The sequence below is a fragment of the Rhipicephalus sanguineus genome, chromosome 8 (assembly GCF_013339695.2).
Source record: "Rhipicephalus sanguineus isolate Rsan-2018 chromosome 8, BIME_Rsan_1.4, whole genome shotgun sequence".
NCBI classification, from domain to species: domain Eukaryota; kingdom Metazoa; phylum Arthropoda; class Arachnida; order Ixodida; family Ixodidae; genus Rhipicephalus; species Rhipicephalus sanguineus.
Genome location: NC_051183.1, coordinates 11,648,350 through 11,783,746, shown reverse-complemented (window position 1 = coordinate 11,783,746; position 135,397 = coordinate 11,648,350). Strand labels below are relative to the sequence as shown.

The following is a 135,397-nucleotide window of genomic DNA, read 5'->3' as shown; positions in this document are numbered from 1 at the left end:
TAGAGAGCCGAGCTCATGGAACGCACGGACACAGTCACGCCGTGGTGCAACGAACGCGTGGACATTTATTAACTACTTTTACATAAAGGCGAGCTTGCCAGCCGAATATAACAAATAACTGGTAACATAACAAATAATCCAATACAATGCCAATACAACCAGGGTGTCGGAACGAAATGTTTTTCGTTTCGGTTTTAGTTTCGTTCCACCGCAAAAAGTTCCGTTCCGTTTCTGTTCTGGAACGAAAAAAAAAAATGTTCGCTTAGGAGGAAAGATGATGTACCCAAAAAGTACAGCGACATCTTACAGCACTACAGGCTAGGCCGAAGAACTTATTCGCCAGCTCACCCCAGCCTAACTAGGGAAGAGGCAGTAACCCTCAGGAAGCTGCAAACAAACACTTACGTTCACGGTATATTACTTCACCGTATCTCACCGACTGAGCACTCGTACATCTGCAAGTACTGTGATGTCCCGGACACTCTATGCCATATGCTATGGGGATGCAAACAAAACCCTAGCACCGCTACACTGACCGAAGAGCAGTGGGAGGCCAAGTTATCGGACCCAGACCTGAAGAATCAGCGAAGCCTGGTTCAACGGGCACGAGAGATGGCGAAGGCCCGCGGCTAGCTGGAATAAGGAGGCCGCCCACCTTGGGCGCACAGCGCGCTCGCTCAAAATAAACGTTTATTCTCTCTCTCTCCGTAATGGTACGTAACGGTTTTTTTTTTTGTATGCAAAAGTTAAGGTAATCATAAGAACTATTGGATTTGTGAGGTAGTTACTTGCCAACACGTTTGTCAGAGGAGTGGAAGTAACTGTACCACGAATTACTACCAACTAGCACAAACCAGTATTAATTTCAAAGTCATAGTATTTATTTTCTCAAACGGCAAATATGAATTTTTTTAGTGGGCTCAATGCTCTGTGTCAAGGGAGTGAGGACGACCTCAGAAGCAGCACGTCATTGAGTGTACTCTCTTATGTGCGAAACCGCTGTTCTGATAAAAAAATGACACCATCTCCCGCTAAAGGGGACCATGAGGCGATGCGAAGCAGTGTTTCGGCATGTAGAGCCCGCGTTTCAGAGGTGGAGTGGTAAGGGGGAAAGGGGAGAGGGGAAAGGGAAGGGGAGAGGGGAAGGTGAGGGGAGAGGAGGAGTGGAGAGGGGTGGGAAAGGGAAATGAGAGGGGGAAGGGAAATGAGAGGGGAAAGGGAAGGGGGAAAGTGAAGGCGAGAGGTGATGTGGAGAGGGAAAGGGGAGAGAGGGAGTCGGGAGGGGAAGTGGAGAAGGTATGCGCATGCGCAGTAAGGGTGGTCACGCCGCACACACCACCACCGGATTGAACTCCGCTATGAGATGCTTCACATCTAAAAGATCGCTAGGCCTGCGCGGAACACCCAGCACAGTCACAGCGAAAGCTGGAAGAGTGGTGTTTGTAGAGCCCGTTGTAGAGTCTCTTGGGGCAACTAATACAAGTACACAAGCAAAGTACCCACTACGCCTTAAATCATCGTAATTTTTCTGAAGCAGCGAAGTTCCCACTATGCCATTTTTCGTAATTCTTCGGAGAATCGTGGTACCCGCTACAAATCTCAGGTAAGGCATTATGTGCACTTTGTGCTGTGGCTGATAATGATAAAGAATTATGGCTGAGCACATTGCAGCGGGTGGGAAGCAGTGTAGCGGAATGGGCGCCTCCATTCCATTCCAATTCCATTCCGGGGAACTAAAACTTGCCGTAGTGCCATTCCTTTCATTTCCCCGGAATGAAAAAAAAAAAAAAACTTATCCCATTCCCACTCCGGGAATGACCGGGCAGTTCAATTCCATTCCTGTAACTTCTCAACGTATAGGGAAGGCATCTTCATAGATTTATAGAGTTAAGAATGAACGCCTCATAAAGCTGATGACATCAGATGGATTAAGCACTGCAAAAGTATGCAAAACACTTTACCAATGTCGAGGGATAGTAGCTTGGTGACATATCTCGTGACGTACAACCACCTCACTAATACCCATAGGGGCAGTTCTCCGGCTACCTATAGTATTTGCATGGACACCATGTTTGAACGAATGGTGATATTAACATTGTTTAATCCTAAATGTGTTAATGCTAAAATGACGACATAGCGTATTTTAATGCTCACAAAAGTAGTACTCAATAAGACTAAGCAGTTTTGCCACGCGTCTGGAGCGGTCGTGAATATGGAGAAAACCAAGATTTGGTTAATGGGGAACAAGACCTTCTAGGTCTGCTCTGCTGGTATTAGTTGGAACAGTGCACCGCTTGGGCACCTTATGCATCGAATACGGAACACTGGGCCGCACTGCCTGTCAGCACTCACGCTTGTCAGGCGCGCCTCGCAAGCATGGATGGGGTGAGGAGAACTTTCTGTGTTCGCCTGTGCGCAGGTGTGCAATATCTTCCTTGTCGCAAAGGTTAATTACGTGTGTCAGGTACTAAACTGCACGTGAGATAAAGATCAGGCTGTGCATAGAGTATTCGCCACTTTCGTGTGGTCTGGTATCAATGGGAACGAACGCCTAGGAGTGTTAAATTAAATGCACATATATACTGCAAACAGTGTACGGGAGGACGACCGCCGCCGTAGCTCAGTGGTAGAGTATCGGACGCATTATTCGAAGGTCGCAGGTTCGGTCCCTGCCGGCGACAAGTTATCTTTCCGTCCATTTTACTTTCTTCACATCTATATTCTAATTACTACAAATAACATCCTCTACACTTTCATTGGCATTGTTTTCTGTTAGTTCTCAATAATATTGTGTCTAACAAAGAAAAACGAGCCCTTAAAAGTCATGTACTTTCCTTCATTCGTAGGGACGTTCTCGTTCTGGCAGACTTGATGCCTTCAGGTAGTATGCGAGGGATTATCAGCTGCCGGCTCGTAAAGAGATCACGTGCTACGTGGCGCCAACACGTAGTGCCCTTTTTATGCCCCCTGCCAACGATCACGCACTCGCGTCGGTCTTTGATAGATTTTCGCCGGTGAAAGAGCTTTATCAACATAAACATTTTTATGAATTACCAATACGCTCATGTCTCACTCGAGGATCACGGCATTAGTGCGAACCTTTCGGCAGCTAACAACCAGGCATAATTCAAGCCTCCATAATGAAACCATTCTTCGATGAAGTGTTGTTTCGAATGAACCAATGTTTACATGTTCGGTGAAGGCAAAATGACCTTCATCTTCATGAGATTTATCTACACATTTGAGGAGTGATAAAGAAAATATAACGCAGGAGCGTTATATTTTTGACGATGTTTTCTAACATTATCACGCGATAACCTTTGATGCATTGTAGTTACTCGTACTGCTAAATATACACTGAGGGCGCGAGTTGCCTTGTCCATTTGTTCCTTGACGTTTACTCAATGCTGAATTTGCATTATACTCGAGGTCGCGCCGTCACGGAGCCAGTATGCTCAAAGTTTGAGACAGCAATTAGTTTCATGGCTTCAACGAAATTTAATCAGCATCATTTTCTGAGCAGTACACTGGTGGATATTCTTTTCGGTTATGCATGCATTCAATTTTTTTTCTAGTTTGTCCTCGCTCTCTGCCTGGTTGAGCCCCTTCAAAGGAAAATGAACCCTCGATGGCAAGTCAAAAGAATTCGAGCACTTATATTGTCAATTCTTCACACGTTCGACGTAGCCAATTTCTGCAGCACGCTCCTTACAGAGCTGCAACAAACTGCCTACTATCTTTGAATGCAAGCGCACTGTGCTGAACACAAGTGTCGGCCTTGTTTACTTTATGTCTGTGTCAAGTTGTGTAGTAACTTTTATGGTATACTGCAGCCCTCAAATAACCCATTTGCTAGTTATCTGACTTTGCAGCTGTCCTGCAGCGCTTTCTATGAGCACGATGCACGCATTTTGGAATGTGTGCAGCGCGATAGCAGAATGCGCTTTGTAACTACGTGGCCCGCAGTTAAATACACTAGGTGAGCATCGCTGCGTTGCTCTTTATAGTCGATGAAAATATAATAAATAAAATAAAACCGAAGAAGAAAATAATTAAACCGTTCAGATTAATTCATTTATCACTTGCCCGTGCTTCTCAACGGGTTCAGTAAATTCACCTTGTGTCAAAATGTTTTTTTTTTTTTTAACAGATGGCCGAATTCTCCTGTTTTGCTCTGTCGGCCTTTCGGATGGCCCACTTCCAAACTGCAAATCTGTCTGCATGCCGGCGCACGGGAAAGTGACACCTTTTCCGCACATGTTCTGTACCCCGAGTTGCAGCGCCCGGCACAAAACACGGTCTTTGTGTATATCTTCTTTGTCTCCGTGTGTTTGCGCGAATACGTTAAGACGGTCGCCGAGTTTTCTTCCTTTTTTGTACACGCCATTCCTCTCAAGGAACACTTAACACAAGTAACTCGTAAAACCACGTGGAACGCCAACGAAGCCGACAAGCTTCCGTCGCAAGCGACAAACACTGCCGTCTCCCCCATGCTAGCAGGCAGCGCCTCCGACTGTTGCGCTATATCTCGACCTAGCGGAGGGATCGCGCAACGCGGTACCTTCGGGCAAGGGAAACACCACTCGCTTTTCACACCTCCCTATTCTAGCCACCCTACCCCTGGCACACAGATGTGCACGTTAGCGCCATACTAACTGTTCTTGAATTATTTCACTTTTTATTTACATCGCGTTTCGTCCTTCTCCTTCCCTTTTCAATGTTGCATAGCGTTTAGTATTTCTTTATTCAATGCTTTTCACTACAATTAACAGTGTGGTCAATCCCCATCGTGGGTTTGAGCCAGTTTCCCCAACGGAACAAGACGAAACAAAACCACGTGTCCCCCTACGTCCGGCCCCGACCCACCTAAAGGATGATGATAATAACAGACGAAAACCTTCTGTTTCCTCCCTGTGGAACATGTGTTTTGTTCCGTCTGTTTCCGTAGCCTTTCGACTTCGTTCGACTGGGACTAAACAAACCATAAACTAAACAAGATCAGGCAACCCGAATTCAAGCCCTGCTGTACAGCGAACTGCCATAAACCCGGGACTGGACGTGCATTCTGCGTCACCCTAATACGTCGATACGTCGCCATAGAGAAATTTTAAAAAAATGAGGCTATCTATAGCGTCATGTTTTATATGCTTCATGCGCAGTGTGTTCACTTCAACACAGGTTATAAGAGTGATGTGCGAATGGACGAGTTTGTGCTTTCTGCCAGCTGTCGTGGGGTCGGTTGCATCCGCGTTTGATTTGGCCGATGTCGAACGCCGGTTCGCTTTCTCGAGTGTGTTCATTTATTGACTGATGGACGTGTTGATGGGATGAAACGAATGGATGGTTGCATTAGCGAATTGATTGATCTCTACGTATATTTAAGCAACACAAGGACTTTGAGAAGCAAACACCACAGTGCAACCAGTGGCGGATCTAAGGGAGGGCGGTCGCCCCCCACAATGCCGTTGACAGAACCTCCTCTTCCACACCGATTTGAGCCGTCCGCGTCCTTCGTCAGATTGCATGTTTGAAGGATGACAGAATATACGAGTGGGTTCTCTGTTATCAAAAATTAACAGTACTGTAGATGTTATAGTGGAAGTCGCGTGATAACAGTAACTCCGTTGACAAACCTTTATGTATGTTCGGGCGTGTGTTTGTATGCGTGTGTGTGTATGCGCACGCAAAACGAAAAAAAAATCGGGGGAGGGAGACAATTACGTCAGTGATCCCGTATCACCTGTGTTTTCATGAAACGTTCGATAAGGCGGCACATGCCGCACTCTACGTAGTGCCGCGACCTCGATGCATCCGTGCAGCAGAACGCGGGTAAAACGTACGCGACAAAGAAGACCTGTTTCTGCTTAGCGAAAGCGAATGCAGATACGTCAGCTGCCGCTTAATTGCACACACTGACAAGGAGGAACCGCCTCTCACTCTCCATCGAACCACGTGGTGTCCCCGACGGGGGTCGCCACGCCGGAGGAGAGTCATTTAGACAACGGAGCTGCCTCGACTATCGTCAGTCGCACCGGTTACTTGGCAAACGGTCCTGTCGGCCCACTCCGCTGCCCTCGACACCGCCTCGCCGCCTCAGCCGCTTCGGAAAGGACGCAGTCAGCTGGACCGCATCCTATAGGATTTCACCGATCCCGACGCGACTGTCACGGCACAACAGGTGAGTGCAGATCAGTGCGATTTCCGCACACGTGACAACACCATGCACGAACTGTGGTTAAGGTGCCTATTTGGCAGTTCGTTCTTCCTAAGAACAATACAAGAATGAAACCGGCATTCAGACTATATCGTTAATATAACCAATAATGATTTTTTTCTGTTCCTTATGATAACGTCAACACCAATAACGTCGACATGAATGGAAATATCCTCCCGAAGTGATCGGCACTTGATAGGAATGCGTGTTTGGGGTAATATTTTCATATTGCTTATAATCACGCATAACTTGCGCGTCTATGTTCTTTTTGTACAACAAAATGTCACCCGCTACGGTGGTCTAGTGGTTATGGTGCTCGAGTGCTGACCCGAAGGTTGCGGGATCGAATCCCGGCCGCGGCGGCTGCATTTTCGATGGAGGCGGAAATGCTTGAGGTCCGTGTACTTAGGTGCACGTTAAAAAACACCAGGTGGTCGAAATTTGCGGAGCTCCCCTACAGCGTCCCTCATAATCACATAGGGGTTTTAAGACGTAAAACTCCAACAATCATTATTGAGAACCGTAGATCTTTAAGGAACTGTGAATGAATGAGGTACAGTGAAAACTGGTTAATTCGAACTCGGTTGATTCGAACTTACAGTTAATTCGAACTGAAGCCCTGGTACCGGGCTTCAGTATTTCTACGGGGGAAAACTCCCGATAATTCGAACGCGTTGGTATCCACAACGGTTAATTTGAACTGGGAGCCCCTGGTTTTCACTGTGTTGCAAAACCAAACCAAGTTTACTAGAGATGCCAAACAACGAAACAACAGCATTTCTCAGTAGATGAGAATTTGCACGCTGCGCTGGAGCTCTTGGGCAAGCTGTGAACGATGCTCATGGAGTAGCTACAGAAGAAATGCAAGCAAATGCAAATTACTGATTACTTTTAATTTTGACTGCGTTAACTCTGCCACGAAAATATACGTATTTAGGAGCATGAATAGCGTCATATATTTCGCACTAAGGCTCACGGCTCACATAAATGCATGACGGTGCTTGTTTCTGGCGTATGTCTGACTGGTCGACTAAATCTGTCCGCTGTTAGAGCTCCATGAACTTCATTTACGAAATCACCTGCTACAAACGCGCCTAGTGCACGATAACGAGTCCAGAGGTGGCTTCTTTGGGTTCTGCCAGCGCAGTGTGGTGCGATGTCCGTTCATTCTATAGTGCGCGCCCGTTAATTCGAACTCCGCTTAATTCGAACAATTTTAGAGTCCCCTTCGAGTTTGAATTAACGAGGTTTTGCTGTAGCGGTTACCGACGAAACAAATTCGTCTTGTTCACTTTCCCTTCTTGTTTTACAAGCGTGTCATTCATTGCCACCTATATACCGAGATGTGTGTGGCGTGCTGTCGACATCGAAAAAAGAAAGGAAACCGTGCACCATGCATGCATATCTTTGCATTTATACCTTACAAAAATCGGGCATGCTATTCAGTTGCGTGTCCACAAAAAGTCTATTGAACACAAAGAAAGCCAATAAAATATTCTTGAATAATTATGAAGACTTTTGTAAGGGATATGTGCAACGGCCCGTAACACTGAATAGCCGTAACAGTTGAAAGCCAAAAAATTCACCGACGATTACCATACTGCCTTATGCAAATTCTGAGCGCAGCTTCGTGTTGGGGCAACGCCAACTGTGTTTTAAGTTTTGGCTATTCGATATTGTAGCAATGTAACATTCGTTACATATAGCCACAGAAACTGTCAGCGCTCGAGCGCTATGCACACCACTCTGTGCATTGCAGGCGTCGCGAACCAAGCGAAACGCCTACATCCCCGTTACGACAAGCGAGACTGTCACATGCAGTGCACATGCCCGCCCTGCACGTACGAGCTCCGACCGAGGAAGAAAGCGAGGCCAGTGATATCGACAGACTCCGCGTTCGCTCTCTTTCGTGCTCGTTCGCTCTATCGGTTACGCCGACAACGCCAACGGCGACGCCGCTCAACGCAGGAACGGGTGCCTAGGAGCTGCGCTATAAAACGTAATGGACAGTACTAGGGATCAGGCGGGAGCAGGGTCCCGCATTGGTGGGAGTCAGATGGCCTAGCGCCCTTCCTCCTATACTTTGGCGCCTGTCACAAAAAAAAGAAAGAAAGAAAGAAAGAAAGAAAGAAAGAAAGAAAGAAAGAAAGAAAGAAAGAAAGAAAGAAAGAAAGAAAGAAAGAAAGAAAGAAAGAAAGAAAGAAAAAGGAAGAAAGAAACGGCTTCTTTACAAACTCACGTTTTTTTATCCGGTGAGACGCAGATTTCAAGTCGCAAATGTTGTTTCAGTTACAGTGGTGTACAGAGAACTATTGACAGGCGCAGCTGGTACGCATTGCAGTTAGGCACGAAAAGCCAACGTACGCTTCTTCCTGCAGGCGGTGCGCCATTCGCGCATGCAATTTAGAATGTGTTCTCTTCGTCGTAGTTTCAACTGAGGTAGATGAACTTCGATGTGCTGAATAACGTAGCGTTTTGGGCGTGCGGGCGTAACACTGATCTAACTTTTAGCCCACGATGTGACACAGAGTGACGTGGGCAATCTGTTGGCTATATAAGTGTGCTTCTTGGACTCGAAAAAGTCGCACGGTACCTTACGCATTTGCCTAAGACGACTCGAAAGCGAAAGCCATGGTCTTATTTTTCTCAGTCGATTGTATTGACACGCGATCGCCATTCATACCAGAGGCATTGTTATCTATTGGCTCGCAGTCAATGTCACGTATATGCACTGTCAAGAGATAGATTTGCGCGATGCCATTTAACCCATTTAAGTTATTGTGCGGCATGTAAAACCAACGTAGCTTATTGAGGTCGCCAACTTCGAAGGTACTGCATACACACAAGAGATTGCTCGTATGCACAATATTGCCTTCGATATTTTTTTTTTATTACAGACAGTACTAGTTCCAGATGTGATGCCATGCACGTGGGGAACCTTGGAGGTGTGGTCTTATTCTGTTCTCTCCATTACGTGCCCTGAAAATTCGCAAAGTTTTTATATAGACGGTTGCTTTACGTAGTAACCGATAACAGGAAGCACCCGCGAAGTGCACGCGCATGCATTTAGAATATCGCGAGCTGACAGAATCGACGAGGCATGTATACAGAAGCGCAGAGGAAAAAAAGAAACGACATTTATAACACGACCAAACTTCGTCCACGTATACAGTATACACTCACGGATTCAAACGAGACAAGTTTTTTTTTAGTATAACGATTGGTATTTGCAATTGCTCGAAGTAACCACGTCATGTCCCGACAAATGTGGTCTCTAAAGATAATGTTGGCGCGTTCGAGTCGAAATTACATCAATATGACCCGACGGTGGAGAGGAATGCCTTACTTAGCCCTAAATTGTCCTGTTTCAGTCCGTGAGTACAGTACATGGATATCGCCGGCTACCTGAGCAATTTATAATAATAATAATAATAATAATAATAATAATAATAATAATAATAATAATAATAATAATAATAATAATAATAATAATAATAATAATAATAATAATAATAATAATAATAATAGTTGGATTTTTACGTCCCAAAACCACGACATGATTTGGGGAACGCTTTAGTGGAGGGCTCCGGAAATTTCGACCACCTGGGGTTCTTTAACGCGGGTCTAAATCTAAGTACACGGGCCTCCAGCATATTGATGCCACCGTGGCCGGAATTCGATCCCGCGACATTGGGTCAGCAGTCAGGCACCATAACCACTACGACCATCGCGGCGGATACCTAAACTGCATACACAAAAACCAAAAGTAGTTTTTTTTTATCTAGTGCGTAATGTGCCAGTAAGAACAGTATGGAACGCGAATCTTACGGGATGGAGCAGCTGAATGAGCTGATGCTGCAGAGCCACGCTATCTGAACCCTTGATTAGATATCAAGTGGTGTCTGATCCCTTGACAGGGCTATACAAGAATTCGTTGGTGGCAGTGTTGCGTAGTTGCCACTACGGAATCGGAATGACTCCGGAATCATTCCATATTTTCGTGACCCCGGAATGGAATGGGAATGGAATTAAGCACCTTTTCCACGGTAAGGAATTGGCGTTTTTCCGAAAATAGTGCACGTTTTCGTCCCCTATGCGCTATTTTTCAAACTTCAAACATTAGTAAGTCAGAGCCTCGAATTTAACGATAAAGCAGTATTTTCAAAATGGCTTGGCTGATTATATACAAGCACCGTACCCCCGCACCCAAAAGTCTTCGGAACACGAAATTTCCGAGAAAGCTATATTCCCGTTTTGTGGGAGAACACAGCCTCCAAATAGATGTTCCAGCCTAAAGCAGTTCTTGCGACCTACGCAGCTACCTGCTGGTTTAGAAGCGCCGTGCACTAACAGAGCAGAAATTCGCATTTGCAGAGGAGCCCACGTTCCGTAAACTTTTGTGTATAAGCAACGCGCCTACCACAATTCTGTCCTTATATAGACTGTGCTGCTCCGAAGTTTGTCTCTACTCTTCGCGTAACCGCGGTTCTGTGCCGTTGATATCCGTCGTGCGGAACTACGGCGGCGGTATACCCCCCCCCCCCCTTTACGCCTTGCGATTTTTCCCCCCTTGTGGACCCAATAAAGTTGTTTCACTCACTCACTCGGCGGCGCCTCAAGTGCCTGCTGACTCCCTACCCTTCACTTCATTGTTTTTGCTTCTGTCACCGTTGGCGACTCGGACGCATATTCTTAAAAGCGCTTTTCTAAGTTGTGATGCGTATTGACGATGGCGCAATGCTTGTGTTCACTGCAAGCTTTCGTATACCAGCTTGACGCCGGCTCACCTCATACCCCCCCCCCCCTCCCCCTACCTTTTTGCAATACTGTGCCCCTGTCTAGGCGCTCCAGACGCATGGCAAAACTGCTTAATATTCTTGAACACTACTTTTGTCAGCATAAAAATATGCTATGTCGTCATTTTAGCATTCACACATTTAAACTTAAACAATGTTAATATCACCATTCGTTCAAACTTGCTGACCGTGCAAATGCTACAGAGTGGGAGAACTGCCCCTATGGGAATCGGTAGGACGGTTTTACTGCAGGAGATATGCCACCAAGCTACTATGCCTCGACCTTGGTAACGTGTTTTGCAACCTTTTCCAGTTCGTAATGCATCTGATGACATCAGCTTTACGTTCATTCTTAACTCGATAAAACTATCAAGGTCCCTTTTCTACATTGAGGAATTACAGGAATGGAATTGAGCTGCCCGGCCATTCCCGGAGTGGGAATGGGCCAAGTTTTTTTCATTCCGAGGAATTGAAAGAAATAGAATTGCGGTAAAATCTAATTCCCCGGCATGGAATAGGAATGGAGGCGCCCATTCCGCAACACTGGTTGGTTGGGGTAGTACATGTCTTGATATATACTAAGTATGTATACGCGCAGCGCAAAGAAACGATGGAAGACGCATGAACGACATGTACTGCCGTTTATTGAAAGCACGAAGCCACCTTTTATACGTGCGCGCATCTTACAACAACTGAAGACGCATCATGAGTGACCAAACAAAGACTGAATTTCTTTGTCAGTTATACACACTTGCAGAACTTGCTTGAAAAGCAAGTTCTGCAAGTTTATTATTCTCTCTTCTCTCAATTATTTCTACGTCTTTTTTATCTCTGTTTATTTCTATTTCTTTCTCTATACATTTCTTTGTTTCTCGCTCCTTCCATCTTTCTTTCTCTTTCCTTTTCTCTCTCTCTTTCTGTCTTTCACTTTCTTTCTATGCTATGCTTCGCTCTCTCCCCTCCTCCGTACCCTCACATCTCTCTGTCCCACCCGCTTGCTTTACCATATACTCTATAAAGTCTATGTTATGCCCTGCTAGCGTGCATGGAAGGCCGACGGGCTACAATGCTCGCCTTATTATCGTGGGTACGCGGGTTCGCATCCCGCCTCGTCAAGAAATTTTTTTTTCGCCAAGAGTTTCTCTCTTTGTCTTCCTTTCTATGTCTTTCTTTCTTTCTCTCTTTCTTTCTCTCTCTCTCTGTAGTCGTTCTCTCACCTGCCAGAGTTGCTGCAGGCCACGCCGGACAAGTCAGCTCACGCGTTCTGAGAGCTAAGCAGGAGATGACGAAGAGGAAGAAGAGAGGGCGTGCCCGTTCATAATGATGATCCTTTCTGTTCACCCGTTAGGATCAATGCTCGGCTCAAACAGCTACGCCATTATAACAGAAAGAAAAATAATAGAGGCCACTCACACTAGGAAATCTGGTGGCAACTGTGCAAGTACTCCAAGCAGGCCCGTATCCGGGGGGGGGGGGGGGGGGGGGGGGGGGGGCTAGGGGCCCAGGCTTTTTCGAAATTTTGATGAAATAGGTTTTTTCACCAAAAATAAGTAATGAAAATATGTGTTTTTCTCAAATAGTCAAGGTTTTCAGCAAGTGCCCCCCCTCCCCCCAAATCCCGAAAAAAATTCCTGGCTGCGGGCCTGACTCCAAGTGTGTAGGTTTCTGACAAAGAAATGCCGTTTTTGTTTGGGTCACTTATGATGCGTCTTCAGTTGTTGATAACATGCGCGCATGTATAAAAGGTGGCTTCGTGCTCTTCAATAAATGTAGTTGGAAGTCAGCGCCAGTCTATGTCGTTTATGTGCCTTCCCTTGTCTTCCTTTCTTTGCGCTGCACATAGTATATATCTTGACAGGGCTGCCAGTGGCGTAGCCGGAAAGATGGTTGAGGGGGGGGGGGGTGCGTTCAAACTTCCGCCTCCCCGACAATTTTCAGTTTTGCAGGTACATATATATATATATATATATATATATATATATATATATATATATATATATATATATATATATATATATATATAGGCACACATATAAAGGCTTGCGCGAACACACATAAAGGATGGTTAAACACAATCTGCCCCTTCCTCCCTCCCTTCCGGTAAACATGTCTGGCTATGTCCCCAGGGCTGCGAACTCTGGCGGGCACTGGCCTAACCAGTTGACCACCCTCCCCACCCGAAATTTTTCAATTTTGCAAGTGCATATATACACGCACAACATAAGCACGAACATGCAAATAGGGCTTTTGGACATCCCCCCTCCCCCACCCCGAAAAAAAAAATTCTGGCTATGCCATTGTTTGGCGGGGGTTCTGGGGCAGAGCGCACGTGATCTTTTATATGCGGAAATGCCAGAGATGGTGAGCACACCGGCGTGTAACCCCGGGGCCCCTTCCGGCCCTGAGTGCGCCCTCCCATCCCGGCTGTGCTCCTATAGCAGTGATTAATACATGCCACTTCTCGATACATTGGCTGCAAAGGGTTATGATTAGCAAGGCCGGGCGCAGCACACGGCCGTGAGCGAGGCCGTCGGGCGAGAGTCGACGACCTTCGGTTTGTGGACGTCTGAGACGGAGACGTCACAGACTGCACGGAATGCACGCGGGAGCTGATTTCATTCCGCGGGTGCATTTCGTCATGCCCTCTTGGCGACACGAATGTAGCGAGGCGGGATGAGAATTTCGCCCGTCCGCAGGCGATAGATCCCACGTGTGAGCAAGTTAACTGATTCGGTTGAGGTAATACCTCTGGTAACAACAAAGACAACGTATACGTAGGAATTAGGAGAAAGGCAGACGCTCCCTAATGCATTTGCCTAAGACTACTCGAAGGCGACAGCCATCTTCTTCTCTAAGTCCATTGAATTGACCCCCCCCCCCCCCCCGAAGGTTTCCTGCACCCAACGTGGTTTTGCACTGCCTCCGTGATCGGATGCATTGGAAGCTTTCTGCACTTCAAGTGGTTTTGGAATGCCTCCGGGATCGGCCCAATTTTGACCAAGCGAGGATGTCAAGTGATGACGCCACAAGTTTTGCCAACCAGTGAGGTCATGATGACGTCTAGGGTGACGTCATCACATTATGATTCTTGCGTCACTCGTGTTCACGCCGGCGGTCACTTTTGGCGTTTGATGAGGCATCTAAGGCGTTCGATCACCTTATATAATAACTATGTATTGTCGAAAGAGTCTGCTCAACAAAATTAATGAGCATAAGTACATGCATTCTCAAAAGGCATTAGTGAGCTATTCACTCATTCATTCATTACTGAAAGTGCCCATGAACTGCCCTAGGTTTTAGTAATCGTGCACTTTTGCTAGACAAGATAAAAAGAAAACGAAACAGGAAGCTCTAAAAAACAGTGATGTGCAATAGGAAGTTAATCAAAGACCGAAATCCGCTTATGCTTGTCCATTAACATTTCAGTGAGAGAGCTCTGTTGGAGACATAGAGGAGCACAAACTGTAACACAGCTAGGCCACAAACACGGGCACTGCTCGCGGTTTGTGCCACATCGTGCCCGTCTGTCTCACCGAGAGCGCCGTCGTTGAAAGCGAAATCGCGCATAAATGTGCTAGACATCAATTGTACGTGTTGCCTCCGCGTCATTCCATGTGTTTATTTATGTCCATGTTAGTGAATTATGTTTTGTCTTTCTCGTGAACGAATTTCTAGCAAGAAAACGTCATATGTTTAACACGCAAAACGTGACAGAGTCATTTTCCGCGCGCATCAAGGAACATTTTGTTATAGAGAATTGAGGGACACAACATGAGCCTTATTTTTAATTTAACTGACAAAATGATATTGTTAATTGCGTAGTTTAGATAATGAATTACTCATGTAACATTCTCGAAAAAGTGGAAAGGACAACGATAGAGACAGAGTGTAAAGAGCGCCGATTTCCAACTGTCGTGTATATACATTATATAAGGGTGGTCAAAGGTTCTCAGGCCGCTATCCCATATAATCCTATGGCAGCGCGGCCTCGGAACTTATGACCACCCTTGTATCTGGTATCGTCAGCGGAATGAACAGTTGGAAGTCAGCGCTGTCGTCACCCTGTCCATTTTTTCGCTCTGTTACATGAGTTGCAATGAACCAACTAGCTCAGCAAGTAACCACCTGATCTATCACTCTGATTGTTCGTAATGATAAAAAGGTTTGAGCTCCGTGATTTGTGTAAGCGAAGCAGCAGGCATGCTGGCCGGTGGCGTCTTCACAGTTTTCAGATCAGGCGATTGCGACAGTGGCGCAATCTTGCCGACTTGGTGGCCGGAGTGGCACTGACATTGAGGAAAGCCCGCGTGTCCGACGATAAAGTGGCATGCAGCGGTGTGCCTCGTGCGAGCTACCGAAAGAGCAAAAAAATGCCGGCGTCATCCGCGGATATCGCTTTCGGCGTGCCCCGCCAGGACATTACGCCACCACGCGCGCGCTCGCAGAAAAACTTTTCACTAGCGCCATGAGCTCGTGTATATCTCTGGGACGAACCCGAACCCGCGACGGCGCCCACACACGTACGTCGTCCCACCGCTTCCGTTTAAAGAGACTCATAATAACCAGCCAGAAAGATGTCGCAAGATACTGGTGGAAGTGGATATATAGGCTAGTGAATCACGATGAAAGAATGGAGCATTCATTTCGCCATTTGAATAGGATTTGTATTCGAAGTCACAAAAACCGGCAGCACAGTATATATAGGTTCCCATAATGCAACGCCGGGCCGACTCACGCTTCACGGTATTGACCAGGTGGGCGGGATGTGCAGTTTAAGCCCATGTTGTGTGCGCCCTTGGCAAGGTGCGGTGCGAAAACTACTCATAATTATGCGTGTCATACTAATTGGCACCCATATACCCGAATAATCAGTATTCTGGGAACAAAAGGAAACACGAGGAAGAGCTCCGCCACGGTGGTCTAGAGGTTATGGCGCTCGACTGCTAACCCGAAGGTCGCGGGATCGAATCCCGGCTGCGGCGGCTGCGTTTTCGACGGAGGCGAAAATGTTTGTTGAGGCCGTGTGCTTAGGTTTAGACCACCACTACGGCGTCTCTCATAATTATATCGTGGTTTTTGGACGTTAAACCCCAGATATTATTATTAACACGAGGAAGAAATACACTAGAGGAAAAGAGGAGGCTGCCTACCTGTATGGGAATGAATGTGAAAAACGAGACTATGCTTGTGTGTGTTTATAAGTTGTCTTCAGTACAGTAAGCATAAACTCTTCCCAATACGTGCACAAAACAGCCGCAGAAGCTATAGCCGAACGAACGTCATGACGAACATCGTGAATAATTCGCGTCCAAGGATGTACAATTTATTTACTCTCAGTTATTAGATTAGATTCGATTCGATTAGATTAGTTAGATTTCAGTTATTTACTCTCAGGCCGAATCATTACAGAGAGCAGCGGGATATGGAAACAAAAACACATTTTATGAGTAGGTTGCAAAAACTATAGGTTCTGGCGGATCACGTCCGCGGACAAAACGACGCATAGAACAATTTTCGGCACCCCTTCGCCACCGCCGATGCCTCACAAATGCTCGGCGGCGGCACTTCCCCGCCAATCATTGTGCCCCTTCGTCTCGTGACGTAGAGATCGCTCTAGAGCTGTTGTCATCAATTGCTCTTTGGACTCGCTATGGGGCCTACCTACGCGTGTCGTTCGCTCGGAGGAAGAACAACAAATTGAAGGAGCGCCAACGCGCACACAAGCGCGAATGGGCGCGAAAAGGACGTAAAGCCTCCGCTGGCTTGAAGGATTTTTTAATTCTTCGGACGATAGGAGGGGGAATATGGTTAGAGATTGCATGTTGTAAGCGCAAAATAACGAAAACTAACCCTTATGAAAATGAGTCTTGAGTGTCTAATGTCGACTAAGTGCGCTCCTAATGAGTCACTAGACAGACATTAGACATGCAAACCCTAATGTCGTTTAACATTAAGTGTGCATCAGAGAGTCAAATGACCATGTGCATTTTAATTTCTGGTGACTGAAGTGTTCAGACTTTCAGTTGCCGTTCCTAATGTCAAAACGCGCATCACAACAAAGAAGTTAAATAGCCTTAATTGCCACTGTTATATGAGTTTACCACAATTTAGACAAGTTCTTCCTTCAGAGACTACACGCAATAAACAATTTTCGTTGCAATGTACACAAATATCGTGTTTCAGTAGAATGCGTAAATATTTTACATATATCGCCCATGCACCGGCGATCGAAGAATTGCTGACGACCGCAGCAAGGTTTATTATATTGTAACGGGCTAAAAAGGACAACGAAGAAGACAAAAAAGACGACGTTGACAGACCCTGCAAGCTGGGCGCCATCTTGCCAGCCGCTGAGTTTATTCCCTGTATATATATTGTAAATATATTCTCCCCGTAACATCTTTGGTGGAGGTGCTGGGTATTAACTTCACGCAAGACGAAGCTTCGCAGCGGGCGCCTAGTTGCCTCTTCAATGGCGACGGAAGACAACAATGCCGACCCTTCAGCGGCTACTGTGCGTTCTCCAACCGGGCCGTCAACCCTCATCTTGGAGCCCCCGAGAGACCCAGGTACCTTTTCGGGCACCGATAGTGTTGACGTAGAAGACTGGCTAAAGACATACGAGCGTGTGGGCGTACGTATGCGATGGGACCCAACGCTCATGCTGGCCAATGTGATCTTTTACCTAACCGACACCGCGAAGGTCTGGTATGAAACGCACGAGGAAGAGCTGACCAGCTGGGAGTTATGCAAGCAAAAGCTTCGGGAGCTATTTGGCAGACCTCTGGGACGTCAGCGCTCCGCCCAAAAAAAGCTCGCGTCTCGCGTTCAGACATGCACCGAATCCTACCTTACGTACATTCAGGACGTGCTTGCTTTGTGCCGCAGGGTGGATTCGCAGATGTCGGAAGCCGATAAGGTTGCCCATGTCATCAAGGGTATAGCAGATGATGCCTTTCACCTGCTTGTATTCAAGAACTCGTCTACCGTACAAGACATCATTTCCGAATGCCGGCGCTTTGAGGAAGCTAAGAGCCGCCGTGTTCTCCACCAGTTTACACGCCTACCTAACACGGCTGCTACATCCACCTGTGAAGACCCCCGCCTGCCTTCTACGGAAAGTTCCAGTGATGTTGTCCGTATTGTCCGCCGAGAAATCGAAGCCGCTGCTCCGCTCACGTCACCAACCCTCAACTCCGACAACCATCACGCCACCGTCTCCCTCATCCAGTCCGTCGTACGTCAGGAACTGGCCAACGTCGGCCTGAACAACATCTGCTCAATTCATCGACCTGAATATGCTCCACCAACTCCACCTGTTGCTGTCACACCGAACCGACGTTTTTCCGCTCCCCCACGTTATCGTAACCCGGCGGAATGGCGCACACCAGACGACCGGCCAATATGTTTCAACTGCGGTCGTGTAGGCCATATTTCTCGTCACTGCCGTTCATGGTCTAACTCGACACCATGGCCTTACTTTCCGTCCCATCGCCTTCCTCCCGGTAATCCACGCTCATCGCCGCAAACACAGCCGCTCATGCCTGACACTTCTTTGCCCACTCGACTCAGCCGCTCACCTTCGCCGCAACGCCGTTTTTCCCGCTCGCCCCCATCTCGTCGATCGCCGTCCCCAAGCTCCTTACGGCGCTCACCTCCGGAAAACTGACGGGAGCAGCTCCTAGAGGTGATGCTGCAATCACGACCCGATGCCAAAATCCTCTACTGACCCTGCCCGCACATCGGAACCTTATCAGTGTAGACGTGGACGGTGTACCAGTTACGGCCCTTATTGACACTGGCGCGCACGTGTCTGTTATGAACGCTGACCTCAGAACACGCCTAAAAAAAGTCGTTACTCCTGCCCCAAGCCCTGCGGTCCGAACTGCCGATGGTGGAACAGCTGCCGTGATTGGCGTGTGTTCAGCTCGTGTGACCGTCGCCGGACACCACACATCGGTTATGTTTTACGTCCTAGAACATTGCCCTCACGACCTAATTTTGGGACTTGATTTCTTGTCGGAACACTCGGCCTTGATAGACTGTTCTGCCGGCGTTGTGCAACTCGCTCTACCTACTGCTGTTGACCCTCCCGGTTGCCCTCCAAGCCGGCTCTGTTCCGCAGACCACCTTCGCCTTCCTCCACGGACAGTTACTTACGTCGGCGTCTCACCTGTACCACCTGTACCCGACGGTGACTATATAGTGTCTCCAAATCTTGAAGTCCTGCTTTCGCAAAACGTTGCGTTTCCGCACACTCTCGTTACTATAACGGACAACGCCTCCTGTCTACCGCTCGTGAATTTTGGCCTATGTCCACAAGTTCTCCCTCGTGGCATTTCACTTGCGGAAATCATGCCGGCGGCCGACTGCCACATTTCAACTCTAAGTTACGACAGAGATTCGTGTGCAGAGAAACCTTCCCCTACTACTCCATCAGACCAAGGTGCCTTAACTCAGATGATTGCACCCGATTTACCTACCCAACATGCTGATGAACTGCGCGCTCTCCTTGCGTCCTTTTGGGACATCTTCGACCATGGCGACCGCCCTCTCGGACAAACGTCAGTTGTTAAACATCGGATTGACACAGGCGATGCGAGACCAATTCATCGGCGACCCTACCGCGTCTCCCATACTGAGCGACAAATCATCCAAAAAGAAGTCGACAAAATGCTTTCTCGGAATATCATCGAGCCTTCCAGCAGTCCATGGGCGTCCCCTGTTGTACTTGTTAAGAAGAAGGACAACAGTTGGCGATTTTGCGTTGATTATCGGCATTTGAACAAGATCACAAAGAAGGACGTCTATCCTCTGCCACGCATTGACGACGCCCTGGATTGCCTTCACGGTGCACAATATTTTCTTCAATCGACCTTCGCTCCGGGTACTGGCAAATTGCCGTTGACGAGATGGACCGTGAGAAGACGGCCTTTATCACTCCCGACGGCCTTTACCAGTTTAAAGTGATGCCGTTCGGTTTGTGCAATGCGCCCGCCACGTTTGAACGTATGATGGATGCCCTGTTGCATGGCTTCAAGTGGTCCATCTGCCTCTGCTACCTGGATGACGTAATCGTTTTTTCTCCATCCTTTGTGACGCACCTTGAAAGGCTATCGAAGATCTTATCTGTCTTCCGTAAGGCGGGCCTGCAGCTAAATTCGGCCAAGTGCCACTTCGGCCGTCGTGAAATTTCTGTGCTCGGGCATCTCGTTGATTCCTTCGGTGTTCGCCCTGATCAAGATAAAATACGGGCTGTGAAAGATTTTCCTGTGCCAACTTGTTCCAAAGACGTTCGCAGTTTCTTCGGCCTCTGTTCTTACTTCCGTCGTTTTCTCAAAAACTTTGCCGACGTCGCGCGCCCTCTCACTCAGCTCCTCAAGAAAGACGCTGCCTTCGTCTGGGGTCCTGAGCAAGCGGATGCGTTCTCCAATCTGGTACAACTGCTTACCTCTCCACCTATTCTCGCCCACTTTGACGTATCAGCTCCAACAGAAGTCCGTACCGATGCAAGTGGTCATGGCATCGGTGCAGTCCTGGCCCAGACACAACAAGGTCGGGAACGCGTTGTTGCCTATGCCAGCCGCCTTCTTTCTGCTGCTGAGCGCAAGTACTCCATTACTGAACGCGAATGTCTGGCGCTCGTTTGGGCAGTCGGAAAATTTCGCCCCTATTTGTACGGCCGGCCATTCACAGTCATCACTGATCACCATGCCTTGTGTTGGCTTTCGTCCCTGAAAGACCCTTCAGGCCGCCTTGGTCGTTGGGCTCTGCGCCTCCAAGAATTCGACTACTCAGTTGTCTACAAAACCGGCCGCTTGCACCAAGATGCCGACTGTTTGTCCCGATATCCTGTTGACCCCCCAGACAGTTCTACGGCCAACCTTTCTACCAACGTTTTCTCTCTGTCCGCTTTTCACGACATTGGAATCGAGCAACGGCGGGACACCTTCTTGCACGATATCATCCAAAGGCTAACATCCGCGACGCCCGACCCTTCCCTTAGAATGTTTGAGCTTCATGATGGTGTATTGTACCGTTGCAACATGCGTCCTGACTGCCCCGACAGACTACTCGTCGTTCCTCCTCACCTGCGTCAGACTGTTCTCGCCCAGCTTCACGATATGCCGACAGCCGGTCACCTCGGCGTTTCACGGACCTATGACAGAGTTCGCCGGCGCTTCTTCTGGCCTGGGCTGTACCGCGACGTCTCCCGTTATATTGCTGCCTGTGATCTTTGTCAAAGACGGAAAACACCTACTACCCATCCTGCCGGACGCCTTCAGCCGCTCGACATACCATCAGAGCCATTCTACCGTGTGGGTGTTGATCTCCTTGGCCCTTTTCCTACGTCCACTGCGGGCAATAGGTGGATTGCAGTAGCAACTGATTATGCAACCCGATACGCGATCACACGGGCTCTTCCAACTAGCTGTGCAACTGACGTTGCCGACTTTCTCCTCGAGGACGTCATCCTACACCACGGCGCCCCTCGGCAGCTCCTCACCGACCGAGGCAGCTACTTCCTTTCGAAAGTGGTTGATGACCTCCTACGCTCATGCGCCACCAAACACAAGCTTTCAACTGCTTATCATCCGCAAACCAACGGCCTAACCGAGCGCCTCAATCGAACTCTTACTGACATGCTATCCATGTATGTCTCCGCTGATCATCGCGACTGGGACACTACGTTACCGTTTGTCACCTTTGCCTATAATTCTTCTCGACACGATACCGCTGGGTTCTCTCCATTTTTCCTTTTGTTCGGCCGCGACCCTACGCTACCTTTCGACACACTCCTGCCGTCCAAACTGAGTTATACGTCGGAGTACGCTCGGGAGGCAATAACGAAGGCCCAAGAGGCGCGCGAAGTTGCTCGACGCCGACTAGCGGACTCGCAGGAAAACCAGAGGCGTGTATATGACGCCCACCATCGTGACGTCCACTACGCGCCCGGCAATCTGGTTCTGCTTTGGTCCCCCACGCGCCGCCTGGGACTTTCCGAGAAGTTACTCCCACGCTATTCAGGCCCTTACCGCATCTTACGCCAGGTGACCGACGTCACCTACGAAATCGCCCCTAGTGACCCCACCGTCGTTCACCCTCGCACTGACGTAGTTCATGTTACGCGGCTCAAGCCCTACCACTCGACTGCCTCCTGATGAGCACCGGGTCGGTGCTTCAGCCGCCGGGAAATAATGTAACGGGCTAAAAAGGACAACGAAGAAGACAAAAAAGACGACGTTGACAGACCCTGCAAGCTGGGCGCCATCTTGCCAGCCGCTGAGTTTATTCCCTGTATATATATTGTAAATATATTCTCCCCGTAACAATATTACCTGCCGTATATATAGAAGTAAGCATTTCCTTATTTTTAAAAAGCATGAGTCGATCGCATATGCACATGTGAACAGATATGATCAAGTGACACTGCGAACACTCGCTCAGGGGCCCGTGTTGCCCATTTGTCCAGTACAAATTAACGGAGGAGAGTGGGGATTACCCGCACGGCGTCGCGAAGGATTTTAGGGGGCGGAGAAGAATTGGGACTGTGGACAATTGGTGACGTGCAGAAAAAAAGTTCGTTATTGTTGTGATAAAAATTAGGGACTGTTCTTATGCATGGTTCGTATTCATGGTGCACTTACATATATGTCCAAAACAGAATGTTGTTACGCATCAGAATGACGGTGGCCAATATGTTTTTGAATGACATTAGAGCGTCAAATGATTGATATGTCAAAAGTCATTAGACTTTCTTTTTGAACTTGTCTCACATTTTTATAAGGGAAGTTACTGCGGCAACATACGACACGTCGGAACAGCTATCTCCCTCTTTCCCTCATGCGCTGGAAAGAGTTTTAGATAAGGGGACGCAAACCAGAGACAAGCGTTCCGCTTCCTAGTCCCAGTAAAACGCAACTGCAGACACAAGCCGCACTAGCGCGCCCCCTACAACTCTATACACTGACAGGCACTGCACGAGAGCGTCTGCTTACTTCTTCGCTCTCGTAGGCGACAGGGAGTGGGCAAGCCCTTATAATTTTCCACGACAACATCTCGCTCGATATTCATCTCGAGTCCCACCAGAAAGTAGCTCGTCCCTCCGTACAATCGCCCGGTATAATTGCCCGTCGATGCCCGAAGGCGCCCGCAAACGCTGCTACGTACGCGTCAAATTACCCACATCGCTGCCGTCACACCAGCCGTATAATGACTCCCATGTCAAATGATGTCGGACGCCAAGTGACTGCCCCACAAGGACCGCGGCGAAACTGCTTTTAATCGTTCATCCTCGACTATACCTCGACAGCGACACCGCGAGCAGACATCTTGAGTTCTCGTTCAACCACCTTCCGCTGCTCAGCGTTCATTTCGGCTCCTCGCATCACAAGGTCAGGTCACATGACTCACGGCGTCGTCTGTATAGTTGCCCGAGTTTGGCGCTTTTCTGACCTTGTGATGCTGCGGGGGAACTAAGGAAACGATGGAACATGTACTGACTGAATGCGGCGATATTCACCCAGGTATACGTGTGGGCACGAGTCTACATGAAGCCTTGGGTTTTAGGGACAACAATGGAAAGCTGAACACGTCCGCGATAGAAATAAGTAAGAGACGGTTAGAGTATTGGTGGCAGAAAAGTAGAGATAAAGTACAAAAATAAATAATTGGGGGAAAAAAAGGTGATTCTGCCTTGAGAGGCAGAGAGATGGACCGTGAATTTGTATTTTTGGTATGGTGGCATGGATTTGGTCGGTGTGGATGGGGCGTTGGGACAGCATGAGGCGGGGAAGTTTTTTTTTTTCTTGCTTTTTTTTTCTCCTTCGAGCCTGGTGGCAGACATGTCACCGCCCCGTTATGAAGGGGACGCTCATAGCATCCATCCATCCATCCGGGAGTACTCCTGTGTATCTGAGACCGCCCGCCTATAATTCAAGGCGGGCGAGGTACACGCTTTGTGGGATGTGTGAAAAGAATACTGGTGACATTGCTGCACCATGCCTCAGATGCCTCATCAAACGCGAAAAGTGACCGTCGATGTCGTCGTCGTCAACACGAGAGACGCAAAAATCATCATCATACCATATGGCTTCTCAGGTCGCCAAAGTTCGTGATGTCATAGTGACGTCACATAACCTGACGTCGCATGATGACGTCATCGCACGACATCGTCGCTTGGTCAAAGGTGGGCCGATCCCGGAGCCACTGCAAAACCATGCGAGGTACATAAATCTTCCAATGCCTCCGAAAGCGTTCGGGGGTGTTGATACAATCGATTGAGAAAAAAAATTACACCATCTCTCTCTAAAGGGGACCATGAGGCGATGCGAAGCAGCGTTTCGGCATGTCGAGCCCGCGTTTCAGAGGGGGAGTGGGAGCGGAGAGGAGGTGTGTGGAGAGGGTTTGCGCATGCGCAGTAAGGGTGGTCACGCCGCACATCATCACCACCACCACCGGATTGAACTCCGCCACAAGATGCTTCTCATCTAAAAGAAGACGGCTCCCTCTAGTCGTCTTATACACAAATGTAAGGGAGCGTGTGACATTTCTTTTTTTCGATCTAGTACAACATACAACTAACGACTTCCAAACGCAGTTCGATGTAGCGCCACGGAAAGGCACGCATACGAACGACATTCCGCAGCAACTTATTGCAGCTTGAGATAAATAAATCGGTTGATGACAACCTTGTCAGAAGAAATAAAACGTGAATTATCCCTTCGGGAACAAAGACTTTCTCTACTCGTCCTGTGAGAACCTGGCAAAGAACTAACGTATTCTTTATTCCCTGCGCCATAATGTCCAGATTGTGGAAAAATCCGGAAAGCATTGTTCATGTTCCTATTGATTGTTGTGAAGCAATAATTTTTTTGGGTGTTCTGTTGCGAACACAGGAAAGATAAAGACTTCGACGTTAGTTTTATCGCTTTCATGAACGCTGACGTGACAAAGGACAGAACTTTACCCTTTCAGACGCCACCTATGAAGAACTGTCTGTAAAGGTGTCAAATCGATAAAACGTTATTTCAAGGCACTCGATATTCTATTGCAACAAAAATAATGTCATAATACGCTAATTTATGAGTGTTATAGTAACTAATTCTAATTCAGTTGTAATTAAATATATTGTTATTTTGAAGTCATTCATACTCTGTTTTGCCATAAATATATGGAAGGAAATCTGAGGCTAGAAATACAGTGCAAATTCATTTTTGATTACATTCCTTTTGAGCAAAGAAAAATTATACTTTTCGCATGGCTCACAGGAAGCGGCACGTCGAACGACTCGTCGAACGTGCCTTCAGCAAATTGATCATATGTGTGTATTGTTATACACTGCAAAATGAAGTTAAACGAAGACAAATTTATTGTGCAGGAGGTTCAATTCGTTCAAATCTCAATATATCTTGCTCTTTATCAGCCCCTAGTCGATACAAATAGCAAAGAAAAGTGATGTACACAATTGTACACTGTGTACATAGCTTCTCACAGGGTCAATGGCCCGGAGAGCACGAATGATAATAGGAATGCCGAAGTCATCTATCAGGAACAAATTATTGAAATGCGTGGCATACGTGAACGCTCTAGCGACATTCTTGGCTGGTTTTGTATATTTCATTCGTGCTTGAAGTTACCGATTATTAACGGTTAATTTGTTAGTGAAAGTACGTTGCTTTTGTTGCCCTTTAATAAAAAAAGTGCCGCGGGACTGCCCCGACGGTTCTGTGGCTATACAGTGCACTGCTGCTGAGGTTGCGGGTTCGATTCATATCCGCGTATTTATGAGAGCAGAACTGCGTGTCTGTTATTTTACGACAGCTTTCGATGCTTGCTTTCGAGCCCTGTCACTGTAACGCAAGCGTTCCTTTGTACTTCTCTTCGCGATTGCACATAGCACCAACAAAAGCTTGATTTGGGCGAGTTGGTTCGTGCTCAGTATCGTGGGTGCACCGCAACAAAAAGAGAGAAAGGAAAGAGCGGTGTCCTTAAACCGAATTTTGTGAAGAAAATCCGGGCGAAGGAAGCGCGCCCGTGATTATGCACAACTGTTGACCGAGGGACGAAATCTCTCTATCAGATAGGCGAATTGTGATGGTGTGTCGATGCACCGATCCGCGGACTGCTTAAAGACGCCTGGATTCCCTTCAATAAATTCAGCTGACAGTCAGCGCTCTTTCCTGCATCACTTCTCCTTCCTATATGTGTTGCGCTGCGCCTTCGAAACGAATTATAGCACATGTCACTGTCCTTAACAAAGAGCGTTCACGCTGATACTCGCGTAGTTTCATCAGCATCTACAGCTGCACAACTGTGTTTTTTCAGGCATTTGCCGGCGAGTGATGTCGGCAGCTGTCACGCGAGCGGGAATAGATGGCTCTGAGGGGTCCACTTGTAACATGCACACGATGCTGACAATACGATTTCCGGTATCCTCTTCACATGTGCGTCCTCCATTCGAGGCTGTGACTCCAATTAGCTGAAATGAAAACAGCCGTGGATATCGATGTGAAGAAACGCCAGCTGCAGTTTCAGGCTCCCTATAAGTGTAAGCCGCGCTATAAAAGAATGTCATGCACCTGAATCCAAGTACGGAAATACTTTATATACATAAAATGAACATACGCCAGCCTAAAAAACCAAACATTTCTTTTACTGAACCAGCTGCCGGTGAATCGGCCTTCACTCTGATGAAGGCCGCTTCACCGGCCGCAGCGTTAGTAAACAGAATGTTTGACTTTTTAGACGTGTGTATACATGCACACACACACACACACACACACACACACACACACACAATATATATATATATATATATTTATATATATATATATATATATATATATATATATATATCGCAAGCGCCCCCCCCCCCTACGGTGAAGGATAATCCATCCGACCAGATTTGGAGGGGGGCGCTTGCTCGGTGCCGGACCGAAATATTCAAGATGGCGGCAGGAGAGCCGCTAAAAATGAAAAATGCCGATCCATGTTTCTAATGTAGTGCCTTATTTATTTACTGTTTTTATTCACCCTCCTAACTGCCAAACCACTGAAGCAGCGACCGGTTTGACCAATATATGACCGGCCACATGACAACGAAATTTCATAAAGAACATGAGATACGCACTCAGTGTACTCATTCATGTGGTTCTTTTTACACAAGCGATGCTCGTCATGAAAAAAAAAATGTGGCCTCAGGGGAGGAGCCGGGGCGATTGCTCGGCGTTTTACGGTATATATATATATATATATATATATATATATATATATATATATATATATATACATATATATATATATATATATATATATATATTCCGCAACTTCGGTTGCTGCAAGGTTATAAGTATTTTAAGAGTAGATGCGCCTTCATAAAAAACAACTTTATTGTCGACGTAGAGTGCACATACTATGACATACGAACAGCACGTGTTTCCTGAGGGAAAAAAAAGAGAAGTAAGAGTCCTGAGAAAACAGGAAAAACAGTCGCGAACACACCACGTGCACATATTTTGACATACAAAATATATATATATATATATATATATATATATATATATATATATATATATATATATATATATATATATATATATATATATATATATATGCCGACCGCGGCGGCTGCATTTTCGATGGAGGCGAAAAGTTTGAGACCCGTGTATTTAGGTTTAGGTACACGTTAAGGAACCCCGGGTGGTCCAAATTTTCGGAGCCGGCGTCTCTCATAGTCATATAGTGTTTGGGGACCTTAAACCCCTCATATTATAATTGTTGGGATTTTACTTTCAAACCCACCGCGATATTATGAGGGACGCTGTAGTGGAGTGCTCCGGAAATCTTGACCACCTGGTAATCATTAACGTGCACCTAAACTTAAGTACTTGGGCCTCTCGCATTTCGCCTCCATCGAAATGAGGCCGCCGCAGCCGGGGCTCGATCCCGCGACCTTCGGGTCAGCATTCGAGCGACTTCACCACTAGACCACCGCGGCGGGTTTGTCCTTGTTGTCGCTGCTGCTGCTGTTGGAACCACATGAAGGGCAACGGCAATCGAGCATACGAAAAATTAAGCTTTTTTCCTATTGGTAGTGCAGAACAAGTGAACATGTGCAGAACGACAAGATCCTTGCGATGAAAAAATCCGTAAACAGTGGGTGGGTTCTCGAGCCGACGTTTCGACAAGTGGACGTGTCTTCTTCAAGGCTGGAAGGCAAGTCCGCTTGTCGAAACGTCGGCTCGAGCACCCACCCCCTGTTTACGGATTTTTTCATCGCAAGCTTCCAACTTCCCCTTCCTGACGCTTTTTGAACATCCTTAGAACCACATGTGACTTTTTTGATGCCTTCAAGGCTCCATTGCTTTACAGTGGCAAGTGGTACGGTTCAACAATACAAGTGAAATTTATTACATAGCAATTTCCTGTGGCCAGCTGATGATATTTGAAAACATATATTGAGTAAAGTTCTTGGCTATACATGGGATTCCTGCCGCAATATTTTGGCATGTTATATGCGCACTGTAAGGTCACTGGGATGGTTGTTTTTGTTCTTGTGCACCGTCGCCTGCTCACTGACCATGTCACAGCCAAATCCGGTATTGTGTGCCAAAGGCCTGACTGGAGTGTTTCAGCAATAAGACCGGACCAATCCACGTCGAATAGCTTCATTAACACCGAATGGCTTCACTAAAAGAGCTTATTGCATCACGAATCAACTGCCGCAAACTTTTTTAAGAATCCGTCATGTACGAGCGAAGTCACGGGGATTTGCCGCACGCTTCAAGCGCTTTGTCTCTCCTTACGTACCAGTGATCACGCTGAAAGCTACGCGTTTGTCTCTCCTTACGTACCAGTGAGCACGCTGAAAGCTACGCGTTTGTCTCTCCTTACGTACCAGTGAGCACGCTGAAAGCTACGCGTTTGTCTCTCCTTACGTACCAGTGAGCACGCTGAAAGCTACGCGTTTGTCTCTCCTTACGTACCAGTGAGCACGCTGAAAGCTACGCGTTTGTCTCTCCTTACGTACCAGTGAGCACGCTGAAAGCTACGCGTTTGTCTCTCCTTACGTACCAGTGAGCACGCTGAAAGCTACGCGTTTGTCTCTCCTTACGTACCAGTGAGCACGCTGAAAGCTACGCGTTTGTCTCTCCTTACGTACCAGTGAGCACGCTGAAAGCTACGCACAAAGGGTGAGGATGACAAGGCGGCAATCCGTTCGTCAGCGCGCGTCATGACCTTGAGCACTTTCTTGTCATGTTTTTTTTTCTTCAGTACGCGCGGCTTCCTTTCAGTGTGATAACCAGCGAGCGCGTGGGCACGTGGGGGCATCCCGCGGCGGCCGCCGTAACTATGCAGCTCACGTTGCTCAAGTCAGCCAAGTGCGTTGAGCAAACATTGCTTCTCAGCGCAGTTTGATGCTCCCTGAGGCGCGCGTTTACACATCGCCCCGATTGACCTATGTAGACACTTCCACACGTGAGGGGGATGATGTGCACTTGGCAATGCATTGCCAAGATTGCGGGTGAATTTTCTAGGGCAAGAATTCTTTTCCGCTACCACGACCAATTGACACCTAAAATTTTCGAGGCCAACAAAATGCAGAAGGCAGGCCGCCGTAACTGCGCCAGTTAGCCATCAGTTGCCCTAAGGGCAGGCCCGTAGCCAGGAAGGGGGGGGGGGGGGGTAGGCACTCCCCCTCCCGGAATATTGGTGACGTAGGTGTTTTTACCAAAAATAATGAAAATAGGTGTTTTTCTCAAATAGTCGAGGTTTTCAGCAAGTGCCCCCCCCCCCCCCCCGCCCCCGAAAAAAATTCCTGGCTACGGGCTTGTCTACGGGATAAGGAAATTTATTTTTTAGACTTGCAATCGTCGACAGTCCAGTGTCGTGGACCTCAACACCGCTCATTACTTGTTTTCGTACACGAATAAAATTTGTATGTAGTTTTTTGAATCAATACTTATTATGCCTAAGGGCAGACTTTCGAAAAAAAAAAAAGATAAGTTTCCTTGTCTCTAACCAAGAGTGTCGTCATGAGTTCCTTTTGCAGTAAAGTAGAGAGTGGGGTGGGCGAGTTGGAACTGATGCATTCTTGAAAACTTTTCAGCGCGAACTGGACGGAGCACAAAGAAGAGAACACAAGACGAGCGCTGTCTAACAACTGAAGTTTATTGAAAGAAAAATCAAACACCAGAAAACCAACAACGCATGCGCGGAAATTACCTGTAGTCAAAAAACTCGTTAATCTTACGTAGCTCACACTCTAAAAGGCAGACGGACGGCTCAGATATGCAGTTTTCTTTTCTTTTTTTCTTTTTTTCTTTTTTTGCCTTGTAAGAGCATGCGCAGGTTATAGTATTTTAAGGTGGTCTTTCAATAAAAAAATTTTAGTTGAAAGTCATCACTCGTGTTGTGCCCACTTTTTCTTAGTGTCGTTCTTTTTCCGCTGTTTTGCTTATACCCGATATCAATCGTCACCAACTTGCCCAGTTTTCAATCCTATTGAGTATCGATCCTTGTACAGTCATAGATAAAAGTTTAAGGACCACGAGACACAAGAAAGCGCCGAGTATTCCTGCTGCTTCGGCAGGCAGCCTGGTATTCAGATTTGCGACCTGTTCTAAAACGCGCTAACAACACGTACTGTGCAGTCGACGGAATGCAGTCACAAATTGCTGAGGAATACTATAAAGTTTTCTCAGACCCAGTGGTCTCTAAACTTTTGACTCCGACTGTACCTCACGACCAAAGGCAAAGACAAACTAATTCTTATTTTCTTCACTAAAAACGAGATAAAAAGATAGTCGCCCACTAGAGTTAGCGAATACTCCTTTTCAATGCTCCTCATGTATAGCCGTGTGTGTGTGTGTGTACGTGTGCGTGTATACATACGCATGAAAAATTGAAAAATTTCGGGGGGTTTGAACCCCCGCCCCCTCTAACTGGCTACGCCAGTGCGTCACGGATTATTTATTTATTTTTATTTCAAATACCCTCAGGGTACAAATGTACATTGAAGAGGGGAGGGGCAAAGGTTAACACATAATAACTACTTGGTTATAGGTACAAAACAGAAATAGAACTATCACGATGACACTTTTAACAAATTTCGGTTACAGTAACAAAGGCAAAAGAAAAATTAAAACTATATTTATAGCTATTATAGCTAACTATAAATTATAGCTAAATAAAAATACTTTAGCGAAAGATGGGAACTTTAAAGGCTCCCGTTTCTTTGATATAACCTTAATGGAAGCCTTAGCTATTTAGCGAAGACGGTGTACGCCATTTTCTCCTCTTCCACCTTCCTAACAGATGCGCTAAAGCCCCCAAGGACCAAAAAGAAAAAAAAAATTATGTACCCCTTCCTTGTCGGAGCGCAACAGTTTTCACTCTTTCCTTTGCGCAGCCTGGACCGGGCTTCGATCCCTCGAGGCGGCTGCAGCGTTCACTGTTGCGACTTGTCCCCACCTGGTGAGCCCATGGGTCGCACGTCGATAGCGGGGCCCCCTTCGTCCGAGGGGGCCCGCGAGGCAGAGCGCGTCGTCTCCTCCTCGGCCACCAATGGCGGCGCCTCCATGAACGGTGGTGACAGGGATTCAGTTGCCATGGAGCCGCCGTGCGACGCGCAAGAGCGCCAGCTCGTCGCGTCCATCGCACGCGACTACCGATCCATGCTCGAGAAGCTGGGCGAGAACCCGGACCGCCAGGGCCTGCGCCGGACGCCCGAGAGAGCCGCTAAGGCCATGCTCGCCTTCACCTCCGGATATAGCCAGGACGTTAGAGGTGAGCAGTGCATCAAGCCCACCTCATACCCGGGCTTCGTTGATGAAGGCCGCAGCTGTTTTGCCGAATAGCCCTCACAGGCCCTACTTTCCCCTATATGCCCCATATATGCCCCTATATGTCCATATATGCCCCATATATGCCCCATATATGCCCCTGTACTTGGCGTCATTGTCTGTCGATTTCATTATGTTGCTCATATACGAACCGTCGACCTAAATGACGTGTCCCCACCTGCGCTACGCCTGGAATGACCACCTTCGAACTAGCGACATGCGAGACACGCAAGGGAGAGGAGGGGGGCGGGGCAGGTCGGATCGGATTGACAGTACATATCTGCCTACACAAGACTATTTTATACGTCACTGTAATATGTTCCGACATAAAACACCGTTAGCAATATCAACGCAAATAATTCGGCAACTCAAAAAACAGCCACTCACAAAACAGCTATGGCTTAGTTTCCACGCGTTACTGACTCAAAGCCTGGAAAGTACTCGGAACCGCTTGTTTCACTAAGTCATATTTGCGGAAGTCATATACGATTGTAGTGCTTGCAGCTAACACATCCTCAAACGGGGTTTCAATGTGCATGCTGAAGTCAAGGCGCGCGCTGCCGAACAATAATAATAAAGTGTGAAATGGGGGACGACATTTTCGAAGATTTTTGTATCTCTTGCGGGACAAGAGCCCTTAGTGCGGGACAGTCCTGCGAGTCGCGGGACGGGTGGTCCTACACCTCCTATGGCGGTCGCCCACAGTGGTCTGCACACACTTTCGCAATGAAGCAACAAGTGGTCATTACCTAAACGTCCTCGCTGCAACGAACCGACCTCTCTTCGAGGGCATAACTTCTTTACTAAAGGAGGCCCTTATGTGACTTTTTCTCGGAGTTTGGGCATCGGACTTAGCTTACTGTGGCGGCTGCTGCTTGCCCTGCCCAATAGTTGACTCACAAAGAACGGTAGTCGCATAAAGAATCGACTTAATATATCAGAATATATCTGTGTTCTCTGTATGCGCGGTTAGGCAATTAAATCGACTGAGCTCTACAGAACATTTTCTGAAACGAAAGCAACCCAGCCCACTCCCCCGTGGCTTACGCCCCTGGTGTGTGATGATATTCAAGGGCAAGGCATGCACGATATATACACGAAATTATGTGAAACACTTCATTTCCACGGCAATATTTGTTGGAAAGGAAACCAAGTGCCCGTCGCGTTCATTTCATCTTTTTTTCCAAGGCACGCGGTCTCTTCCGACGCGCCGTGTCCCATGCTCGCATATCATACCAGCTTGCTTCTTTATCGGCGTGAAAAAGGGCGCAGCAAGCAGGGTTGTTAAGCCTCTCCCCCTGCAGGGAACGGGCGACGCTTTATAACTCACTCTGGCTAATCAATCATCATCAACGAGCCGACCTCGGACGAGGATAATCTCTTCCGACTGCGAGATGGTTGGAGGTGCGTAAAGGCAAGCTGCAAAAAGGCGACGAGATAAGAAGGGCCCGACTGAGGGAGCCCTTAAATCATTATCTCTTGTTTTCTCCCAAATCTCTAAACGGTTCCAGGTGGTTGACTCGAAATTCCTTCCGCGTAAATGCTGCTTATCCACAAACCATATTTCGTAGAAGTGCGTTCGCCGTGTTCCGTTATACGTTCAGAAAGAAGAGCGACTTGCGAACCCCCCCCCCCTTTTTTTTAGCGTGGTACAGCTCTACTTTCCTCTAGGTACAAACCCAGAAAACGGCTCGTTGCGTGAATCTGACCTTCAAGTACAGTCAAGGTGACGCGAGTGCGTTTACTTCGTCCATTTCGTCTTTGCGGCGTCGCGTGAGTGAAAATTATATTCAAAAGAAAGCGAAGTGAGCGCGTGAGCTGCGTGCCTACTTCGTCCACGTTGTCCTTGCGCAATTCGCGTGAGCAGCACGCACGCAGTGGCGCCGTGAATTGCGGCGTTTAATCTGACAACGGGTGGAACGCGCAGGCAAAAATTATAACGATTTCCCATTTAATAGCGGCTGCCGATAGCAAGGAATGCCTGCTCGTCACATCAGTAAGTAATATTGCGCCGATCCTCATTACTTCGCATTCCTAATCATGCGCACCGCATTTAAACTTTGCAGCGGGATATCTCGGACCACGGACATGCCGGAATTCTTCCATATGGAACCGTGTAGAAACGCGACGGCCTCCAACTTTTCAGTATAAACATGCCCTGTTCTTGCAATCTAAAAAGTTCATTACTAAATCTTGATTAATTGGAGGCTGACTGCGATAATTAACCTCACTTTGTGTTTCCATCGATACATAACTTATTTGCAAAGGTTGTCTTCAAGCCCCTGCCAGTGCTGAATTTTATGAAAACCATAAAGTTTAATTTTGATCCCCCGGTTACACTGTTGACCGTCCGATAGGTCGTCTTATATGCTTATGTATTTTTCAGTAGGCCTCAAAAACTAAGAGGCCACCATTTAAAAGTTCTGTGTCATCTCTGCTTCGTTCTTACCTCACTTGTCCATTCCTCCAGGCACCAGTGCAGTGTATCAAACCGGATGTGCGTTCTCATTAACCTCCCCTTCCTTTTTTTATTTATTATTTTTTGTTCTGTTTTATTTGAACACAATGAATGTGTTTTAATGGGTCGTCCTACAGCTGAACTGCGGAGGCAATGCACCCGGAAAGAATATATCGAGATCAGGCTCTGTATAGTTCTTTCCAATGTGTTCCTTATTGGGCACATAAAATGCGCTCTCATTTTTTGTTCATAATGTCGCAAGCAGCCATTTAGCAAATGAGAGTGCAAATAGTGCAGTAGAAAAACATACTGTTTCTATATATCTATATATCTGATAGCGCGTGCTGCCATTGTGTGGAGCTTGCACCGATTTTTCGCAGCCCGCCCAAAAGAGCGTGCCAGATGAGCAACAGGTAGTAGGGACACCACCTGTTGCATCAGCTGACTATGTGACCGCATTGTTACAAAAGGTAATTCCGCGATGACGTTAGAACATGACAAACGATGTTGTAGTGTTTAGAGTAACAGAGAGCTGAGCTAGTTGGTAAGTATTCATTCTAAAAAGACAGGGCGTGCGAACACGGACACAAGAAAGAAGTCAGGACACCACAAACGCCGACTAACAACTGAAGAGACGCACAACGGCCGAATGTAGTATTTTTGGGGGCAAGACACATCTGCTTACAGTCGTGAGCAATATGAGAGCGGACACCGAATTCGAGTTGAATCGGCGATTACTTGTGATGTACCGATATGGCTGTGACGTATTGAACTGCAAGAGAACCTTTTCGCCTGAGCATTTAGAACGCTTTTGCGCTTGCCTGTTGCGTTCAGCAGCTGTGACCTCTCAAAGGTAATATCGGCGTCCCCTGCCATATGGCTGACAACTGTACATTATTTTTTTTTTGCTGTTTCGAGGTCGCCGGTTCGATCCCTGATGCGGCAGCCGCACGGGGGCGAGACGCGTGAACGTACGTGCACTTGCACTCAGTCTCAGGGACACGTCAAGGAAACCGATGTCGTCAAAATTAATCCCGAGCTACGGCGTGCCTCATAACCACATCGTGGTTTGGCCCTATAGGATTCACTGGCGTGAATCATGGGGGCCGCTTATGTTCAGGCTGGGAGAGAGACCCCTTGAAAGTTGACAAGAGTATGAAGTTGGGCATGTTGGTAATGCATAACTGATCACGTAGCGCAAAATTTGACACAGGACAAGAGAGGGGGACGAAGACGAGCGCTTACATCCAACAAGGTTTATTTCGAGGAGCGTACACATATATGCTCTCGCAATGCGAAAAACAAACACATCATTCAAGAAGCTCACAATTGTCATGCGCGAAAATCTTACATTCTCAGGAAAGACAATTCTTTTTGACAAAGCCCGAGAGAGGGAGTGCTGATGCAGTTCAGCCCTAATCTACAAATCCTCTCTGCCTCGATAATTTCCCTTGTCGTTTTATTTCTGTTTTTTCCTACGATAATGGTGTCATGAAAAAGCGGTTTGCAGCCACACGTGCTGCAGTGCAATGCCAGGAAACCATCGCGACCATTCTTGACATTACAAGCATTACAATCGGCTCCGGCATGCGTTAGCTACACTTGCCTAGCCGGAGCCGATTTCGCGTGGAGCGTCATGAGCCGTGCTGCGCATGCGCGAGGATCAGTGATGTCACACAGCTGGGTCACCGGAGCTGGCATCTCACGCGCTCTCCGACACCGCTGCGCGCGGCTCGCCGCTGCTGGTTAGAGTGCCTAAGGTCCCTGCATTTTTAGAGTGCACGCCTAAGGTCCCTGTAAGATAGAGGGACTTTAAGAGTGCCTAGATGCGCGTGCCCCCGCGCATCGAGGCACTAGAGCACGCGGGCATCAAGGCACCCTACTGCTGGTCTGCGGGAGAGTGGCGTCGTAGGCGCGGAAGACACGCTGGCGCCGGCGTGCGCGCAGACTCCGCCACCGCCGCTGCTGGTCTGCGCCGCATTCGAGACTCGAGAGGAGTGACGTCGTAGACACAGTGGTGCCGGCGCGCGCGCAGCTATTCGCCTTCGCTGTGCATTCGCCGTCTGACACTGCGCTGGGGCCGCTTGATAGCGCATCTGATTGGCGTTTGCAGGTGGGTAACGCCATGGAGAAGGAGAGCGCAAATGCTACTCGACGGCGCAGAAGAGCCGAGAAGCTTATCTCATCAGATCCCGAAGTAGTTGCCTGGCAAGTAGCGGTTCAGCGTACGAAGAATGAACAGAAGAAGGCTAATAATCCTAGACAATCTGGAAAGCTAAGAATAATCAGCTGAACCTTTGCTAACGCTACGTATATCCTGGCATAGTCAAGCTAAGCCACTGCAATTTTTTTTTTTTGCTCAGCGCCTAGTTTTAATTATGCACGACCGACTGGCCAGGCAACATGCATTATTGCAGAAACGAAGTACCAAAGTAAAATATACTTTTTGTTTCAAAAGGCTGCAGATGTTTATTATGCTAGGCTTTAAGATATAAAGTAAATAATGACCGATCATCCACCGTTATTATAACTACGAAGCATTTTTTAGCGAAACGAAGGCACTTTGGGCGTTTCTATCGGTATCTATCTATCTGTCCACTTACGTCTGGGTGCTCTCGTGATCGCCGCCTGAACTTCGTGTGCACCAAAATTCGTACAGGAGGTTAAGAGAGTTTGACGAATATATCTGTCGGGTAATGAATAAGGTGAAAATCCCGTCGCGTACGTCGTCAAACCATTTCCTCCAGACACGTGTGGCACATACCCGTATACCACGGGTCCCGGTATAAACGGGTATGCGCCACAGGTGATTGACAGTTTATATCTGCCCAGGAACGGCGAGAACAGACATTGGTAATTTTAATGTGAAAGCATTAAGAAAAACCGATATCGTCAGCGTTGACCAGACGAATGTACAAAATAAATAAAATCATGATCTGAGCAGGAATCGAATCCAAGCGCTTTGCGTGGCAGTCGGGTATCCTACCACAGAGCCAGGCCAGGAGTTGAAGCTGCTTTGGAAAGATCTTATGCAGGCCTAATGTCCGTGCAACGTCAATTGCGGTTGCAGTGCTGGCTATGTAATTTTATAACAAAGCAATAAACGTTACATATTTACTCCTATCATACAGGCGTCATGTCAGAGTTGACACCGCTTTTATAGCAGTCTAATAAACGTTACATTTGTGTCCTTATGACTCAGCAAGCTATATTCAAGCGTTGTTCGACCTCGGAGGAATACGCTATCGAAAGTTGCGTATGATATTCACGTCATCATACCGTAAAGTCGACTTCGTTTCGATAATACTGACGTCTGTGCTCTATAACGTGAGTTCTGATGTTACGTCAGACAATAAGTTACCCTTTAAACACCAATGTTGTCGACGTTCCCGGTAAGCCCACGATGTGCACACAGCTACTACACCTACAAAAACACGTCGATCCACCTCAACGCTTGGCTCAAAGCCAAAAATCATGGACAATCACTGGCCGGCTGCTTCGCATGAAACCGATTCTCACAAGGCGGCGGATGTGCCGAATTTTTTAATGGTCGACGATTTGTTGGAAGTTATAGACAATGAAATAAGATTCCGATTGCTCGATTGTGATCGTGTTATTAAAAAAAACACGATTCGGTTTCCGGGAAGATTCAATAGTACATGGCAATTACGTGACGTGTGAAACCATGCTCGCTTTTCTATTTTATTTCAAAGCCCTATATTAAATTACGTATGGTTCCAAATAAAACCTATATTTATAAAAACAATATGGCCTCCATAGCAAGCTGTGTCCCAGTGGCGTAGCAGGGGGGGGGGGGGCACAGGCCCGTGCCCCCCCCCCCCCGAAATTTGTTTCTCCCATGTGATACAGAGCACAAAATGACGCTAGACCATACTTCCCTGCCCGGCCCCCACTTCACATCAAGGAGGTGCCCCCCCCCCCCCCCCCCCGAAAAATTTTTCTGCCTACGACTCTGCTGTGTCTCCCCTTGAGAGTGTTCAGTATTTACGCCACTGCTATGATTGAAATGGAAAGCAACTGCGCCATAAACTTAAATACCAGTATCGTTGTCCATTTCTCGCAGAGTGCACAACTGCCACAATCCTCAAACGAGAAGTGTCATCGTGAGCTTTACTGGAGGTTAGCGACTTTTCGGGGACGTTGGCGCTTTTGCGTTACATAACGTGACGCCGAGGGTGAAGACCCACTGTATACATACATAGAGCCACGGACACGCGGTCAGTGCATACGTACTCTAGCCACCGCAGCATTCCGAAGCTTTCATTATAATAATTGCTACGGTTTTACGAGCCAAAGCCACGATATGATTATGAGGCAGGCCGTAAAGGGCCCCTAAACAACCTCCGAAAAGGCAAAGAACGAGCGCGTTATTCGTGGCTGGCGTTTCCCGTCTTTTCGGCACAATTCGTCAGGCCAGCAGTCTGTTCACGTGATGACGCCATGGGGAAGTAATCTTCCGATTGGTCTATATGCGAAGGGTATCAGTCGCGAATTGTCTCGACTACCCTGCTTTGCCATGCAGTCGCACGCCCGTTCTTCCTTGTCTCGTATGGCTATATATCGTGCGCGATCAACCGATCTCACTTCGTTTCGTGCGGTTTCGATTGCGCAAGCGGAGATAACTGCCTGTAGCCGAGGAGCGCGAAATCCCGATAGGCCCAACGCTTAGAGCTGACGTTGTCCACGTGTTTTATGAAGAAATAAGTGGCGCGGTAACCTTAAGGGACAAAAAGAGAGCAGAGTAGGTCAGGGAACAAACGCTTGTTAGGACATCTTAGTCGAAATCAAAACGAGGAAATGGGCATGAGCAGAACGTACAGCGCTGACTGGGTTCCAAAAGAACGCAAACGCGCGAGGGGGAGACAGAAAGTTAGTTGGGCAGATGAGAGTAAGAAGTTTGCGGGCATAACGTGGCAGCAGCAACCACAGGACCGGGTTGATTGGAGGCACATGGGAGATGCCCTTGCTCTGCACTGGGTGTAGGCAGGCTGATGATGATGATGATTAACCAGAGAAGAGGGAAGAGATAGCGCCTGTAGGAAGGGTAGTAAAGGCGAGCAATAAGCCACTCGTCTTTCATCTCGGTGTGGTTTAGGGGCCCTTTAAAGGGGTATTGACACCTTTTTTCGAAGGCGAGTTTACTGTGCCATACATATCTCCTGCATGCAGAGACGGCTCTGAGAAAGTGTGAGGCTCAGAAAATGCTCATAAGGTATTTTAATTTGATATTAAAGTCAATTTTTCCATGGCGCACCTACTGACATCGACACTAGCTTGACGTCAGGCTACAGTACAAATTCTGGTGACTTCACGCAGCAGTCTGGCTAGTTGTGATGACGTTAGGTCAGTGGCGGATCCAGGGGGGGGGGGGGGGCGATTGGGCGATCGCCCCCCCCAAAGCTATAAGCCAACCCAACCCCCCCCCCCCCCCGCTTTTCACCTCACCGAAGGCCATTTTTCAGAACGTAGAATTTTTTCAGGTGGTCGCTGTGTCCATCCCAATCCGAGACTAGGGAAGCACCCCTCACACAGCCCAGCGCTTTTGTTAAGAGCGAAACAGGCTTTCTAGAAAAGATTTCTTCTGCGTCCTGCATCTTTCAAATAGGCACCGACGAGCACAAGCCTCAACTATTTTGCTAAAGCAACTGCTGCCTTTATGGAAGCGAGCTAAAGTTTCCTCCCCACTCCCAGGGCCATCAGCTCTTCAGCAAAGCGAGGGGTCTTCAAATTCTCCCATCTTTTTCTCAGAGACAGGAGTCTGTTCTGTGTCATTCAAACTGGCATCTTTCGTCCCACCACGGCCGGGCTAGACTGCACGTGCGCGCTTGAGCGCGCACGTGCAGTCTAGCCCGGCCGTGGTCCCACAAAGCGTGCAGAACAAGTTACCTTTTAGTCAACCTTCAGCGGCTGGTCCAAAAAAAAAAAAAAAGAAGGAAGGCAGGCAGTGGTGCTGTGAATTATATTCGCCGAAGTACCGAGCAAGCCTCCGAGAGCACGTGCGCGGGGTATAATCGAGCGCGACTCCGAAAGCTCCGTTTGACCGTCCTTAGGCTGCGGAGATAGAAAGGGCATTTTCTGGCAACACGACCGGCCAGAAAAAAAGGCAATGGGGAGGAGGGGGCGGGGTAACAAAGGGAGGCTTACTCCGAAACTACGTTCAAGGAATACTAGAGCTCGCCGTTGTGGGAATACTCATTTATCGAGCAGGTGGCCTGCCCTTCCCTCTTTCACCCTCCTCTTACCAACAACACTGATACGTGTTCCCCAATGTTTAGCGGAAATATGCGAAATTTTAGATAATGAAATGGCACTGAGCAATGCAACTGAGAACAAAAATAATGAGCATTTGGTTACTAACGTGAAGTTTTAAAGTTGGGCAACGCCCCCCTCCCCCCTCTCCCCCCCCCCCAACAACCAACCGCCCCCCCCCCAAAGCAAGCGCCTGGATCCGCCCCTGCGTTAGGTACCAAAACTTCCAAGATGGCCGCTTGTGCGTCATCAAAACTTCCAAAATGGCCGCTTGTGCGTCACCAACGGAGCCACGTTGCGGAGCGGCCGTGGAAACGTCACTGTATATTGTGCGAGCACGTGACGAGAAGCTCATACCGTGTTGTGACGTCAGGGTACAGTAGGAACTGAAACTAGCTTTTAAAAACATACTGTAAGTACTTTTTCAGGGCGAACTCGCGCTTAGCACTACCTTTTCTAGGCTCTTGAGGGCTTGAACCACGGTGGGTATTCGGAAGATATGTGCGACGGGAAAATAACTGATGTGTAAGCTGTGCGATCTTTTGTAAGAGGGCCGTAGGTTGTCGCGCAGGTGGCGCCCCCTGTGGTCACGTGACCTGCGTGACACCTACTACTACCACAACCACTGCTACTACTACTACTACTACTACTACTACTACTACTACTACTACTACTACGACGACGACGACGACGACGACGACGGCGATGAAGACGGCAAAGGGTAGACTAGGACAGCTCCGATGTAAAAGGCCGAGTATCCTAACGATAAAAAATGCAGTAGATGTTTTAGTTCATTTGTTGTCAGGTTTTATTACTTCTTCGAAACTTATTCTCTCCTGTTAGCAATTTGCTTTCACTTGAGTTGTATTGGTTTTTTATTGGTACAGGAGGTCCCCTTGCAGCCTAGAGCTTTGGGACTTACTTCTCTATATCACGTTACTATGTAACATTTTCTGAATGAATAAAATTCTTCTAAAAAAGAAAAAAAAAACGAAGTGAAACAGGGTTAACAGATGAGGTTTCCACGTGGGAAAGTGAAAGAGGCGGTCAAGAAACAGCGGACGGTAATGTTGGGTCCCTAAGACATATTGTAAAGGCATGCCGCAAACACACAAAATGTAGACAGCCAGATGTCACAACTGTATCTCCGTGTTCGTCCAGTAACATGCTCTGCTGTTTGTTCACGAGTACGGCAGCGTCATCTAATGTTAGTGGGGTAAGTTCAGGTCTGCTGGGCCACTCTGTAACTCCGAGGCCACAAAGAAAAAGTGTTCAGCAAATTGCGCCAGCTTGCCGTTAGTGATATGGTCGTCTGGTGGGCCGCAAAGGGTGTGTTGCGAAGGCGTCGAATGCTACGACTCCTTTCCACGGTGACCCGAATAAAAAAGGTTCACCAATGCGAGCGTGTCGCGACCCTCGGGCGCAGCAGGTGTCCCGAGCGGCTAGGGAGGAGGAGTGTTTAAGGAGGAAAAGAAAGGAAGAAACGGGAAAGAGGGAAAGGAAATGGGTACGCAGGGATGCGCCGAGAGTTGCCAGGCAACGGCCTAGAAGCGAGAGCAAGTTCCGACGTGGGGCCTGCAGCCAAACCCCGACACTCCTTCGCTCGGAGGACCTCAAGAAGAGAAAGTGTTGCAGTCGAGACTATCCTCTCTCTCTCTCTCTCTCTCTCTCTCTCTCTCTCTCCTCTCGCCCACGAGCTGGCAGCAGCAGAAGTATACGATCGATGACCACGTTTCGGTGGAAGTCACTGAGAATGTCACGCTGACTAAAAAACAAAAAAGAAAGAAAGAAAGAAAGAAAGAAAGAAAGAAAGAAAGAAAGAAAGAAAGAAAGAAAGAAAGAAAGAAAGAAAGAAAGAAAGAAAGAAAGAAAGAAAGAAAGAAAGAAAGAAAGAAAGAGAAGGAAAGGCGAGTCACTCTATAAAGTCATGCAAAAAAGTGCAACTGTCCTCAGCATAGGCGGGGTTGAAGCCACGGCCCACGGGGATGAAAGTGCACGAAAGCAATCTTGATACGACGCCACTTACCTACCGTCGATGCTTGCGTTTCTTTGTATCTTTTTTCTCTTACGCAGCGTATGATCCCAGCATCCGGTCTCCATCCGTGGGTGGACAATGCAATGCCCAGCGCGCATTAGAGAAGGACGTGATCCTTTATTCACTTATGAGCGACGGGAGGAGATGCCCAGACCGTGAATTATGCGCATGATCTGGCCGCGTCTACGTGAGAACGCGCGAACAGAGATTGCTTTCGTGTGTGATTCGGTGAAACGGTTTGAACCCCTCCCCCCTGGCTACGCTAATGTTCATTTCTTTTGAATGATACGTAGTATACGATCAGCAAGACTGTATAAGATATTGAGTAATTAGATCGGGCTCGTTCCAGAACTTGTTACGTTAGAGTAAGTGTCATCGCCATATCGATGTCCTTATTTTCGCGCTCTTAAAGGGGTTGTGCTACCAAATTTTGGCGCTACAAAAAGCCTGCTGTAAGTTTCCCTTTATGCAAGGACACTCAGCACAAAGTTCTGGACACAGCAAACATTTAGAATATATTTTAATTCCTCCCAAAGTGTGCCTAAATGCTCATTCTCGCGATCGAGACCCATCGCTAGCGGGCATGACACCGACGTCACTGTGTAGGAAGTGTAACGAAAGTTGTGATGTCGGACCATATTAGAGTGACGTGCAATGCGCGGTGACCCACAGCTGCGATGCACCCGGGCAAGCCATCGGCTGCGAACCTACTCAGCGTGTTGCCTAAGCAGCCACACTACCTCGCATTTTGCAGTGCTTCTCATCGTCACGCGAACCTGCGAAAACGACTTTAGAGAATTTTAGTTCATTCGCACACTAATTTGCTTTAGCATACCGGGTTGCCGTAGCCGTAAACGTGAGGCTCGATAGGTGGGGCCACCAGACAGGGCTAAGATGGACCAGGCAAGCACAGAATTGTATTTGCAGAAATCTAATGTATTATACTTCTCTGCTGTTGTAAAATCTCGGCAGCGACGTAGTTCCGAATGTGTTGCCTTTTTAAGCATTTCTTCGCCACGGTCACTCGGCGAAAAAGAAACGAAGCGTCACAAGATGCCGATACCATAGTCCGGTAACCCGGTACTCCGCAAAAATCACTGCGTAACCAGAATTCCGTACACGCTAATATTCTCTATTGAAAATTTTAGCGAGTAATGAAGACATCCGGATGGTTGTTCGCGTGTGTGTGCGACAGCAGACGATGCAGAGAAGGGGAAGTTCCCATTCGAGGGGGAGAAGGAAAGCGCATAGCAATAGTTGGCGCACCTCGTGAGAAACGCTTTTGAGTTGTAATCTTTAGCAATCCTCTGCAACAATTTTGTAATATGCGTATTTGAACGATTGTAGCGCGTCTCTGATTGTAACGCATGTATAATTTTACATTAGGAAAATTGAACAATAACTTTATCTCAACTTCGTTCTTGAGCCCGAATTCAACGTGCACAGAAATGTGAGGGCTAAATTTAGCGAAAACGAGTGCAACGTTAAACCCGTGCAAATACGGTAGACCTATATAGCAAGTGTACCTGGCGTCATTAGAGCTATAGTGTACAGCCACACACCACACAAATGCACGCGCACACACATGCGAACACGCACATGGCTCGTCGGTATGTAGGTATATACCTACCTTATTAGAACGTGCTGTTGGGCTAGTTGGTAACATGTCATCCTTAAAATTAGGCGAAACTTGGCACTCCCTCACTGACAAGTACTCACGACGCTGTTTGTGGGGTGTGGTCGTGTGTGTGTATGTGAATTTTCAAGATAGCTAGCTTGTCGTTGTTGCTAGTGTTTTTACAAGAAACGAAATGTTCGTGTTCTTCGCAGAGGTAGTCAACGATGCCGTGTTCCTGGAGGACCACGACGAAATGGTCATCGTTAAAGACATCGAGATGTTCTCGCTATGCGAGCACCACTTAGTGCCCTTCATCGGAAAGGTGTCCATCGGGTACCTGCCCAACAAAAAAGTGCTGGGCCTCAGCAAGCTGGCCAGGTGGGCGATACATTGTTGTTTTAGGACGAGAAAAATTTCCCTTACCGCCACGATAGTGCCAGCTGTCGTCCTGCCCGGTTTGTCTCGAATGGTCGGGACTCTTCTTGGTGCCGCACGTCTTTAACGATGGTTCATCAGGGCTTGAATGTATTCTCAAGTGTTAAGAACTGCCACACATTTCAAGGGCTGCTAAACGACTCCGACTTCAAAGACGAGAGAATGGTTTCTTTCCAGCACGCTTCCTAAAGGCGCTATCCCTTTCTCGTCACTTCACAAAACACGTGGACAATGTGAGCGTTGAGCCTATCAGGATTTTGCGCTTACCGGCCGCACGCCGTTACCTACGCATGCGCAGTCACTAACGCACAAAACGAAGTGAAATCAGTTGATTGCGCCCGATAGCGATGCAAGACAAGGCAGAACGGGCGCGCGATTGCATGGCAAAGCAGGGCGACAATTCACAACTAATGTCCCTCGCAATATGTGAACCAATCGACAGCTATTTTCTCATAGCGTCACGTGAACAGACTGATGGCGTCGCGAATCGTGCCTAAAAGACCGGAAACGCCAGGAGAGATTAAAGCGCTCGTTCTTTGAAATTTCGGAGCTAGTCTAGGGGCCCTTTAAAGATCATTATGCTACTGGACCCGAGCGGCAACGATAACGGCTTGTTTGTTTTTTAAATGCGAATGCATTTCTTAGTCGGGCTATGTCAGGCATCCGGCGTTGTCCGCGGCGCCCTCTCCCATGGCAACAGCTGCGGGCGCGCGCGCTTATCCTCGCCCCTAGCAACCGGGGCATATGGTGCGAGAGTGTAGGAGAGGGTAGGTGCAGTGCTTCGCCGCTCCTTCTCTCGCTGTTCGCTCTCTCTCCTCCCTGCGCCCCACTCTCCCGTGCGCTCGCGCCTCACTCTCGACCGTTCGCTGGCTGGGCGTCTCTCAAGAACATCCGGAAATGTGTGCTCGAGACGCCGCTGTGAAACGTCAACGCCGAGCCGAGAACGCTGGCGCCCCACTCTCCCGTCCGCTCGCGCTTCACTCTCGACCGTTCGCTGGCTGGGCGCCTCTCAAGGCGATGGCAGAAGTCGGCGAAGGCGAATGTCTCACGGCAACGGTACCCTCTCTCGGCGCAAGAAATGCATTCGCATTTCCTCACGATTCCCTTTGGGGAGGTGGGGGCATTTTTTTTCTTTCTTTTTTCAAGTTGCGCAAACATCTCCTGACGTTTACTGAATATCAAGATCGAGGGGATTTAGCGCTGCCCTGAAGGGCGAACCTGAAATGAATGGATAACTTGCTTTCTTTCCCGCAGAGACTGTTTCACGCGCACACGAATGCGTAGTCACGTGGCAGGCTTTGATATCTTGCAGGCTTTCCTTATTTGTCGGAGTGAAAGTGGCCTCATGTATCTCGTCGGAAATACCTAATTTTAGATGCAGGTATTAAGATTCCATACAGCCTCCTGATTGGCATTATAACAGATGAAACTTATACGTTAAAATAATTTAGATAAGGGAGGGATGAATTTTTTCTTTAAGAGCAGAGAATGGGTGGTTGGTTTATGGGTATTAATGTGCCAAAGCAAATCGGGCTACGAGATTAATATTCTCACGTGTCTGTGACGGTGAAAAAGGCAGCAGTCGGTGGGTTCATGACGAAACTCTTTATTTGGGCAAACTTGAGCTTGAAAGATGAAAAGTCACGATACAAGCAACAACACACGCTGTACACTGCTATCGGCGAACAGAGTGTCGACCGTCGGTAATCTGATCTGCGGTTAGGCGCGTCGGCATTTATACATGCGGCATCGAACATTCGAGTCTTATCGCTGGTGGCCGCGCTAGTTCCAGAATAAACTCAACTGTTCGCGGTTGCGCGCTCAAGCCTATTAGGCCATTCTAAAATAATCTGGAAGGTTCCTAGACATTCGGGCCGCGGTTTGCGAAAGGTAGTGGTGTAACGAACCGGTTAGATAGAAATACAAAAAGTGCGCGTGGCAATATTCTCGAACACGGAGTGTCGCTGGAGCCAACGTTTCGAGTGGTCTTCTCTTCTTCAAGGCATCAGCTTCAAGGCGCTGCCTTGAACAAGACAAGACTACTTGTCTTGCGGAAGACAGAAACTTCGAGGCATTAGAGAGAGAGAGAGAGACGGAATGCAGGAAAGGCAGGGAGGTTAACTAGACTCGTTTGCTACCCTACACATGGGGAGGGGGAATAAGGGAGTAAAAAAGAGAGAGAGAGGATAGACACATTTCACATCACACACACAGTGCCGAGTTTCACAGGCGGTCGCTCAATGAAGTTGCCTTCAAATACCGCAGAAGGGCTCGTGTGGCTTTCTGGGCTGATGTGCTGCGCCACCAGGCTCCTAAGATCTTTCCTTCATTAAAGGGCCGATCATCGAGACTATTCAAGACACTGGAGGGTCCGGTGATCTTCATCAAATTGGGGACAGTATTCAAGGCATCAGCTTCACGTTGCTGTCTTGCAGAAGACAAGATCGCTTGTCGAAACGTTGGCCCCACCAACACTCCGTGTTCAAGAATATTCATCTCTTCAGGCCTCCATCTTCTTAAATTCTGCCTTGTCAGGCCATGAGAGCCGTTGTTAGGGTGAAGTTGTAGAGAAGCCACGAGAGAAGTTGTAGGGCTGTCTTCCGCATGGGTTGCCGCCTCAGTCCAGGAGGCCATGTGACCTGGCCGCCTGCCTCGATCAGCTGACGCAGGTTATTACGGTTGAGGCTAAGGTGTGTTGTGTGGGCGGGTGCGTGTGCGCGGGGGGGGGGGGGGAGGTGTTAGTGGAATTATGACACTAGGGGCAGTTGGTTTATAATTCACTGAAAGTTGTGCTTTCATTCAAGAAGTGCTCGACTAAAGAAAAAACTTCTTCAAAGCCGAGACAGCTGTGTTATAGCAGTCCACTATATATACAGGGTGTTTCAAGAAATGTGTCCAACCTTCTCAAAAAATCAGGAAAATGCGATATTTGATTGCTGCCTTCAGAATTGTCTTTTCTGTAATGGCAGGGATTTTAAGATGGTTAAAGGAATTATTTGGGACTGTAATTAAAAAGGTTAAATTAATTAACTTTTTAATTAGTGGAGTTAGGTGGTTGTGTCAAATGGGAGAATTGAAGTTCTTCATGCTAGAAACCCAACCCAACTTTAAGATTTTGAAAAAGTGGCATTAGTAATAATTACGAAGTAATGAAATTCGACCAAATTCAATGGCGAAAACTAAACAGAAACGTGGACGAATGCAACTGCCATATTCTTCTGAGACGTCCAAAATGAGTGAATGACTTTCTGTAGCGCTAGGCATGGTTAGAGACATGACTTGAGACAGTAATTAAGAAAGTTAAGTTAATTAACTTTTTAATTAGTGGAGTTAGGTGACTGTGTCAAATTGGTGAATTGAAGTTCTTCAATTCACCAATATACACACACAAGTGCCACACAGATGGACAACCACTAGAGGTAATGTCTGCCATCCCTTGGAGCAAGTCCGAAATACTTTTTTTTTAATTTCACCTAAATGAGTAAGTGGTTATTCGATAAACTTTTCAAGTGTAGATCAAGATTGTCAATGACAATATTGCAGGCCATCCATAAAAAAAAAATGCCGATCTAGCTTTCTGCCAAGCCTCTTAGAGCCCGCGAAATAGGCGCGCGGACTAAGCAAAATACGAGACGAGCAATGAACCTGTGGTGAAATGAGTGAACTGCCCTCATATTTTGCAGGATCGTGGAGGTGTTCAGCAGGAGGCTGCAAGGTACGTTGGAACGAACTGTTTTCTGCTCCGCCAAGGTTCACAACTTGACACCACAGTAGTACTTGCTGTTGGGCTATTTGGTGAATTTTTCAGGGTCTGTAGTAGACATATCGTTAAAGACAAGACCACAATGGGATTCTATTTGCACCTCAACAGCTAGAAGTCACGTGACCCGAGAAGAAACGTCATGTACGTTGTCATGGGCGGAACGGCGCATCGCTGTCGGTCCTCGCTCTGACATAGTGCTGTGTGGAGAACCAGGAAGCGGCACGGTGTAGGTACTGGCCCCCCAGAAACACGGACCAACCACAGACACTAGCAAAATAGCGATACTCATGCGTCAGGCGGAACTTCCCTCTTTCATTCAAGTGAGCCTTTTTCACCGTGCCACGGCGCATGCACCCTTCCCTTGGCGGGAAAGTCGCGATACGCTGTTGGGTCTCTGATCTCTGAGGCTTTCCTGGCGAGCTCGGTTGTCTCAGATCACCACGCGAAGTTCCGTCCCCTTACCAAACAGGCGGAGGGCAGCACAAGAGAATGAAAAAGGCAGGCTGTGCGGAGGTGCTGTGACGTCACCCATCGTAATGAGGTGCAAATACTCTCGCGACCGCGAAAGGACACACAGGACGGACTCTCGTCCTGTGCATGTTCTTTCGTGCTCTGGCGCTAAGCCTGCTATTATTAACTTGCGTCGTACGTTGCGAGTCACCGTTTATTCATTCGTTGTTTTTGTTCATTTCGCAGTACAAGAGCGGCTAACCAAACAAATTGCGATGGCAGTAACAGAAGCAGTCGGCCCTACTGGTGTCGGAGTGGTGATACAAGCAACGTAAGTGCACGCTGCAGCCAGCCTGTTATACTCAGCAGCAAGAAATCTAGTCTGTTACAATCTAAGAATGACGAGGCTCCGCTCACAGCCGTCGCTTTCACCCAGACAAAATTTGCGTAATGCCCCATCCAATAGCATTTGCTTTTCCGTGACGTCAATCACTTTTCGCGTACTTCAGGTAGATGAATGGCAGGCAAGCCGCAGTTCTGGGGGCGGAGCTCCTATTTATTCTGGGTTCTAAACTACTATGGAAGCGTGGCCCTGGTTTTGTACAACTTATGGCGTCAAAGATGAGAGAGCTGCAGATGTTACCTCTGGCGTAAGTTGCTGCAGAAAACTTTCAACCAACCACTCACGGAGAATGGCTTTCCTGGTGTTGTTAAAATTTGCCGACAGCTCGGGTGCCATAAGCACACCTGCGGAACCGCGACCACACGAGCGTACATTTTGAGATTTTAGCTGTACACGTTAGGGTGGCTAATACCATAATATCGTTGTCGCATGGACTTCGTCGGAAACCACCAGTGTTGTACGCGTTACCGAAAAAAAGTAACTAAATACGTTACTCGTTACACTAAAGAAAAAGGAACGCGTTACTGCCCTACGTTACCCATAAAAAAAGGTAACGCGTTACCGTTACCGTTACCGAAAAAAAGTAACGGACGTTACTTGTGCCGTTACTCCATAGTCAGAAATCTTAATCAGTACGTCTTCGCAGCAGGAACGTACAATAGCAACTTTATAAAGCTCGTATTTATATTTCCCATAAAAGTTCTAGCCGAAACAACAATTTTACTCGAAGTACTGATTTAATTCTAACGAGAATAATTTGCACATATGCGCTGTACCTTGGCAGCACTGCCTAAAGTTGCCTGTATAGTTAATGTGACGGCTTCTGACTCTGCGGCACATGGGGAAGTCATTTTTTTCGCAGTGGGACAACAAAATAAAAGTGATCGATTTCATCGTCAACGTTCTCCGCAAATAAAACGTCGCTGAGGAAATTTGCAGTAATTACAACGGCGCGCGTTTACTTACAAAATGAATGCGCATATTTTTTAGCAGTAAAGAAATGCTTAAATGGAATAAATCTAGGGAAAAGTATGCGCGCATGAATATTCTTTTTTTTTATTTAACTTAACTTGTATTATTACCACGAATATGGCGTTTGTTTATGTGAAGGTGTTTAGCGTTAGCCTCGCTCGCACGAATTCAGTAACTAGAAACGTAGTCGCAAGTTGCAGACAGCAAGAAGCAAAACTAATTTTGAATACTGAATTTATGAACAGTGCTAGAGTATTGCAGGGACAACTTCCTAATGTAACTACCAAGTGCTGAATGTAACCAACAGCTGCATTTCCAAGCTGTCACCGGACAGCTTGACTCGCTTCTTAGCGAATACGTGCGCACCTATGCTGAATAGGAGCTCGACGGATGCGCTATATGGTACTCGTGTAATCACTGTAAGGAAGAGCTGGTGAATGCGCGGAAAGTTTTCCTTGAACCCGCTCAACGCAATGCCATGCGGCACCAACGGTACTGAGACAGTCTCTCATCTTCACACGGCGATGATGTCGAGAAGGCATTTCCGACGAAGTCATCCTCCGTTGTGTTGGAGATCACACCTAGCCTTGATGTCCGTAAGCCGAGGAAATCTCGAGAGCTCACTTTTGACGGATACGAGGACTGCATTTCACTTCACGTCATCGATAATCAACAACTTGAAACTCCATAACCAATCAACGACAACTGAAACTCGATAGCAAGGTAGCCGAAGCTATAGCAAATTTCGGCAGTTTGCTCCCCATTGCAATTTCCCCCGCGCAAAAAAGGACCCCGTGCGGGGTCGCTTTGTCAACGATTGGCGGACCGACAGCAGTCTGCCGCAGCGACAAAATAACTGTAGCGAGTATGAATGATGAGAGAGGGACAAAATAACGTCGGGGCGAGTTCTGAGAAAGGCGCTTCGACAAGACGAACTAATTTTGTCTAAGGCTGCGAGGATAATTGGAATGAAAAGTAACGAGTAACGTGAGACCTCACGTTACCGAAAAATAGTAACGAAAGTACGTTACCCGTTACAGTTCCGAAATAGTAACGAGTACGTTACTAAGTTACTGAAAAAAGTAACGCGTTACCGGTAACGCCGTTACTTGTAACGCGTTACCGACAACACTGGAAACCACACATGTAATCTTGTGTATGGAGTAAACTTTCACACAAACTGGACATAAGTACTTCAAACACACGTGTACTCTTGGAATACCTTTTATTGTTTGCATCAAACACCTACACCACTGGGCGGCGCAAAATAGTCTGCGTGGAGGCAGAAAGCTATAATCTAGCACGTTCTTCCACAGTAGTGTCCTAGTTTTGCTCCTATTGCTTGCGCAGCAAGTCTAAACGCGAAGGAAAGAACGCGTTCTTACCGTGCACTCAAGTTCACGCTCTCAGTCGATTGCATTGTTCCACAAAGTTCACTACCTGGCAAGCGCGCTTCCTCGCCATAGGCGTGCGGCAGGAACCCCGGTGCAACCGGAAAACCCCAGCGTGCTCTCGTCCGAACAGCGCAGGCCCGTAGCACCACGGTCTAGTCGAGTACGTGGGCCCTCCCGCACACAATTACACTTAGCGGTGCAAGATTCTAGGTTCTCTACCGGCTGCTTCGCGCCGATAATGCTGACGCTTAGAAGTCACCGTCGTTTGGTCTACCACCCATTACCCATGTGAAGTGTCGATTACTACCTACGACCTACATGAAACTAGTCCTGGTCTCTCACTGCAGCCAATCACGCGTTTACCTCCAAATCACGTTGACATGAACCGTTGAAAGACATCACAAGTACAGTACGTACCCACCAGGGCTCTGACGGAGGCTTTCCCTGATAGCACTTTGACCAGAGTTCCACTGAAGAAAAAATACTACGAAATCGTCATAGAGCTACTAGTCCAGCGTGTTCGCCCAGTTTACGTTTCGTAGCTACGGCTAGACGTGTGCCTCGAAAAAAAAAATTGCAATGTCTTGCAGTCCTCAGACTTTGCTGCAGCGGACATGCCTCGTTCAATGGCATACGTTTACGCAATCATGTTTAGCCCTGCGGTCTCAAAGCCTATGGCACCGCTACTTGCTTACTGCATGATTTGGTCATCCACAGACAGACTACGTCTAGGCTACGTTACTTACCGCACACTGTCACAGCTAAGCCACTTTCCTGATCGTGTCAATTGATTCTTCTGTACGCAGGCACATGTGCATGGTGATGCGTGGCGTGCAGAAGGTGTCCAGCAAGACCATCACGAGCTGCATGCTGGGAGTGTTTCGGGAAGACCCCAAGACTCGCGAGGAATTCCTCAAGCTCGTGCTCGGAGGCCAGTGAAAAGAAAAATGAGACCGAGTCATCGGGTGGCGGGAAGAAGCCCGAGGGTCACCACCCCGAGTGAAGAAAAAAATGTGTTTTTGGCTTTTATTTGTCGTGACGCCGTGTGGCAGGGGGCCCGCCGTACCCATAGACGGGGACCCCCGGCAAAAAAAAAAAAAAATACGAAAGAAATAAAAACGCTGTGTGTGAGAAGAGCACTCGCGTAGTAGTAGCACAAGCACTCTCGCTCTCTCTCTAGGCCGGCCAATTCAGCGACACAGGAAGGAAGGGACGGCCGTGCGAAGTAGTAGAAGTAGCGAGTCGACCCGGGCCGGCCGAGTGTCGACTGCGTCAGCGCCTCAATTGTAGCCGCTGCAGAGTGGAGAGGAGAGAAGGCACCGTTGTGACGCTAGGTCGTGGCGTTGCCGGCGACGCCGGGTTTTAGGGCGAAAACGTCTGATTTTTGTCATGCATACAGGCGACCCCACTTTCCCCATATTTATTTATTTATTTTTTTTTTTGCGAGCAGAGTTCGTTTCACAGCGGGTGGTGGCGCCGCCCCCTAATCTTACACTGAAGACGAGCACTTTTTTATGCTATTTTTAGAGCTAACGGTGCTGCAGTGCTGTAAAAGCTCTACGCAGTCTCACATTAGAAGAACAGCTATGGGCATAGTCCAACGGGCCCGCGAAGCGGCCGAAAGGCTAGGCCTTTTGGGTCCGACCGGGCCGCTTCGGGCACCGAAACTAGCGCGACCTAACGGACCTCTACGTTTTTCCATCCATCCATTACATTTAACCCGACACTAAAAATGAATGATCGCGAGGTTTTACGTGCTGAAAGTGACTGAAGTACGCTAGACTGGTTACTTGAGTGTATACAGAGGGCTCCGAATGAATTCTGACGGCCTGTTGGTGACGCTAACGCGCACAGGCGATCACAATGCGACTGCCGCGGCCGAAGCTCGGGGTGACGGTGGCGAACGAAAACGGTTGCGCTGTGTCAGGTTGTTCCAAGGACAGTCGCTTGACTCCTGGATCCCACGGTTGTCTGGGAAACCACAGATGTGACGCTGGATCGGCTCTATCGCTTGCTTTCGTTGGGCGTTAAGCACGAAGAAAGTTCGTTTGGGCACACGTTGTGGCGCAGTGTCGACATTAGGGCTGAGCGATAAAAAAGCGAGCGAGACACAATGTCGCGTAGTAGAAACACTTCGGTGCTGTTAAGATGGAGGGAGGTGTACAGAGCGTTCGCGGCACAGAGTTCACTTCGGCCAGTGGCGATTGTCGGGGTCACCAGAGACGAATTGGGACGGTTCATCCGCCCTTGTAGAGTTAAACACTGGCGCGTAGAGGCACAAGCCGTCGCGAACGCTCGGGTACAGTCCGCGATGGTGTTACAGACCGTCTATATATGGTGGCGATGGTGTTATAGACCGTGCCTATATAAGCAGGTTATCGTAGCCAGCGCTCGCGAGCCCTCGAGCCGATCCGACCCGCGATCGGGCTTTACGACAGCTAACGGGAAGTATGAGATGGTCGGGCAGTTCATCCGCCCCCTGTTCTAAACTGGCGCGCGCAGCACACACCTCCGCGATCAGATCCCTCCTCGAACAGAATACCTCTGTGCTCCCAAGGGAGATCGGCTACGGTACCGCGGGCTGGAGCCGGTGCCATAGTCCTGGCAGCCATCGTCGCCGGCACCGCCGTAGCGGTCGTCGTGGCCCCACGAGTCGTAGCCGCCGCCGCCGCCCGGGCCGCGCCTGGCACCTCCGCCGCCGTAACCTCCGCCGCCACGGGGTGGGCCCGACCGGTAGCCTCCGCCGCCGCCACCGGGGGACGGCCTCGGGGGTCCTCCGCGGTACCCGCCGCCTCCTCCACCGCCGCCGCCACGCGGTCCTCCGCGGAATCCTCGGGAGCCGCCCCGCTCGCGGGAGTACTCGACCCGGAGTCGCGAGCCGTTGAGGACGACGCCGTTCATGTTGCGGATGGCCTCGTCGGCGTCCCGATCGTCGTCGAACTCGAGGAAGGCGAAGCCCGGCGGGTTCTGGGCCACCCAGACCTGGTTGAGGCGGCCGTACTTGCCGAACTCACGCTCCAGGTCGTCCTTGGCCATGTTGTCGCCCAGGCCTCCAACGAAGATCCGCGTCTGCGGCTTCCGCTCGTAAGACTACAAGTGCAGCGAAGAGAATAGGCACACTCTCTCTATAGACTTAAGCAAGACAACCCCAACACATCTGAACGGCAAACCGGTTTGTATTGCTTGCGTTAGACGACAGACAAAACAGGGTCCTGTGGTTCGTTTCTTGTTTTTTTATGGACATGTACCAACGGGCTCAAACACTAGCGCTTGCCTTAAGCGCTGCCGCTCGAAAATGCATTTAAACCAACTTAGCCCTAACATCCGTCGTGTAACAGGTGGACCGAACGGACAAAATGCCAGAGAAGGCATAAAATATGCACGACTTTCTGCACTTTCGTTAATGAACAGTACGCTTTGCTCAAGAATGTCTGTGGGGTTATGGGTGATGTAGTCAATCCGACACGTACACACGATCTGCACTGCTGACTGTTGTCGCTAAGGGCGCGAGGTCATTTTCACACAGGCGTTCATTAGGCGTCCTTTTCGTTGGCCTCATATTTTTGCACCGCTGAATATGCTTTCGAAATAGCTCCGAATGACCAGCGATTTGAGTGTTATATAAATGTAATCGTAGGAGCATACCTTGGGCGAATCGGTAAAAGAGCTATAAAACTAAAGTTACAAACCCGAATGTATATCCCGTCTCCATGGATGCAATCCCCCCTCCCCAATCATTTTACAGCTACTCAAAAGAGCGGTCGGCCCTGTACGCGGCACCCAACTACTGCAGAGCAAGGTTTCCAAACATGTACGAGCAGCGCATGTTCTTTTAAGCTCACCGTGAACGCGAACATCTTCCGAGTGCAAAAGCGGCAGCATCGCACTTGTAACGGCGCCCATTGACAGAAACACTTTTCGATTGCAGTTACCTTGCGAATGCTGATTTTGCAGCATAACCTTGCGAACTGGGCTCACTACACTCGGTTACAACCTAAGAGTGTGAGCTCTGCCCACACAACCGCGGCGCACCAGCTGCCCTTTACCCATGAGACAGTCGTGCTAGCTGGTTTCCGTTCGAACCATGACTTTTCTTGGCTAGTGTAAACACTACGCATATTAGAAGTTAAAGGTTCATCGTCACTACGTGAAACATTACGTTTGCAGTGATGCTACCGAGGACTTCTGATTTGGAGCAATTTTTGGAGCAGCAAAATTTCCCTTTTGGAGCACTTTGGAGCAGCAAAATTTTCATCTTGGAGCACTTTGGAGCAGATAATTTTGCATCTGGGAGCACTCTGGAGCAGCAAATTTTACATCCTGGAGTGCACTACAGAAGCATATTGCAATAACATTCAAGCACCGGAATATTACTATGGGGCTCTTATGAAGGCTAGAAATATTTCGATTCATTGCAAATCTCATGGAAAAAATCATCTCAGGAGAACTCCATACTTCACTCGCTAATGAAAAAATAAGGGCTCATGCAGTTGAGTGTTCTGAATTAACCTCTTCGGCGATTATTTTCGACACTAGCAAAAGACAGAATACCAGATCAATAAAATTGCGCTTTATGAAATAACACTCTGAATACATCTATGTGGTTATCAGCAGACATTGTAGACAAACGCCGTGATGTACACCAGTGCCTCAATGCCAAAGAGCCACACTGTCCCTAATAAATTCCCCTAAGAAAACTCCTAGGCGAAAGCCAGGTTCTTTTTCTTCTCGATCGACGGGTTGATCTTCCCCCTCCTTCTCTGCAAGCTACCTGCACCTCACCTGGTTTTGCGCTAGCTCCATGATCGGCGCACCGATTACGGAAGCAACGTATAGCGACGATGTCGTGATGGCGTCATCACGTGACATCACGATATATGACGCCATGATGACGTCACAAGTTTTGACGATCTATGACGTGATGATGACGCTATCACATAATTATTTTTGCATCAATCGATTGACGCCGCCGACGGTCAATTTTCGTGTTTGCTAAAGCATCTGATGCTTTCGCATTAATATTGCGTATTGAACGTTAACAACCTGGCCTTACATACCAAACTGTCCTCCACCATGTCACCTCCTTGCCATGCGCGAAACAGCTTCGCTTATCATCCACTTCACAGAGTGAAATGGCTCCTCAACTTTTTTTAAATGGTTATTGTGATAACAATTATATGGACGCTCTCCGCGGATTTTTGGCGTCGCCATTGCCGTAATTTTTTGTATAAAGACCAAATTAATAACATCACCACGCGCATTCTAGCCGCGGGTAAAAGCTCGCGAGCGCTGGCGACGAACGCGGCTGAAGCGGAGATTAAGCTAGCCGGCCGTCTGTCTCCGTCGCACGGACAGCGCATGAGATAACATCTTCCCGCATGCGGGCCTGCCGTCAAATGCTCATCAAACAGAGAGGAAACGCCCCGCCCGTCTTTCGTAAGGAGCATGAAAGGACGCCAAGGGAGCGGGGGGGGGGGGGGGGGGACCGCATCGTTCCAAGGGCGCAGTCGCTTGCGCGCGCGCCATCTCGAGGCATCAGGAGACGGCTCGTAAACTTGCTGTGCTCTCAACGCTTACTTCGTGTTTAGAGAACTCAGAGCAAGAAAACGCTTCAGTTCCTGGAGCGGCCATATTCCCTTAAACCAGTGTTTTGTTGAGTTACGCGAGATCGAATCCAAAAGAGTTAGCTACTAGCCTTACTTCGTTTAACAATACAATTTGTTGGTATCGCATTCATTGCTTCGCCCTTAAGCGAAACTGAGTTTTTTTACCCGTCAGCTATTGACCCCCGAAAGCGAGGGGCGGACGTGTAATATGGGGTAGCCGCTTCACTGTGGGCCGTCAGCGACGGGCCCGCTACTGACAGCTACGTATTTGCGGTTGCTCCGACCGGGATATATGCTTTTATTAATGAGATGACATTTTTAAAAAGAAAGCAAAAAATTCGAATTGGAGCTCTAGCACGTGAGCTCGAAAGGGCAGGGCCTTTTAGGGGGTATTTACCGCAGAGTGATTAAACTCGGACGTGCTGGTATGAGCAATTACGAAAAAGCTCTTCCGAATGAAGATCCATGGATAAAGTACGGTATACCTGAGGAAAAGTGTGAACGCGTTTCCACCGTTCGCGTGCTCTTCCATAAACGCGAAGGAAGGGAAATTCGATATTCTTCCATATATATACTGCTAGCGATCCCAGATTTCATTCCGCGATGTCCGGAAACAGAAGATGACAGACACTTTAGCAGCACACATGTAGTTATTACTGAACATTGCTTTCCTTACGTGCCGTGCGACGCTTGAAACGAGCTATCAGCAGCGTTTCTAGAACAGACGACGTCCGCCGATGAATCGCCGTCGCACTTTCTCGCTACCGAGAGGCCTAGACGTCACGAGCCTCTGCGGAGAGCGCGTTTTGCTGTCGAGCCGACTTGCAGAACAGAAGCTGCGTCGGCACCGTGCATGGCATCGTGGCTTATTCGGGACGCACGCGCGTCCCGAATTCAGCGGAATAATTCTTGGTCCATGGTTGCGACTTTGGCAGCCCCAAGATCAAGCTGCACATGTTCTGACGCGCCGGTCGTGCGATTGCTGGTGATAGACGCCCCCAAACCCGAGACTTCGGCGCAGTTTGGCGCAATTTTCGTCGATATTATCAGGATGGCGCAGTAAATACAATTTGGCGCACTTTGGCGCTGTTGGCGCAGGAGTGGAATCACTGCGTTTGGCCGGGGCAGCGATGCCAGAATCCCTGACGAAATTTACCAGGACGTTCAGGTTTCCGGCCTAAAAACCAGCGACACAAATGTGTGTCAGTATGGGGAAAGGCAACTATGAAACCACGGTCGGTCTGGAGGCCCGAGCTCGCTCCTTCCTACGACAGGTTTCTCAATCGCAGGAAGGGAGCGAGCGCGCGCCTCCAGACCGGCCGTGGTGGAACACTCCAGCCATGCTTGAAGTCACGAAAATGAGCTATACTCCCGGGCAACTTTTTTTTCTTTTTGCCATGGAAAGGCTTTCTTTCGAACAATTAGGCCTCGGTAGCCTTCCACTATTCGCATAAGGCATCTCGAAGTACATAGAAACTGACTGTGGCGCAGTACCAACACCATTTATACACTGCACACAACTCTTGCAATGTCACGTTGTCCCGTCTTTTAGTACTGATCTGTTACGACCAGATTCTTTTTCGAAAAAAAAAAAAAAAAACCTTCGCTAAGACCCGACGAGACAGCGTCCAAAATGTGACGTCGCTGGTGCGGGATTTTCAAAGGCGTCGACTTCAAAGGCGTCGACACCCCTCCGCGCATCCCTGCATCTTTACTGGCTTTCTTGGTATTGTTAGAGGATGCTATCAGCCTTTTTCAAGGTGCCACGGCACATGCGCCCATCCCTTAGCGGAATGTCGCAAAACGCCCCTTGGGGTGCTATTCTGGACACTTTCAAATTCCGCCAGACTCAATTTACGTAACGGCGGTATTTTAAGCCCATCACGGAGGCCGTAGCAGCCCTTTGTCCAGAATAGCACCCCTGATCTCGGAGGCTTTCGTGCTGGCGTTCCCGGTTGTCCCAAGAAAACGGGGATTTCAAGCAAGGCGGACGTGCCGGCCGCGATGTCCTGGATTACTCCTCGTACCTCTCGCTGATCGGCGCCCCGTGACGGTCGCCTCGCCCGCTATGCCGTGCGCCGCTCATCGTCGGGGCCTTCGCCGCTTCGTCGATGTTGTGCATCGTGCCTCTGGCTGTGTTTCGTGGTCCCGTCCCTGAACTTCCGTGATCGTCTCCCACATCTTTCCTATCCTCTTTTCTCTTCATTGGATGGATGGCTCTATCACTTTTCTCTCTATTTTCCTATTTTTCTTTTATTCCCTCCTTACCCCCCACCCCTACAAGGCACTGCGCTGTGTCGCCTATAGGCAGACAGAAATTAGGTGCCTTTTTCCTTTCCTTAATAACCACAGAAGGGCAGCAAAGGGAAATGAAAAAGGCGGATTGACATTTCGCAAAAATCTTAAGTTGGCTTTCCTGCAAAAATTTTTTTCCAACCGAGCGAAACTCCTTCGCGGAATGCTTTTCACGCTAAGCGCGTTCACCCCTCCACATTCCAGCGAAGTAAGCTCCCCGGTGCAAGTAACACCCCTGTCACGCGGCAAATCTAATGTAATTTACAGCAACCGTCATACGTTTGTAATGTCATTTGTTAGCTGCCACACGGGCAAACTCCATTCTGTGAAAGCAAGATTTCCTGTCGAATGAGGTCACGAAACACATTCGCATTCGATTTCAGACCTAATGCGTAGTATCGACGCCAGGGACCTTTTAGGGAGGTGGCTGCTTGTATAAGGAACTTCCGTAATTCGTAGATATCTTATTATTTACCAGATTAACTGATTGCTGGTTTGATGACGTAATAGCACGCACGAAAGTTTCTTAAAGAAAGCCTCGCTCAACTACAGCGACTGGACGCCGGCTATGTTTCATTTGTATCTGTTGTCGTTGCCCGTGTCGCGGTTGCTGATCGCCCGATTGTACGTTTTTGGTGATCAAGGTGGCGACTACACGAAATAGCTGCCGCTGTTTCATTTCTGCAGCCGAAATGTCCCTCGTGCTCCCACGCTTGTTCACTGTACCCACGCTAGTCGTACCGTCGGCCATGTTGGTTTTCGATTGCCTCTTGGCTTGACTTCGTATGTGTCGTGCAGCTGTGGCAAGTTGTGTAAAACGGCTGCGTTTATATTCTTGGAGCAGCTTTTTAGCGACAAAAAATTATTTCACGGCTCAGGAGGGCTAAGGTCATGGACATCATTTTGCAAAGTGTCAATTTACAGCCCGTATTTTTCTGTTTCATGTCCCCTTCCTTCACATGTGACACCTGTGTGCCAGCGGGAACAGATCCTCGCGAAAGCTTATCCGGCTGATTATATAGAGACCCACGTGCGGCTGCTTGTTTTTACTCCGGGAGCGTTGTGCGAGATTAGAAGAGGCACAAAGGGGGGGGATGGCCGATAACACGAGCCAGTGTTGCGACGTCAGCCTACTTCGGTTATCTGACAAATGGTTGGGGGGCGACAACCAGGCCGACACCGCTGTCGCACTCAATGAAGCCATAGCGCTGAAAACACAGGGACCATCTTCATAATCCGCAAGTGCGCTGTACATTCGCCCAACTAATGGCGGCACCTGTCGCGCTTCAAGTGGAAAGGAGGTCCTAATTGCACGTGCTGGGGTTCGTCTGTTATGCTTGTTTACATAAAGCGAGCTGAGTTACGTTTCCCGCGTCATAGCGCAAGCTAGCGCTTGAACACTGTTTGCAGAAGTGACTAGCCGCCACTAGTTTCGCAAACTCCATCGAAGTGAGACTAGCTTTACGATTATGAAAATGATCGATTATTGGGATTTTACGTCCCCAAACCACGACATGATCCCTAGGGACGCCGTAGTGGAGGGCTCCGGAAAATTCTACCACTTCGGGTTCTTTAACGTGCACCTAAATCTAAGTACACGGGCCTCGAGCATTTTCGCATCAATCGAAATGCGGCCGGGATTCGATTACGGGTCAGCAGTCGAGCACCGTAACCACTAGACCACCGTGGCGGGATAGGACGTGCGCTACTAACAACTGTTTTTTGCACTACTACTGTTTGCAGCGCTATGGCTTCACTGAATGTACCGAACCAACTAGTCAAAAACTGCTAATGCGCATTGTCGCCAACGGAGCGAAAATAGACATCACTGAGAACCACAGCACAAACGCGCGCTTGGCATTGTGTGTTTTGCCTGTTTACCGCAAACCAGCTCAAAGCACCCCCGGCAAACACGCTATTTTAAACCGACGACACGAGCTACGTTGCAAAGAATGTTCCGCGAGCGGGAAAGAATTTTCCAAGGGGGGCGTCCGACCTCGGAAAGAAACAACGTTTGCACGGCGATGTCTTCAGCTACGGGAACGTTTTTTTTTTTTTTTTCCTTAAATGCGCGCGTAGGAGGGTTGGTATGTGCGATGGCCGCTGCAACTTGTCCCGCAGTAAAATGCAAAGATAATCGGGCTTCAAACAAGCAGGTGAGACCCAGAACACAGCAAGTATTCCTCTACTCAAACAAACAAAACAATAGAAGTTGAACCCACGAGACGCTTGACGGTAGTAGCAAAGAAATGATCCGCTGAAATTCAACAACAGGTGTCACCTGGACCGATATGCAAAAAAAAAAAAGACGGCTTTCCTTCGAAGTGTTCACAGATTGCTTTTCTCGCTCGTCGGCTCCTACTTCCAGTGAAGGCATGCGAACACCACAAACGATTTTCAAAAGTTACTTTGGGATTGTCTCGCCTCATTGTTGCCTCTAAGCCTAAGCATGAGAAGCCTGTCGTTTATGGGGGGGGGGGGGGGGAACTTTCACTGGAACTGGGGCGATGAAAGCACAAGGAGAGAGAAAGAAAAAAATAGAGCCTTTAATTTCTGCAAATCGTCCATTGACACTGCGAGAACGTTACTGCGCATGCGCGAGCAAATGTACTTTCCAACCAAGTAGCCTCGACTACAGGCTACCACAACAAATTCCCATCCAGCACTGAACAGTCTTTTCCTTTCACCCTTTTTCTCAGTACGTCATAGAAACTTGCTCCGAGGTCCGACATTCAAGCAGTAATTAACAGCTCGCACAATATTTACAGCGCATGCGTGAGCAGGTATGTTTTCCACAGGAACATACCTCGACCACAGATTAGCAGACCAACTATGTTTTTCCATTCACCATTAATCCCAGTCTTTCTTGGTTTCTCCCGGGAAACTTGCAATGAGGCGTGACATTCCTGCAGCGTGTTTTGCGAAGCCTTTGTGGTGCTTGCTCATCTTTACCGGAATGTGGAACGTGCTTAGAATGAGATAAGCGTTCTGTGAACAAGAGTTCTCGTTTGCAAAACGTTCTTGCAGGAAAGCAAACTTTTGCAAAGTGTAATTATATTAATCTGACTCTCCTTACGCAAACCTCGCAAAGGATAGTTTACTACCACGCAGTAAGCCTAAAGCTCTAGTGACAGCCATTCAACTGCGCACCCATACAACGAAACAAACGCGCTTGCCCAAAGGTATATGGTTACGATGTCCTGTATATCATGCACATCTTAAGCTGGGGCCGTAAGGTGGCGTCAGGTGCGGCTACAGGTGTTTTTTATAGTATGTGAAGCTTATACGAAAAAGTTAAGGAAATTCAAGAACTCGGCCATAAACAATAAGGTGACTTTCAGCCTTTACTACCACTAATGCGGCAAAGCAAACAAAGACGTTAAAAAAAAAGAGGGGGCGGTGACTTTTTAGGATTGCGTGCACCAAAGTGAAAGATTTAAGAGCAAACACCACACAACACCTACACAGGGCAATCAATTGAGATTAATGGAGCATATCTGATTGCATCGCCAATGCACGCAATTATATGGATTATATGGAATGATCTTCGAAATGATAGATTTTATGCAGGTTTATTGCGATAGTTTAGTGAAATAACTTGGTAAATGGTTGGGCAATAAGTGAACAGCCTGTCAAAGCTCCACGAAGCAGGAAAACAATATTGCCGACCGCCTCAAAGCTACGAGGTCACCTCAAAACACGAGGCGAAGCAGCGGTAGCAAAGAAAAAACGTGTTGTTCAAATTCTACAACAGGTGGCTACTTGATTTAAACGTCTGCCTTGCTTCTTTTGTTCCCATTTCTCTCGAGCACAACCGAATTCCACAAAATGCCGCGATTGCGGTACGGTCAGACGATGCATTCTTTTGTATTTGAGACAGCTGCGGATGTTTGCGCAGAAGGATACACACACAAAGCGCTTTGCAGGTTTGACGTATCGCCTACGTAGGAGGCTAACAAACCGCAGTGCGCACTACGCGAACGCTAGCGGCGTGGCAAAGGCCAAAGTACGCGCTACGTACTACAAACTTTACACAGACTTCCGAACCGCAAAATGCTAGGCCACGATCGCCGCTCCCTCCGGGTCGGTGACAAAGAAAAACACGAGGCATCTATACGCCGGGCCAGCTACAGCGCCACTGTGCATAGAACAAAGTGCAGCCGCGTGTTAAGACGATTACTACGTGTAACGGTGTTACCGGTGTCACTAGATACATTTTATTTGATTTTTTTTTTTAGTTTGCGGCGGGCGCGGGAGCGGCGGTATTCGTGTGGGTCGCCGCTTTCCCGCCATTACAACGCTGCGAGGGGACAGCCACAGTGCAAAATTAGCGAGCAAAACAATACCGTCAATGCCGCGCCGCCGCATTTAGATAAGCTATGGGCCCAGGGATAACTTTGGAAGGCCTCAGCACAGATTGGGCGCTGCTCGAAGGATAAACAAGTGAACCACACACAAAACGAGGTGGATCCCCACTTTTCTTGTCTTTTACGCGAGCGCCAGTTACAGAAAGAGCGCCAGTGCACAAACAAACTGGAAAAACGCCGGCGCGTTTGACACGACGCCGGCCAAAATAGCGCGTCGCGCCGACACAATGCTGGCGGCGTGAGTTGATAGTCCTAAGGAGGCGGCCAACGACGCAGCAAGCCGCCGGCGCGGGAAAGAAGAAAAAAATGCCGGGGCGGGTGGTTGAACGCGATGCGGGCGGCTGCTACGTTTCAGACGGCATTGTTCTTCACACACGTTACACGGCGGCATACAATATTCTACGGGAATAGCTGCAAGGAATGGAAGTTCGTACACATACCATGACTGTGTCGGGGACGGCGTCCGATGCGAAGCAATCAATACGAAGCCGGCACAGCGGTAAACAGCGCCCCGCGTTGCTCGGTCGATAGTGGCGGCGGTGGCGGGGCGAGAGACGAGCGCAGAGGCGAGGGAGGGGAGGAGGACGCGCCTGCGGGGTTCACAATTCCTTCGGCAGGGCTCAGCGCAGGAAGAAGAAAGCCAGTCATGGGTGGAGAGGAGGAAGAGGCTTGTGACGGCCGGAGGCGTTGGCCGCCTCCGGATGGCGACGGATTCCTACGGCACCGCCGCAGAACTTGGGCGGCGCGCGCGTAGGCAACGACGCGCGCGTGCATGCTTGTTTTATGCTTGTTTTGAAGCGCGCGCTGCGCAGTTGGCTGCGTTCAGTGCGGACTTGGCCTTAGTTAAAACGAACTCATTCTTCTCTATCTCCATGGATTTATTTGGAGGCGAAAGCCTTAGCTGCCTCATCAAACGCGAGAAGTGATTGTCGGCGTCAACACGAGTTTAACAAAAATAATCGTCATCGCGAAGTCGCAGGTTGCCAAAACTTGTGACGTTATCGTGAAGTCACATAATGGGACGTCACACACTGACGTAATCACATTAAATCGTCGCTTGGACATAGGTGAGCCGATCCTGGAGACACTGCAAGACCACGTTGGGTGCAGAAAACGGGGAGGGAGAGGGGGATCACTACAATCGACGAGAAGGAAGAAAAAAAATGGCCTCCGCTTTCCAGTCATCTTAGGCCAATGCATAAGGGAGCGTGTTAGTTTTGATTCACGCTTATCCTACATCGCCACGAGGCATTGCGGAAGGGGTGGGGCAAATGGATTACACATGGAACATAACGCAAATAGCAATAAACTGTGCGTTAAAGATATAGTTTATGAAGGCCTGACATACTGTGGTTGCCGCCAACATACGTTCTTTTCTTCAGTTTATATTTTATTTTAGCGTGTATCGCCTACTTCATGTTAATGAGAGAGAATAAACATCTATGTTTCATTATTATTAAAGCGTCGTCACGAAAGAAGGGAATCTTGAGGGCTGGTGTCTTTGTTTGACACAAGCTTAATGAAAACCAACACATAATGAAGCCAAGGAAGGGATAGGGGGCGTTAACTGTACTGTTTTTAAATGTATTGTGGTAATAGTGATACTATATATGTAAAGTGGACGAAAAGACAACTTGCCGCCGGCAGGGACAGAAGCTGCAACCGCAAATACACCGCTATCCGAAGGCTGCTGGTTCGCTCACTACCGGCGGCAAGATTTCTTTTCGTCCACTTTCTTCACATCCAGGGCTTAAAGTCAGGGGGGGCCCAGGGGGGCCCGGCCCCCTCTCGAATTTTTAAGCAGGGGCCCGGCCCCCCTTTGGCAGGTCGGCTCTAGGTCTGCAGCACCCATTTGATAAGCGCTGGAACTTATTTTTTTTTTTTTTTACCAGTAGTAATTTGTGCGGGGAAATTATAACTCCCCAATATTTTGAATAATGATTTAATCGTGATTATTCGGTTGACGTGGCCTCAGCAAAACACAAAAAAGACGTATTGTCGTAGAGCTGAATGCAGTTCCCTGAGACACTGGACACCACAGGTTACCACCCTGCTCGAATAAGCTCCTTGGCACAGCATACTGTTTCACGAGGCACCTGAGCGTGGAGCTACCTCATCGTGAATCAGTGAAGGTTGACGATGGTCTCAGCAGGTTACCAGACAATTTTCATTCCTTTAGTTGTGCATTACGAGCTTGGTATAATGGCAAAGACACATGCATTTTGCCTACTTTTTTATGCAAGTAGGTGTGAAAGAAATATAGCGTTGTCATGCCTGGAGTTCTCAATGCCGTCAGTCAACTAATGTATTTTCTGCGTTGCAGCTAGTGTTATCTGCTTTCAGCTCATATCTTTAAGGTATCAGGCCAAGTGTTGGAAAACATTTTTAATAGCGATAATCACAGGAGACTATTAGTCTACATCATAAAGCACACCTTTTTTGTTAATTTTCATAGTCCTATTTTTTGTTAATTTTTCATAACTGAAAATTTCATTAAAAATGGGCCTTACACGAACACTACTAAGTCAAATTCCTCTCAATAAAAAGCTTAATATTTTGCAGGGACATAAAAGGAGCATTGTTAAGTGCAATGAACCAAAACAAATGAGATAAGACGAGTATTAAATACATAGTGATTGAATAACCAAAAAATTATGCACTAACACTTGGGGCACCTTCGTGTAACGGGCAGCCATATTGAATCTTGTGGCACAATTTTGCTTATTAAAGTTCATTGCACACCTACTAATGTGATAAGGACGTGTGCTATATTTCAATGAAAAATCATTTTTAGCAAAAAAAGTTGGCTTCGCATACGGAAAAATGCCAAAAATATAAGTTCTGAGAAAATCAACAAAAGAGATTTGGAACAGGTGCAGCGCTTGCACAAGGTGATCAGGAGCCTAAAATCCTCGATATTTGTAGCTAGTTCCATCCTGGACCTTGCTCTCGTCTGCCTTTGCTCGAGCGGCACCTTGCCATTTTTTTTTCTAGCTCGCTCTGCAGCATCTCGTCGTCGCCGAGTCGCTCCTCCAGAAGTTCAAATGTGAACACCACAGTGCTGGGGTTGAGCAAGAGCGAGGAACGGTGAGACCTGAGGTCGTCCCGTATATGCACCGGATTTCACACAACCTCAAGAAGGTTGCAAACAGGCACGGCGTGCCAATTGTTTTTTCCGCGCCACGGAAGCTATCTCAGCTTTGCCCGCGTATTCTAAATGGCGGGAACAAGAAAAGTGGCTGTGGCAAGAAGCACGCAAACTCATACACAAAATGTGCCACCGGTGTTGTTTACGAATTTCCGCTCTCCTGCGGCAAGACATATGTCGGCCAGACGGGAAGGTGCGTGAATGAGCGTGCGCGGGAACACGAGCTGTCACTAAAAGGTAAACATGGGGCACATTTGCCGGCCCACTGCAATTCCCACAAGTGTGAGCCGTATCTGCATAAAATTCAGATTCTTGGGAGAAGCAGGGACACCACTGCTCGAGAGCTGTTGGAAGCTTTTCACATAAAAGCACGAGGTTTATTATGCATTAGTTACACTTCATTGTTCCTTTCGCAGGCAGAGAGCACGTTCTTGCATCGCAGGTTGTGATTAAGATGGTATCCGATTGTTGTGAGCCTGCCCTTTTGCGCACGTCTATACCACTGTATTGCATTGCACAAAACGTTATCTATTCGTTGGTTGCCTCGTATTCTGCGCATGCGTTTGCATATATATATACTACTGCAGTAAATTTGGAATAAACAGTCGAAAGTTTGCGCTCTCCTCAACCCTCCCCTTGTGTTTTCTTTGCGCGAAATAGCCACTTCCGTGGCTTCTGAAAGAGCATCAGTGCTTTGGCGATGCGGTGCCAATCATTTGTCAGGCAAGCTTTTGCAGTGTAGAGGCCCAGGCTCGATATGCCGACTTGCTTCAAAATATCAAATGTGCTTCTGTTGCCATCATTGAACGGACACACAGTGTCATACAAAGCAAATTTCATGACTGACAGGTACATACGTGTCCTTGAGCTTAAAGAAGTTTAACTATTATGAACAAAAATGATGTGTTGATAATGCTGTTAGAGCATTATTACATGTTCGCACTTGATATATGATTGTTAAATAACCAACAAAATATTACGTATCAAGGTAATCTTATGGTGCACACAAAACTGGCACTTTCAGTTTCGATTTCGTAGATGACGGGTGTTCTAACATTTTTGCTTGTATCTTTTGAAACAAACTGCATAAACAGAAACTTTATGCAGCAAAATGATTGGCGATAAATTGTATATCTAACATAACCAAAAACCAAAAAGTGACCTTCTGAAAAAAAGAGTTCGCTTTTTCCACTTGGCCTCATACCTTAATCCTTTACATCCAGAGTTACATTTAAAAAATCGTATTCAAAATGCCAATTTTTTTAGTGCTTGATTGCATCGGCACATTGAATAAATGCCGGAAATACGCTAGGAATAATACATTTATTTGTATAGCCTTCATAAGCGTTTGTTCAGTTCTAGACAGTTGCGCGTGCACGCGCGCGCACCGGTTGTCCCAGCTAACTAGTGCCAAGGGTTTAAAAATACCATATTAGAGGCAGGCGAGTGAAATCAGTTGCATATGCTGACAGCCACCGTGCTCTCTACAGAATTTTTATTGCTTTGTAATTAATTAATTTGCTGATTAGGATTATTTAACTAAATTGCTAAATATTGACTTTAGGCAAGAAATGGGATTTGCACACTCAGAGAGCGTTTTCACAAAACCCCACTGCATTATCTGCAATAAAGAAAGTCTCACGTGTACCATTTTCCAAGCTGCAAAGAAAGCCCTCGAAATACAAAAAAATGGAACATGTGACCAGCGCATATATATATATATATATATATATATATATATATATATATATATATATATATATATATATATATATATATATATATATATATATATATATATATATATATATATATGCGCTGGTCACATGTTCCATTTTTTTCCATATATATATATATATATATATATATATATATATATATATATATATATATATATATATATATATATACACACAGTTGTCGCCGCCCTAAGTGGGCGGGCCCCCCCTTCAATGAAGGGAGACTTTAAGCCCTGTTCACATCTATATCACAGTTACTACAGTTACGCTTATGCCTTTCTTGGATTCATTATCAGCTGGTTTTCATTAAGCCTACTTCGTGTTAGTATCATGCATATATATATTACAAGTATTTTTCCATATATACTGCAGTTGCGAGATCACAGCATGTCCTGTGCATCCATCTTGTCTCTGCTTCAACGAAATGGAATTCAACAATATCGCCCACCTTATAACCGTCTGGATTACCTTTCCTCTCGAAAGTGAAGCCACGAGGTCGCTAAAAATTCTTGATTACGAAGCCCGTCACCCGCTTGCATGCATAAGAAGCGAGTGACCGTTTATTTGACCTGGCTAGAAAAATTCTCCAGCTATCGTTTTTTTTTTGTGTGTGTGTGTGTGTGTATTTTAAACTGATAGTGGGGGTCACTATTGTTACACAATGAGCGCAGTATTCGGCAGACTTCACGCCCATGCATGAACTGCAATTCCAATTAAATACAGCAACTTCTAGATTGAGAGGTGGCGAATGCGCAGGTCCGTCTTTCAAGGAACAATAGAAGCATCATTTCAATTTACGTGATAAAAGTACGAAACGAGAAGCGGCAGTGAAGTATTATGACGCATGCCAGTCAGCCAGTGCGTACTCCATTATTGCAGCGTTTATTCGCACGAAGTAGCGTTCAAAAGAAACACAGACAAAGTTACTTAATTTTATTGATTTTCAACGCAATACCGTCCCAGCTGAGCTGTGCGATAGCAGGAGTCCTCCTATAGCATTGACCTGCGTATTTACAGGGACGCAAAGGAGCAAGCCACGATGCCCAGGTGGACTTCATCATTCAGGAGTAGCCGACACTCTAAGAAAAGATCGAGAAAAATGGGTTTCTTTTTGTCCCACAACAATAATCGACATCTGGCTTGCTTGCGTTTCCTTTCTTGAAAACTCGGCGCTCTCCTCTTTCCTATCAAGAATGCTATGTCACGCTGATAACGCGCATGCCTTGGAAACACTGGGCGCATGGCGATAGTTCAAAGAAAAACACGCGAGAGAGATGACGATTATTGTCACAGGACAAAAACACATTTTTTTACTCCCTCTTTTGTATATAGTGTACAAAAGACATCGGCTAGTATTTACACACAGAAGCTGTTTGACATAATGGCCACACGCTACGGTCGATGAGACATATAAAAGGCCACAGTGGCAAATAATCTAACCTTAAAAAAATGTGCCAGCCTAATCACGTTCGATCGTTTCGATGACGTCGTGGAGCAGGGGAGCCATTCTCGATGTGTCCACCTTGTGGACATGTCCACTTCGGCGAAGCCCTTTCAGTTACTCGGTAAAAGTAGAAGTTATTCAGTAAAAGTGGCGAGCCGTGACGTCATGACACTCTTGACCACGTCAACGCACCGAACCCGCCAGCACATTCCCAGCATTAAAAGAAAGAAAATGAACGAAATGTACAGTAACAGGACACTTAAACAAACTTAACAAGTCTGAACTTGCATATCAAGGTGTTCATATGTTTGAGAACGATGCAGGGAGTGCATACCATGAAGGAAAAAAAAAAAACTAGGAGGGAGCGTCACGTGACAATTTTGAAGCCCGGTCATAAAAAAAACGAAATAGAAAAGAATACAATCAGCACGCTCATCAGGAAAACGTACAAGACTGGGCCTCTCGGAATCGACCAAGCACCGAGCTTCTGACCCAGCTGGGCATACACAACACCCTGGAAGAAATAACCGAAGCACAACGCATTTCGCAGCTTGAACGCCTGTCGACCACCACGACGGTAATACATATTATGAACAATCTCAGCATAACTTACCCCAAACAGCACAGCCAGAAAAGTCAAATACCCAACGAAATCTGAGACATCGTTTCGGTGACAACAATCCTTTGAAACGTGCACCTCGACTACAACCGATGCAGAAGAAAGGCAAGAGCGGAGGCTTTGCTCCGTTCTTTCGGCAGGGAGAGGAACGCGCGCTTTGTTGACGCAGCGGAATATCTCGACTGCCATAAATGCAATGCCGTAGTTATAGACACAGACTCCAAAACCAGAATCGCATGCAGCGTATGCACAAAACACTCGGAAATAGCGGAAGAAGTAGCCATCGCACTGGCCCTGACAGATCCGGAGTGCGAAGTCGTCCTATGTGACTCGCAAATAGCAGTAAAGAACTACGCCAAAGGTAAAATTTCCAAGGAAGCACTTGCCATACTGACCAAAGTGGGCAGACCCCAAAGCGCGAGTGCGACAGTCGTATGGTTCCCCGCCGAACAGGGAAACGCCTCTCGCACGATAGAGAATACTCCTCGCGTAGAAAGGGATAGGCTCACTATATAGTTATAATGACACCACAAAAGTATATCTAAACGCCAGAGGGATATACCCACCGCCGAGTCCCGAATTGAACAGAAGGCAGGCCGTCGCCTGGAGACAGCTCCAGACGAACACCTTCCCTGACTCATTCCATCTAAAACGAATCTACCCAAACAAGCATCAGGACGACACGTGCAAATCGTGCCAGGAAGCATAGGCGTGCGCAGGGTTCACCATTAAGGGGGGCGAAGGTTCACCGCAGCGCCCACCCCCTTGTAAGTCAATGTACGCGGCAGATTTTGCGCCCCCCCCCCCCCTCTTAGGTGACTAGGGGGGGGGGGGTCAATGTATGGGGCAGATTTTGCGCCTCCCCTCTTAGGTTATTGGGGGGGGCGGCCGCCCCCTCTTCCCCCCCCCCCCCCTGTGCGCACGCCTATGCCAGGAAGGGCCAGCAACACTCAACACATGCTGGGGGAGTGTATATATAGCATAGTTATCAGAATGATGGCAGTTACTCCGGCGATCCTGTCGTTGGGGTGGGCCGCCGCTCTGCGCAGCTCAGACCTCGGAATCCAGATGTGGGAGACCTATATAAGCAAGCCCGTAAGGCGGCGTTGAGGCAATGCCTTGATGTTCCCCCGTGAGAGATCTAAGAACGGGTCGCGTTAAACCTTGCCGGACAATCAATAAATTAGTATCCATCCATCCATCCATCCATCCATCCATTCATCCATCCATCCATCCATCCATCCATCCATCCATCCATCCATCCATCCATCCATCCATCCATCCATCCATCCATCCATCCATCCATCCATCCATCCATCCATCCATCCATCCATCCATCCATCCATCCATCCATCCATCCATCCAGGAGCATGCTGGAATTGTGACCAGAGCATGGAGCACGAGGGGGGAGCGGCATCTGAGGAGGTTGGCTTGTGGACGTTAGGCGCGCTCCCTCGTCAATTTTTTCCACACGAGCCAAACAAAGGAAATGAAACAGAAGCATGATGGGAATTGTGACGCGAACACGAGGAGGTAGCGGCTTTAGAGGTGGTTGGCCTGTATACCCTAGGATCGCTCCTTCCAAATTTTTTTCCCCTCCATGATGCATACTGACCTTCCAGGTGCGTTATGCGGGCGGCCGCATTTAACCGAATTCCAGGGCTAACGTGATCAGAGTTCATGCGCGACCTCCGAGATGTGCGTCGAAAAGCGGATCTCTGGGGGCTGCATTCGTTGCGGTGAAGAGCATACCGCCCCTCTAATTTGAGTCAAGAGTTGCGAAAGCTTCCTACAGACAAAATGACGTTGCGGATCAAGAACCGGAAACAGGGGTCGCGCTGCTCGCCGAGCTCCTGCCAATCAGCGGCGGCCTAAGTGTCCACAAGGTGGACACATTGAGAATAGCTCGCCAGGTCATATTCAGTGACCGTTCCTCCCGCTGTTTAGGAGCATAGACGAACGCGCATTGGCAGCGGCTGGCGACACTGGGCTAACGGGAAAGGAAAGAAGGTATTTCAGGCCTGGATTATATGGAAGATGTCCATATGTCATGGTGATCACATCGTAGAGGACCACTTTATGCCACAAGTGCGTGAATATATATAGTAAACGAACTCACTGCGATGAAACTTCTGTAGTTTCCTCAAAGTGCAAAAAAAGTACAATAAATCAGCCTCAGTTTGATGGCGTATATGCTTTGAAAATTCAATATGCCTTTATTTGGCGAAAATATAGGGCAATCTACCAGCGTGTAAAATGCACAGTTTTTCTTCTAGAGAACCGCGCCCGAGCAGTACGTCAGCAACATATATCACGGGTCTTGCTTCTCGCATTTCTGCTACTTTTGCGAGGGCAAGAACTTAAAGTTAATTGAGTCTTCAGTTCCTCAAAAATCCTTCCATAACTGGCAAACAATTAAGTAGCCGTACCTGCAGGTGTCCACAAAATCAAGGACGTCACATACACTGTGCTTACAATGTGGGTATACTACAATACTGCCTCGCCTCGCCTTGTCTTTTCGATTTTGCGTCATTTCTGTGGCTTACATAAGCGTCAACTCTTCACGAGACGCATTTTTTTTATATCTTACAAATCAAGCTTAACAACGATTGTTGGGGTTTTACGTTCCAAAACCACGATATGATTATGAGAGGTGCCATAGTGGACGACTCTGGACGTTCTGTAACGTGCATCCAAATCTAAGTACACGGGCCTCTAGCATTTCGCCTCCATCGAAATGCGGCCGCCGCGGCCGGAATTCGATCCCGCGACCTTCAGGCAGCACTCAAGCGCTATACCCACGACCACACAGCGGGTATATATATGCTCAGGAATCCTCTGCAACGTTTTTTCTTCTTCTTTCACGGCATGCAAGTATTCGTTATAACAGTGTCCTTATAGTAACAAACCAACTAGCTCAGACTAAGGTATCGATTGAGCAATGCAAGTCCCTTTGCGCAGGTCTCCGTTGTGACGAAGTCGAGCGTTTGACAAGTTGACGTGATTACATCTGAAGCCACTTGAAGCCGTACACCTGAATCCACTTGAAGCCGTACATCTGAATCCACTTGAAGCCGACCGCCAGCCCTGCGACAACGACGCTCACCAAGGTGCCGTTCATGATGCGAGACAGTACCTGCGAAATGGTACACAAATAATTTGCTTATGACACTCGCTCAATAATAGACATACGGGGGCATAAGTCGGCAAAAAATGTGGAGCTCGCTCAGACTCACTCAAGAAATATACTCGTATGTCGCGCTTAGGGCTCACTCGGACTCAGGCTCACCAAAATTTTCCTCAACCTGATTCACTTGAACTTAGACTCAATAATATTTTTCTCAAATGGACTCACTCGGACTCACACTCACCAAGCTATTACTCACACAGACTCACGCCACGATCTGAGTCTGAGTGAGCCGACTGAGTTTGCCGAGCATGGGGGGTGACCTCACATGTAGGCTGTCCGCCACCGCCTATATATGCATGAAAACAGGCAACATACCAAAGGAAAAGATGAATAAACAACCTTGGACATTCATTCAGAGGTTGGAGGGGAGGAACTACTTGAATTAGGCCTCCTCTACCCTTTCAGCCCACTCGAGGATGACCTCCTGAATGTAAGGCCTCGAGCAGCGCTAGGCAGCCTCCCACTGCTCATGGGTAAAAATTAATTGTTCCAGGAAAGGACGAAAAGAGTGCTTAGGGCACCCCCACATGATGTGGTTACAGGAATCGGAATCATTATGCAATATCAGTCAAAGGAACGAACAAATAGGTTTGCGAAGCCCCTGTCGTGGCAGCTTAGCATGCACAAGTTTGCTGATTGACTGCAGGATATATATATATATATATATATATATATATATATATATATATATACATATATATATAATCAATGAACGGAGATGTCCCTGCATCGTTGCTGCCTGAAGAATGCCAAGAGTGCAGCGGAATGTCAAACCTAGTGACGTCAACTCTCAAGCATTATGCATAGCGCTCGATTTTCGCCCTTCACATAGAAACCTTCGCCTTTCAAACATAGAAACCTCAATGCGAGAGATATAAGTACTGATGTCTCAAAAGCCATATTTCAGAATACCTACAACCTATTTACCGTGTCCGTAGAACGCGCAAACGAAGAAGACGAAAGGAACAGAGGACTGATGTCGTATGTGTTCCTTTATAGTCTTGCGCGTTCGTTCTATACACATTGTCAAGATTAAACAACTCGCCTAAATCAAGGTGTTGTCGGCAGCTAATATAGTCGTATCCACGGCACTGCGCTGGGCAAATGCACTTCGGTAGCGCGACCGCGCATGCACATCCTTAGCGCTATTGATAGCTTGCACGTGACATCATGGACGCAGGTTCTTAACGTACTGGTGCTCCAACATGGCGGCTTCGGTGACGTCACTGTAGCATAATTACGTGGCGATTAACCTGTTTCATGCCCATGGTTTAGAGTCACTTCGTGATGTCAGGTTGTGACATCACAAACGTATTGTCGTTACCTTTAGCCATATAATTTATAGTCGTTAACTATAGTCACCAAAAACTTGGCGGCATACCACGTTGGTGCTCTCACGTGGCTGTTTCAGAGACGTCAGCGCAAGCATCTATATCTATTCGCACAAGTACGTGCAGCGTTCTTCTTTACATCTTTCTCCTCGAGCGAACACCTGCTAACGTTATTTTGCCGCATACATAATCAGGTCGAATTGGATAGTAACAAGGGTGTAAGCAAGGACTTGACGAATGCGCATTCTGGAAAGACAAGGTCGGTCGACCTATAAAAAGAAGCGGCATCCGTCGTGATGGCGTACTTGCTGCTAAATGCACTCTGCTGCTGAGCACACGAAAAAAAAAAGCCTGGGTGGTAAATATAACCCCGAGCCCTGCGCTGCAGCCTGCCTAAAAATCTATCTATCTATCTATCTATCTATCTATCTATCTATCTATCTATCTATCTATCTATCTATCTATCTATCTATCTATCTATCTATCTATCTATCTATCTATCTATCTATCTATCTATCTATCTATCTATCTATCTATCTATCTATCTATCTATCTATCTATCTATCTATCTATCTATCTATCTATCTATCTATCTATCTATCTATCTATCTATCTATCTATCTATCTATCTATCTATCTATCTATCTATCTATCTATCTATCTATCTATCTATCTATCTATCTATCTATCTATCTATCTATCTATCTATCTATCTATCTATCTATCTATCTATCTATCTATCTATCTATCTATCTATCTATCTATCTATCTATCTATCTATCTATCTGCGCGCAGATATTGATATGGAACAGTGTTTATGCCCTGCACTCCGTATCGCAATGTACTAAAACAGCGAAGTCTCTTCCGGAAAAGAAAAAACCCTGGCTGTAAGCTACTGCACCCAATCGGTAAGCCCCGCAAGTGACACACGGAGAAGCAAGATAAATAGCGATACCTTGTCTTGCCACGCTCTGTTCTTGACGCATTCGTGATACCTAATCCTTGAAAATGTAACCTGAAAAGCAAAAAAATAAATCGCAAATATTTCAGTGGTCATAAAAAAGCGTAAAAATTACATTTATATAAATCACCGTGGTATGCAATTTAGCTTCGCACGTATGATAATTCATATCTCGAAAACTTATATCATGAGAGGTAAATTAACCAGTTAGAGAAGCTGTATCGTGTAGAAAATCTGAGGGCGGAAGTCAAGAAGTAAGACGTCTTCTTTACACGTAGTGTGCATGTAGTATATATATATATATATATATATATATATATATATATATATATATATATATATATATATATATATATATATATATATCTGTGTGTGTGTGTGTGTGTGTGTGTATACATATGATGGATAAAGATAACTTCTTCTGAATACCGTAATAAAAATTGTGAAAAGCTTTGTACTACAATATAGGAAACAAAATAAATAAAAATAAATATTTGTTTTGTTTCCTATGTTGCAGTATGAAGTTTTTCACCATATATATATATATATATATATATATATATATATATATATATATATATATATATATATATATATATATATATATATATATATATATTCAGGGTGTCCCAAATATCCCGCAGCACGTACGATTTAAAAAAACGTGCCTATTGTTCCCACTCTACTGTAGTAGCCACTAATTTTTTCGTTGGTGAAGTTTAGTTAATTAGTCCTGATTATGTTTCTACTTCGATAAATACTCGCCTAATCATTAAAATGTCAATGAGGCATATGTAGACACGTTCAAATGACATCTAACTGCGCTATGTTCAACAACGCGCTAACTGCGTGCTCGCTTTTTTGGCTAATAAGGAAAGCCCGCGAAATCTGAAGTATGACACGTGACTAGACAGCAGTGCGCATCAGAGAGCAGCGCCCTGAAGCAGTATCACTGCGAGGTAACAAGTCAAGACTATGCTCGCACCTTTTGCGGGAGGGAGCGTAGTCACGTGTTATTTTTCATATTTCGCGTGCTTCCTTTATCAGCTGGAAAAAATGAGCACGTAATTAGTACGTTATTGAAAATAGCGCAGTTAGATGTCATTTGAGCATGCCTACATATATCTCATTGACATTTTAATGTTTAGTGAGTACTTGTCAAATAAGAAACATAACTGGGACTAATGAACTAAAGCTAATTAACGAAAAAATTAGTAGTGGCTACTACAGTATACTGGGAACAATATGCACCAGGTGTGCTTCGCGTAACGACACTCCTTTTTTGTTAGATCGTGCTGCGTGATATTTGGGACAGCCTGCATATTGCCACGCCCACTTCTTGTCTTGTTTAGATGTATTCGGGTTTGACCGCCAGGGACGGTTATCAACGCTCGACGCTGTCCGCGAAGTAGTGTTCTAGAAGCGTCGCGATTGTAGTAGATCGGTTTGTTAAGATTGCGCCCCGCACGCGAATGTTCCAGCTTTGTCTAGAGATTACGCCGCCACCAGCGATATTGCTGGAAAGTTCGATAGCGCCTGTATAAAAGCCGACGCGCGTGACCGCTTGTCAGTTGATCGACGGTCGACGCTCTGTTCGCCGCTATCAGTTTATTGCTGTAAACTGGAGTTTCATTTTCCCGGCCACAAGTTCCGCCTAATAAAGAGTTTCATCTCGGACGTGCTGACTGCTGCCTTCGTCGACGTCACGACCACGTGACAATATTTAGAGGTGAGACGAGCAATCACCAATTTCCCGGCCCAAGCTTTACGAAATTGTAAGAGTAATTAACTAAAATTGGTCCTTATTTGTTAACGTTTAGTTTTTTAGCTGAGTTACTTCTGATTGGCGGCTCCCGCCCTCGAGCACTACGTTATTCTATAGAGGTATATGTACCGTAGTGTAGAGTGGTATCCAGAAGTTCGGCAGGATGGTGTTCAGGAAGAGGTCGAACTTCTTACGTATCAGGAACGAAGTTGAGTTCACCAGGTGGCGCATCTGAAACAATTGCCGAAAGAGGATGAAGCTCCCAGGTGGGGGCAATCAGTTCAAAGTACACCACAGAAAGAGTGTGGGAGCAGTGCTTTGGCTACGGGTAGATTGCACTGACGTCACCGTGGCCGCCATCTTAGGGTACTGTAGAGAACGCAGAGATCACGGTGATTACAGCGATATTCTGCTTTAAAAAATCACGCCATATCCACGAAGTGAATGATGATTGAGAAGCTGCCTCGGAGATATTCGGGTAAATCGGGTAAACGGGCAATCGGGTTTTGCCTGCGTTAATATCATCATCAAGGCGCTCGAAGAACAAGACGAAGAAGCATGGAGGAAGGAATATACTGAGGAGAGGCCCTGACGTCACTCGTTGTGAAGCCGTGGTGAAGCCGGAAGTCGGCCATATTGACTGGGCAAATTCTCCTCTCTTGTTTACATCCGAATGTGAAGCGAAAGGCGCGACTCTCTCTCCGGCTCGAAAAGCACGTGGGCTGCGCGGCGCGCGCGCCGGTGCTATCCGAAACCAACTGAACGGATTTTAACGCGCTGTTCTGCCGCGATACGGCTGACGAAATCTCTCCGTCTGGGTGTTGTACTCTTGCACTGCCGCCGTTACAATAAACTCCGCTAGTTGCACGTTAAGTTTTTTTTTTTATTTGAACAGTTTCTTGTGAAAATAAAGATGTTATGTCGGACCAGCCAATTCATTGCCGCGCAACGAACCAGGCGCCGAAATTTGTACGGCTTCTTTCAGATCGCTTTTCTTTTACGCTTCTCTTTGGGCTTTATGGAACTTTCGGCCAGGCTGTGAGCTAGGCACGGCGATACAAAAACATGTCTTCTCTGCAATATACCCGGAGGCCCGTAGTTATGCCACTAAAATCGGCGTCGGTGGAGCATGTATACGTGACAGCCCGTTGAGGTTGCGGCGGCCTCCTTGTTTTCGCTTCCCTTATGTCCGAAGCGTAGTGTTTTCAACGGATATCCCAAAGGCCAGGATTTCATTAGGACGAAGCAGCGAACACCAACTGAAGGTGCGTGAGAAGATGTCTCTGGTGTGGATCACGCGCACTGGTACCTACGGAGAACTTAAAGGCGAGGATCGCGTTAGGACGAAAGCTGGGAAAGCCAGCCGAAGGAATGCGTGGGAAAAGGTCTCCCGGATGGATCACGCGCGGACACAGCCGCCAAGGACGGCGGGGAAAGCCAGCCGAATGCGAGGGAAGATGTCTCCGGGATAAGTGGCTAGTTATTTGAGAACAGGAGAGAGAAGGCGCTTGTTTCTGTCTCCCTTATCGGGAACATAGCTAAGCGCCTTGCTTGGTGGTGAAGTGGTGGTTCACGCGCGGACACAGCCGCCAAGGATGGCAGAGAAAGCCAGCCGACGGAAGGCGAGGGAAAAAGGTCTCCGGGATAATTGCCTGTTTATTAGAGAAAAGAGAAGGCGCTTGTTTCTGTTTCCCTTATCGGGGACCCGGCTAAGCGCCTTGCGTGGTGGGGAAGGGGTGGTTCACGCGCGGACACAGCCTTCAAGGATGCCCGCCCGGTTCAAACAGCGCCCGTAAACAAACACAGCATTCCTCCTTTCTTAACGAAAGCAGGATATGATTGTGTACACCTGAGGATTTCGAATAGTACGAGCGGCACGTCTTACTGCGTTGGCACTATCTCTCGAAGCTCCACTGCGAGCACGTCGCTGTGTGCGCGGTCACAGCCGCAATGCCCAGCTGTTGTGTGCCAGGATGCAAGTCGCGCGGCTCACAAGGAGTACCAGCCACCTCCTACCATTTGTAAGTAAATTTACTTATTCGGTGGACGCGTTAGAGTAGAGGCCAAGCGAATTCGCATAGTGGCAATTGTTCTGTAGATTTATAATATAACATGTTATGCTGCGTGTATACATTACTGTGCAATACATATGTTGTGTAACCATCCATTATCAGGTTTCCCAAAGATGCCGTTCGTCGGACAAAGTGGATAGAAGACTAACAACGTTTTTAAAGACTTAACAACGTGACAGATTTTTCGGATTGCTATAGTCACAAATATTTGTGGTGAAATATTTTTGCACGTCACTGAATTGTAGATGTACTGCTCGATGTGTACTTCACAATTTTCCTCCGTACTTGTACTTGTCATAAGTGTCATTAAAATGTGTTTTGCTCCTTCTGTCTTGAGTTCTAAAATAATTTGGTCACCATCGTTCGAACGGCTTTGTCCGACGCGCATTCAACGAGGTGCACCTGGTGACCTTGTGCAGGTGTGAGTAGACATTTTAATGAGTTTTGCTCTAATACAGACAATACTGCGAAAAGCGAGCATCTTAAGCGAAGCAGAACAGGTAATTTAATACGCACAAGCATGCTGTAACTGTAAAGGAACATGAAAAACAAGATTCAATTACAGTCTTGAATAAGGACCTGTGGGCCGCAAATGCATCGTCCGCTGTCATAATTACCAACACCGCATAACTGTCACTGACCTGCAAGGCATTCATTGAACAGATTCTGGAGCACAGTTGCTATCTTCTATGATGGCTCTTCAGCATGATTTTGCTGGACACTGCAAATCCAAAGTACGTATACGCGCGCTCGTTCCACGCTTTCTAGTTCAGAATTCTGGTTACAGCCACCACCGGGAGAACACCGCGTAGCTAACAATGCGGCACAAAGAATGGATGCTGCCGTACAACTGCAGCACGCCACGGTTAGGTGCGAGGCCCACGAAAACGCGCACACCGCCGCTGAACCGCCGGACCGATGCCGCACCGCACCACATCAATAACAAAACGCCGCCATTGTGCCCAGTGAATATGGCCGCCATGACGTCATTTCCTCCACACTTTTCCCGCAGCGCGCCGACTGAGCATGCCCTCTCCTCTCTTTCCTTCCTCCGTGCGAAGAAGACTTCTCTTTCGAGCTGCGCCTGTAGCGGTCGCCTCTGGAGCTAAGGTTACGCTTTCGGCGCGGGACTTTGCCCCATCAAAGAATTCAGGAGCCCTTGCCTAACCGGGAAAATGGGGGGGCGAGCGATCGCAGGACGTGTGCGCGTTTGACATACTACATTGCTTTCTTTATTTATTTCTTTCTTTGTACCTCATTACGCAATGCTCTCTCCTAATTGTTTCCTTCCTCCATACTGGGAATTGAATATTCATCCATGACCTCAGCAGCGAAATGCGTCAGGCAACAACGGAGGACATATCCAGGCAACTCACCTCGACGTAGTTGTAAAGAGCCAGGTCACACATAGCCTCCACGTCCGGATTCCTCGTCTCGGAGAATTCGTCAAAGATGGCGCCTGCATGGATCGCAAGGCGTTAATCTTCAGCATGCGCGCGCCGTTTGCAGCTGAACACTCGCACCGTAAGCATGGGCTTTTTCAGAGAACTGGAAATGCGCGCATATCCTGCAGTTAAAGGGGTCCTGCAACACCCCAGTTGAAAATGACAACAGGACTTGCCTTGAGACAACAGAAATTTCTGTTGTCACAACAAGATTTTTCTGTAGTTACTACACATTCCAATTGTGGGGACAGACTTCTCTGTTGTGCAGCGCATATTTTTGTTGTCTCAACAGAAGTGTGTTGTGTCGAGTGTGTTGTGGTACAAAAGGAAGCTGTAGTACTACGACAAATGTTTATAGTACTCTATAAAAATGTGTTGTCACAATAGGCACCCGGCTGTTACTACAGGAATGTCCCTGCAGTATGCGACAAAATTTTGTTGTACTACAGAAATGTGTTGTGCTACAACAGAAACTAGTTGTCTTAGTGTGTCTTCAATTGTGACAACAGAAGCCTTCCTCAACTAATGCGACAAAAATTTGTAGTACTACGAAAATGTTTCGTGGTACAACTGAAATTTGTTGTCTAAGCATGCATCCAATTGTGACAACAGAAGTGTGCCTTGAGACACACTTCTGCATTACTACATCTTTATTTGCTAGTATTTTGTCCTGAAACCTGATGCCTTTATACACATATATATCAACTGAAAACTGATTGTGCTGTATATCTATGAAAAGTATGCTAGTGCCCAATGTGCCAGTGCACGTGCTAGTGCACAAGACAGAGAAGCATGCAGTCATGATGAAACCGCCCCAGCCATGAATATAGTTGATAGAGCTTGTAGCTTGGGTGAGTTGGTGATTGAATATCAACATGCATGGCTGCATAGCATAAATTGAACGAAGACAGAAGTGAGGACACAACACAGTGCATGCGTTGTGTCCTCTCTTTTCGTTCATTTGTGTTGTGCAGCCATGTTGACATGAATATCCATTTTAAAAATTTATAATATGGCCATGGAACACCCTTTCCATGGTATCGTCAGGACTGAACTACTATACATGTAAATGAAGAGAGCAAATTAAGAATTGAATTCCAATTTCAAGAACTGAAGATTCACTTTTTGGGGTTAGCGCAGAACAGCATGTGCATATCCATGTCCTTGCCAAGATAAAAATAACAAAGTGGACAAGATAAGGTTTTGGGCTTTACATTGGGAAAACATAATGAGGCATGGTGTAGCAGGGGACTCTGGAATAATTTATACCACATCAGGAGCTTTAATGTGTACTTAAATCACATTTAAACTGCATGCATGTTTCTTCATTTCACCCTCATTTAAGTGTGGCTATCATGGACAGATTCAAACGTGCATGCTTCATGCTAAGCAGCTAAATGCTATAGCCTCTTAGCTACCACGTTGGGTAAAAAGCACAATGAACTGAAGTCGTGTATATCTCTTTAATATCAATAATGCATCCAGCCAATACATTTTTCACAAGCACAGAAGTCCAAGATGAGTCTTTTTTTTTCTGTGCTCCTTCAAAACAAAAGCTAAGTACACAATCATTACCACACCAATACCATGCTTAAGAGGACAAATAAATGTACAAGTTTGAAGGAGACATCATTATAACACCACGGACACAACCACCTTCGCATGTTAATTGCTTCTTCAGGTGGTATGAAGCAGTGGGGTAGAGCACGTGCCTGTTGAGATAATCTGGCCTTATGACTATATACAAATGCTTCAAGGAAACTTATATAATTACTCATAAACATAGCTCGTTGCCAGATGCATCACCTTTCAAACTGTGGCAGTCAGTTTCCACAATATAACTTTTCGTTTTCAAGTCTGCCTACTCTTATGAAGTGACTGCGTGTGTGTTTGGTGCTTCTGCTGCAGTGTTTAGATCATGCACACAAGATGCGTGCTATTTGCAACATGCAATCTGGAAAGGCTGCAAGCATGTCGAATGGCCAGTTGCCTGTTGATGAGGAACTATGTGCAAAGTGGCAGAAGAAAATTTGCCGGAAAGATTTTGGTTAATGACAAGTCTCTCCCCATTGTTGTATGCAGCAAGAATATTATTTCACGCCACTATGTTAGAGAAAAATCTGGTCCCTGGTGCAGTGTGAGAAGCATTTGGGGGGTGTCTGCACAACCTGAAATACCTCTGCCCCCTGCAAACCCTCAGCAAAGAAACTGCGTAAAGATAGAAAAGCTTGAGATTCTACTTCTTCGAGCAAGCCAGAAAACTAGAGAGAGCCAGATGGTCATGAGCCTGCGATTTCGTTTGCCCCAAAAAAGAAGGTTGAACAGATCATCACATAAACAATAACAATGCACAACGAGCCAGTTGACACATTTCATTGATAGCGAGGCTTCTGTCACAGGTTACACATTACCCTGTAGGTGGAAGGTCCGCAGCAGCTAGGCGCTGAGAGAAAAATGTTGAGCTTTTACGGTAACAACAAGCACTACACCTCACTCTTATAGAATTTCGTGGATGTTCAAAAGGGGGAAAAAAGCTGCTTTGCAGCCTCATTGAACTGAAAGACATTGAACGTTGCAATCCTACCCTGAAAAAATCCTCAGAGCGGATCATACGGTGCCCTATTTTGCTCAAATGCCATGACCGTGCCTGAACCAAGCTGCTGACATCACCACCGCTCACTGTGGAGGTACGCCAGTCGTAGCTCATGATCATTGAAAATGAGTGGTTGAATTAAAGAAAAGCTGCTTTCACAAAGCTCCTCTCCTAAGCCGCACCAGTGCAAGCCTTCATTAAGAGTAGTTGAGCTTTCAATAAAGCCATAGTGCGTACAGATGATCGGACGTCTGACATGGTATTCGGCATCAGACAGGCAAGAAAACAATAGCCGAGCAGCACGAATGAAACTTTTGCTAACAGTGTACTGTATGCGACGAGCTTCAAGGAGTAACCATTTCGTAGAACGTGCCATGTTTTGTTATTTCAGAAAAAATCCAAGCGGAAGAGACTTGTTTTCCTAGATGAATGTCGAATGTCTTCATTGAAATTGTTGAAAAATGCCGTTATTCCTCAGAGCACAGTGCTGGCCAACAAGCGGGCTGGATGCTAATGGCAGCTGATGAAAAAATTGTAGTAGTGCGGCGTCTTGAAACGATTGCGCAGGGTAAACAGCAATAGTGCACCTTGTGGCTCTCGACAGAAGCTATGCTGGCCATGCTTATGCATACCATACCTATGTTCGTGCGTTTGTATGTGTGCGTGTGTATATATACACAGGCAAAATCGAAAAACTTCGAGGAGGGCCTACCCCCCAATGCTACGCCAGTGCACATACTATACGACAGATGTCTTGTCGAAAGTCGTGTTCATGTTGCACATGTTCACAAGCATGCTGGATCTTTAGAGCCACTTAGTGAGCCATCATCTAGTGTAACGGCGAATCACTGAACACACCAAAGTTTCACTGCACCCCCATGAAAGAGGAGTTGCTCTCAAACGAGTTCATTTTTTTAGCTGTGAACCAAACCCTATAGCTAGGGCTACGTGTTTTCAGCTTTATCCGAAAAAAATTCGATAAAATTCGTTGATAAAATTTTTAACAATTCGGATTTATTCGATAAACTCTGATTTCAAGGGCCAATATGACCTCGTGCTGTTCTTTATCGAAAGGGCAAGTTATAAGCGCTCATTGATACATCTTCTGGTATGACCGATTTATAGATTACCATGCCTAGCTGTATTAGGCGATGTAGCTGTAGGGTGCTCCGACTCAGCTTCCTACATGCAGAAGCTTCACAAGGTCTTGCAACTTTCGAACCCCAAATTCAAGGCGCTTCAATTCAAAGATCCACGCCACCTACTTAACAACGCTCTGGAGGATGGAATCAGGACGAGCTCGTTCAACGTAGTTCACGATTTTGTAGTGCCCTTTCCTGCCCTGTTGAGGTCGTCACGGGAGCTGCGCCATAAGTTTGGTCTTGTGTGCTTGGCCATGGGCATTCCCATCAAGTCGCTGAAAACCGTATGTTCGCTGAGGTGGTTCTCTTTTTATGAAGCTCTAGAAGATACTTCGGACAACTGGCGCGCCATTTCGTCTTTCTCGAGAAGCTACGAAGCCAAGGGAACGAAGTGTGAGAAGCTCAAGAGTCTTATTTCATCACCTGAAGCTGTGCACGACTTGCTCGTTAAGGTGAGGTTTCTGAAGACCAATTCGTGTGCCGTGCTCTCAATCGTCAAGGAACTTGAGGCAGAGAGTACCCTGGTACACCAACTTTATCCCGTACTGGGGGTTCGTTTGCACGCACTCATCAGTCAATGGCTTGATCCAACCGAGGTCTTCGCATGGGATGTCACAGGTCTGTTGGACCTCCTTGACGAGACTGACCGCTTAATGACTGTTGCAGACTTTCACGGATACTACGCTGCTGTCGCCGAAGGGTGGAGACAGACATCTGAGAGGAACCTGTGCGATCAACTACATTACAACAAAGAATCGTTTTGGTACTGTGTTCAAATTGTGAATACAAATGTGAAGCATGAGCTGCCCTGCGCGCTCGAAACCTATGCGCCTATATTTTAATTAGTGCTCCTTGAAACTGACGACATGAGCCAGCTCCTGAGTGATTTTGCGAACTATCAGTGCTATGAAATATGTAACATTGTTGAACCCCTGTCGTTTTGGAGACTTCACAATTTCCAGTGGCCAGTGCTTTCCCGCTGTGCGTTGTGTCTTCTGGCGCTTCCTGTTTCTAGTGCTAACGTTGAAAGGGCATTTTTAAAGCTCAGAGTCATCAAACGAAAGGAGCGCGCTTCGATCACTGACAGCAACCTCGCAAAGTATGCTTGCGTGTTTTACAATAAGCTTTAAGCATAAGGTTGTTATACGCACAAATACAGGTATTTTGTGTTCAAGTATTTCGCTTGTGCGTATATGTTTGTGTGCATTCAAACCTTCTAGAAAAAAAGATGTCCTTCATGTGTTTTGATGTTTTAGTATTCAGATATGAATAGATTTAAGATTTTGAGGTTTCGAGAATAATACAAATCTCCGAATATCGGAGAATAGGAGATTTACGAGAAATAAACTCTGTTAAACGCCAAACTTCCGTAAAAAATATAAACTCCGATAAACACCCGCCGATTTTTAAGAAAAATAAACACCGAAAACACTGAGCTCTACAAGATATTCACTTAAGAGGGTGTTGAGGCGAGCTCGTTTGCACGGAATCATTAGAATGCAGCGCTAAAAACACAAACACACGGGGCGAGAACGAGGACGGGCACTGGGAACGAGGACAGCGCCCGTGCTCGTTCTCGCCCCTTGTGTTTGTGTTCTTTAAGCGCTGCATTCTAAAAGATATTCACAGTGAACATCAACACACATTCACACCACACATTTCACGATGGACGAGCCAGGCCACCGCTATGGCTGAATATCACAAAAGCAAATCCTAATCCACATTTGCACTTTCTGTATACACACACACACACAAACACGAATCACATTTGCGGCTTCTCAGACGTGCGCTTTTCGTGTGATGCTCACGGGAAATACACACACACACGCAGGCACGCACGCGCGCGCACGCTCCATTCATTCATAACTTCGGGCTAAGCACGAGGATCGTGCTGCACGAACACAACACAAACACGCATGACATTTGCGGCTTCGCAGACGTTGCATTTTGGTTTGATGCTTGCTGCTGCGTTCGATTTAGGAATGCAGGTGGTAGCAGGTGGTGCTCTTGGGGAACTACGCGCAACATACACAGCCACCATTCTTTCGGAACTTCGGGCTAAGCACGGGGATTATGCTGCACAAACAGAACAACGGCGTACCGTACGAAGACAGCTGTAACAATCATCGTACAGTACAATCGCGTATGCAACGACTACGAACAGCTGTTGCCCCGTCAACATAGTGCTGTCCTTAAAGTGACGGCGGTGACGGGCCTCCTCACCTAGTTTTATAATTACTTCGGTTACTTGTGCCTATAAATTACAAACCACTCGTGCTATTCGCTCCTGTTGATGAAAGCTTAACAGTATAATGATGATTTAAACAACAACATTAAAAACAATTTGTCATGTTTGCGGCTGTTACTTTTAACAAGCGGTAGGTAGCGCTGCGCTTCTTCCTTTTTTTTTTTTTTCCTGCGCCCCATGGAGAAAAAAAAACATGGCTCCACACTTTTGTGTTTCTTCACGCAGCAACGTGATCGGCGTGTTTTCGATGATCTCGACGCTCAGCAAGATCCATTGTGCAGTGTTAAGTTCAGAAATGTTTTCCTCATCGTATGCAGCAGTGAATTCTCTTGTGCGCTTCGTCGTTTCCGCCCGCTGGATATCGACGATTTTGACAAAGAACTCTACGAAGTCTTGCGGGCTGGCGAGGAAAACGGCAGCACCCACTTACTGCACATGAGCCGTGAGTATTGCAGCATTACTTCACTTGTTTGTAAGCACCCCGTTAAGACAAAATTGTCCGCCGACTGCAGAAACCGAGGAAGGGATGGAGGAGGCGTGAGTCGAACAACAACCGACGTGTGCAGCGGAAACTCGGCGATGCTCAACTGGGACCGGGATCACGAAAAAGTGAGCTACGCCTGTATGCTTTCTTCTTTAATGTAACGGAAAGCTTCACTGTGCGTTTTCGTTCCGAGTGGAGTGAGCCTTGGCGATACGCATAATGAAAATAAAGTAAAATGGTGTGCTGAAGAGATATCCGAGTTCGTAAGCATCATTCAGCAGCATTGCGAGATGCTTTTGCAATTAACCCCGCATTTTTTAGTCTTCTAATGATCGACAGCAACATGTTCTCGTATCTTTCCTTTTTCTTTTTTTAGAGGAGCAGATAAGTTGTGCAACAATTCTGCTATGATACACACCCAACGAGCGTTCGGCTCCGCGCGCTACAACCCGCTGGTCACTTCACTGAAGCAGTACGAACAGCCTGTTGCGTGCAGTTTGTTTATTTACATTTCTGTGACTATGCTGATAATTGTATCATACCGTCACGTTTTTACCATTGCACATGTGAGGGTTTCACTCATTCACGCCATGATTATGTAAAGTGAAAGCTAATTGATTGCAATGATAAGGCCTGTCTTGAGGGCATGATTTCGATGCTGCATGTCAGCCTCTGGCACGATTGTAGGCTTTTGCACCTTCCTAGATCAAGTGCGTTACTAGGACAGTGACCTTGAAGTGCAGGTTAAACGCCTAACGAGATTATGCCAGAATTGATCAATTCCTTTGCCTCTTGAAATGAATGCACCAGCTATAGTTGCATTTGTTTGCACTATGAGGGAGTATCGCACTGCTTCTGCAACGTTGTGACTAGCTCAGTACCTTTGTTTTGTGTCATTTTGAGGTAATGGTCATAGTGAATAAATTTTCCTTTCCTGCTAAGTTTTTCTTATCCTGTTTTGTGTTGAGAGGCTTTCACGCAGTGTCAATTCTTGCGGCAGTTGCTTAATTTTCATTTTACAGTTGCCTCCGATTAACTTATGCCTGGGTGGTGCTCTGAAAAAGTCCTGCCCTGATGCCTTGAAGCGTAGTTTTGACGCGCAAGTAGGCCAGCTCGAAAAGGCCGATTACCCTAATACATTGCTCTCTGCTGTCGCCGAAAGGCTACTGAAGCAGGTTCGGCAAGGAGACGATTGCAAAGAGCATGGAAACACCAACGAAAAGCGCTTCGTTGGTGTTTTCTTCGTTTTCTTTTATTTGCACCTCATTTAAATGTGATTCACACCAATTGTGCCTTGGAACTGACTGCTGCTTCGGTATCTTATGTTCGTCTCTTCAGCAGAGCTGAACTTTGTCGCAGAAATTCCATTCCCTACTGAGCGCACGACATCCGTGGGTCGTATTTCAGCCGCGTTTCTTAGATGCATGCGGCACACGCATTGTGAATGGTGAGTGTACCGCTTCCTTGTCATAATTTACATGAAGAGCCTTTACAATGAAAAGTGAAAGCAGCAAAAATCTAAAACGACAGTGCTGCTTTGCAGTACTTTGCTCAAGGCATCACATGAAGCGTGGATGGTGAGAGAGCATGTGGGGGTATCTCATTGATTGCATGCCTTTTAAAAAGGTTCTAGCTTGAAATGAAGGCAAGGAGACAATATTACTGCTCCTCCGAGGGTGGCCGACATGGTGAAAGAAAGACGTTGAAGCGAGGTTGCTTGTGCTTCTGCATCTGAGGCTTCCACCTGTGAATTTAAGGCTCAATAATTTTGAAGCACTTTCATTTGTTGGTTTACTAATTGACTAGGAAGTTATCATATGCCTCCGTCTTCAAGAAATGTGCTTGTTTTTTAGTGATTAGAATAGTGATTTAGAACTGCCAAGCAAAATGAAGTTGTCTTCGATAACACTTCTCCTCATGTTTCTGATGCGAAAACATGCACATCCCTTGAGAAAGAAGGCATGAGACATAATTCGTAAACCAAGAAATTAAAGCACTTTAGAATAAATAATGATTAGCTACGCAGATGGAAGCTTCAGCTTACAAAGCAGCGGCACGCCCACTTCGACATCTTTCTTCCATCAACTCGGCCATCCTCGATAAACAATACTATCGTCTTCTTGCCACCGTTTCAAGCTAGAACCTTCTTAAAGCTACACAGTCAAACATTATTCCCCATGTGCACTCTCACCATCCACGCTGCATGCGATGCCTTTATCACAGTAATCGTAGGGTGGCGCCATCCTTTGAGATATTCACCACTTTCTCTCCATTAATTATACAGGCTATCCGTGTAAAGTATGACAAAGACACAGTATACTCGTCATTCTCAATGCTTGCTACATGGTTCCAAGGGATGCGGCCTAAAGATAACCCATGGATGCTGCGTGCTCATGCTCAGTTGGGGATGCGATCCCCAAAACAATTCATCACTGCCGAAGAACAGAGCGTGAGATACCTAAGCAGCAGTCGACTGTGATGCACAATTGCAAAAGTCACAATTAAGCGAGCTGCGTATAAAAATAGAAGTGTATCACCAGTGTTTAGGTACTTATATTATGTAATTATATATTTCAAAGTGAACCATCTGAAACTTTGTTGGCGGCACTTCAAAAAGCCGAAGCATGTAAAAACGTGAAAAACACAAAGCAGCATAAGATCTTAGCACCCAAGTGGCTGCCGCCTCTTTCCATGGTCCCAAAGAAGTGTGCGGCGCAGTGAAGTGGACTTATGGTCCAGCGTCCAGGGACACGGTGGACGCTCAATATAAAACTAGCTTATCTTGCCTAAAACAAATCACTTCGATTAAACTATCACAAATGAATCTTGCTGGTCATACCCTTTCAAATGAGTGCAAGCATGCATTTTTACTTGGATGGCTTCACCAATCTGCATGTGCCTGAACATGAGTCATTCCACACATTTTTGAGGCCCGTGTACTTAGATTTAGGTGCACGTTGAAGAACGCTCAGGTGGTCAAAATTTCCGGAGCCCTCCACTACGGCATCTCTCATAATCATATTGTGGTTTTGGGACGTTAAACACCATCAATTATTCCACACATTTTTGTATGTCTTCGCTTCTTTGTCTTCAAAACTACTGTGTCGTCAGCCTCTATACTTTTTTGACACACTTACTGCCGACTGTCCAGCCATGTGATGTAGTTCTATTGTGTTTATAGACTTTGTTGAGTTTTAAAAAAATTGTCGTAATAGACGCAGAATTGCCGCATTGCTTCACCACAAAGCACATTGTGAGGAGAGTAGTGGATCCTAAGGGGAGCGAATAAGAAAGTGCCATTGCTTTTCTAGCGAATAGCCGAGATCTGATGGGCCCCTAAACCACCCAGACGTCCAAATTTAGTTGTGGTGGGGAAGTTGTGCACGAGTCTACAACGAACACGTAGCCGTAAAAATTTTTCTAAACGATGCTGTAGTAGCAGAGTTAGACGTGTTTGATGATCGAAACGCGGCTACCGATCCTTTCGCTCTTTCCTTCGCTACCCTCCGCTCGTCGGCTGGTCTCCTCTCCCAAAGCCGCTTTGCCCTCCTCGCCGAACGCCCCTTCCAGTCTCACTTGACATACCATCATAGCTGACGCACTCTTCAAAACAGCATGCACTTCCAGTCCATTGCCACGACCGCGACTCCGTCAGCTCCGTGCTTCTCGGCTAACTGCTGTTGTTGCCGTGCCGGCCCGTGCTCCTACGAATCATGCCGGTATGGACCCTGTGTTGCGCGCGCACGCCTTCAAGGGATCGCCAACGTGGTAGAAAACCGGAGCCAAACTCCTGCAGCAGGCGTGGGTCGTAATGGTAGTCTTCAGCAGCGAAGTGGCGCCCACAAACACGTACAACACTGTTGCACTTTGATTGTGCTGTAACTCCGATGCGCTCAAGCCAGGCATTTCGCAAGGTGACATCACGAGGTAACACGTGTTGCATCTTTTCGTTTTTCCAGTCGGCGCTTTTCCAGCCAAGCGCCGCACACCAATGCGTGAAAGCCATCGCAAAACACTGTCGGATTCAGTCCGCACAGCTTATCAGCCCGCTAGGCGTGACTGTGCCTGTACGCTAGCGATTTGGCAGTTTCGTTACTGGCTGCAGTTGCTGATTCGCAAGCGCGCGCACGCCGGCAACACGACGGAAGGAACAGCAAAGCGCGGGCAGCTGCTTGCAGACTAACCGGAAGTCGTAGGTTCTTGTTCGACCAATCACAGCATCGCCTGCATAGCGCATCACAGATTGAACACACGACGTCACACACGTCACTAGGCAAACCGGAAGGGCCCGGAGAGGTGAAGAAATTGTTTCTTGGGAATTTGTGGTGCACCCGCAGCTTGTAGCGCTGCCATGTGTGGCATCGTTGATCATGACGGCATTCTGCACACGATGCGCGTGTTTACTTGAAACGTTTGAAAAGATATCGGAGGGTGGTTTAGGGGCCCTTTAAGGCGTTCAGTGTAGTATTGTATTGTTGAGAGATTTCCCAGCAACGTATGTTTTGCCCACCTTAGCAACATTCAAATCACTGCTAAGGACAAAAACGGACAGATGTTCAGCAGAGTGTGCACAGTAAATGTGCCTTTACATTTATCTTGTGCTGGTGCAATAGTTACAGACAATATTTCACCTAACAAACACCAACAATTTAAAAAAAAGTGCTTAACCACAACTCAATGAAACCGACAACATATGGTTTGCCATCATCTGGTGTTCGTTGGGTGCTCGGTTGTGTGGTTGCGCATCCAAGTCTACTTTCTTGTTTTATAGCGATACTTGCAAACATTAGCAAGGCTTTCGCTGCCTCGAAGTTTGCAATGGTGAATGCTAATGCATTAAGTGGTAGGTCTACAGTGTTTGTCAATTCAGCACGAATATTGTTACACTGCTGTAATACGCATCTGCCGCAGCTTTTTGGTAATGTTTGGCTTTTATGGCTGTAGCATTTTCATTTAACAGTGCATATGGTTGGTATCTATGGGTCATCGGGGGTCATTGGGCTCACCAATCCTGGTTAGGCATTCCAGAGTGCGTAGCACCAACTGTAGAAAGCCTAGCATCTTTTTGATTTCTAGGTCTGTAGTGTGCTTCGCCAATAATCGATGTACATACCTGTTTCTTAAGTTCATGCATATAATTGAACCTTTTCACTGATCAAACCATGCACTGCCGTGTACTTCTGCATTTCAGCCGACAGCGCCAAAATGCAATAGCCTATGCACTTTCTGTGCTGAGACACCTTGAAACAGACAAAATGCCCCTTGGGACATTAATAATGTGCTGCTCTTGTGTGTTGTGAGTGACCTATATAATTTCCTGGTTTACATTTTAATGTTTGTTGAGAATGCCACCGAGCAAGGACAGACTGCAGTGGTGGGGAAATGAGGGGTTGTTACCTGTAATATAATTTGGGATTATTTGACACCCGTGCCCTCCCACTCAATTGGTATGATGTACCTTTTATGTGCATATTTTTTTTTCGTCGAAGATAAGACTTGTGCTTGCTTCTTATATTCGCAGACACCTTTACCTCGAGGCGAAAAAGTGTCCCCTGCAGGACCTCCAGAAGAAACACCAGTCCCCGCAACGGTACCTTGCACAAGAATGTGCCAACCTGCACTATTAATCCAGCTAGGTTTTCATGGACAAATTTCATTAATTTTATTGCCCTTGAAGTTATTAAAGTGCTAATTTGTTTTAAAAATGAGTACGTGTCAACTTCACTTAAGAGGTTCCATGTAAATGTGCATGGGAAAGTGTGCAGATGTGTGCATTTTTAAAATCCAGTTGCTACCCTCAGCCCTGCATAGATAAACTTATTGCTAGTGAAGCTGCAAGAAATTTCTTTTCATTTGTTTTGCTCTATTACGTCCAAATACAGTACTTAGAACATCTTTTTTTTTTTTAGTTATTGATCCTGAGGCCATTGACTACCTCAGTGTAGCTTGAGGCATTAAGGGTCTGTTGCAAAATCATTAAGTTTGTTGGTAAATTACCCTTAGTTGTCAGCTGCAGTGCTGTCACTCCAGATTTCTTAGTACGCAGTGTTAATTTATCAGGATTGGACTGGTTTGTCCAATTTCAAAAGCTCATATTTGCATTGCCTACCACAAAGGAATAAATTTTTTATTAGTAAGAAGTAAGACAAACTTGCAAAGCTTCCGCTTGCCCTGCCGAGGAACTGAATTTTATTACTGCGTACTACATGAACAGGTTATGATCTTGGAGTAGTTAAGGGCCACAAGGCTCTAGCACCCTAAATGCGACTGGACCATGCAACAGACAACTGGATGACGAGACACAGAACTGGATAATGTGACAGGCAACTGGACAGCACGACAGATTAGTGGACCACGCGACAGACAACTGGACTGCACGACATACCAGAGGACAGACAATAGACTACAGGACAGACAATTGACTATAGAACAGACAATTCACTACAGGACAGACAATTCACTACAGGACAGACAATTCACTGCAGGACAGACAATTCACTACAGGACAGACAATTCACTACAGGACAGACAATTCAATACAGGACAGACAATTCGCTACGGGACAGACAATTCACTACAGGACAGACAATAGACTACAGCGTCCCAAAATACGAAAGACAACAGAATTTCTGTCGTACTATTCTGTTGTGATTTTCGACTGGGACTTTTCGACCATGGCCAGAAAACGCGGCTAATCGGTAGCCGAGGCTGCTGTGAACAAGTGAGCCAAATAATATAGCGTTGCACGCTTCGCACGGCAGGGAATTCACAATTACGTTTCAAAGACGGCTAGAGATCGTTCAATGTTCTCTCGGCAAATTACGTAACTGCCGGGTCCGTCTACGTCAGCGGAAGGAAGGATACGGCCATTGGCTGATTCGGTGATCACGAGAACATGCTCAAGGTCATTACACGCACGCTCAAGGTCATGACACGCGCTGCCGTAGCGCGCGTCATGACTTTGAGGGTGCTGCCGCAGGTTCTTGCACCCCTGCCATCGACCGCTGTATAATTTCCAGCACGATTGTCGGGACGAAAATGAGAGAAAGCACTTTGTAATCGTGCGACAAATCCCCGCAACTTCGCTCGTACTTGATCAATTCAAAATAAAAATTGTGACAGCTGGTTGTGAGGCAGTAATTCAACTATAGAATAGCAATATCGATCGATGATATCACTACCTTAGTGGCTCGGGTTCCTCTCCCATGTTTACTTCCTAGCGTAAACTGCAAGGCATGTAGTGAAAGTAAATACGTCCTTACTCAAGTTGTGGCCGTGGGCATCCAGAAGTTCATTAAGAAGACAACAGTCCTCGAATCCCTGCGCAGACGGCACAATCGATTACCCTCTCAAAAAAAAAAAAATAATAATAATCGGCAGATCCCACGCGTTGTGGGAATCTGTTTCATGCGAAGCAGTCAGCGAGTACTTCTATGCTGTATTTTATGGCTTTGAGCCAAGCGTTACGAGGTGGATCGACGTGTTATTGTAAGTGTAGTAGCTGCGTGCACATCGTGGGCTTACCACGCACGTTGACAACACTGGTGTTTAAAGGGTAACTTACGGTGCGACGTAACGTCAGCCCTCACGTTAGGGTACATACGTCAGCATTACTGAAACTAAGTGCACTTTATGGTGCAGTCATCTGAATATCATAGGCAACTTTCCTTAATGTATTCCTCTGGAGTCGAGCAATGATTCAATATAGCTTGCTGAGTCATAGGGATACCAATGAAATGTTTATTAGACTGCTATAAAAGCGGAGCCAACACTTGAACCACAGACGTTAATCTGATATGACGCTTTTATCATAGGAATACATATGTAGTGTTTATTGCTTTCTTGTAAAATTAGATAGCCAGCACCACAACCACAATTGACGTTGCACCAACATTACGCCTGCATAGGCTGTTTTTCCAAGCCAGTTTATAGACCTGGCGTAGCTCTGTAGTATAATACCCGATTGCCACGCAGAATGTTTGGGTTCGATTCCTGCTGATATCCTAATATTTATTCTTTCCATTCGTCGGGTCAACGCTGCCGATGTCGGTTTTTCTTAACGCTCTCGCATTTAAATTACCAATGTCTGTTCTCGCCATTCCTCGGTAGATATAAACTGTCAAACACCTGTGGCTCATACCCGTGCACCGCGGCCCATGGTAAACGGGCATGTGCCACACGTGTCTGGAGGAAAGGGTTCGACGACGTACGCGACAGGATTTTCACGTTATTCATGTCATGGCCCAACAGTCATATTCGTCAAATCCTCTTACTACACCAAGGAGGCGATCATGAGAGCACTCAGACGAGCGGCTAGATAGATAGATAGATAGATAGATAGATAGATAGATAGATAGATAGATAGATAGATAGAAACGCTCAAAGTGCCAGAGGTTCGGTAAGCAATGCTTCGCATTTAAAACAGCAAGTCGTCTGAAGTGCACTAGTACACTGCTCATTCATTGCCTGTGATCTATCGTGCTTGTTTGGTTCTTTCACGATGTACCCAAGAAAACCGCAATTTCCTCTTTTCTTTTTTTCACTGTACAGTGAAAGAGGGGCAGCGACTGTGGCGCTTCTTCTAGCAGACAAGAGAAGGAGCTGTGTTCGCTTAAGGGGTTAACTTGTGTATTTCAGCCCACTTGCCGTTTTTTTTTATAATCAGATTCTGCTGTTACGCACCTTTTTTCAAAGTTCCCCACGTGAAGTTCCGGTCTGACATAACACATCGGCGGCATTTCCTGCGCGCCCGGCGCTCTCAGTTTTGATGGCGCCTCGATCGGGGCTTTCAATTTAGTTGATTAATGTTTTGGGGAGGATTTCTAAAAAATCGGTATGCCATAGATTGTCAGGTCCTACAACATTTCAGTATAAGAACAACTGCCCTCAGTTAATATTTGAAACGTTAATTAACGCGTTGTTAATTAATCATTTCAATAGAAATTTAGACGCGGCAAAGTATTTCCGTCTGTACGTAGAGTTCGTGCGCGAAGACGACAGGTGCCTGACTGTCATAGCATTTTTACAAAAAAATCTGTATCGTATAAAAAAAAAGAAAGCACCCTGTGCGTTATAGGACCACCCCACTTACCGCGTTCATCCCCTGGCCGTAGAAGGGAACCATGGCGTGCGCCGCGTCCCCAAGGATCAAGGATTTGTCGGAGACGTTGTATGGCTTGCACTGAATGGACAGGTAACCGTTTATTTTATATGGCGGTATTTTACAGTGCCCAGGTTTAGAATAACACCCCCCATAGTTCCGATGCATGAACACATGAAAACACTGCTGTTGTTGATATTGCTGGTAGGGTTTAATGGCGCAAAGGCTACAGATTATACAGCGCCAAAAACCAATGTGTGCCGTGTGGTTGCAAGTTTTTGCTATTAGTTTCTGCACGCATATTAGATGAAACCCTGGTACCGGGACGTGCATACTTCGACTCACGGGGTTGCTCCTCAAAATAGTTGTCCACGATACAAGAATAAAGGTAATAATAAAAAGAAGGAAGTGTACAACTTTAGTCCATGACAGCAGAAAAAGCAACTTCCGGCCCAGAACACCTACTTCTTATTCATCCATGCATACTCTTTGGTCCTCACACACGCACAAGAAACAATACGACAAAGCATACTGCATACCGATATTCAATTCATTGAGGATCTTTCTACCGCACGAGGCGCTAGAGAAGATATTCTATTGACACAAGTCGAATCTGTCAAGCGATCAGCGTAGATTGCCTCCAAGCTGTCAGCGTAGATTATCTGCCAACCCAGTCTACCTAGATTGGGAACACGCCCAAGGATGGAACACTCTACCATTTGCTTTCATCCATTACACCTCAGAATTAAAGAGAAGTCGCGAGTCTCACCTTGACCATGACCATAGGCGATGCCTTCACAGCAAAGAAGCTCTTGACCAGGTGGTCCCTTTAGGATCCGCGTCGTGTTGCGAAGTGTTGTTGAGAGCCAGGTTACAGACGGGAGGAGGACGCAGAGGAGAGAGAGAGAAGACAGGATCTTCATTAAGGGAACCGCGCAAGATTAAAGCGGCACTAAAGTGAAACAATCAACCGGTTGAGATTGATGAACTGTACTCTGAGAACTCTAACGTCGTTAATTTCACCGTCCGATATTCATTAATAGAGGAGAAAATCAAGCTCGAAGTTTCATTTTTAAATTTCGCGCCGAAATCTCAGCGCGTGATGTCACTGATTTCAAACAGTATTTGTCATATTTTGGCTACATTGGCCCAATGAAATTTCTTCAAACTTCGTATGTTAAGTCTCTGGCTTCCTCAGAAGACAATGTACTTAATTTTAACACGAAAGTGTTTTATGCGCGCGTCCACCAAGGCTTTCATGACGTATTTCCGTCACAGAAATAAGTCAGCAAAATTAACGCCATCAGATGGCAAAGAAAAACAAAACTATAATGAAAAGTTCCGTTGGCAGAAGTCGAGCCCATGACCTCTCGGTCCGCGACGATGGCTGGCGGGGTTGAGCTGTCGCCAAACATATAACGGAGGCCACACGAACGCGCCTTTTATCTTTCACACTTTCGTCTCACAGTGCTCTTGGATGGATGGATGGATGGATGGATGGATGGATGGATGGATGGATGGATGGATGGATGGATAGATGCTATGAGCGTCCCCTTTATAACGGGGCGGTGACATGTGTGCCACCAGGCTCACGAAAAAAAATCGCAGCATATCCACGTAGTGAATGATGATGAGTGGGCGAAGCTGCGGAGGTTCATCGGTAAACCGTGAATCTTCCGTGAATTCTGCCCAGTACATCATCACCGACGTGAGATCGGGCGCGTTTATACTAAAGGTTCGATGAGAGTTATGACGACTTGCAGGTCACTTTAATTTTACATGTACGCTGTGAATTTTCATTGTTTAATCACGCACAGAAGAAATCGCACACACGCACTACCTTGGAGGTCAAAATCCAGTGCCTATAGACCTTTTCACAGACGGTTTCCTGGGCGCCGCCATAATCCTCTCTGGGCTGCGCTAAATAGGCGTGACCGCTCAAAGTTGTACTGCCGAGGCTGTGACGTCAGTCTTTGTACTCCCGCGCGCAGCCCAGCATGGCGGCGTTTTTTCTCTCCTGTGAAAAGGTCTATATATACGGGATGGTCAGTGAACGGTTGTGCAGCGCGAGCGGTCGGTTTTTTCAATCAAGACGCTGACGCGATGCTGCCTCGCGACGCTGCCTGCGTCGGCGCCGCGAGGCAAGATAGGGGGGGGGGGGGCATAGGAGAGGAGAAAGAGGGGGAAGCGTAGGAGAGGAGAGGGCGATACATATCACGTACTGTCGCAGCGCATTGTCTGAGCCGTGCCCTCACGACGGGAGGCAGAAAATAGCGCCCCTTTTCATTTCTTTCACGAACCACTCTCTTTAGGGACCCTTAATGTGTGCACGCCCCCTCCGTTTTTTAAAGACGATAGTCTTTCTTGGGGAACTTAAACGCAGAAATTTTGGTCTGTCTGTCTTTCTGTCTGTCTTTCTGTTTGTCGGCACGTCCCTCGATTCAGCCACTCGGCCAAAGTTGAACCACTTGCCCAAGGGCCAGCCGTCTTGAACTGGTACGGCTGTTCATACTTGGGAACGTTGTCGATCAAAAAGTAAATATCATGCATATCTGAGGTGCAACATCACTAGGTAAGTATTAGGTGGCGTGTTCCTTTAATAGAAAATGCATACATACGTAATTTAAGGACCCTAGTTTCTTAAGCTGCGCTGAAAATGCATAAGAATGGAAGCTTGAGCGAGTTGGTATGCGTTCATCTTTGTTGAAACAGCGCTCACTAGACGACGACGAAGTAAAAGAAGGCACAGGACAGGCAGCGCCTGTACTGTGCCTTCTTTTACTTCGTCGTCGTCTAGTGAGCGCTGTTTAAACAAAGCTGAAAATGCGACTGCGCTGAAATTTGCCTTCCTCCGTGCCGTTCGCACGAGCTCATTGTTGTGTTTCGGTTTCGGTTCTGTTGCACTGTACGAATGCCATGGGTTGGTGTTGAAAAACTTTAGTTTTGAGAAGGCCAAGAAGGTGAAAAAAAATATTTAAAAAATGAAAAAGCAGCGTTGTGGGCGGCCTTCAGGCTGCCGGTTGTGGGCGCCGCTCTGGCGTTCCTGTTTTACCCAGGCGACGTGTAAATAAAAGAGTGTGTGGAGAGTACTTGCTGAGTGCGGACGTTTCTCTGCTTCAGCGCTTCGCGCCAAACCGCGTTTTCGGGCTGGCTGGCGTCCCCGCCGGTCGCGTTGGTCACCGCCGGTCTTCGCCTGCTGCTGCGCCGGGATATGCCGGGACTACCAGCACGCAACACAGCACTCATGTCTCCCGACGTATTGCCAGATGGCGTCCATATCTCACACAGCGCCTCTTCTATCGTCTTTACACGACATTTGCAGCGAAGCACGCAGATACGCGGCCAATTTTTTTAGGACTGGTTACACACTACTACGACGGGGTTGCTAGGACCGTCATACTCGGCGCGTTTCCAGTAGAAGTGTGATTTATTCAACGCTTTAACACAGCGCGAGGTGGTGATTTTAGCCCAAGCCTCGCTCGTAGCATCCATCCATATCGAAAAATAGCTCCCCGACGCTCGCCTGGCGGTGGCACCGCGTTGCCCGCTCGCCCTGTGAGAATTAACGGCCAGGCTAGAGGGAAGACACGACGCAGGTAGCGTTTCTCTTCGCGTTTCATGACGCTTTCAAGGAGCGTGCGCAGACTTCCCCTTCAGGGGGGGGGGGGGGGCGAAGGTTCGTCGCAGCGCCCCCCTCCCAATTATATCAATGTATGGCGCTGACATTGCGCCCCCCCCCTCCGTGCGCACAGGAGGGGGGGGTCGCCCCCCCCCCCCCCTGTGCGCACGCCTATGAGTGCATATGGAGTATCGGTGTTTACTATCAGCTTGTTGGTGCCATCTTTGCGCGGGATTCACCGTATGCGGTGCCCACGCATATGTCAAGAACTTCAGCTATAGTGCAAGGGTTAAATCATGATCATGGGCGTTAGTCGTCGGTACGGAGATGTGCCACCAGGCGTCAACGTCTACACCAAGCGGTGCTATCTTTGCCAAATAACAGTAGACATTGTACAAGCTCTCATATACCAATGCACTATGAACAATCAACTATACTTCTGTGACTCCACGTTTCACTTTCGTGTTATACCGATTCCTATGACGGAGGGATCGGCCATCTTTTTTACCGATTAGGAACTACTTAGGCCCTCGTAGACGCCGTAAAAATCTATGACGTCACGACGACTGGTGCAAAAACTTCAAAGTGGCGTCGCCACCCGCATTTTCTTTTCGCGGGTTTTCTCGCTTACCAAGCGTCTTCTCGCAACAAGCGTATAGTGTTTTTTGGTATTATGAAAGAGTAATTTACTAATGCGGGAAAAATCGTTTTTCTCTTTAGTGTTTCTAAGCAAGAAACGTGCACGTGCATCGGCTGTTGTGTGTGTATATATATATATACTGACTGTCCAATGAGAGGCACGGCGTCCGGGAAGTACTTGTCGAAGAAGCTCAGCAGCTTGTGTCGGTCGGTGAGTCCGTCGAACACGGCGAAAGGCATGAACAGCGTCGCCGTGTACGTCTTGTCCTGGTTGGGCAGTGCGATCAGCATGAACTCGCCACGGGGCCAGATGTGCAGGTAGTTCACCTCCATGGCAAACTGCGCAGTCGCCAAGTGGGAGCCTCGTTTCGCTTCATCGGATAACGACTAATTGGTGGAACTGCGTCGATAACGGACAGTAACCAGCCTCTTTCAAGAAAAAGGCTACCGGGATAATAAAGGTATCAGAAGCAAGGCATTATCCATTACGAATAAGTTTGAAATTAACGTGCCGCAAGACGAAGTAGGCCACAGGACAAGCACATAAGAACTGACAGCACGAGAGTACGGCTTTCTTCATTTTGAAAGCAGATGGTGGTTGTGGGGCAAATACTGAGATGTTATCTCCATGGATGCGCACCTTTGATAAATTTTGTTGGTTCTTTGTGAACACGTGTTTTTGGGCGCATATATGAATATGCGTTTCCTTCAACAAAACGCTCAACTGTTCGTTATATACGCGGCCGTCCTGTGGCCTTCTTCGTCTTGTCTCGCGCTAATTTCCCGCTCATTTTTTTTTTCGTCATGAATTACCAACTCGCCCAAGAGTATACCGTTCTTCTAAGTTACATTACCGATACGTGTGAAAAAACCGACAACGTCTATAATATGTAGCTTTAATAATTACGCGCATTTTGAGCTCAACGGTTATTCAACCAAATAAAAGTTCAGTGCGCGAGTCCATTCAGCATATGACATTTCCTTCGTCTTTTGATAACCCCCTAACGCTTGCTTCGTCCGTGAAAAGGACCAGCGCTATAAACTCAAACCAAATTTCGTTCTCAAAACCAGCCCGCTTTGATAATTTACAAAGGAAAGCAAAATACACCAGTGCGCATTCGTGCTCACATTTCCGAACTAACACGAAATTTACCACTTATTCGCATTGATTAACGCCAAGAAAATAATCGAAACAAAATTCACCGCATGAGTACGACACATACGTGTCTTGTGCCTTCTTTGGACTTCATGTACATTCATGGATCCTCACAAACTCGGCCAATTCCTTCACCAAACATAATATACCTGTCCGTCCTTTGTTGGCGGTATGCAGAGCTCGAGGTAGCCGTGAGGAATGTAGGTCTGCGAGTAGTTGAACATGGGACGGCGGAGCATCTGGCGCCTCACCGCCGAGTAGGCACCGTCGCAGCCGAACACCGCACGATGGTGAACGCGGACATCCTTGCCGTCGGGGCTGTAAGGACACTATCACTTAACATCCTCACACACGGATTCCACCAGGTTTACTGAGACTCATCACAATGCGACATACGCCGCACATTACGAGGACTAAAACGTGAATCGTGTTTGTCCGCCTGGTCCTCAGACAGCACCAAGGAAACGACCTTATACGCTGTTGAGTGTAATCTTGAGTGCCAATTAGACCCTCAGCTCCTACGACGACACACTCATGCATCGCCTACGACTCGGATCTGCTTACACAAAGCCCTTTTTATTCCAAAGTCAGCGTGCGCCATCGTCAACGTGTTCATGCGGCCACGAGGATGTGCATCATCTGTTGCTCGGCTGTCCCACGCACACACACCCATACGTACAGACATCGACTCGAACTCACTGGGCTCAGAGCGAACGTTCTCATTGGCGAAGATACTAGGCCCATGACCATCACGGATAAATCGCGAAGCAATGAAAGTGCATCAGCGTTTTTTTTTTGTAGATACTAATATTTGTGATGATTACTGAGCGAGCTACATCGAAATTGTGCACCGTGCGTATACGTGCGCTGTGTTAAAACGAGAACTTTCGAACTCACCAAATGCAGGGCAGTATAAATGTGTAGCTATATTGATTTTCTTTATGATTTTCTTTATTAACTTTTAGTTCTTAATGTAAACAACCAAGTGGAAAGCGGTAGCCATCGCCCTGCAATGGCGCCAACAGTTCCTTCATTTATTTTTTCTTTAAATAAAAAACTGTGCTTCGCAGAACGCGCGCGCAGCAGTCACAGCAAAATCTGGAGGAGCGACCTTTCCAGAGCCCGTTTTAAACTCTCTTGGGGCAACTAATACAAGTGCACGTGCAAAAAAAATTCAAGGTATCCACTACGCCATAAATCATATCTTTTGTGAAGCATAGGGAAGCACGCACTATGCCATTATTCTTTTTTCTGCGGATAAGCGAGGTACCCGCTACACATCTGTAAGGCATGCGCCTCATGAGCACTTTGTCGATGCTGCATGTGGCTGATGACGATGAAGAATTATGGCTGAGCGCTTTGTAGTGGGTGAGAAGCTTTAAATCACACTCTCTTTGCACAATTAGCATTATGTGACACCTGGTTATTATTTTACTCTTCTGCCATGCTATATTACACACATTAACGCGATTCCTTCCCGACATGATACCTGTATAGGAGCCCCGCCACGGTGGTCTAGTGGTTATGGCGCTCGACTGATGACCCGAATGTCGCGGGATCGAATCCCGGCCGCGGCGGCTGCATTTTCGATGGAGGCGAAAATGTTTGAGGCCCGTGTACTTAGATTTAGGTGCACGTTAAAGAACCCCAGGTGGTCGAAATTTGCGGAGCCCTCCACTACGGCGTCTCTCATAATCATATCGTGGTTTTGGGACGTTAAACCCCAGATATTATTATTATTATGCCTGTGGGTCTTTTTGCAAAGAAGTTTCAAGCACCTGCGTGGCTCTGGGGTAGAATACTCGACTGCCACGCAAAGGACCGGGTTCAAATCCCATCCGACCCTCGATGTTCTTTTTTTATCATTTTATTTTTTCTTATTTAGCGCGATAGCGCTTACGGACACCGGCGGCGGCGGGCAACTACTGCAATGTTCGGATCTCATAACAGCTTTCGCTGTAAAACTTACTCATAAGAATTCGTAGGCAACAAGTGAGTGCAAAGTGGTGCACAGCTCACCCGCGGAAGTTCAGTTCCGCCTGGTCCAGGTCGGCCGACTGCAGCTTGTGCCGGAAATGCAGCCGAACGTTGGGGTTCGCTTCACAAGCTGCAACAACACACGCCGCCGCGCAGTGTCATTATATATCGCATTGAAGTAGCAATCGCAAGCAGGGTTTATCAGTGCGATATCGTTTCACTGGAGTGGCACCCCTGGCTTGTTCACGACACAGTGCTACAAGGATCAAGGGACACGTAGTACACCGTTAAATGAACTTAAGGGGCGCGAATTAAATTAGCTCGGTCATTTAAAAGTGGGCTACGGCGCTAAACATTTCACACACACTGTTTCGCACTCACTATGTGTAAAGGGAAATCAGCAAATCAAATCAAAATCACTTTGACACCACTGCATATGAATGCGCTTAAGGGAGTGCCAGCTTTATTAACATTGTAACGTCTAACGTACAGTTTTTGCTAGACACTTTGTCGTGTGGAAAAAATAAAAAAATAAAAGGAAGGAATAAGAAACCGCAACGAAGACGACAAGAAAAACTGCAACAGAAAAGCTGATAAGGTAGATATGACCCAAATCTTTCATTTTCTTTCTATCAAAGTGATTTATACGCATTTTGTTAGTATTTTTTCACACTTTCTGCTTCGCTTCATAAATTCCGTATCGACAATGTCTTCCCATTCTATATACGAAATCTCAAATTTTGTTTAAATTACGTTATATTTCTTTTTTCCCTCTAACTTTACGTTGGAGTAACAGGGGTTTTATTTTTTTATTTTTTGTTCTTTGTTCTCTTTTCGACACCGCAAGAGCTGGTATGTGCCACTGATTCTTCACGGCTGGTGAGCGCGAAGTCCTCATAATGTTCTACACGGCATGGTTCAAAAAGCAGTAAACACCTGTCAGAAGCGTGCCTCTTCAATGACAGGCTATTAATTAGTCGTACAATGATCCTTTAAACGGTGGCGACAGTTGACTCGCATTTTGTCTGGCTTTCTTCGCAACGGCATTGAACGCACATGTTACTCACCAGAAAGAAGGACCTCGTTCAAGTAGCGGCGGCCCACGGAGAATATACTCTGCAGATAAAAAGCAATACGACTTTAATTATCTCGCTACATTACCATTACTCCCCACTGCCAGTTGCTCGATGAATTTCTGTATGCACCAGCGTAATCTGAATTAAGACAGAACACAATCGACACAATATCAGTGAACGAAATCCTTCCTTGAGTTAGGTAAATTAATTGGCTTTGCGAAAAAAACTTGCGCTATAACTCTATTTATGTTCAGGAGGTAAGGCGAATTAATACGCGAGCACACGGATTTTAAGTTACAGCGCGAAATAGGGACAAAGACGAGGCTTAGTACGCGCACTGAGGGTGGATCCTATCTAGAGATCGACGTCATACTGACGTCACGTTGCGCGGCAATTTTAAAACCATGAATCAGTGTCAAAAAAAAAATTCAGCAGCCCTTGCCCTACCTGGAAAATGGGGGCAAACGAAGCTTGGCATCTTTCTTTCTTTCTTTCTTTCTTTCTTTCTTTCTTTCTTTCTTTCTTTCTTTCTTTCTTTCTTTCTTTCTTTCTTTCTTTCTTTCTTTCTTTCTTTCTTTCTTTCTTTCTTTCTTTCTTTCTTTCTTTCTTTCTTTCTCAATGCTCCCTCCTAACCTTTTCTTTCAGCCATATCGGGCATTGGACCTTCATCCACGTGCTTATATAGCAGCCCGTCACTTCTGTTGCTAGAGGCAACAACGACAACCACGAGTCCAGGTAACAATGAAAAATGCGGCAACGTGCATATGGCAAGTGCCCTCGATAAAAACTCTGATGGCCGCGCCAGAAACCGCCGATCGCCGACAAGCCCGCGACCGAAAGAGCATCCATAATTGGAAAACGGCGGCGCATACAAATACGCTCCGCGCGGCTGCCGCACCTCCGTATTTTTGTACGCTCGCCGGTGCCGGGTTTTTCGCGTAAGACGCCGCCAACGAAATGCATGAGTTACAAAAGCTTCGCTTAATAGGTTGGCCCCATGAGGTCCATATCCAGCACACGTCTGTCGGTTGCTTATGCCCTCAGACATAACTTATTAGCGAAAAAAAAATAAACGGACAAGGTGAAGAAAACGTACAGGACGCGGCGCTAACCTGAATTCAGCTGGGGATTTACTCGCAGAAACACATACCAAAAGATGCGCAGAAAGCCGCGCAACACGTAAAAAAAAATCACTCTAAAAACGTCCCCTCAAATCACCACTATTATTTTAAACTCTTCAACCTATACGCATGCCACATCTAACTAAACAGTTCAATGCGCAGATTTCTTTCAAGGTATATGCGCATTCTTTATGGAATGCGCACACCTCTAATGTTGCATATACCCAACCTTCAGCGAGTTCGCGCCGCGGTCGTGCATAACTTGGTGCTAGTGATAAATAATTAATTCGTATAATTTTTAAATATATCCAAGCGGTGCGCTCTTGTTTATCTCAAGCGTCAAAAGAACTTCTCAAGGGCAGCATTCCACGGTGAGCTGTTTGTACGCCCTCCAGTTTCTCAGCGGGAAATGATTCGGCCGTGTTTTGAATACGTTTAGCTCTGCATAACATGTACCATATCACCGCCGGCTGTGAAAGGAGGTCGCAGTCCGAGCGGTGCTATTGATAAGACGATGGCAATAAATGGCCGCAGTTCCTTTAGCGGCATGTCGCCGCACCTGTAGCGAGTTACGATGAAGGTAACGGGAATTTTTGTCTGCTGATCTCATTGTTTTGTGTTTTTCTTTAGTTTTAATACGTCCCTCTGATGAGCGTTGGAACAGCCGACGTTGCATGAACGAAATATTCATAAGCAGCATAAGATACAGCTCTTTAATATCTGCTATAATAGTGCGAAAAAAAAAGGGCTCCCACCAAGATGAAAAAAGAACGAATATTTGAAAATTCCACGTTTCGGCGCTATGTACACTTAGCAACAACAAACGGGAAGCGAGATAGATTCCTGGCTGGCAATGATACCGGTGTTTCAAGAAATGTGCCGAAAACCCTCAAAAATCAGAAAAATGCGATATTCTCTCGCTGTCTTCGCAATCGCTTTTTGTGTAGCGGCAGGCATGAACGCAGTTACCTCTAATTAAAAGTAATTAAGTATTGCGAACAGTAATAAAGACTACTAAACATAAATAAAGACTGGTCACATCCAATTAGGACTAATTATTAAGATTTCATTTAGGTTCGTTAATTTTAAGACAATAATAATAATAATATCTGGGGTTTAACGTCCCAAAACCAAGATATGATTATGAGAGACGCCGTAGTGGAGGGCTCCGGAAATTTTGACCACCTGGGGTTCTTTAACGTGCGCCTAAATCTAAGTACACGGGCCTCAAACATTTTCGCCTCCATCGAAAATGCAGCCGCCGCGGCCGGGATTCGATCCCGCGACCTTCGGGTCAGCAGTCGAGCGCCATAACCACTAGACCACCGTGGCGGGGCGTTAATTTTAAGAGTTCATTAAATGTTCATAACTGATAATTAAGTCGCGCCACAAGGATTTCGCGTGCGTTTAGAGATCCCGCTGCATAGAGCGCGAGCACGCTGTGCCCATATACAGGCCTCGACCCCCCCCCCCCCCCCCCCCCCCCCCCCCGCTCGTGTTGTCGCAGCGCTAAGCGGGACAGACAGCCCAACGTACAACGAAATTTGTCAAGCACTACCGCCTTGAGCGCAGAAAGCTTCCTCGACCTCACCCTCATCTAACGAGACCGCAAACTCCTACTTTACGACTGTTACAAACAGGCGTTTACCCTTCACCTATCACTTATTCACGATTCATAAGTGAAATAAAGCCGGGTTGCCTTCGATGTGCGCTCCCGAGATGTAATTTACAACATATGCTGTGGCAATGCCCCATGCTGCGTGCGGCTGCAGGGTCTCCAGCCGCGGAAGAAGAATGGACCGTTCTCCTCACCAAGAGGACGACCAACTTCGGGCTGTCCAGAGGGCCCACGAGCTGGCCGTCGAGTTTCACCTCCCGGTCCCGTCGTGGACGCGGACGAGTCCCCTTAGGGGGACTTGCTCTTCTCAGGGCCAAATAAAGTTCAGTTCAGTGCATGCTTTTTAACGCAAGGCAACGCCTATCGAGACAGTCAGTCGGTCAATGAACTTTATTTCCTATCGAGATACTCTAGGGAGCGAGGCTTACTTGCTACAGGGATGCCGCGCACGCGCAGATCATGGCTGTATTTTTTCCGCGGATGTGCTCCGCCGACGAGCGGCCACCGGTGCGGCGCTCCGAATTATCTTGTGGGCACCTGTATACATATCGCAGGATACATCCTCCAGCTTATAAACAACTCAATGATGTCAGTAATGAGGTTCACTCGCCTGTCCCTTCCTGCCGTACGGGATGGGCTTTCGTGTGCCGTCCGTGTTGTGAATGAGGCGGCCGTGCATGGGGATGGCGTGCCGCTGGATCACTTCCTCCTCCAGTCCCACCAACGCCAAGGCGGCACGGCCGCGCACGGACAGCGCCAGGTTGATGCTGCGACCCGTCACATGCTCCTGTAGACGGATATCTGCGCATGCGCAGGAAAAAAAAAATAAACAGAACGTGCTTCTATACGTCATTTCGGTTGAAACGTTCGGTGTGGCACACCGCGACCACTTCTCGTTTTATGTCCTCCGTGTCATGATGTTAACATTACAGCGCAAACACACAAGACGCCCTACGAAGAAAAGACACGACACACACAAGGGCTGCCTATCAACATGCTTTATCCCTTCATACGTACGTCAATTCATATATAAGCCCAAGGCCCAAGGATCTTTTATTCCAGGCAGAAGTGGGAATGATCATGCGAGGCTAGCCTTATAGAAGCTTACCACATAATGAAAAGAGCTCGACTACGTACCAGTGTTCCTTGTACCTGCACTCATCTGAATATGGTTTCATGTGTTCGCGTATATAATACACTGTTTATCATCAAGCTTGTTGCACTTTTGGATTAGAGCTATTGTTGGGTGCAAATGGGCGGTAGGCTTTCCTTGGGCATATATATGGATTGACGAATGAATGAATAAAGCACTGCAGTTGATAGTCAGCGCTTGTGTGTGTCGTGTCTTTTCTTCGGGGGGCGCCTTGAGTGTTTGCGTTGTTACTTTAACCTCAGGAATGTGCACCAGCTACCGGCACAAATGAAGTCTTATTGAAGCTCCGTGTCGTGAAATCAGAAATAGCCCCCCCTTTCCCCCCCTTCCCCCCTCGCACCCTGCGCGCTGGGGAGGGGAGGGGTCTGCACTACGTTCTAATCGTAACGCACCCTGTGGGAGGGAGGCGGGGAGGGGGGTCGCGGCAATGAAGCTTGTGACAACCGCGTGCTCGTTCCTATGCCCCGTGTAATGTAATAGCCTTGGTTACCGCCACCCTGAACGCTTGTACAGTGTCATCCACGTTTAGGGAAAGCACCTCAATAATAATCATTATCACTTCAACGTTTCTTCTATTTCACCTTAGAAGTGTGTCTTACGTGACAACTCATGACAACGTTTATAAAATGAAGAGTGGTTTTCTTAATTTCACGTTAAACATCAGTTGCTATGAGCTCTTGAATACTACGAGCCGTCTCTCCTAAATGTAATCGACATTGTAATGCATGGTACACACATAAAGGGAACGCCGAGATTGTATTACGTCATCAGCAACACGTGAAATACACGAAGGTATGTAAAATTTGTACGGAACATTTACATAGATTCGTTTAAAATTATGTATTTATTCGTTGAATAAAAATTTTCACAGCTTTTCCTTCTATGTGCCGTGCACGAAAACTTAAGTGCACCATTTCGGAGCACACAATGACGTGCATCCAGGGCGCGTCACTGTGTGACGGCACACGAGCGGTTTTGCATACCGCTTCCTTTTCAATACCGCTCCTCGTCTCTTTAAGAATTCTGACAGTAATCTGTCATGCCCGTATAGTTTCAAAAAAGGATAGCGCTAGATTAATTATGTCATCACTCACCTTCTCTGGATTCGTAGAGGTCAACTTGGAATCCACGGTTTCCGAGAAGGCAGGCACATAGTGATCCCACCTGCGCGAGTCAATACATGCATGATCTTCATAACTCCATAAATGATACAATTCGTGCTAACCAGAACCATTCCCTTCGACAATATATACTACTGCTGAATTTCATCATTCTTGTCTGCATCATGTAGGGAAATCACGCGTACTCTGTCACTGCGAGATATCTTGGCGCTGTAGTTTACTTTTATTCTCGCCATGGCGGGCGAACGTGCATCGGAATACTATGACTGCTCTTCTTTTATCTCTGACGTACGCACTTTTTCTTTAACACAAAACAAGTTGTCTATCTTTCATTTGAACGCCAGAAGCTTGAAAAGTAAATACACGGAAACTGAAATTTATTTGGAATCTTTAGAGCATAAATTTGATGTGCTTGCTTTTTATGAAACATGGTTCTCAAGCACTGACGATATTGTTCATTTTGATGGGTATAAGTGTGAAGGTGTTTACCGTAAACTCCGCCGCGGTGGAGGTGTGTCACTTTACTTGAAGAACACTCTGTGTTATGAGCTATTGCCTGAATTTTCCCACGTTACTTATTCCTATGAGTGTATCGCTGTAAAATGTCGTAAATATTTAATTGCATCAGTATATCGGCCACCGTCTGGTGACCATGGTGAATTCTTTCAATTCATTACCAAAATATTGTAATTTGCATCCGATATTCGCCTGCATGTTGTCCTAATTGGTGACATGAACATTAACTTATTACTAGCAACCCCATATGCTGAACAATTTGTGGAAGTGTTACATTCGTATAAATGCATTAATTCAATCTGTTTACCGACAAGGATAACTCCAGGTTCTGCATCACTCATTGACCTATGCATAAATAACCGCGATCCAAATGATGTTTTTTCAGGAATTCTTACCTCTGACCTAAGTGACCATTTGCCAATATTTTGTTTTCTGCCAAGACATGAGAACAAAAAGCGTTTTCGGCATCAGCCTTTATCCCGCCGTCACTTCAATGAACACAATATGAATTCTTTTCGCACATTGCTTGAAAACACAGATTGGTCAGAAGTTTATAATGAAGATGATCCTCATATTTCGTATGACACGTTTTATCAGAAATTAAAGTTGTGCTACGATGATTCTTTCCCATTAGTACAGGTGAGAAAACACAAGAAAGCCAGAAAACCGTGGGTAACCCGAGAATTATATACTAGAATGCAGGAACGTGACAAACTTTTTGATGCATTTATTCGTTCCAGGGGCCTTGTTGTATTAAGCGAATATAAGAAAATAAGAAACAAGTTGAATGCGGACCTTAAGAAAGCCAAGAACCGTTATTATGAACATATGTTCACTACTGTATCAGACAATCCTAAGAAATTATGGAACGTAGTTCGCGGACTAATGGGAAACCAGCACGACATAATCCCACATGCTTTAACAATAGAGGGCGTTGAATATAGTGATACCGCTCTGGCTAACAAATTCAACGACCATTCTTTGCGGACAGGAGGGGCAACTCAGTCTAATGCTTTTTTAATCCATTCTGCAGAATTCTTAAACAACGAGTGCTCCAATTCCATCTTCTTATCACTTTGCACTGAAACGGAGGTATATCACATTCTTAAGGCATTGAAAAAAGATTCTGCATCAGGAATAGACGACATAAAAGCAGTTCCAATTATAGCTGTTGCTGATGTTATCACCGCTCCATTATGCCATATCTTTAACAGTGCTTTTACTAACGGGATCTTTCCAGACACATTGAAAATTGCTAAAGTGATTGTACTGCATAAGGGTGGCCCCGTAAATGATCTAAATAACTACCGACCAATATCGGTTCTTCCTCTTTTTTCAAAAGTGCTGGAACGTCTCCTTAAGTGCCGACTAACTAAGTTCCTCGATGACACTCATGCCTTTGTGGATCAGCAGTTTGGCTTCCGTGAACATAGGTCTACGGAAACAGCTCTTGTTGAGGTGAAGCAAAAGATTCTTAGTAATTTTGAGAACAAATTATACACTGTCGGCCTTTTCCTGGACCTCAGAAAAGCTTTTGATTCGATTCAACATCCCATCCTATTTAATAAACTAGCGTACTATGGAATTCGTGGGGTTGCTCTTAGCATGATTCAAAATTACTTCACCTCGAGATTACAATACACATGTTATAACGGGTTTTGTTCACAGATGAAAGAAATAACTCTTGGTGTCCCACAAGGATCGATATTAGGTCCTCTTTTCTTTATATTATATATTAATGACATTGTTAACATACCACTTACTCCTGGTATAGTTTTGTACGCTGACGACACAAGTTTATTTTTTTTTCCGGTAACAGTCTATGTGGACTCGAAACTACAGCTAACAATTGGCTAGATCAACTTTATGTTTGGCTTTCGGCGAACCAGTTACAGTTGAATGTCAGTAAAACCAAATATGTTGTTTTTAAGCCTGTAAATAAGCCTGACGACTGTTCTATTTGTATCAAGTTTAATGACACCGTAATCGAACGGACTTCTGTTTTTAAGTTTCTCGGAGTTCTCTTTGATGAAAACCTTAGTTTCAAGCAGCATGTCATAAAGATTCATTCCAGCATCTGTAAGTCAACTGGCACATTGTTTAGGATTAGGCACTTCGTTTCTGTTTGGTTGAAACTTCGCTTGTATCACGCATTAATTCAATCTCACCTTAGTTACTGCCTACTGATATGGGGAACCACATGCCATTCAAATCTGAATCGGCTTATAACTCTTCAGAAGCGAGCAGTTCGCTCAATAGAAAACCTTGGATACCGAGATCATACGGCAAATGTATTCTTAAAACATGGCCTTTTAAAAATAACTGCCTTATATAATATTAGGCTCGCCATATATATACGAGGTGAATTCGAAAAAAATACAACTGTTTTTCTTCAAAGGTACCTTTCAACTAACACCCAATACAATTTCAGACATGATCAGTTTAGAGTTCCCTTTTGTAGGACAGTTTATGGTACAAAACAGCATGCATACTTAATTCCATCCTTTATAAATGCACATCCTAGCACTATCAGTATTGCGCGAAACTGCAAGTCTTTGAGTTGCTTTAAAAATGCCATGAAGATGTACTTGCTTTCTCTTATAGTGACTGAATTCATTGCTAGGTCTATTCTGTTGGACGTATCATTTTGGTTTAGTGCTGTATACATAATTATTTCTTGAGTTTGTCACATTGTCAGTGCCACATTGAGCTTGTAAACATTTTTCTGTTATTACAAATTGTATTAGCGTATAGTGTCGTTTTGGTTCAGCGCTGTATACATAATTTTTTTTTGTCAAGCTGTCTGTGTCACATTGCGCTTTTAATCATTTTCATTATTTTAAATTGTATTATCGTATACTACTCCTTATTTCTTAGAAATTGTGTTACTTTTTTCATTTACATGTAACAAATTTATTATTGTTACTCTTTTGTAGAAATTTGTCTGCCCTTGTGTTCTATGCTGCCTCACTGTTGGAGCAATGTATGGGTGACAAGGCCTCAGTCAGGCAGACAGTGTTCTGCCTTTAGCCTTGCCATCCAAGACCTATTCTGTGTCTGAAACAAATCAATAATAAAAAAATAATAATAAAATAATATTTTGATCGTGCTTCGTTTCGACTAAAAAAGAGGAGGAATTGAACCTTGTCTGCTTCCAGAAGAGAAAATTTCACAAGTGCTCTTAATTTTCCTACAATTAAGCCATCGTCAGCACAGAGTTATGAAAAAAGAAAAGGGCACTGAAACCATGTTCAATTGACCTGAGGCACTGGTACAAAATTCTGAGGACGACCGCTTCTCAGAAACAATCGCATCAACGAGATATTATGTTTACTGGTTCACCGACATTATGTGAAGATAAAATTGATCTCTGACGCAAAAGCTGAAGTCATGACAATATATGCGAACTAAATCAAATTGTTTATTTCAAATATAGCTATAGCTGCCGATATATCGGCAACGTATACATTTTGAAAAAAAAAAAAAAACGCGACCGGCGCGGAGGGAGCCAGAGGGGAAGAAGGGAGGGCAACTCTCCCCTGAATTATTACCCCTATCATCACCGCACCCCTTTATTTTCTCCCTCCCCCCTTTCTTACAGAGCCAGAAGCAGGACCCTATAGCCAGCTAATGCAGTGGTGCCCCTTCCCCCATGAACGGCCTGAGTACTGCATCAACCCCCATTTAAATCTCCATGTGCAATTTTATCAGCAGGGGCCGAACAAGCGATACCACAGGCTTCCGGGCGAAGATGTCGACCTGTTGGCTAAACATCGCTTGTCCGATCACCGCTGATCACCTAAAGCCTCCTATTACCCGCCGCGGTGTATACGCGTGTAGTGGTGCTCGACCGACGACCGCTGACCCTAAGGTCGCGGATCGGATTCCGGCCGCGGCGGCCGCATTTTCGATGGAGGCTATAATGCTCGAGTCCCGTATATACTTCACATAAAAAACAGCGCTAAAAAACGTCGGACAAGAGAAAGAAGGACACAGACGGCGGCGCTGACTTACAAACAAGATTTATTTGCTAGCACCGCGCAATATATACTTGTGCTGTATCTGACAAATATAAAAAGAACAATAAAAAGATAAAAACAGTGAAAACCTATTTAACATAATCATCATAATCAAATGATTTATTCTTAGCAAGCCTTGATCGTGCCATTCAGGAACGCTTAGAAAGCACAAATGTTAAGAAAGTATTCCGCTATGTTGACGATTTCCTCGTGTTGTTTCGAGTTGAAGCCTCGTCGGTCGCAACCTCCTTGACTGGTATTTTAGAAACTTTTCGTAAGTGCCTCTCTCCGCTTGGTTTGACCCATGAAGTTCCGGACAGAGGAACCATCCGGTTCCTAGATTTGATGTTAACGCTAAGTCCTACCCACGTGTGTTGGGCATATGAACCGCGCGCGAACAAGCAAGCCAATCCTTCCTTTTGGATCGGCACACTCAAAAGTGGTGAAGCGCGCTATTGCGAAGACTTGCTACACGCACGCACTGCGAAGGTCTTGCCATCACATGATTCGGTGCAGTTTTAGTCAGCAAACTGAACGCCTCACTGAGGCTGGTTTCCCGATGTATGTTTTGACCGCCGTTGCTGAGCGTCTGCTCAGGGAAATCGGAATGAACGCAGAGACTAGTGCTCGCACCCGTGCAAACGAAAAGGGACCTGACAAACGGAACTTTGTCGTTATTCCCTATATCCACGGCGTCACCCACAACCTCAAAAAAGTGGCCAGTAGGTGCGAAGTTGACTTGGTTTTTGCTGCCCCAGAGAGGCTGGCTAGGTTGTGCAAGGCCGTGAATCCTGGTTCCGGGGGAGACGAGCATGCCAGACCAGGCATCGAAACAAGTTCGTTCCTGTGGCAAAGGTACATCGGCCAAACAGGCCGATGTTTAAATGAGCGGCTGAAAGAGCACGCTCACAATGTATCTTCAACGGTTTCGGGCCACCTCGCCGTTCATTGCCGAGACTGCGGCTGTTCTCCCGACTTCCAGCATTGCGCAGTGGTTAAGCGTCACCGGGAACAGAGGCTGGGCGGTGCGTGTGTCAGCAGGCCTTCAATTGCCTTATCACAAAAAGAGATTGATTTTCTTCAGAACGGTTGTACACGTGAGGCTCATAGCGTGCTATCACGATGATTATGTTCCATAGGTTTTCACTGTTTTTATATTTTTATTGTTCTTCCTATATTTGTCAGATACTGCACAAGTATATATTGCGCGGTGCTAGCAAATAAATCTTGTTTGTAAGTCAGCGCCGCCGTCTGTGTCCATCTTTCTCTTGTCCGCCGTTTTTTAGCGCTGTTTTTTATGTGAAGTATGTCGTACCAACTCGCCCATGCAAGCAACCACTTTAGTATATACTTAGATTTAGGTGCACATTAAAGAACCCCAGGTGATCGAAATTTCCGGAGCACTCCACTGCGGCGTCCCTCATAATCATATCGGAGTTTTGGGACGTAAAAACTCCAACAATTACTATTGTTATGAAAGCCCCCTATTGTAGTGCTCACATGAGTTAACATAATAAAGAATGTCACGGAAATGACCCCACATCGCTGGCATTTCTTGCCTATGGGTTAGTGCATATATAGTAAATTCGGCAGTTGGCATGCTGGACAAGCTATGGCGTGTCGCCTCTTGCTTGTACATAGTCGTATTTCGCCATATTGTCGAATTCGCGATCTTGCGAGTTCCTATTGGCCCCTGCTACGGCCTCGCCGATTGGACTAAAGGGCCGCCATTGCGAAATTTGAAAATATAGTGGAATCCTACATTGTCCTAGCACACCCGTTACATTTGGAGCTAACGCGGATTCTCGACGCGATGATAACACCATTCAAACCCAAATAACCCTCTTATCAGCCCTTGTCGCGTCTTGTCTGAGACAATTGGCGCCGCCAATGATCCTCGCGGGGAGGGCTTCGCGACGCCCCTATTCCAGATAAAGAGGAAACATGCCTGCTTATCGGTGTTTGTCTGAGCTGCAGGCGCTTGCAGTAACGGGGTGGTCTTCATTCGAGCGCCCTGATAGCGCAACCTTATCTGTGTTTCCTGAGAGTTAATATTTTTTACACGCCGTTTAATTGCCCCCACATGGCCTCCCCTTCAGCGACGATAACGGACTACTTTCCTCCGGCTGTAAGCGATAAGGGTGCATTCTTATATGGCGACTACGGATTTCACTGTAAGGAAAGGTGTACAGTATTAGGAAACGCCGCTGATTACGAATGGTTGTCGAGTAGGCATGTATTTCTTATGTTGTACATACACATGAGTGCATGGCAATGTGACGCGTACAACACGTCACAAATGCATATATCTGTTATGTAGCCAATCTATAGTTAATCTATCGTAGTGACAGTGAAGGAGCAAAAACATGCATGGTTGATCCCTCCGTCATATAGAAATTGGTATAACATGAAAGTGAAACGTGTCTTTATAAAAGTAGTACAGTGTTCACTGTACATTGATAAATGAGAGATTGCACGATGTCTGTTGGTGTTTGGTGACTATAGCCCCATTTGATGTGGACGCGCCCACGTAGATCCTATAATGGCATATCGCCATCCCGACGACTAACGCCAACGATCATCATAAAACCTTTGTGGTAGCCAAAGTAGTTAACATCGTAGTTAACAGTCGCCGAAGTAGTTAACAGTAACACCGAATTGGTTAACAGTCGAAATTTCCGAAGCCCCCCACTACGGCGCCTCTCATATTCATATCGTGGTTTTGGGACGTTAAACCCGAACAATTATTATTACCCTTTCTAAAGGATATATATCTCCTCGCGAGCTGACGTCACTAGGCTCCGCGCCTTTATCCCCCGAGGATTTGTCCCCCGTCTGAATACCCCTGTACATGCGAACACCAGAAAGCTTTTTTCTCCGCGCCTGGTACGGATGTGTTTTAACCATGCGAGAAAAAAAAAGATGTTTGATGAGTCACTATTCGTGACAGCTGGTGCATGTATAGCACGTGCACGTGTAGACAGGAAACATTTGCTGCTGCGGCCAACAATAACCCGACGCGGATAGGTGAGCTAGTTATCGCTTCGATCGGCATTCCCAAGTCGAAACTTTCTTACAGAAAGCGCGCATGCTTGGACATGTTGGCAATTCGTGTTCACTTTTTTATCGCACAAAACGAACAAGAACGGAACATGTCCGCGTCCTTCTTACATAGCTTTTCTCGAAGACAGCGGTGCACATAAGTGCGCTTCATTTGAACTTTTTTCAAGTGCAGAAACAACAGTTTGAGATTTTATCGAACCGGACTGTACGCACCAGAAAAGGTGCCCGGATATTTTTACTTGGTGGCGAACCCACGACAAGTGCGTTCCTTTGGAGGGTACAGGGAAGCGAGGGAATAATGCGTTGTGTTTTGGCTGTGTTTGCTCGCGAAAGGCGGGAGGGCGGAGGCGAGAATTTTAGGGGGGGGGGGGGGGGGGGAGGCGACTCCCTCCCCTGGCGCTGCCTCGTTATACACAAAAATGACAAAAAAAAAACTGACAGGGTACCTTATGCACTTGACGACTCGAAGGCGAAAGCATGTTATCACCCCCCCCCCCCTTTCCCCAGCCCACCTCCACGACAGCATTCTGGGCCAAACGTGGCTGCGCACTGCCTCCGACATTGCAGGCATTGCAGGCCTACCGGTTTCGCAGTGCCTCCGGGATCGGCCCGCCTTTGACCAAGCGAAGATGTCACGTGATGACGTCATGATGACGTCACCAATGATGGCAGCCTGTGACGTCATTACGACGTCATAAATTGACGTCTTCACATGATGCTTTTTCGCATGACTCGTGTTGACGCTGACGCCGCCGACGATCACTTTTCGCGTTTGATGAACCATCTAAGGCTTTCGCCTTAATAATGACAAGTAAAAGACAGTTTCGGACATCGCTTCATAACACTACAGTAATCACACGTATGTCCGGGTTGCAAGCAGAACGTTTCACTAGAGTGCCACAACCAAGGTCAGAACGCGTTACTCGCACGTGATCCCAAGCAACATTCGAGCAACCATTCACGTGGTTTTCAAGACAGGCTGGACTGGTTGCGCCCGAAAGAAACTAGCAAAAAGAGAAAGTTGTTTTTCTTCGACCGTTCTATTCTCAGAAGTGAGCCCAGGCTGCAACGTACACGGAGGCATTTCTTCAAGGAAGCACACGACGACGTTTAAAAAGTGGCAGCTCGTCGGAACCAACTGCACGGTTGCGGTACGACTACGCCATTTTGGAACTTCTGTTTATCTTTATTCTTTATTCGGACATTTCCCCGCTTAGCCCGAAAGCGTTACAGCAGGGGAGTTACAAATGGGAAAAAATACATCTTTGTCAACACTACACACCTGCTCACATGACTGTTGATTCCACTGAGCGATAGCTATAACAAAAAAAAAGAAAGAAAAAAGTGCGAGAGAGAATTGGCATACAGGTTTGCCCTGGCATGGTATTCCCTAATTTTGCACAGGTGAGAGAGAGAGAGAGAGAGAAATGTTTTAATGAAAAGCTGGAGATGTTTGCCTGGCTATTCGCCTGACATGCTACTCCAGGGGCTCCAGGGTGATGATTATGATATATACACTGATAACCACACATACATACATAGACTACACTGTTTAAAAGTTTCGGTCAGGCTTGTGGCCCGCAAGAAAGTCAGCAGCGCTTTACTTGCGCGTAACGCACAGGTGCTGTTTTGCCATGGGCCCAGAATGTGCTGCAGTTCTAAACACGAGTCCTGTTGAAAGTGCAAAGCCGCCTTCAGAGAAAGTCTTTCTGTTGCGTATCGCCTGCATTCGCAGAGAACGTGTTTTAGGTCTTCTACGACGTTACATTGAACGCACAACGGTGAGTCCGACAGCTTGATTTTGTTCTTGAAGTAATGAGTGTAGGCGACGTTTAGTCTGATGCGGTGCAAGCATGTTTCCTCTTGTCTGTTGAGGCCGCGGCATATCGAAGGCACACGATGGATCAATTTTGTAAAGAGGCCCATACTGGTGACTGGCATCTGTCCAGAGGGATCGCTGGAAGCGCCATGCATGTGCCGATACAAGTGTCACCGCGTCTTTTCTCGAGAAAGGTATTTCAACCATTTCTCTCGAGGCGTCATGTCCAGCTTTGGCAGCGTCATCAGCCTGGACGTTGCCTTGTATTCCGCAGTGGGCAGGTATCCACTGTAGAACAATGCGGTGATTCAATTCGCAGGCTTTATTGCATAGGCGTTTGATGTCCATTACGAGCTGTTCCTGCGTGCTTGGGGACTTCAGAGACTGTAGCGCCGATCTTGAGTCGGTGAAGATGACCCAAGACTCGGCTGTCTGGTCTACGATGAAATTAAAAGCAGCCCGTAGTGCGGCCATTTCGGTGGCTGTAGATGAAGTACGGTGACTGAGAGTGGCACAAACGGTGACATTGGCAGACGGAATCCATACCCCAATGGTGATCAATACATGCAGATATATAGTTTGGAGGTTTTAAATACCTTCTGCTACAAATTCCAGTTTTGTTATTAAATATTTCATAGAGAAGCTTTAGCCGAAATTTTTTTTTCGGCGAGACAACACTGCTTCTCAGTTCAGCTCTTTTTTCCATTGCTGTGCAACCGTGCTGCTCGCCATACCTTCCCAACAGGGGCGTAGCCAGAAATTTTTTTCGGGGGGGGGGGGGGGGGTTCAACCATATGTATGTATGTTCGTGCGTGCGTTTGTATGTGTGCGTGCATATATACGCAAGCAAAACTGAAAAATTTCGGAGGGGGGTTTGAACCCCCCAATCCCCCCCCCCCCTCCTTGGCTACGCCCCTGCTTCCCAAGGCGAACCTGGCGGCTCTGTTTTGTAGTTTTCTAGTTTATTAACCAGAAATACTTGAAAGGATTCAAAAGAGTACAAGCACAACCCAAAAGAGGTCTTACACAAGTTAGGTACGCCATGTTTCCAAGGTTAGGATTTGCGCATTTTAAATTTCATTGAATATAATTCAAGGCAACTACGGCTATGGCAACCACAAAGTCCACATGTGCATTCCAAGAGCAGTCGACTGACAGCAGCGCTCCTAAATATTTAACAATGATTTTTTACTTAAAATGTTACTCATTAGATAGCCAGCATGAATTATTTTTTTCTTCTCAGTAAAACACACATGGACGCACTTACACGCGTTCAAGTTCATCTTCCATCTAGAGCACCATTCACAAATACGTTCTAAATCGACCTGCAGTTCAAGGACATCATGCTGATTCTCAATTTTTATATATATATAATACAGTCATCCGCGAATAGCTGTATGTTTGAGATAATACCTAAGTTAATATCATTAATGTAAACCAGAAACAAAAAAGGTCACAGGAGAGATCCTTGTGGGACCCCTGACGTGACCTTTAGATAATCGGAATTGGTTCCATTCAGGACAACGCGTTGACGGCGTTTCGAAAGGTAGTTTTCAATCCATTTAAAGACACTTGAATCTATATTGAGCATTCGAAGTTTTGAAGCAATAAAGAATGGCAAACAGTTTCAAACGCTTTGCGTAAGTCTAAAAATATGCAGCCTATTTGTCCCCCCAAATCAATAGCAGATGCTATGTCACTTTAAAACTCAATTAGTTGCGTCGCACATGAAAATTCCTTGCGAAAGCCATGTTGATTATTAGTTAGCAATTACCTGTCTATTAGATGCTGCATGCTTGCCTTGCACATTATTGCTCTATGATCTTACACGAAATCGATATCAGCGAGATAGGTCTCTAATTAGTAACTCCTTTTTTTATAACCAACTTTATGAGTTAGGCCTACATTTGCTACTCGTCTTGTGGCAATTGACTGGCCAGTGGTTAACGATTTTTGAAAAATTAAGTAAAGGTAATGCGAATAAACTAGGCGAGCACGCTGTTTTAAAATTCTGGGGGAAATACCATCATGACCAATAGGCTTACTGTAATCCATGTGCTTTAGCAGCGATTCAGTGCCGCTAACACGAAGTTCTGTCGGTTGCACCTTAAACAAAGGAGAACACATGAACGTCACGTGTCCATGGAGCGGTGCTATACGCCGCCGCTAAGAATTGTAAAAAGAAAGCGCCCAAACCACATTTTAGTCATTTTTCTGCTTTAGTAAAGCCGAAATGTTAGTTGTTTCGTTCATTGTATTATCTACGTAAAAATACAAGTAACGTAATAAGTAATACGTAAAGGAACATGCAGTGTTCAGAAAAAGTTTAGGGGGTGTTCTGACACCGAAACAACCCCACTGGCTCACCCCTGGCATAGTGTCAGTATGTTTATGCGACTTCTTCCTGCCTGCCTTTATTTTCTGTTCCCTCGTGTCTAGTCAGTGGCGTACCAATGAAGGGGGGGGGGGGGGGGTGTATGCCCCCTCCGCCCACTCCTTCCCGATTTCCCTACTGTTCTTTTCACCGAGGGTCCCACATATAGCGTCAAGGGTTCTGTTAACGTTGTCACTGCATAGTTACGAGGTGGTCTGAGGTCGTATTTTCTTGATTGACTCTAGAAAGGTATATTCACTCATTCATTCCTAAACAGAAGGGTCACAAACCGCATCCTATTATTAGTATTATTATTTGGAATTTTATTTGCTGTCGGATTCCTCGAGCTGAAGCAAGGAAATGGCATAATATGCAAGGTAATAATAATAATAATATCTGGGGTTTAACGTCCCAAAACCACGATATGATTATGAGAGACGCCGTAGTGAAGGGCTCCGGAAATTTAGACCACCTGGGGTTCTTTAACGTGCACCTAACTCTAAGTACACGGGCCTCAAACATTTTCGCCTCCATCGAAAATGCAGCCGCCGCGGCCGGGATTCGATCCCGCGACCTTCGGGTCAGCAGTCGAGCGCCATAACCACTAGACCACCGTGGCGGGGATAATATGCAAGGTGTTTTCACCCTCACCCGCGATCCGATGATTTTGCCACTGGGTGATAAGACAACAAAACGGAATGTCGGGCTAGTTGGTCTTATCATAACGTAAGGAACTGCACAGCGCGTAATACAGGACGAAACACTTGAAGAAGCACACACAGACAGCGCTGACTCTCAACTGAGGTTTATTGCATAAGACACATGCGCAAAGAAAATAATTATGAGCAAAAGAAAGGAAAAACAAGAAGAACCTCAATCTGTTTACCGTCTGTGCGTGACTTTCAGAAATTTAACTTCATTATCACTTAGGGTGATACAAGGCTGGCTGATGCACTGCTCCCTATATTTGTTAAGAGCTTATGATATGTGATAAGAGCTTGTTTACTTTTCTTAGGACACAAAGAAAAGCTCAAAGCGATAGAAACGGTTGAAGTATGCATGCTTAACGTTTTCTTCGCCCGAATGCTTGAACTAGTGGACATGATCATCAGCCTGCCTACGCCCACTGCAGGGCAAAGGCCTCTCCCATGTTCCGCCAATCTACCCGGTCCTGTGCTTTCTGCTGCCACGTTATACCTACAAACTCCTCATCTACCCACCTAATTTTCTGTCTCCCCCTCACGCGTTTGCCATCTCTTGGAATCCAGTCAGTTACCCTTAATGACCACCGGTTATCCTGCCGACGTGCTACGTGCCCGGCCCATATCCATTTCTTCTTCTTGATTTCAACTATGATGTCCTTAACCCCCGTTTGTTCACTGACCCACTCTGCTCTCTTCCTGTCTCTTAAGGTTACACCTATCATTTTCCTTTCCGTCGCTCGCTGCAGTTGAACAGTGACATAAAGATGAAAAGTGGACATAGAGGCGTTGAAAAACTGACGAAACGTCTCCTGCCTTGCGCCTGCGCAGAGAAGGAGCTCATGTCTGTGGAGCGCGGTTGCACTCGGTCGTATACATGCATATGTGGGTCTGTAAACCTCTGCCACCAAGATAAGGCTTCTCATGTAGCGAAAGAAAACAACAGAAAGTTACTGTGTCGAGCGCCGGCCACGGTTATAATAAACGGAGAGCGAAGTCAGCCAGCTGCGCAGTGGTCGTTGTGATGAGCATGAAAGCATGAAAGACGTCCATTTAAACTATTCTTGCGTGGAGCATCTCAAAGGAAGCGAATAAGACTTTGATATCAGTACACCATTCTGCCCTATAAGAGATACAAGATGAATCCATGCAGATCACGTTCATAATCGGATATCTAATAAACGCCTGCCTGAGGAGTGCAACGAAGTAGCACCGGCACCATAAATTTGTTCGTTATATGCGATATTCGTTGTAACAGTAGTGATATAAATCGGTCCAGACGAATCAGGTATCTGGCTCGCGCAAAAATTCTAGATACAAAAACGAGGCATTCTGGGTTCCAAACCCACAATACACGAGGTAATACCTGTCACCATGTGGCATTTCAAACTTCGATTCATACGGTGGCGCGACCAATCAAACGCGCTTTTCTTTTTTTGCGCTGGATCATAAAAATTTCCGCAACCTTTTCAAACGATTAAAAAAAATATGGTTGCCAACTGTCTTTCAATATTTATTTTGCCTTTTATGCTACATCTCGAGTTCAGCTATAGAGCCTCGCTCGAACCAGATATTTCTTCGTTACAGCCAATATCGCGGCGGCTCTCGCGTTTTCGGTTTCGTTATAAAAGGAATAAATGCCACGGAAGTCAGGCGTGACCAACCGAAGTTCATATTTAATTCGCTATATCAATGTTCGTTATAACGAAGTTGACTGGACCTCCTTCCGTGTCTCCAATTTTTATCGAACAGACGTCGTACTTCATGGTCTTTCTTCACCGCTGTGAAGGCTGCCCGGATTGAGCTAACCGCGATGGGCATCGCTAAGTGCTTCCGCAAGGCGGGGTTTGTATAGGCGCAGCAACAGCGAGCGAGGTTGTCGAACGGCCTCGCTATAAATCTGACAAGCGGAGCTATGGCATGCGTCTTCGTGGGTGCAGGCGATCACGACGCGTGATAGCAGAGCCATGCACTGATGAAGCCATTGCGCGTTCAGTGCGAGAACTAACCGAAAGCGAGGGCGTGCACTGATGTCGAGGATGCTGACCTGCCACCACTTACTGCGAGCGCTTCAACGGCGGTTAGCTATACATCGCGTCCTTGAAAGATTTCATTGGCTGTAAGGGCCACGGAGAGACGTGTGCCGTCCTGGATAGGTTAGAAGGCACGCCGTGAAAGGCTGTGTTTTGAAAACGCACACGCGCTTAATACACTTTTTTAAAGAAGTAAGCGCTGTTCTTAAAGGAGTGCTGACACAAATTTTAGAAATTTTCGTATTGTTGCTCTGAATAAAAGCACTGTGGTCGAGAACCCTAAAACGAGTATCTTCATGCCTCGGAACGCATCGAATATATTTTTAATACGGCTATTTTAAGAAACCACTTTCGGTTTTGATATCGAAGAGGCGGTTCCATAGTGACGTGTCAGTACAGTCTGACGTGTACAGTGACGTGTCAGTACATCAATACAGTCGACTGTGAAGGAAAAAGAAAAAGACGGCTTTCGCCTTCGACTATTTCGCCTGGCGCCTGTTACGTAACTAATACAACACCGATTATCATGCGCGCGCTGTCGGCCGGTTCAAGGGAGCGCAAACTAATGCCAGCCAAGGTGGAAGGTTTACTAGAGGGAACGAGGTCGCACGAAATGTGGTTAGAGACTGCGCTCTGATCAATCCCCAGGGAAACGTATCGGCGAGCATGTAAAAAGCTTGTATTGAGTACATCAACACTGGCAAAAATGTACTCACGGTGTTACCAGAAGTCGACAGCGAGTCGATGGCCCTTGTGCAATGCCTTACTATATATATATATATATATATATATATATATATATATATATATATATATATATATATATATATATATATATATATATATATATATATATATATAATGCAAGGGGATTTATTGACGACGTCTGGTAACAGGCAGACCGCAGGTCCAGCGAGAAACACGAAGGCTCTGCAACCTCAGCTCGTGATCTGCGCTCGCGCCTTTTCACCAAGAGATGATCCCACTGGTGAATGCCCTGCTCTTTCACCGCTACAATATTAATAAGGTATATCGGCTAGGTGCAGCGACGCCTGCCGATTTGAAGCTTAAAAGCCAGTACTTGCGTTTTCGACATGTCGTAATGAAATTCGAGCTATAAATAGTCGATCATCATCGCCATCATCAGCCTGTTTATGGCCTGTCTAATGTACACCGCAGGATGAAGGCCTGTCCCATCGAGCTCCAAACCATCCTGCCCTGAGCGAGCTGATTGTGAACAAAAGAATTACTAACTGAATGATTGCGATATTATAATGAAGTGCTCAAACAACATTGCCCTGCTTTCTCTTTACAAATGGACACTCTTCTAGAAAAGACGAGAGGGGGGGGGGGGGACGCTGAACAATTTGGTCGAAGTTTTTTTTTTTTTCTAATGCAAAACACAGGGCGGTGATCATTGCAGGGTCGCAAGAACAACATAACCGGCGCGCTAACGCGTTGTGCTGCTAAGCACAAGGACGCGGGTTCGATTCGCGGCCACGGCGGCCGCATTGTGTTGTGATCGAAGTGCAAAAAGAAAAGAAAAAAAAAAGAACATCCGTGTACTTAAATTTGGACTCAATTTAACGAACCCCGGTGGCAAAAAAAAAAAAAAAAAACGGGAGTCCGCCACTACGGCATGCCTCATAATCCTGCCGTAGTTTTGGCCCGTAAAAGCAAATAGTCAAACCAGTTAACATCAGCGGTCGATCGATCTGCTCTACGCGTTACATGACATATCCGATCAGTTTGTTCTACATATTATCAACTGTAAAATATCGACTGTCTCCACTGCTATCTAATCCACACTGCTGCCTTCACATGTCACGTCAGTTCGCGGAAGCTTTAAACCTCGTGACTTCACGCTGAATAAGCGCGAGATTTTCGAAACACGCGCTATCGACACGATGATGATGTTACGGCGCAGCACGCGAGCAATACTGGACAGAGTAAAAGAAGGGCACCGACCACAAAAATTGGGGGACCCTTAAGCTTCGCCTTTAAGAGTTGAACGCGATAGCGAAATCCGGCCCCTAGTGCGCACTTCAACCACTAAGTGCATACTTATTAATGTGTATTGCTACACCCACACGCACGCACGCGCGCGAATTTTACAGGCTTTCGATCTAAAGCAAGAGTCGCATGGCCTCCAAGATATACGCCGCGCGCCGGCCCTCTCAGATGCCATGAAAAGTCGAGACATATTTCTCACAATGCCTCACAGATGGCAGCACATTATCTAGCGTTTGCTGCGTTGGCTTGATATGTTTTCCTCTAGATGGACATAGTTGTCCATTTTCAGAGCTGTTTGAAAGTTCGTATGTGTATTTAGCGGCGATGGCTGCACTATCCCGGCGTTTTTCGACGTAGTTTGATGGCCTCGCGAATGCGCCTACCGTATGGGCTCGTTCTCGTCGTGACACCTGCCGAACAAAATTCGTTAAGGAGACTCCTTCTACTACATGGCATTTATGTAGTGTTTTTGTCCGAAGCAGCTGCAAGCAACATCGTGGCTTTGTGGTAAGACACCTGCTTGCCACGCGAACGGCCTGGGTTCGATCCTCATTGGGACCGAAGGTTTTATCGTTTATTTTATTTGCTACTTTCTCGATTTTTCGCTCACGGATGATTTTTCGCTCACAACCAACGGTGCCGACGCCGACAGCGGAATTTCTGCGACACGAGCTCTCTAACGCTACCGCGTTAAAATAATGCGAAAAAGACGTTTCGGTTCATCCGCGGCGGGAGCCTAACGGTGATCAAGTATCCTTGACTGCGAGCAAGGCTCCCCTGACTGTGAACAAGGCTCCCGACAGGGGAGCCGAAATGTCTTTATCGTAACAATATCTTGACTTAGGCGAACGAAAGAGGGTGATTAACCGAGGGCTCGTTTCCTGTTGTTAGACACAGCCTAATGAAACAAAGTGAAGCTAAGGGAAGTATCGAGGACATTATTTGTAGCTTTTAATTGCACTGTAGTAATTATGACATAAATAGAATTGAAGTGGATGAAAAATCAACTTGCCGCATGGGATCGAACCTAAAACCTTCGGATAACGCGTCCGATGCTCCACCAATTGAGCTACAGTGGCGGTCGCTTTCCTTGGGCGAGTCGGTTCATGCTCGGACAAATGCAGCGCAACAAAGATACACAGAGGGAGACATAGGTAGACACAGACGCCGTCTGTGTCTCCTGCCTTCGTCTAAGTCGCACTGCATTTCTCCGAGTCTTTTTCGTATTCTTTGGTGGTCGCGGTGTCCTCCTTTTACTTTTTATAACGAAGGCCCTCGACCTGACGGAGTTTTCGTCAAAACCTGGACTTCGATCGTGAGTGATATATGTATGTGTACGCACCAAGCCTCCTCCGACGACCGCTAGCGAATCCTCTGTCGCAGCCATGAGTGACGACGCCTCGTGAGCGGCCGCTGGTGTACGCTGCCTTTCGGCGACTGGGACGACGGAAAGCCGGGCTTATCCGGAGGCGGCACGACACGCACACGCGCCCGATCCACGACCGCCGGGGCGAGAGCGCAGCCGTAGAACGAGACACGCTTGTAAAACGTTTTTGCGATACAGCCAGCTGTGCGAAGACTGGAAAGAGAAAGGCGGGGAGAGCCAACTGCCGCGGGCGGCTTTTCTTTGTTTATTACCAGCGCCCTTTCACGCTACTATCCGTACTTGCGCCGGTGAGAGGTAGGCATTGCGATGCGAATAAATTAAGAGAGAGAAGTGATTCTTTTACGGAATAATATTGAAACGAAGGTGATATGGGCATTGTCGTCCACATTTGGGGACGACAGTGTCTACTACTTCTACTTAATTGTGCTCCGTCCCCTGCGCAGTTTTAACTCACTTTCAATGTAATAGCCCTCCAAGGCACTTTGCTTGGACACATTTAGGGGAAACGCACGTCTTTTAAAGGGACGCTAATTTGAAGTCCTAAGTGAGTTCGAAAGGAGAGTAATTGTTCGAGAGGCTCCCTGAATGAGTTCAGACTGATGAAGTATTACTTGAGAATTCCATTCTAATTATCTTTAGAGTACCCGCCCAGATGACCGAAGCGCAGCAGCCAATTGCCTCCGCGACTAAAGAAATAGTCCCGCTCAAGAAATTGTGACTGCTCTGTCGGCGGGGTCACCGGCCGTCCGGCTCATGTCGTCACCTGAAGTGCGCGCCTATTGGTGGAGGCTCGTGTGCCTTTGAGGGGAAAATGCCGCTGCCTTCTAAAGCTGTACTAGCCACCTTAGTTGTATCCGACTATAGGAGGAATTGAGGGTCAAGATTTCATTTTTGAATTTCCCGCTGAAACCTCCGTATCTGGATGTCGGCGTGACGTCAGGGACTTCGAAATTTGGTCCCTTATTTCGGTCACATTAGCTTGATAAGATTTCCCGAAATTGGCGTGTTAATACGCTGGCTCCCTTAGAACACAACGTAATTCAAGACCCTAGTTGATGTCGTCAAAACCTATATGACGTCACAGCAAGTTGGTGCGGCAACCTGAAGGTGGCGTTGCGTTTTCTGGCTTACCTTAAGCGTCTTCTGGAGGCTCTTGACACTGGGCAATTTTTTTACTCTAGAAATCGGTAAATTACCTTCTTATATAGTGTCCGTTTTTCTCTTTAGTGTCCTTCATTTGAGCAATAAAATTAATTCAAATTGTAAATACACTGCGCAACAGAACCACCATAAGGTGTGGAAACGAAAAAGATAGCGCGGTTTTGTAGCGCAAGGCCCGGTCACAGCAGAGCTGGAGGGCACCTAGCTGGATCTTGGCTTGACTTTTACCCTCTCTCTTTCCCACCCCTTGCTATACATGGCTATGTTTACTCTCGCCAAGAATTTCTTTCTCTATGTTAATTTCTCTCTCTCTCTCTCTCTCTCCTTACTCGTTCTCTCGCCCATCTGAGTTATTGCATCTCACGCCGGAGAAAGGGGCGCACGTGTTCTGGCAGCGAAGCCGAAGACGAGAATGAAAAAGAGAGTGTGTGCCGGTTCACGATGATGATAATTTTCTATCTACGACACGCGGCCAACCTCGAGCGCTGCTGTAAAAAGAAGATACGACAGGAAAGAGCGCAGACTAGCAACTGTTGGCAGAAACTGTTTCCTGTTGTACCTTCCTTTTCCGTTTCCACACTTTATGGTGGTTCTGTTGCGCAGTGCATTTAAAATTTTAGTATGAACCAACTAGCTTACAGAAAAAGTGGTTATTGAGTAAACTTAATTGGTTGTTAATGTACACTCTGTTCTATTACCTTTTTTCTTTTTTGTGAACCCTTTGCCCTAAAGTGGTTTTCCATGTCTGAAGGACATCCCAAGAGAGCGGCAGAAATCGCAAATTTGGCATTACGACCATAGGCGTGCGCAGGGTTCCCCATTAGGGGAGGGCGGGTCGAAATCTCACCGCAGCCCCCCCCCCCCCCCGCGCCCCACTGGGTGAGTTAAAGAAAAAAAAATCTTCGCAGTGGAGGTAAACAAAAATGAAGCCATGACATGCTTCCCACGTACAGCTATCATGTCAAGTACTTTAGAAGTATTTTATTCTCTTGTCCCAAGACATTTACGTCTTATTCGCTTGGTGTGGGTACCAGGTCACAAAGGTATGAATGTGCGGACGCACTTGCAGTAGCATCACACGATGGTCCCATAATCATAGGCGTGCGCAGGGTTCCCCATTAGGGGGGGCAAAGGGTCGTCGCAGCGCCCCCCCACCCTTCCAAGTCAATGTATAGGGCAGATATTGCGCCCCCCCCCCCTCTTAGGTGACTAGAAGGGTCAATGTACGGGGCAGATCTTGCGCCCCCCTGTTAGGTGATTAGGGGGGGGGGGGCGGCCGCCCCCCCTGCCCCCCCCCCCCCTGGGCGCACGCCTATGCCCATAATTTCTATTTTACCGACATTGGCCATTGTTTCTATGGCGCGATTTGAAAAGTTTGCCACGTCGGTCGACCTTGCCAAATCTCCTGTCAACATCCGAATTCCTTCACCTTGACTTTCGTGGAACAATCGATGGTGCTCCACCAGAAGGGCAGAAATTTCTGTCACCAGACTATGATGCCGAGATGCCGAGTTCCCTCGCTGAATATCTACCTGCACACGTCTGGTCTGTCACAGTCACGTTTATGTCTCCACTGCAACGAGAGTGAAACTCTGCACCATTTCTTTATAACATGCAGATTGTTCAAAAGTCAAAGAAAAAGACTTCTAGAGGAATCTCTCCGAAGGATAGGCTTAAAATTTATCCCTTCCGGTGGTTCTTTCCTTTGGTGCAACCGAATTGGGCCACAGCAACAGGAACGTTTTCGAAGTCGTATCGTATGCGATTTCCTACGGGAGACAAAGTGGTGACAATTTTTTTTTTAGCCCAGACTGTTCGATTGAGTTTTTCTTCAACTATCCTTTTCTAAACATATTCGAAATATAAAACAATTTTGTCTCTAAAATAAGGTGCCGCTCGTTTCATGGCCGATCCCCCGCAGTGGGTTGCACAGCAGGTTGTCAAGGAACAACCAACCAACCAACCTCAGCGGCCTGCCTTTGGCCCCCGGCTTTCCGGGGGTAAGGATGGGTAGTAAACATACCTTGGAATGCAACATCCGTGGTTCTCGGCCGCCATGTATTGTCAAAAACCTGCATGGCCAAAACCTTGCGCTTTAAATAATGCCGGCACAGGTGCGACTGAGTAAATATATGAGGCAGACTTGGCGCCTCTCTTCAGGCGATTAGGGAGGTTTCCGCCCCCATGATGCGCCCACCTACATTACGACGGAATTTCACAGAGCAGCATGATACTGGGCTGCGCGCGGGAGTACAAAGGCTGACCTCACAGCCCCGGCAGTGCATTTTTGGCGGGTCACGCCTATTTAGCGCAGCCCAGAGAGGACTGTGGCGGCGCCCAGGGAGCCGTCTGTGAAAAAGTCTATAACAAAGCAGAGTTAGCAAAATTATGCCCGTGACACGGCAAATTAAGAGCGGTCGTTTTCTTGCGAAATATTCCCAGCCACGCTCTCCGGAGGGTAACACATTGCAGCTCATTGTGCCGGTAAGATAGACTCGCTCATCTGCGACGTAATCGGTCCCATACCTATCAAACACTCCACGGTGGTCTAGTGGTTATGGTGCTCGACTGCTGACCCGGAGGTCGCGGGATCGAATCTCGGCCGTGGCGGCCGCATTTTCGATGGAGGCGAAAATGCTTGAGGCCCGAGTACTTGGATTTAGGTGCACGTTGAAGAACCCCAGGTGGTCGAAATTTCCGGAGCCCTCCACTACAGCGTCCCTTATAATCGTATCGTGGTTTTTGGGACGTTAAACCCCATCAATTATATTACATTTTCATCAATCTAGCGTAGATCAATATTTCTTCATAATCCCCATGTATGCGACGCGTTGATAAAGACAGAGCCGGATGTGGCGCAGCTTACGACTGCGCAACCCTGCAGCGATGAGATGGAAGATATGGGTTCGACGTCACGGAAAAAGACATCCGCGTTGTGGACTCATGCCAGCTGCACGAGTGACAAACAGTGCGTACAGTTCGCCAGCAGAACCTCACTTCCACGTTTTCCCGCGTAAAGGCCGAGGCAGACGGTACGATTTTCCATGCGATGCGACGGCCGACGCGGCGGTGGAGGAGCGGGAATGGTGGCTGTCCGATGCTATGAAAGGTCACCATTCCGGTTTCCCCACAGCCGTGTCGGACGTCGCATCGTATGGAAAATCGTACCGTCTGTCTCGGCCTTAAGGCGTTTGTGCTGTCCAGTTGCAACCTATGCACTAGAATACCCTACTCGCACGTCATTCCCGATGGCAGAAACGTTGCGGGGATGACGTGTGAATTTCTCTCACCGGATGTGAACTAGAATACCTGCTACTCGTGTTCGTTCTCTGACCTTCTCAGATGTGTGGATGACCAAGAGTGAATTCCAAAACGTGTTTCTATCAGCTCACTCATAAAAAGCAATACGAACCTTAGTACGGGTGTGCAAGTACTCGAAAACTTAAAATACAGAATTGAATAGTGTCCTATTTGATTCGGTTATTAATCAAATCGGCACTATTTGTAACGGTGAGTAATATATTCAAATATATGCGAATATTTCAAAAGGTAACCTGCCCCCTAATGAACATAAATTGCTACAAAAGTACAATAACCTTCATCCCAGTGCCTAGCCATAAAATACAAGAGCTTACGTAGCCAAGCAGGACATGTTGCAGGAGGCACCCAACTTTAAACAATCACTGGCATTCTCTGAAAAGTTTTCTTCATGTGAAGAAGGTTTTTTTCTGCCCATTGCCTCGCTAGTGCTTTTAATGCTAGTATTCTGAATACAAGGATGCACAGATTACTAAATGCGCAAGCATTTACATGCAAACTCAGTGAAAAATCTGTGTCTGTGCATTCGTCCTTCTGACAAGACGAATCACTACTAATAATAAATATATAAAACAAAATAAATTGTCGAGGTGGTGCTCAGATGCTGAATGTCTTAGCCACTGGGAACATATCCCAGTGGGTAAGTGACAATGTGAACATATCTGAACCATCTGAATGCAATGATTGGCAATACACAACAAATATAAAAGAACACTTTCTATGAAGTCTGTCGAAATAATTTGCGATGACAAAAGCCTCCCCTAAGTCAACACGTGAAACCGAGATGGTGCATTCTACGCATACGAGAAACTGTGACTGTGAAAACTTTGTGCAAAACACGCGTATCACTGACCACGGGAAGCACCTTCCTTTGGGCCGTTCCAGAGGCTGATGAATGCTAGAAATACGATGAACGTTGTGCCAATGCCGTCCGACAACAACTCAAGGAAAGGTTGCGAACAGAGTTTTCTACAACTCTATACTTACACATAAGTTAAACAACTGCCAAAGGAGATTGATTCTGCTTGGAGTTTTCTTCAATATTAATTGTAGAAACAGAGGTTAAATATTAAAAGCCTACCTGAAAATGGCTCTATAGTCAATTCACTTCTGGCACTAGTGTTCGATTTGTATTTGATTTTGTCTCAGAAGTTACTATTTGCGCACTCCTGGTCACAAAAGCCACAGTCAATTTAGGCAATGCTAACAAGAGCACAGGCAAAAGCGTATCCTCTCATGAGACATTCATTAAAGGGCTAGTAAACAGGCTCAGATTTTTTTTGAACACCTCCTAACCAAGCTTGCTAATTCATGTGGAAGGCGATTATCATAGCACTGCATACCGTGCAGCTGCTCCATTTTGAAAAACAATTCCTGCACCCCTCTCCAGTGCCCGTCCAATCCTCCTCTTACACGAAAAGACGCAATCTTGCCCATGGGCAACATTATGCAGCACCGCCTTTGTCGATTGGTCCTTTGCATGACGAAACGGTGCCTTGGTCCTGCGGTGATGCACTTTTGACCGTTTTGACTGCACTGTCCGCATTTTCGTTTTCCTGTGCCGCCCTTTGCCGTTTCACTAGAGCCCTGAGACTACTGAGACAAGCGGTATTGCCAGAACGACAGCCTCCGAGATTAAGAGGTGTCTCGCGACTTTTCCGCTAGGGGAATGGTGCATACCTAGCCAGTGCCTCGTACCCCTTGCACTGCGATTTCTGCCCACGCCGCTATGACACAAGCGACACATCGGGGAAACCTTGCTCGATCGTTGGCTGTGAGCCAATAACATAGTCCCTGATGTCATGCTACGTTGCCGAAGTGGGCCCAGTAATGACAAAGGGCTACGCCTACCCTCTCTACTGCCGAGATGGCCGAGTGAGAAACCGAAAATAGCTAAAGCGCATTATTCTATACCCTGCAATTCCTTATTAGTATAGCACTTACTTGCAAAGTTCTTGCGGCAGCATCTTCACATTGTACAAGTGCACAGTTATTTCTCCATCAGAAATTTTAGACCACGAGGTTGTTTACTGGCCCTTTGAATTACTTTTAAGTTCTCAGCCAATTGCATTTCCCAACCCGCACCCTTTTACCCTGAAGTTTTCTGCACCCCATCCGGGACTGGCCTGCCTTTGACCAAGTGACAATGTCATGTGATGACGTCACAAATTTGGTGATGTTATGCGCCTGTGACGTAATATTGGTATTGTGTTGTCAATGCTGGGCTTTTCAACTTGTGAGACATATAAGGCTCTTGCCTCAATAAACAATATGTACACCCTTACAATTCTTTACTAATATCGCACGAGC

At 46.7% G+C, this 135,397-nt stretch overlaps 3 protein-coding genes and 1 long non-coding RNA gene across 6 annotated transcripts; 2 read left to right on the top strand and 2 right to left on the bottom strand.

The window, feature by feature from the left end:
• The first annotated feature begins 6,000 nt into the window (after positions 1–6,000).
• Positions 6,001–52,601, top strand: LOC119401376 (GTP cyclohydrolase 1). The gene is made up of 6 exons (XM_037668113.2): positions 6,001–6,178; positions 31,424–31,800; positions 44,450–44,615; positions 48,356–48,387; positions 49,132–49,216; positions 52,461–52,601. The coding sequence occupies exons 2-6, from the start codon at positions 31,497–31,499 to the stop codon at positions 52,591–52,593; spliced, it is 720 nt and encodes a 239-aa protein (XP_037524041.1). The 5' UTR covers positions 6,001–6,178; positions 31,424–31,496; the 3' UTR covers positions 52,594–52,601.
• Positions 52,602–52,666: 65 nt separating this feature from the next.
• Positions 52,667–64,546, bottom strand: LOC119401377 (RNA-binding protein Rsf1). Of its 3 annotated transcripts, none has more exons than XM_037668116.2 (3): positions 64,363–64,546; positions 54,197–54,744; positions 52,667–52,947 (listed from the first exon to the last, which is right to left on the bottom strand). In XM_037668116.2, the coding sequence occupies exons 1-3, from the start codon at positions 64,363–64,365 to the stop codon at positions 52,935–52,937; spliced, it is 564 nt and encodes a 187-aa protein (XP_037524044.1). In that variant the 5' UTR covers positions 64,366–64,546; the 3' UTR covers positions 52,667–52,934. The 3 variants fall into 3 exon arrangements, with proteins under 3 accessions (XP_037524044.1, XP_037524043.1, XP_037524042.1); XM_037668115.2 differs by having other exon boundaries at positions 54,230–54,744; XM_037668114.1 differs by having other exon boundaries at positions 54,197–54,723; positions 64,363–64,507.
• Positions 64,547–73,065: 8,519 nt separating this feature from the next.
• LOC119401374 (kynurenine 3-monooxygenase) lies at positions 73,066–128,618 on the bottom strand. Its single transcript, XM_037668112.2, has 14 exons — positions 128,564–128,618; positions 110,657–110,726; positions 109,020–109,210; positions 105,662–105,710; positions 104,637–104,724; positions 102,767–102,935; positions 101,607–101,800; positions 97,973–98,030; positions 97,195–97,284; positions 95,366–95,423; positions 81,568–81,650; positions 78,249–78,350; positions 76,349–76,408; positions 73,066–74,008 (listed from the first exon to the last, which is right to left on the bottom strand). The coding sequence occupies exons 1-14, from the start codon at positions 128,606–128,608 to the stop codon at positions 73,877–73,879; spliced, it is 1,389 nt and encodes a 462-aa protein (XP_037524040.1). The 5' UTR covers positions 128,609–128,618; the 3' UTR covers positions 73,066–73,876.
• LOC119401375 (uncharacterized) lies at positions 87,780–93,788 on the top strand. The gene is made up of 3 exons (XR_005185424.2): positions 87,780–88,061; positions 88,132–88,228; positions 93,625–93,788. It is a non-coding gene; the product is annotated as an uncharacterized LOC119401375 (long non-coding RNA).
• Positions 128,619–135,397: the final 6,779 nt, after the last annotated feature.

Excerpts from the sequence above, each read along its gene's own strand:
- LOC119401374 (XM_037668112.2), bottom strand. The coding sequence starts at position 128,608 with ATGGCTGCGACAGAGGATTCGCTAGCGGTCGTCGGAGGAGGCTTG. Across the intron at positions 109,211-110,656 it reads CCTCTACGAATCCAGAGAAG|ATATCCGTCTACAGGAGCAT; the intron begins GTGAGTGATGAC and ends GCGCATGCGCAG. Across the intron at positions 74,009-76,348 it reads ACAGAGCGTGGCAAGACAAG|GTACTGTCTCGCATCATGAA; the intron begins GTATCGCTATTT and ends ACCATTTCGCAG.
- LOC119401376 (XM_037668113.2), top strand. The coding sequence starts at position 31,497 with ATGGGTCGCACGTCGATAGCGGGGCCCCCTTCGTCCGAGGGGGCCCGC. Across the intron at positions 48,388-49,131 it reads GTTCAGCAGGAGGCTGCAAG|TACAAGAGCGGCTAACCAAA; the intron begins GTACGTTGGAAC and ends TTCATTTCGCAG. Across the intron at positions 49,217-52,460 it reads GGAGTGGTGATACAAGCAAC|GCACATGTGCATGGTGATGC; the intron begins GTAAGTGCACGC and ends TTCTGTACGCAG.